The sequence below is a fragment of the Bubalus kerabau genome, chromosome 22, assembly GCF_029407905.1.
Source record: "Bubalus kerabau isolate K-KA32 ecotype Philippines breed swamp buffalo chromosome 22, PCC_UOA_SB_1v2, whole genome shotgun sequence".
Taxonomy (NCBI): domain Eukaryota; kingdom Metazoa; phylum Chordata; class Mammalia; order Artiodactyla; family Bovidae; genus Bubalus; species Bubalus kerabau.
The window spans coordinates 43038573-43182751 of NC_073645.1; the positions used below are offsets into that span (position 1 = coordinate 43038573).

Consider the following 144179-nt stretch of genomic DNA (forward strand, 5'->3'; position numbering starts at 1 on the left):
CCATTAACCGCTGCGTATTAAAGATCTGTGAGAGTGTAGGTAGCATTTCTGAAATGAAAACTGATGTGTCCTTAATACCTTCAAGAATTGCATGCAGCCTTTGTTGTCGTTTAGTCGCTAAGTTGTGTTCAGCTTTATTGCGACCCCATGGACTCTAGCCCACCAGGCTCCTCTGTCCATGGGATTTCCCAAGCAAGAATACTGGAGTGTGTTGCCAGTCCCTTTTCCAGAGAATCTTCCCAACCCAGGGATAATCTTCCCAACCCAGGGATTAAACCCACGTTTCCTGCATTGCTAGGTGGGTTCTTTACCACCAGGCCACCAGAGAAGTCTGCATACAAACTTAGGATCCATTTATTGCCCCAAATGATCATCTCTGTACATGCCCCAGCTTCTTTGTTTCCTTATAATACAGGTTGTTTTCCTTTCCTAGTCAGGAATACACTACTTAACATTTTTCACTATGTAGAGCTTTTTGTGAATAGTAATCATGAGAGAGAAGCCCAGGATTTAAGTTTCTGCTTTCTCTGGGCATCCCGAGAGAACAAAGGCTTCAGAAATGGCTTTCCCAGAAATATAGTGGGTCATCTTTAGAATATTATTTGTTGTACAACTTAGCATGTGCTGGAAGGTCATAATGAGAAGGGTAACCAAGACTTGGTCAATGACCTGTCACTCAAAACTCCCATTTGCCTCTATCTCTACAGCCAGAGTGGAAATATATCTGATCAATTAATTCATGCTGGGATATGGAGGTGTCTTCCCAGAGTCTTTACCTTTTTCAAAAATTACCTGGAAAAATCAACTGTGATACCAGTTTGGGATGGAAAGATTTCAAGCACTGGGGAGGCTGGGTTGGGAGAGATTTGGGGGCTGTGGGGAGAATTTTCAGACTTGAATCCTTACTGTTTCCCTCCAGACTTCCTTCACCGTTTAGTGAGTCTCTTGAGCGTCAATTCTCTCTTGCTGCTGCTGCTGCTGCTGCTAAGTCGCTTCAGTCGTGTCCAACTCTGTGCGACCCCACAGACGGCAGGCCACCAGGCTCCCCCGTCCCTGGGATTCTCCAGGCAAGAACACTGGAGTGGGTTGCCATTTCCTTTTCCAATGCATGAAAGTGAAACGTGAAAGGGAAATCGCTCAGTCGTGTCTGACTCTTTGCGACCCCATAGACTGCAGCCTACCAGGCTCTTCTGTCCATGGGATATTCCAGGCAAGAGTACTGGAGTGGGGTGCCATTGCCTTCTCCGAACTCTCTCATAGGCCAGGGTTAATGTCAGCCCTGACTGGAAATTTGGTATCATTGGCTCTCTGATTAACTGGTTTTGTTTGTTTGTTTTTTTGGGGGGGGGCATAATTTCTAACAAAACCCTTGTTTCTGACCTCAGGTAGACCTGGAATGCCAGCTACTAGCGTGATGCTGTTGGCTGCCACCTTCCACATCTTCTGGACGTGGCCAGAAGAACTTAGAATGTGGCTTTGTTCACACAGGAAGTACCCAAAACATCTCCAGAGGAAAGAGCTTCCCTGTAGTCACTGAGGTGTCCAGTCATCATCCAGAGAAGAATATTTATCACAGATCAGAAGATGCCTGAAAGGACCTTAAAGAAAAATGGTTGCGCAAACACTCTATTGAGAATCCAGCCAGAATGATTTGATGAGATTTCTCTTCCTCCTAGAATTAATTACAATTTTAAAGGCTGGCAGCTGGATTTTATATTGCAACTTTCTTCAATTAAATCTACATTTTTTTTTGGTCTTACTTCATGTCATCCCACTAATTGGTTTCAACATCTACTTGTACCAATTGCCACCACGATCGTGTTTTTAAAAAAATTAAAAAGCTATTCCGCTAAAAGAAAATTAAAAATGCAAATGTATCTTATTTCATATTGTCTCCTCATTTTCTCTGGAGATGAGTGCCAAAAGGTGGGGGGGGGGGGGAATCATTAGTCAGCAAAATCCAGCAATGCCCACACCAGAATTAGATTTTAGCAGTGTGATGGAGAGTATTATCAAGCTGGGATGCTTCTAGTGCCCTGGCTTCCTTTTTATTCAGCCAGTGCATGTTGAGCACCAGACTCTGTTCTAGACACTTCGAAATCTAAGCAGGGTCAGTAGAGTGTCCATAAGAGCAGTTCCCAACTTCCCAAAGATGGAAGAACCACTATTCACATTCAAGACTCTGTACTTCTGCTGACTTTTCCCAGACAGTTAAAAACATGGCAACATCAAGTGAGCAACCATTTACTCCACCACCTTCTTTCTGTTTTGAAAATAATGGTAAGTCAGGGAAAAGCATCGGAAGAAACATAAACAAAGAGTGCTCTTACTAAGCATCATTACAAAAAACTCTCTGGGATAAGAACAGACTGGGTTAGGTGGCTCTGAAGACCAAGTTGGCATGGAAGTGCCTTGGATTTTTCTTTTTTTTTTTTTTTGCCAATTGCTGATATTATAAAGGCTTATAAGCCCACTGTGCAGTCAATGGCTTTTAAACAAGAAAGGGATCTGAAATGGCTGAGTCCAGCTGGTTGTCCCTGATGGCTCAGACAGTAAAGAATCCACCTGTAATGCAAGAGACATGGGTTCGATACCTGAGTCAGGAAACTCCTCTGGAGAAGAGAATGGCTACCCACTCAAGCATCCTTGCCTAGAGAATTTCATGGACAGAGGAGCCTGGAGGGCTACAGTCCACTGGGTCCTGAAGAGTCAGTTACCACCGAATCACTTACACTTTCACTTCAGAGGGTCAAAGGGGATGCCTCTAGGCCACTAGGGGGAGCTGTGCAGGGTGGTTCCAGAGGCGGAGACACTGCAAAGTACCAGTTTAAACTCCCGCTTCAACCAGTGGGGTCTCCTTTCATTTGTCTTATGGGTCACTCTCCTCTGGGAGATGCTATACATGGAGAAGATGACCTATCTTTGAAAGTAATTGAAAACTAGTAGCCTGCTGCCTGCTCCAGCGTGCTAGAGAGTCTTGCTGATGAAGTATTCTCTTTGGGACCAAAATACTTTGAAATAGCAAACATTTTGATGAATGACAAAGTTAAGACCCAGATTGTGGTCGACACTGTCAGATTGGTTTCTTGTGTTCCAGGTCTGGCACCCTTTCTCAGCTCTGGAGGGCTAGTGCAGAGGCAAAGTTTCCTAGCGGTAGAAGGACACTCTCTCCTTGCCCGTGGTTCTTCAACCCCCTCTCATGTGAGGAAGCCAAGCCAGCATAACCCACCCCGAGATGCTTCCAGACACTCAAGTTCATATTTCCACGCAGCTCTGCATAATGTAAGCTAAGCTTAGCTTACTTAAAAATAGACACTCTATGGTTGGATAACATGCTGCTTTTATTGCCGCCATAAACCAGGATTCAGTGGATGGAGCACTTAACTGTTATTCTTCTTGCTCGTTCTTTTTCTCAAACCATGAAACAGTCAAGGATGCTTTCAGGGAAGTTAATAACAATGTGCATCTAATGGGTGTTGCAAAATGTTTGCTTTATGGTGATGGATAAAGCCATTTTGAAACAATTCCTGCATAACCATGATTCTTGGTGTCTTCCCGGGTGGAGCCCAGAAGTGAAATGAAGCCACCCAACCCTCCAACAGAAGCATGAGCCTACACAGAAATTAGAAACCAAGCTGCCCTTTATTGACTATCTAGCCTAAATCAGAACTTCTGTAAATGGCATCTGCTATGCTCATTTTACAGATAGGAAACTGAGGCTCAGTCAAGTTATATACAAGGTGCTGAACATTCAAATCAAGAATGGCCTGACATACTCTCTTCCCGAGCTACAACTCAGTTTGCACACCTCCAGTGATGGGGAACTCACTGCCTTGCCTGCAATGTAGCCCATGTGCTGAACAGAACAGATAAATAAGAAGCACTTTCTGTTGAACTGCTTTATTCTCCCTTTCCTATTTATGCCTTTTTACCCAGACTTCCTTTCATTTTTCCTAATTGTAAGTGACTGTTTCATTTCAAATTATAAAGGAGAATCAGTAGAATGATCAAAGTTGCAGAGCAATCCTATTGATGTGAATCAAACACATTTATTATGCAACCCAAGTGCCATCCGTAGCTTGTTTCTCAATTCCTAGTCCTAAGATCTCTAACAGGAACATCACTAGAAGAAAACATGGTCTATAGCTAAAATGGATGAAACTGCAATTTGTATTGATTTTGGTAAGACAACCAGTTAATTACATCTTTAATTACCTGGTCCCAAGGGTTATGCTTGAATTAACTAGATTTTGGGTTTTCTCTCCTCTGAGATACTCTCTCAACTGATTTCTATTGATTTTACAAGGATCAATAGATAAATGTGCATCTATAAGTAATTAATAATGCTTCTTTAGGTTAGAGGATTCAATAATTTAAGAGAATAAGGCATTTTCACTGCCAGTATCATTGACAGCAGTGGTCCTCAACTAAGGATGAATTTGTCCCAGGGAATATTTGGCAATGCCTAGAAACATTTTGGGGGCTTCCCAGGTGGCTCAGTGGATAACAAATATGCCTGCAATGCATGAGACACAGGAGATATGGCTTTGACCCCTGGGTCTGGAAAATCAGAGGATGGCATGGCAGCCCACTCCAATATTCTTGCCTGGAGAATCCCCAAGGACAGAGGAGTCTGGTGGGCTACAGTCCATAGGGTCGCAAAGAATCAGACAAGACTACAGCAACCGAGCACACACACCACAGAGACATTTTTGTTTGTCACAACTTGGGGGTGGGGGGAGCGGTGCTATTGGCGTTTCGTGGGTAGAGACCAGGGATGCTGTTAAACATCCTAAAGTGCTCAGGACAGCCTCCCCCTGTCCCCCACAGAGGAAGATTTACCTCTACACAGAAACCCCAATCTACAAAAATACCCAAAGAATTCAAATAATAAAAGGGGAAATGGTTATTGATGCCACGGTAGAGAAAATAACTTAGAATTATAACTTAACATTGTGTGTGTGTGTGTGCTCAGTCATGTCCAACTTTTTGCAAACCCCATGGACTCAAGCCCAGCAGACTCCTCTGTCCATGGAATTCTCCAGGCAAGAATACTGGAGTGGGTTGCTATGTCTTCCTCCAGGAGATCTTCCTGACCCAGGGATTAAACCCCAGTCTCCAGCATCTCCTGCATTGGCGGGTGGATTCTTTACCACTGCACTGCCTGGGAAACCCATAACTTAACATTGGTGCACACTATAATATCAAGAATCAATTGAAATGAATGATAATGCATCATGATTTAAAGATCGCAACTTGAACAGAGTTATCAGTATCCAATACAATCATTCCTTGCCCTCCTTTTTCAATTTTAGAAATTGTTGAACAACCAATCACACCATATTTTTGGTAGGCAGACAGCTTAATCCTCAGATGTCATGAAGATAAATGGAAAAACAAGTTTAGGGATAAGATAGAGTCTTGGAATTCACATGACAACAATAAAAAGAACCTTGACTTGTAAACCTGAAGACAAGTGAAGGAGCCGCCCACTACCGATGCACTTTGGCAGGTCATTTAAGCCTCAGGCTTCTGTTTCCCCAGCCTGAAAATGAAAATAACGAAAGAACATCGGAAATAAGACATTAAAGTGTTTATATCAAATAGAACAGGCCAGGCCCCGAGAAGTATAAAATGCTATCTGTGGAAGGTTTTACAAGGATATTTATTATTATAAGTGAAAACAGACATTTCAAACAGTTGAAAGCAATTGCCCAATAATGTTTAAATTCTTAATAACAAGCCCTAAAATAGTTATGTCTCAGTCAATTCAATCCAAGATTTAGTCATTTTTTTCAAATCAAACACAATTATGTGAATTAAATGCTTTTAATAATGTCCTAAAATTAGGTTCAGCATTGCACCTGGAGCTTTCTCTATTACCAACAGAATAGCATCGCTTTGAGAAGCAGAAATGGTTGAATGAGTTCTGAAATGAGACTAGAAAGAATGAAAATAGTCATGAGGGGACTAGAAAAACATAAGAAACAGTCTTTCAATTAAGTAAAACCAAACAGAAGAAAAGAATCATATATGTCAAAATCTAGGGTAGAGAGTACTCTTTCTTTATGGTTTCCTGACATTAGACATTTTTATGTTTCAAAGGGACAGCAACATGCCTTTACTAGATTGAAGCCTGTATTGAATAATTAGAGTAGACACGGAAGGACAGTTAAAAAATAAAAGACAAGCACAATGTCCTAAAGAATACCTTTGATAAATAATTTGATTTGTTTTTTTTTTGAATTGTATGGAAACAAGATCACCTAGAACTTTACATCCCTCTGTAAAACTATGTTAAAAAAAATTATGTGTGTGTGTGTGTGTGTATGTTTTAAGAGCAAAGGACCTCTATGAATTTGTAAGGAGATGCACTTGAAGAATTGAATACAGTACTGGTCCAAGGTTGATTTTTTTTTTTATATTGAATAAAATGAAATTCAGGGGGAAATGACACCAAAGTAATTTCAAAGCACAAATTAGATTTACTCACTTCCCTCATTACAACAAGCTCAAAAGCCAGCACAGGCTCCCCTCAAAGCAAAAGTCCATCCCTTGCCCACCCCAGCCTAACCCCACTCACCACCTGTTTTCCAATGCTCTAGAGCTGCTCTTATACAAAACTCCTTCATGTGGCCCTGTGGTTTTCTCCCTCTTGATGGCTGCCCTGTATCTTTCCTCTACATGCCCAGCAAGGCCTGTTGCTGTAAGCATCTTGAAACACCACTTGTTGAAGCCACTGGCTGAACCCCAGGCTGGACAAGGGCCAACTGCCCCAGCCGCCAACCCGCCTGAGTCCCCTCTCAGACATGGACTCACTCACAGGGACTCCAGGCTCTGGGCCACCCACATGCTGCCATGCAGTGTCTTCCGCCAAAGCTAAACATAACACTTTACCATGTATGTTTGGCCTCCAAACTCTCTCAGAAACAAAACATGGCAGACACCGCTAAATCTCAGTGACACCCCTAAATCTCAGCTGCACCACTCATTCCACAACAGCCCCCTGCCATAATTCCTAAAAGATACCCACCGTTCTAAAGCTGATACAAATCATTGCCATTAACAAATTTTACCATTCCTGCAATAGCGTATACACATCTATTTTTCATGTTTTTAAGCATTTAGACAAATATTTAGTACAACACTGTTCCTTCAGTTTGCTATTTGTTTTTTTTTTTTTCATTCAACATCATGTCAGAAATGCGCCCACTTTGATTCCATGTCTTAACAGATCTAGCTCAAGCTTCCATTTAACCAATAGACCTTCTTTATCAGTTCCTCTACTGTTGGGTGGCTTCCACTTATATCCTATGAAATAACAGAGCTGCGGTGACCACCATGTACACATCAGTCATGTGCACATGTGAGTTTCTCTTGAGGAGAATGTATGAGAGGTGCCATATTGTTCTCTGGAGTGGTCACTTCACCAGTCAGCATGCCCACTAGCTTTGGGACAGAGCCCCCATTTCTGTACGCCTTTGACAACACTTGGTTGGAACAGGCTTATTAATTATCCCAAACTGATGTGTGTCGTGGTATCTCCTTGCTGTTTCATGTGTAAATTTGATCACTCATGTCGGAGAGTGAGAATATATTTTTGTATATTTATTGACCATGAAGTTTTCCTCCTTCGGGAAAACTTGTCTTTTTGTGTTATTTTTCCCATATTCCTACTGGGTTTGTCTTTTTAAATAAAAATTCCTTATGTATTCAAAACTGATATTTTGTCATTACTTGGATTGCAAAATTCATTCTTATTTTTACATGATTTTTCCTGCCTCTTGGCATGAGAGTTAATTTTTTTAATTAGACAATTTGATCAAACTTTTTCTTTGTGACTTAGGCTTTTTCTATCATTAAAAAAATCAGTCCCTTCTCCACTGTCATAGCGATATTTGCCTGTGCTTTCTTCCCTGATGAAGAATGGTAAAGAATCTGCCTGCAATGTAGGAAACCTTGGTTTGATTCCTGGATTGAGAAGATCCCCTGGAGAAGGGATAGGCTACCCACTCTAGTATTCTGGCCTGGAGAATTCCATGGACTCTGAGCGACTTTCATTTTCTCCCAAAGGTTTTATAGTTTTGTTTTTGACTTGAATATCTTTTACACAGTGGAATTTAACTTTAATATGGTAAGAAATAATGAATTAATGTTATTACTCATGGTTGTTTAGTAGCTAAGTCATGTCCACCTCTTGTGACCCTGTAGGCTGTAGCCTGCCATGCTCCTCTGTCCATGGGATTATCCAAGCAAGAATACTGGAGTGGGTTACCATTTCTTTCTCCAGAGGATCTTCCTGACCCAGAGATCAAACCCAGGTCTCCTGCATTGCACGCAGATTCTTTATTGACTAAACTATGATGGAAGCTCAATGTTGTTACTATCTTCTTCCAAAAGAAAGACTTCGCATTATTCCAGAATCACTATGTATGGCTCTCAGCATAACCAACACCATCTTGGGCCATTAGATTTTCTCCTGTCCTTCAACTGACCCTACCCAGGACTTTACTGTGAATTAAATCACTTCTCTGTCATCAAGGCTTTGTAGTTAATAGATACTGTTTAATAATCATTGGGACCAGGTTGCCTTTATGCTCTGTTAGTCCCCAAACAATGATGAAAACTTTCGCTGATGTATTCCAGGCACCCATGAGACTAGTTACTGTTTATAAATCTTAGGAATGCACTTCCTGTTTCTGAGCCCCTACTACCATAGCCGAGGATAATGGTAAAATTATCCCAGTGATTCCTCAGCAGTCCACAGTGCAGCTGTTAATGATTCCAAACAGCCAACTACCCCATCCCACCCTGTAAGGTGCCCTCTAAAAAACTGACCCATTGACTATGGAGCTGCCTGCCTCGCTTTTCAGTCTCAAGATGCTGTCTCAGTTCAGTGGACGCTTTTCCTCCGTCTGTCGTCCAACACACTGGCTGTTTGGGCTACTCTGTCCCTACCGATTTTAAAGCCACTTCTGTCATATACCAGGTCGAACCCATATGCGGTTCAGTTTCCAGGCTGCTCACAGGTTCACTGGCCTTGGTACACACCCCCAGTCCAATGCTGCGCCCTTTTATTCACTGAGCCTGCTTTCCTATCAAATAAGACAAGATACATTCCCCCGACTTTCTTCTTTACCACACACATGGCCACATTCTTCAAATTTGTCTTTAGCACTTTATCAAATTCTGTGAAAATCTATGTTAAGACTTTTATTAGATGAGCAATGAAATAATAAAAGTAATAAGCCTTCTTTATAATATCAAATCTTCCCACCTACAAATTGGGTATTTAGATCTTCTATAACTTTCAAGGAAGATTTTTTTGTTTCCTTTTTTCCTTTTATCTGAAAAGTCTTGTTACAAATATGAAGTTTAGGCTTTTTAAAAAAACTACATTCTACTTAACAGTTTCTGGGATATGAAGATGGTATTGATTTTTGTATTACTCTTCTGTCTAGCAATCATATAGAACTGACTTATTGGTCCTTGTAGCTTCTCTGCAGCTCCAGAGAAGCTAATAATAATGCAAATAATGGCAATTTTGTTTCTGCCTTCGTAATTCTTACACATTTTGTTTTTCTTATTTTATTATACTGACTTAAAGCTAATGCATAGTAGAATAGTAACAGTAGTTGAAACAATGAAGGTTTGGGTTTAGAGGGAATATGTATCATGTTCTCCTCTTTAGGTATAAACTTCCCTGGTGGCTCAGAGTTTAAAGCATCTGCCTGCAATGTGGGAGGCCTGGGTTCGATCCCTGGGTCGGGAAGATACCCTGGAGAAGGAAATGGCAACCCACTCCAGTATTCTTGCCTGGAGAATCCCATGGATGGAAGAGCCTGCTGGGCTACAGTCCATGGGGTCGCAAATAGTCGGACAGGACTGAGCGACTCGACTTCACTTGTATATTTCAGGTAAACTCTTCATCAAGTAATAATGTTCCCTCTTATTCTGAAATTTGATTTTTTACAAATTTCGATTTTTTTTTTTTTTTCTGCATTTGAGAAGCAGGGCAGTCACATATTAGAGAACAGACCCTGGAGTCAGTATCGAATATAATAAACATTGGGTGACAAGTTCTTTTCAAGGTCACATGGTTCTCAATCTTGCTGGTGTCAGCATCTCTTTGCACTCTTTTTTAAAAAATATTTATTTATTTTTGGCTATGCTGGGACTTCATTGTTGCACAGGGTTTTCTCTAGCTGTGGAGAGTTGGGGTGACTCTTCATTGGGTGCACAGACTTCTCACTGCAGTGGCTTCTCTTGTAGCGGAGCACAGGTTCTAGGGCACGAGGGCTTCGGTAGTTGCAACGCATGAGCTCGTAGTTGGGACTTACAGCCTCTAGAGTACAAGCTCAGTAGTTGGGGTGCACAGGCTTAGTCGCTCTGTGGCGTGTGGGATCTTCCCGGATCAGGGATCAAACCTATGTCTCCTTCATCGGCAGGCAGATTCTTTATCACTGAGCCATGAGGGAAGCCCCTCTTTGCACTCTTAAAAAGCTTGAAGACTGCAAAGAGCTTTTGTTTTTGTGGGTTATGTATCAATACTTATCATCTTAGAAATGAAAACTAAGCAGTTTTAAAAATCTTCCCTGATTCATTTTAAAACAAGCCCAAGTGAAAGTGAAAGTGTTAGTCACTCAGTTATGTCCGACTTTTTGCAGCCCCACAGACAGCAGCCTTCCAGGTTCCTCTGTATTTTAAAACAACAATAAGCCTGATCCATGTTAAGTAATATAATTTTTTATTAAAAAACAACACCGTCTCCAAAATAAAACCAAGGTGAATAGGTGTGTATACTATAATTATTAGACTTATGCCAGTTTATTTTCAAGGACTAGCACAGCTCTGCCTGTCTCCCGCAGAGCCTTGCCTGTGGCATCTCCCAGCCTACGTGCTATTATAGTCAAGCATTTTACTTCAACATATGTTATAAACTGGGCTTTCCTGGTGGCTCAGATGGTAAAGAATCTGCCTGCAATGCAGGAGACTTGTGTTCTATCCCTGAGTCAAGAAGATCCCCTGGAGAAGGGAACGGCTACCCACTCCTGTATTCTTGCCTGGGAAATCCCACGGACAGAGGAGCCTGGCAGGCTACAGTTCATGGGATTACAAAGAGTTGGACACAACTGAGCAACCAACACACACACACACACACACACACACACATGTTATAAGCTATACAATATATTATTATTTGTGTGTAAACAGCTCATTTTATTTAAAGAAAAATTGAAAATAACAGCAACAAAAGTCTGTTAAATTGACCCACACATACCCAACCCTGGGATCTGATGACACGCTTTGGTTTCCTAAGCAACTTTTTCAACTGCGTGTGCCTCAGTTCTGATGGCTGCATCATGCAAGAATCTACAGAAAAATAACATGCTAAACGCTGAAAGGTCTGGGAGGATGTCCCACATTGGACCATACACACTCTTCATGTTTTAGTTATTCTGATTTAGTGGAAGCAGAGAAGAAAACATTCTGTAGTATTTTCTTAATTTTCTTCCAGTTGCTTCCTTGATCTGCCTTTTGAAATGTGATTAAATAGGGGAAAGAGTTGCCTTGTTTGGGCAGTGGGTCTCAGCCACCACTTCTACAATGGCCACAGGACCCCTAGCTCTGCCTGACTTCCTGCACTTACCCGAATTCTCTTCCTGCCCCATGTTCTGCACCCCAGGCCTGGCCTAAAATACAAGCAGTTTGATGAAAGGAGAGATGAGACAGTCAGAAGCACCACAGAGGTGCCCTGTTACCACCTTTCCACCATGTCCCTCCCCTGAGTGGGGGGCTCTTCCAGAGACCCTGCCTTTCCAGAGTCCTCTCCTCAGTCATCAGAACTATCAGTGGATCAGATCCTCTCGAAGGAAACACTATACTTTGTCTTCATCTTTCCCCTCTCCTCCCTTCCTTCCTCCTTTTATCTCTCTTGTGAACATACATTGAGTGCCGTGGAAGATTGAATAATGGCCCCTGAGATGTCCACGCCCTAATACCAGAAACAGTGACCAAGTGACCTTCCATGGCAACAGGGGCCTCTGCAGATGTGATTAAGGGGGACACAGGAAGAGTCAGAGTCAGAGAAGAAGGTCATGTGACAACAAAGCAGAGAGATATTGGAAGATGCTGCCCCGCAGGCTGTGAAGGTAGAGAAAGGGGCCAGGAGCCAACAGATGCAAGGAACGCAGCTCTAGAAACTGCAGGAGGCAAGGAAGGGGATTCTCCTCTCAAGCCTCTGGAGACAGTGAAGCCCTCTCAATGCCTTTCAGTCCAATGGCATGATTCTGAACTTCTGACTCCCGGAACTTTAAGACAATAAATTCTTGTTGTTCTAGACCACCAAGTTTGTGGTTATTTGTTACAGCAAGAGGAAATTAATTCAAGCACCCATCAGTGTATCTGGTGAAACCAAGCTCAGAAGGAGGGACTGGGCTCAGAGGGCTCAGTGGTGCAGTCATGGCCATGAGGGATGCTCGAAGCCACAGAAACGAATGGAGTGGATGACAGGGATCACAAGGGAAGAAGAGTGTGACACGTTGATGCCCAGAGCAGGGCTGAACCCCAGACAGCGCCATGGGGTGCAGGCAGTGGATACAAAAGAAAGACATGAATTGCTAGCGAAGAGAAGAGTGGGGTGTTGCTACTTTCAGAAGTCAAGAAGAAAGGTCATGAAAAATGGCCTTCCATCTTTTATTGTGGGCCTTAATTTTTCCCTTTCTTGGCTGTTAATGAGCAGGTGCCAAGGACCCTGTCAGCAGGACTTTAATAACAAAATGCTCAAATCCATGGAGATTTGGTAGATTAATGGCTGCCAGGGATTGGGGGAAGCTAGTGCAGAGTGACTGCTATTGGGTATGGAGTTTTTCTTTTGGGTGATCAAAGTATTCTGGAATTAGTGGTGGTAGTTGCACGACTCTGTGAATATGCTAAAACCCACTGAATTGTATCCACCTGCAATGCGGGAGACCTGGGTTCGATCCCCAGGTTGGGAAGATCCCCTGAGAAGGGAAAGGCTATCCACTCCAGTATTCTGGCCTGGAGAATTCCATGGGGTCGCAAAGAGTCGGACACAACTGAGCAACTTTCACTTTCACTGCTCAATAAAAATAGATGAGAGATAGATAGATGACAGATAAATATATAAAACCCAATGTCCAAGCGCCCTTCATTTGATGCAGCAAAAGCCAAGAGAAATCTGATGCCTCTAAGTTGCCCTTCCCACAGGGCAGCTCCTGGTTGTCCCCGTTCCTCACCTTTCTCGGGGTTCCCCCTGTGATCCTTTCCTGCATGGAGAAGAGACAAGGGAAGGGTAGGCAGGGTGAGATGGTCGCCTGGAGAACTCTTACCATGCTGGAGGTGTTTCTGTCAGGCCAGGTGACAGATTGCCACAGAACAGCAGCCAGAGCCTTTGGGTTGACTTCCAACAGCAGGTGGTGGTTGCTAATCAGAAAGGGGAGCGTGCTGCGCTGACCCCAAAACTAATGAACAGATGGCATGGGGTGAAACCCTCTAAAACCAAGATCCACAGACACCCCTCCCAACATCAGTGGGGTGTAGAGTCCCCAGAACTCTGAGGCTCAGTTTAGAGATGACTCTGTTTCTGTTGATTTTCTAGTCATATTTGTATAAGGCACAATGTACCTCAGTGTTTCCATCTGTAAAATAGGTTTCTGGGTTGCCCCAGAGCAATTTTGAAGATATTTTCATTAAACCAAGGAGACTGTCTTTTAGGACTGAGTCATTAATAATGTGGATAGTGGCATAAATTTCTGATAATGTAGGGAAACTCTATTCCAGGCCAAATATTTGAAATCCTTAAAATTTTTGCTCTGTACCTAATAGTTGCTTGATTATAGTAGTATTGATTGGCTATAAATAAGAACATATCCTTCTCTAATCAACTGTGCCTCTCTTGAGCTGTGACTTATTTTTGGTCTTACTAAAGGAGAATAATTATCTAACAAGAGCAGTTGCTGATTTGTCAAAATCATACCTTTTTCTGAAATGATGTGCTCAGGACACTTTTGCATATCCATGATAGTGGTTTTTACAAAAGTTTTTGATTTCTCTATAAGCTGGATCAGTAATCAGAAAACTTATTTTGTGGGGATTATTTCAATATCACGTCAAATAACACATAGATCCTTTGGGAGGCATTTGCATAAGCTTCCTAAAACCTAACTTGTAAACAGCAGCAACAGCCAACCACTGTGGGAGCAGGCTGGGGGTGGGGGGGTCCTCCTTTTACCACGATGCAGTTTCTGCTCTTCTAAAGTGGGTTTCCTGGGGGACTTCCCTGGTGGTCCAGTGGTTAAGAATCTGCCTGTCAATGTGGGGGATGCAGATGTGGTCCCTGGTCGGAGAACAAAGATCCCACCTGCCACGGGGCAACTGCTTGATGCCACAAGCGAAGCCCACGTACCACAGCTAGAGAAGGCCTGTGCAATGCAATGTAGACCCAATGCAGCCAAAATAAATAAATAAAAATTAAAAAATAAGATGGATTTCCTCCTCAAAGTTGAATTCTCCTTCTTCTCTGTAATCTGTCCTGGATGGTTACTTGCAAACCATAGATGTGTTCTAAGCATGACCAGAACCTTCTAAGAGGTGACCCTCATCACCTTCAATTTATGGGAGAATTAAAGAGTTGCCCCCACTCCTTTGCAGCAACTAGGAAACATGGCAGAGATTAGAGCCACTGGATACTGGGCTTCCTTGGCATGATGGCCCACTCTCAACAAGGTGAGGGGGTGGGCTCAGGTGCACACGCCCCACAGGCCCTCCTCTCTGCACCCTAGCATCTCAAACAGACACCTCAACTATCCAGACTCTTCTTCTACAAGAATACTCTCCCCACCATCCTTCAGCTTCCACCCACTCCTTTCACACTCATTTGGCCATTGGCCCAGCTCTCTCGGCACCTCTCCTTCATGTTTCATCAACACTTAGTCAATATCTGCTATATGTCAAGAGTTAAAGAAGTGACAGTCATCCAGGGAATCTAGGACTATCCAAATTTATCTGCTACTAGCTGGTCTTTGCTTTGTGGCTCCCAAGAAATAGATTCCAGGCAATGACCAAATGTTGGAGACTTTTTGTTACTAATTTGGCATTGTCCCGAAATAAGGGGACCAGATCTTCTGATTTGCCTGGGACTGAGGAAGTTTCCAGGACTGGGAACTGTATTCTTTTTTTATAATTTGTTTTATTTCTTGATTTTATTTTTGGTCTCACTGGGTCTTCATTGCTGTGCACAGGCTTTCTCTAGTTGAGGAGACTGGGGGCTGGCTACTCTCTAGTTGCCATGTGTGGGTTTCTCATGCTGTGGCTTCTTTTGTTGTGGAGCACAGGCTCTAGGGTACCTGGGCTCATGAGTTGTAATGCACGGGCTTAGTTGCTCCATGGCATGTGATATTCCCAGACCAGGGATTGGATCCCTGTCTCCTCCACTGGTGGGCAGATTCTTATTCACTGTACCACCAGAGAAGTCCAGCTTGGAACTTTAAAAGCAGGGCAATCTCAGGAAAACAGGTAAACTAGTCACTCTTATGGGTTCACTTCTGTACCCCCAAAATTCATATGTTGAAACACTAATCCCTGTATCTCAGAACGTGACCTTTTAAGAAACAGGCTCATTGCAGTTGTAAGTAGTTAATAGTAATTAGAAAAGTTCATCCTTGAGTAGTGCCCCTAATCCAATATGGCTAGTGTTGTTAGAAAAGGGGGAAATTTGGAGACAAGGAAGCACACAGAGAACCACGTGAAGATGAAGGCTGAGAAGGCTGGCATCAGCAGGTGTCAAGACAGTCAAAGCTAGCTAGTTACCCACTGAAAGCTGGGAGAGGGGCCTGGAGCAGATTCTCAATTCCAGCCCTCAGAAGAAATCAAACCTGATGGCAGCTTGGTCTTTGGCAAAAGTCTGGGCTCATGTTGCAGTCATGGTGGATGGTTGGAGACAAGGGAAGGATGGGGTAGTATTTGAGGACTCAGGATGGTGAAGACACAGAGAGGGAACAAGATCTCTTAGAGCTTCCTTAGGCTCTGAGAGGAGGTGGGGCTTTGGAGGACTGAATGGGCAGTTGGAGCCTGAGTCCTGTTCCCATATAGCACATTGGTATTGGGGTTGTGGGTGGGGCTTAGGCAGGACGTCCCATGGGAATGAAAAAAGAAGTGAGCTTCCTGGTCCCAGCAACGTTCTCTGCGCTAAGCTCCACAAGGAAACGCTGTCTTCAAGGGCACCTCAGTGCACCCCTTAAATAAGGAATGTAATTCAAAGGCCAAAGACACCTCCAGTGAATGTTCTGGACTCTGCCATGTCTTCAAAGCCTGGGTACAACCCAGAGGAGGGAAGTGAGGACCCCTGTCCCATGACCAAGACTGAATTTCCTGCCAGTCTGGTTGGCAGGAGCTCAGAGCCAATTAAAGTTGATTTAGGAGAACACACTGTAACATTTCTTATGTGCATGGATATAGCTGCTACTACTACTACTAAGTCACTTCAGTCGTGTCCGACTCTGTGCAACCCCACAGACGGCAAGCCACCAGGCTCCCCTGTCCCTGGGATTCTCCAGGCAAGAGTACTGGAGTGGGTTGCCATTGCCTTCTCCTGCATGGATATAGGGTAACATTCAAACCCACTGCTCATTCACCGATGCAAACAAGTTGTGCTTTCAGCTCTTGCACACGGAGGTTCACCAAGCTGAAGTTCCCAGGCCCATTCTTCTCCCAGCTACCTTGCCTCTGCTGACTCTGAGGGTTCTATGGAAAGACACACTTCTTCCCATAAACCCCAAACAGAAGTTAATTTAGGTGATTCTTGAAGTGCTACAGCTCTGCTCTGAATCACTGGGACAGACTAGCCTGGGGAGGGCAGATGGGAGATGAAAAAGAAGCCCCCCAAAAATGGAAGACAAGAAGAAGAAAGCTGATTTGCCAAGCCACCCTCCAGCGTTCTCCAGGGCCTCTCTAGCACTCCAGGAGGCCATCTCAACTCCATGGTCTGTGTTACTGCCCTATTTCTGGCTTCCCCTCACAGACCTGGGTGCCTGTCAGACTGGATGATGGCCCACAGCTCACTGCACTGTCACATTTGCCATCTGTAAACAGAAGGGACTGTATTTCAGCTGGGGACAGGGAGAACTCAGGATGTGTGGCAAGGAAAAATGGAATGCAGTGGAGGAGAAAACTCCATTAAGATCTCTCCAAGGAGCTGGGGTCATCCATCTTCCTCTTCTGGTTGTCAGTGGGCATCTCTGCCCCCAGCTTCCATCGTGTCTCTGAAGGAGAAAGAAACACAGCACACATATTTCCCTCTTTTAATTGCAGAATTAAAAGGATGTGTGATAAAGCCCTACATGAATCTCACAACCTAATTTTTTTACCTCATCAATATCACGTCCTCCCCATTGGGGTGGAGGAGTCCACTTCTTTTCACAAGACCTCACCTCGAATTGTAGCTTCTTTATCTTTCATGGTTGTGTTCTAACCACTAAGAGTCTTAACACAGAATGCCTCAAATTATCTACTGTTATCTTCCCCCTAAACCCACAAGCTTTAACCAGGGGATTTGATCTTGGATTCAAAAGAGAAATCGAGATGAAATGGTTCTAAGATAAGAACTCGACTAATGACAGCATTTTACTTTATTGCTTACTTCTTAAATTCACTTCCCCAGAGATGGAGCGCAGTGGAAGACAGGCCCAAGCTGGAGCACGGAGCTCAGCGTGCCAGTGAGGCATGGCCGACCATGAGATGGGTCACAGGCAATTCCTGTGACAAATTAAAGCTTGTGACTAAATCTTTTTTCTAACAAACAGAATGCAGTCAAGGTTATCCTTCCAAAGAAATTGCTTTCACTCGCATTTCTGATATGTGCTCCTGAGTGGAAGGGAAAAGAGTCAAGGGCCCTTCCATCATCCCCGCTCTTCCTTGGCTCAAGACATGCCTTTACTGACACCTGTCAACAAAGATGGTAGTTAGATAGGGTTGTCATAAAAAAGCTGTTTAGGTTTAAGAATCCAGGTAAACCCAGAGGGGTGCATTTAGAATATGACGCCATCTGTCTCCTGTCTTATAATAGAGTTACTGCACTGGGACTTGCTTTGCTCCCCAGAGCCACCAACCTCTCTGTGTCTCACTTTACACTTCTTAAAGGTGACCATATCACATGACCTCCCTCACAGGGTGCTCGCCAAAAGAAAATGACCTGTAGAAGGTACACAATTGCCAAAGTTCAAGTGATGGGCTTTCTAAACTAGCAAGAAAACTGGCTGCAGAGCAAAAGCTTTTGAGTGGTGTCTGAAAAAACAATGGATGGTGCTGAATGCCACTTGTATGGGTGACAGAGGGACCCAGAATGGCCTCTGGGTGTCTAAAGGGTTCCAGAGATCTTGGAGGAAAATGCACCTTTAAGTTGGGAGGCAAAGGTTTGAAGTTATTGCCAAGACATAGGAGGCAGCATTTCATCTTTATTGCTGCACTGACTTCTGCCACAAGCATGTTTTAATAGTGGACTCAAGAGTGAGGGAGCCATTTGTCCAGGTATACACCTGATATCATGGAGTAACTGTAAGTAGGATCTTCTTTCATAGTCAGTGTCCTGATTAGCAGGATAACATATCTGGTCATCCTATCCAGTGGGACGCTTGAAAAACCATTCATTTAAGAGTCATATCTGATGGATGCTTTGAAGACTGTACTTTGCATTCTTGGCAAATGACACACTGTATTAAGAGAGACAAAATAGGACGATTTGTGTATTTTAGAGTCAAGTGCTACTTTATGTAGAAATGCGGGAGTTCTCAGCCTCAGCACTGTTCACATTTGGAGCTGGATAAAAATTCTTTGCTGTGGGGTCTGTCTTGTGCACTGTAAGATATTAAGCTGCATCCCTGGCCCCTTCTTGTTAGATATCAGTACCACTCTCCTCCCCTGCTCCATTTGTGACAGCCAAGAATATCTCCAGACATTGTCAAAGCCACTGGGGAGCTTAAGTCACCCGCATTTGAAAACCATTGACGTGAAGATTCTTACAATAGGATTTCATGTACAAATCTGAGTAGATTCAAGCCTCAGATACTCATGACTATCTGAAATAGCACCTGACTTTAGGGGATGAAGGGACTGACTTCAGAGAGGCTTCCCAGGTGGAGCTAGTGGTAAAGAATCTACCTGCCACTGCAGGAGATGCAAGAAACTCAGGTCTGAAAAAAAAAAAGAAACTCAGGTCTGATCCCTGGGTCAGGAAGATACCTTAGAGAAGGAAATGGCAACCCACTCCAGTATTCTTGCCTGGGAAATCTCATGGACAGAAGAGCCTGGCGGGCTACAGTCCATGGGGCCACAAGGGTTGGATACCACCTAGCACACAAACAGAGGATGAGAAACACTTACCTTTAGGGTTTAGAAGAATCTTGAGCTCAAGATTCAGAATCAGACAGAGTTGGATTTGATGTGACTCGTGTAAATTACTTGTGTAAATTTAATTTTACAATCTGCAATCTTAATTTTACAATCTTTCCCCAGGCAAGAATATGGGAGTGGGTTGCCATTCCCTTCTCCAGGGGATCTTTCCAACCTAGTGATCAAACCCAGGTCTCCTGCATTGCAGGCAGATTCTTTACTGTCTTAGCCACAAGGGAAGATCTCCTTAGCAAGTTTTAATTTCTATTAAAGTCAAAACTTTAAAAAAAAATACAATACAACTAAAATTACATTTTTCTTATACCAATGTAGTTATAAATATCTGTGCTCAGTCATGTTGTGCTCCTTGCAACCCTTTGGACTGTAGCCTTCTAGGCCCTTCTGTCCACAGATTTCTCCAGGCAAGAACACTGGAGTGAGCTGCTGTTTCTTTCTCCAGGGGATCTTTCTGACCCAGGGAGTGAACTTGCATCTCCTGTGTCTCTTGCATTGCAGGCAGATTCTTTGCCTCTGGGCAATACGGAAAATCCCAGTCATAAATATAATTACACATATATAAATATATATAAATACAAATATATATGAAGATAGATAAATGAATGAGGTGGTCCATGAAAGTAAAAGTGCTGAGGGCCCACTGAACTCATGTCCCTGCCTCACAGCTCAGCGTTCAATTGGTCTCAGGAAGACTTATGATTGGCTTGAGGGCTTGATGTTTATTTGGGAGTTATTTGTGGGGCCCCAAAATCACTTTCCTTCTTTCTTTCTCAACGTATCCTAAAGTTGATTCTACTAGTAAATTTTGTGCAAGTGGAGCTTAAGTGAAAAAGAAACTGAACAAGAGCCAAGTTCCAGCTTGACACAAGTGATGCCACGTCAGCAACACAGTCTAAAAGGAGGATCCGGCACCAGGGTGGCGGCCTGGAGACCCTGCACCATCAGCGACGTAATGGTTGGAAAGGCTCTAAATTGGGGGATTCAGTGACTATCTTATCCAAACAACAAGGGGTGGCGTGGTCCTACCCAGCATCAGAGTCACATGTCACAAACACCCTATCCCCCTTCTTCTCTGCTTGTCACTTTCACAGTGGGTTCTCTACTTCCTAATGTGTTTATGTATAACAGAGAAGGCATCCCTGGTGTGAATTATCCCCAGTAGACATCCTCAATGATCCTCATGAAGACCAACGCTCTCCTTGGGCTGGGACGGAAGCCAGAGAGAGGAAGCCCTGAAGCCCAAGTGAGCAATGGTTCTAACCTGCAAACTGCATGAGGACTGGAGCAGATTCCTGACTGCAAAAGGCTGCTGGGTGGGCGGGTGGGCAGTGATCGCTAATGAGTTTCTTTGGGGACTGATAAAACTTTTGGAGTTAGATAGTGATGATGGTTGCACAGTCTTGCAAATATTAAAAAACAAAACAAAACAAAACAAAAACCCCTCTGAATTAAAAAAAAAAAAGGAAAGGTGGGACAAGCCCAGTGCGGACTTTAGAAATGGCAGGATGTGTGGGGCCTCCACAGTATCCGTAAACCCCATCACTTTCCTTCTGTAGGTCTGCTCTGCTTTGGGTGGGTGGTTCCACACTTAGAAAGACGGCCTCTCACTGGGCGGGGGGGTTGGGGTGGGGAGGGGTGCAGTGCGATTCCTGCAGCCCCAGGCTAACACATCCTCCCTGCTCTGTGCTCTGCCTCAAGCCCAAAGACGGGTTCTCTTAACATTGCAGAGAAGTTTTCAGGGCTTAACTGTTCCCATGGCTCTCTTCCCTGAATCAGACACTGTGCCCGGAAGTAGAATTTGCTGATTGCCTGAGTCACATATCCACCCACCCCACTCACTGCGGGGTGGGGAAGGGAGGGCGAGACGGGAAGTGGGCAGAGGGAGTCAACCTCAAGCAAACCACAGGCAGTGAGAGTAGGGGATGTGGGTGGCTCCTCAAGGGTAAATGGAGTATTGTTACCAAAAGCAGCAATGGAGATTAACTAAGCAAAAACAGAAGAAATTGAATAAGAAGCTGGGTGACCTTGAATTAGTCTCTATGCCTTAGTTTCCCATACCTGCCCCCTGCAGGAAGTGATAAGGATCACACGAGTTAAATGATAGAGCATAGCAAGCACAGTGCTGTGTTATTATCATCCGCACATATCATCTGTTCTTAAATTTCTATAATGAGTGCCAGCTACTTACTTCCTCACCAGAGTGGATCTTTCCTTAGTTGTCAGCAACTTTTGAATGCTTTTTAGCAAGAGCCTGTCAGCTCTTGATTTTTGGCATAAAATGATTACAAAGCATGTTGCCAATTTCTACATGAGACTGAAGTGACCACCACAGCCTCAATAACTGCTGTAAGAGTAATAATTGCTAGGATGGAGCTATATTCCTGGCCAGCCTTTCTCCTAGGTCGAAATTCCAGGCATTTCTGGGGCTTCACCACCAGGTGGTTCAGGGGTTGAGAAGATACCTTGCAAGATTTGCAAGCTACCTTGCAGGGGTTTGATTCCTGATGGGGGAAATAAGGCCCCGCTTTTCTAGGCTACTCTTTCAGGCCCCTGGAGGTTCACTGTTTCTCCAAGGAAAAAGCGGCCTTTTGTGAACCTCACTGATACCAGGGCCTTTCTTCCCCCCACTGGCGGCTCAAGCCAGAGGGGAAAAAAGAGGCAGAACTCTGGGTCTATACATGTCACATTGCATTACTGCTTATTTCTAGAGACAAATGGCTCCATTAAACACGGGGAAAGCCTTCTCATACCTGGACAGCCAGCTGAAAATATTTAAATTGAATTTCACTCTCACAGCAGAAATCCATCTCTATAATACAGTCGCCAAAACTACTGCAAAGGGTTTTGTGTGCACAGTTTCTGAGATTCGATGATAAGAAATGATTGCTTTGTGGGAGGGGGGCAGTGGAGAAGATTATTTCATTAGCTTTGTCAGCCTTGGCATGAGGTGACATTATGAAAGGAATTAGCAGCCCCGTGGACTATTCAGGGTATAAATAAATATTTTTAATATAATTTGGAAGACACTGCAATAAGGTCAAGCCTGGATAATCTGCTCCTTTCATTAAGATGTGCTTATGGTTGAAATTCAAATCTCTGAAAAATCAATGAAATAGTCCTACTCATTTTAAGAGAGAAAATATACATGACAATTTCCAAACAAGGATTTATACAGATGCAGCTGACCCAGGCATTGTGTGTGTGTGTGGAGGGGTGGGGGGGGGAGAGGTTAGAGCCCTCTCAGGCAGATTCTGGGGCCTGGCACTGGAGGTGGCTTCTAGTTACTGGGACAACAAAGTGGGAAGCAGGGGTATTTATGCTCCATCCAGACCTGACCCAGTGGGCCAGGGGAGAGAGGGGGCAAGTAATCCCTAAGCTCTAAAAATCCCCCAGAAATTCATTGAGAATCCTTTGCAGGGCTTCCTTGGGAGCTCAGTGGTAAAGAATCCACCTGCCAATGCAGGAGACACAGGTTCGATCCCTGGTCCAGGAAGATCCCACATACTGTGGAGTAGCTAAGTCCATGTACCACAAATACTGAGCCTGAGCTCTCAAACCCGGGAGCTACAACCACTGAAGTCCCCCCATGCTCTGCAATGAAGACTACTTACTCCCTGTTCACTGCAACTAGAGAAAAGCTTGAGCAGCAATGAAGACCCAGCACAGCCAAAATAAAAAAAAATCCTAATAACTACCTAACGAAATAAAAAATTTTAAAGAATGTATACAAGTTATTAAAAAAAATTTTTTAATGTTTTTATTTTTTTAACACCAAAACCATTTTGTATTGGGGTATAGCCAATTAACAAGGTTGTGATAGTCTCAGCCACAGCAGACACACTATTATTAAAAAAAAAAAAAAAGAAGAATCCTTTGTGAGCATGGATGAAAGAAGTATATTTTCACCATATCAGGGTTGAGCAGATTCTAAGCTAGCTACCACCATCCTCACCCCTTCTCCCCAGGGTGATCCATGGAGAGTGTCTCTAACCTGCTTCCTGCCAGCAAATTCCATCCCTTTCTTACTAGGAGATCTTAGGCAAGTTCTCTTGTTCCATTGAGCCTCAGTTTCCTCGTCCTGTAAAATGCGGATGCTTCCGAGGTGGATGAAACTGGAGCCTATTATACAGAGTGAAGTAAGCCAGAAAGAAAAACACCAATACAGTATACTAACGCATATATATGGAATTTAGAAAGATGGTAACAATAACCCTGCGTACGAGACAGCAAAAGAGACACTGATGTATAGAACAGTCTTATGGACTCTGTGAGAGAGGGAGAGGGTGGGAAGATTTGGGAGAATGGCATTGAAACATGTAAAATATCATGTATGAAACGAGTTGCCAGTCCAGGTTCGATGCACAATACTGGATGCTTGGGGCTGGTGCACTGGGACAACCCAGAGGGATGGAATGGGGAGGGAGGAGGGAGGAGGGTTCAGGATGGGGAACACATGTATACCTGTGACGGATTCATTTTGATATTTGGCAAAACTAATACAATTATGTAAAGTTTAAAAATAAAATAAAATTAAAAAAAAATGCGGATGCTTCCTCAGGATGTGCTCTGAGGATTGAATGAAATGAGGAACGTGAAGCACTGAATACAGCAACGCAGCGTGTGGCTCCCGCAGGTTGTCCCCACCCCTTTCTTTTTTTCTAACACAGAGGAGGGAAAGGATTCTTAATTCCTCTTTAAATAGCAATAACAGACTGTCACGGGTTACACTTTCCTGTTTGTTGTAGGGTTCTAAGAAGCTGAGAAGTATGATCTTCCCAGGAGAATTAGACTCAATTTTTTTTCTTACCTCTCATTTTCTGTGTGATCCTTGATAAGCCCCCCGGGCAATCTGGTTCCTGGTGACTCGGACCAGTTGGTCCCCAGACTGCCTCCCAGCTCTTTCATTTGCTGCCTTCATAGCCGAGGCTCTGTAGAGTGAAACTTCCAGGGATCATTTGCATGAAACTTCTCCTTTTTTCCAGAAACATCTCCCCCAGGCACGCAACTATATGGGGTCCCTTACATTATTACACAGCCTGGCTTCCCCTGGCCAGTGGGGATTCTTCCAAGTACCTGACCCAAACAGGTGAACCAAAGTCCATCTCCAATCAAAACAAAAGAAAAAAGAAAATGCAAAACAAAGTTCATCTCCATCAGTTGTTCTGGAATTGAAAAAGAGCCTCAGGAAGCAATGAAACTTAGCTCAAAGCTGCTGACAGCCATCTTGCCAGCAGTTTGGTAGGAAAAGGGGCTGCAGTGAGAGAAAGAAAAAAGCCAACAGAGAGAGAAACAGAGAACAAAGGTGCAGGGAGGGTGCTGAGTCTAGCCAGTACTTGACTTTCTAATTCAGTTCCACCAGATGCCTGCCTGCATCACTCTCCTCCTTATAGTTTGGGTATTTCCTTCCTTTGGATTTTATGAGTCAAAGAATTTTCTTTTGGCCAAAGTTAGTTTGAGTTGAATTTCTGTCCCTTGCAACCAAAATTCCTGATTTGGAGCACCATTTTTATTTGATCTAAACATCCCTCGTGTTTATTTGGGATGGCATGGGGTTGTTTCTTTGTATGGGTTTTCATGTTTACATTTTATTTTATTATGATAAGGACATTTAAAATAATATATAACTCTTAACAAATGTCTAAGTATACAACATGGGTTTCCCTGGTGGCTAAGTGGTAAAAACAAACAAACAAACAAACAAAAAAAACTTGCCTATCAATGTAGGAGATGAGAGTTCGATCCCTGGGTAGGGAAGATCCCCTGGAGGAGGAAATGGCAACCTGCTCCAGTATTCTTCTCTGGAGAATTCCATGAACAGAGGAGCCTGTACCTGGGGTGGCAAAGAGTTAGCAATCAATGCAAAGAAATAGAGGAAAACAACAGAATGGGAAAGACTAGAGATCTCTTCAAGAAAATCAGAGAAACCAAAGGAACATTTCATGCAAAGATGGGCTCGATAAAGGACAGAAATGGTATGGACCTAACAGAAGCAGAAGATATTAAGAAGAGGTGGCAAGAATACACAGAAGAACTGTACAAAAAAGAGCTTCACGACCCATATAATCACGATGGTGTGATCACTGACCTAGAGCCAGACATCCTGGAATGTGAAGTCAAGTGGGCCTTAGAAAGCATCACTACGAACAAAGCTAGTGGAGGTGATGGAATTCCAGTTGACCTATCTCAAATCCTGAAAGATGATGCTGTGAAAGTGCTGCACTCAATATGCCAGCAAATTTGGAAAACTCAGCAGTGGCCACAGGACTGGAAAAGGTCAGTTTTCATTCCAATCCCAAAGAAAGGCAATGCCAAAGAATGGTCAAAGTAGCACATGATTGCACTCATCTCACATGCTAGTAAAGTAATGCTCAAAATTCTCCAAGCCAGACTTCAGCAGTATGTGAACTGTGAACTTCCAGTTGTTCAAGCTGGTTTTAGAAAAGGCAGAGGAACCAGATATCAAATTGCCAATATCCGCTGGATCATCAAAAAAGCAAGAGAGTTCCAGAAAAACATCTATTGCTGCTTTATTGACTATGCCAAAGCCTTTGTGTGGATGACAATAAACTGTGGAGAATTCTAAAGGAGATGGGAATACCAGACCACCTGACCTGCCTCTTGAGAAACCTATAGGCAGGTCAGGAAGCAACAGTTAGAACTGGACATGGAACAACAGACCAGTTCCAAATAGGAAAAGGAGCATGTCAAGGCTATATATTGTCACCCTGCTTATTTAACTTCTATGCAGAGTACATCATGAGAAACGCTGGGCTGGAAGAAGCAGAAGCTGGAATCAAGATTGCAGGGAGAAATAGCAATAACGTCAGATATGCAGATGACACCACCCTTAAGGCAGAAAGTGAAGAAGAATTAAAAAGCCTCTTGACGAAAGTGAAAGAGGAGAGTGAAAAAGTTGGCTTAAAGCTCAACATTCAGAAAACTAAGATCATGGCATCCAGTCCCATCACTTCATGGGAACTAGATGGGGAAACAGTGGAAACAGTGTCAGACTTTATTTTTTTGGGCTCCAAAATCACTGCAGATGGTGACTGCAGCCATGAAATTAAAAGATGCTTACTCCTTGGAAGGAAAGTTATGACCATCCTACACAGCATATTGAAAAGCAGAGATATTACTTTGCCAACAATGGTTTGTCTAGTCAAGGCTATGGTTTTTCCTGTGGTCATGTATGGATGTGAGAGTTGGACTGTGAAGAAAGCTGAGTGCTGAAGAATTGATGCTTTTGAACTGTGGTGTTGGAGAAGACTCTTGAGAGTCCCTTGGACTGCAAGGAGATCCAATCAGTCCATCCTAAAGGAGATCAGTCCTGGTTGTTCATTGGAAGGACTGATGCTGAAGCTGAAACTCCAATACTTTGGCCACCTCATGCAAAGTATTGACTCATTAGAAAAGACCCTGATGCTGGGAGGGATTGGGGGCAGGAGGAGAAGGGGACGACAGAGGATGAAATGGCCGGATGGCATCACCGACTCGATGGACATAAGTTTGAGTAAACCCTGGGAGCTGCTGATGGACAGGGAGGCCTGGTGTGCTGTGATTCATGGGGTCGAGGAGAGTTGGACACTACTGAGCAACTGAAATGAAGTGAACTGAACTGAAGTGACTAACAATCTCACTTTCACAATGTATTATCAACTGATCTTCTAAAGGGGTGTCAAGAATACACAAGGGAGAAAGGATAGTCTCTTCAATAAATAATTTTGGGAAAACTGTATATCCCTTTGCAAAATAATGAAATTGAACCTTATATCTTATTCCATCAGAAAAAAATAGAATTAAAAATGAATAAAGACTTAAAGATAAGACCTGAAATTGTGAAACTCCTAGAAGAAAACAGGGGAAAACCTTCTTGACATTGATCTGGATGCTGATTTCTTGGATACAACATCAAAAACACAGATAACAAAAGCAAAACTATAGTGGAACTATACCAAACTAGAAAGATTCTACACAGCAAAGGGAACAGTCAATAGAGTGGAAAAGGTCACTTTTGGAATGGAATAAAATAGTTGCAAACCATCTATCTGATAAGGACTTCATCTCTAAAATATATAAGGAACTTCTATAACTCAAGAAAAAAAAAAAAAAACCTTAATAAATTGATTTTAAAAATGGACAAAAGAGTTGAATAGACATTTCTCCAAAAAAAGACATACACATAGCCAAGTATATGGGGAATTCCCCAGTGGTCCAGGGATTGACTCCGCTTTGCAATGCAGGGGATGGGTGTTTGATCCCTGGTTTTGCAACTGAGATCTCACTTGCCGTGTAGCAACTAAGCCCATGCACCACACAGGGAGGCTGGTGCTGAAACAAATGATCTGCATGACATAATGAAGATCCTGCGTGCGGCAACTAAGATCTGATGCAGGTCTTTATTTATAAATAAATATGTAAAATTTAAAAATGGCCAAGTACATGAAAAGATGCTTAATGTCACTAATATTCATCATCAGGGAGCTGCACATCAAAACCACAGTGAGATATCATCTCACACTTACTAGGATCAGTTCAGTTCAGTTCAGTCACTCAGTCATGTCTGACTCTTTGTGACCCCATGGACTGCAGCATGCCAGGCTTCCCTGTCCATCACCAACTCCTGGAACTTGCTCAAACTCATGTCCATCAGGTCAATGATGCCATCCAACCATATCATCCTCTGTCATCCCCTTCTCCTCCTGCCTTCAATCTTTCCCAGCAACAGGGTCTTTTCCAATAAATCAGTTCTTTGCATCGGGTTGCCAAAGTGTTGGAGTTTCAGTTTCAGCATCAGTCCTTCCAATGAATATTCAGGACTGATTTGCTTTAGGATTTACTGGTTTGATCTCTTTACAGTCCAAGGGACTCTCAAGAGTCTTCTCCAACACCACAGTTCAAAAGCATCAATTTTTCAGCACTCAGCTTTCTTTATGGTCCAACTCTCACATCTCACAGCTCTTACTAGGATGGCTATTGTTTAAAAAAAAAAAAAGACAGCAAATGTTGACAGGAATGTGGAGAAATTGGAACCCTAGTACATCTTGGTGGGATGGCATGGTATTTAATATTTTATTAAATCTGCTAGCATGCTACCCATGAATTTCAGCTTCTGTTGCAACATGCTATTTCCTCCAGGGAAAACTGGGAATTCCTCAGGGGTGTATAATACTCCATCTCCAGGGCCAAAAGCTATCTTCACCATGAGTGTTTGACAAAGAACTCGCCACCACCAGCCTAGCAGGTAGAATACAGATCAGTCTGGAGTGGCTCTGAATGTGTTATCTTCAGTTATGCCTATAGGATGTGAACTTTATTACAGAGTAGATTTAATTTTCTGAGTAGGAAGTACAAAGTGCTCCTCCAGGAGATTTGGACATATTTTGTTGTTGTTGTTCAGTTGCTAAGTCATGTGTGACTCTTTGAAACCACATGAACTGCAGCACGCCAGGCTTTCGTGTCCTTCACTATCTCCCTGAGTTTGCTCAAACTCATGTCCATTGAGTCAGTGATGCCACATTTAGGCAGAGTAGAAAGTCAACCATGACTTCAGGCTCTGGAGTTCTGCATTCTAAAATGGATCGGCAGGGTTACCTTGGTGGCTCAGCTCTTAGAGGAAGTTGAGTGTTTCGTGAAGCATCAAGGACCCCATGTTTCTCAAAAAATTCCAAGAAGAATCTTGTTTCCCAGGCAACAGCATTTTTATTGCTGACTCTCGGCTGGCTCCCCACAAATTAATCATGAATATAAATGAAAATGCTTCTCTGGGTAAGTGATTGCTGCCCTCCTGGGCCTGTTAGGTTAGTAGTGGAGAAATGGAGAGCTGAAAGCGGTCTTAAGAAAATCAATGGCATAACTCAAGGCTAAGTGTCCAGATGATAGCTGAGGGGCTGAAATGTTGGTCAAAACAGGGTCTGCCAGACTCAGATGCTACAGAGCAGGAATTGCTTTCACAGGAGCTTGATGTTTCCTGATAGGAGGCAGTGTGTATCTTCTGCATGTAATGACATCCCTGATGGGGAGTGTGGACTGCTCATTGGCTTTTATCAAAGAATGCTTTCAGACACCACTTGCACCAATATTCTATTGCTATGATTTAACTTTTGGAGTATGTATTATTTCCAGTGTCAAAAGATGTCAGCCTTTAGGTGTTTTAGGCTTCAGTAAGAGAAAACCAACTCACTCTGAATTAAACTGAAAATCCACTTACACAAGAGAAAGTCTGAAGATAGGGTGAGCCTTAGGGTACCTGACATCAGGCTCAGGATATAACTGGACCCAAAGCTCTTTCCACGACTCTCCTCCGATGTCCAGAGTCAATTGCATCCTAAATTGGGTTTTCCTCCTGCTCATAGGGTGGCTTTAGCAGTAACTAGGACTAATTGTCCCTTGTTCATATCCAAGAGGAGAAACGGAGAGTTGTTTCTCAAAGTCTCTCAGAGGACCAAGGAAGAATGTTCTCAGAAATCTCCAGCAAAACACTTCTCATATTTTACTGGCCAGAGTGTACATGTGTGTGTGTTCTCAGTTGTTCAGTCATGTTTGACTCTTTGTGATCCCATAGACTGTAGCCTGCCAGGCTCCTCTATCCACGGAATTTTCCAGCAAGAATTCTAGAGTGGCTTACCATTTCATCCTCTAGGGGATTTTTCTGACCCAGGGGTCAAACCTGCATATCTTCTGTCTCCTGCACTGGCAAGCACGTTCTTTACCACTGAGTCACCTGGAAAGCCCAGGCAGAAGCATATTTCATGTCAATTCCTGAAACAACCACTGATAAAGAGGAAGAGGACTCACTTGCACCGATCAGGCCCAAGCTTACAGCCAAGGGTAGTGAAATCAGTGTCTCCTGGGGTTTATGGATTATTTGGGAAGGGGTACACAGGCTTCCCTTGTAGCTCAGTCGGTAAAGAATATGGCCTGCAGTGCAGGAATCCTGGGTTCAATCCCTGGGTCGGGAAGATCCTCTGGAGAAGGAAATGGCAACCCACTCCCGTATTCTTGCCTGGGAAATCTCATGGACAGAAGAGCCTGGTGGGCTGCAGTCCATGAGGTTGCAAAGAGTTGGGCACGACTGGGTGACTAACACTTACTTATACTAACACAGCTGAATCAGGTCTGAGTCCTAATAGATGGGACTCAAGGGAATTACATGACAGGCAGCTGTGTATGTAGCTAGTGCTAACTAGCTAAAAGTTTGAACAGCCCCCTTTCCTTTCCAGGCCGCACTGTCAACACAAATACTCTTTCTAGTTTAATTCTTACTTCCACTTCTCTGTTATGGATGGAATGCTTGTATCCACTTGAAGTTCATATGTAGGAATCCTCACTCCCAATGTGATGGGGCCTGTGGAAGGGATCCCTAGTCATTTTGGCTGCCCAGGTTGGGCCTCATATAGGAGCAGGAGAGGAAGGGCAACAGTTAGGGGAGAGCACGGTTTCCCAGGAGGATAGATCTGATTCATGGGGGCCACTGGGAAGGCTTGTGCAGTTTTCAGAGCATAAAGGAAATTTTTACTGCACTCGACACACTCCATTTTAGAGGAATAGGTACTGTTCAGGGACGGACAATTTCCCCTTAATTTAAAAACTGATGTGTTATTATTGCTTCCTTGAATCACTTAAGTTCATATTAAGGTACTTCCTACCTCCTGTTGTAGATTAATGAGCCCTAATGCAAATCCTGCAATACCAATATAGCCCTGATGCGAATATATTACCATAGAAAGACTCTTCTTATGAGCTGAATAAAGCAGAGAGTCAATGGATTCCTCAATCACAGACACCATAAATGTCTTCAATAATGGCTGCTCTATTGGCCCTTTCTGTTTTGGCCTCAGGAGTAACTCACATCTTCTGCTTCCCAAGCCCACAGAGAGTGCTCAGCCAGGACAGGCAAGACTCAGTAGGAGAACATTTTAATATCACGGCCGTTTTACTACATTCTTTCCTGGTAGCTCAGATGGTACAGAACCTGCCTGCAATGTGGGAGACCTGGGTTCGATCTCTGGGTCAGGAAGACCCCCTGGAGAAAGGAATGGCAACCCACTCCAGTATTCTTGCCTGGAGAATTCCATGGACAGAGGAGCCCAGTGGGCTACAGTCCATGGGGTCACAAAGAGTCAGACATGACTGAGCGACTAACACTTACCCTCTGGTGGCTCAGACTGTAAAAAATCTGCCTGCAATGCCAGAGACCAGGGTTCAATCCCTGGGTCAGGAAAGTTCCTCAGAGAAGGGAATGGCAACCCACTCCAATATTCTTGCCAGGAGAACTCTATGGATAGACAAGCCAGGTGAGCTACAGTCCACGGGGTCACAAAGAGTTGGACACTACTGAGTAACTTTGAGAGAATATTTGTATTTGTAACTATGTACATATACCTAGTCAGAAATACAAATTTTTAGTGTACTGCTTCTCAATAAACAGCATTGTTACTTAGTTCATCAAGATTTATAAAATGTCCCTTTGTACAATTATGCAAGAATCCTAGTGGTTTTCCCTTTTAAATACCTTAAGTGAAATTTAAACCTGTATCCTACAGAGAATTAACTTTCATGACCACTGCATTCTGCCACGAAGAAGATTTATGACTTTTCCTTCTCTTTATTGAAACCCTTTGTGCAAACTAGACAGATATGAGAGACATGGCCCACAAAAAAGTCAGGTGTCACTTTCCTAGTGAATTTGCCTGGAAACCCCTAGACATTAACTTCCTTCAAAGAAAGCATCCTTCAAAGGAAGGTGCTGAATTCTCAATAATCAGCTTGTTTGGTGACCACCTGGTAGGTCTGTCTTGAGGCAGACTCATGGGTCTGACAGCTGCCTCCTGCCATTTGGACCAGACTCCCAGGTGTTGAGCTCAGTGACACCCAAGGGACCAGCAAAGACCAGAAAAGACAGGGAATCCCAGGCTCCCCATGGGGACCATGTACATAGTGAGTGCAGATTCTGGGAGACAGCTCCTGCTGCATCAGTGTCCCCATGGGAAAAACAGCAGGCCAGTGAGAGGAGCAGGATAAGCAGGAAGGAGGAACAACACCCCCAGTCCTGGCACCTGGCTCCGCTCCAGACTTGGAAGCACATGGAGACTTCAGAAAGGGTTCCTCGTCTTCAGTTTCCTTGATTGACACCAGGCCTAGAGTCGGGTGTGTCATGACAAACACAGAACACTGCACTGTCAAATGGTAGTCTGGTGGTTAAGCAATGAAAGACCTGCTTTTGTTGTATGAAAAGGGCATACAATGGGCGACGTACTTGATTCCCGTAGAAGATGTTAAATTTCTGTATTTCCCCAAATAAAGGGCAAATTAAATTAGGGAAATATTTGCAAATGACTATATCTCATTACTGAGTGGAAAAGAGAATAAAATTAGTTCTTAGATGGTGACCTCAATGTTATAAAAAATATGCATTTTTTAAAGGAAGAAATATTTAGTCACTTAAAAGAAGCCTTAAAAGAATATTACCAGTAATCATATAATAATATTTTTTTATATTTATGCTCTTCTGGAACTCCCATATTTTCTACAATAAGCACTTATTTATTTTGTAATTTAGAAAATTTTTAATACTAAAATTAAAGGCAATTATACTCATTCCTGTGCATTATTTTAGGGAAATAACAGAATTAAAACCAACTCTAAGCATGAAGATCTTCACTGTAGCTTTATCTTTTTTATTAAAATGGAAATAATTTAAATATCAGCAGATAGTGAAATAGCTAAAAAAATCATTGTTTATCTATTCTATGAAATACTGTGAATTAATTTAAATGATAATTATGATGACTATATAAGTATTATAAGTATACTTATGATGTGAAAGTGTTAGTCACTCAGCATGTCTGACTCTTTGTGACCCAAAGGGTTGTAGCACAACAGGCTCCTCTGTCCATTGAATTCTCTAGGCAAGTGTACTGGAGTGGGTTGCCATTTCCTTCTGTAGGAGATATTTCTGACTCAGGGATCAACCCGGGTCTTCCACATTGCAGGCACATTCTTTATGGTCTGAGCCACTAGGGAACCCCATACTTACGATAGAAGGGTCAAAAAAAGATTAATAAAACGTATGTGCATTATGAAAGTATGAAATATATCTTTATTTGAACAGGATTGCAAGAAAAAAGTAAAATAAATACAAAAAGGCAAAATGGTTGTCTGAAGAGTCCTTACAAATAGATGAGAAAAGGAGAGACGCTAAGGGCAAAGGAGAAAAGGAAAGATATACACATTTGAATGCAGAGTTCCAAGGAATAGCAAGGAGAGATAAGAAAGCCTTTCTCAGTGATCAATGCAAAGAAATAGAGGAAAACAATAGAATGGGAAAGACTAGAGATCTCTTCAAGAAAATTAGAGATACCAAGGGAACATTTCATGCAGAGATGGGTGCAATAAAGGACAGAAATATATGGACCTAAAAGAAGCTGAAGAGATTAATAAGAGGTGGCAAGAATACACAGAAGAACTGTACAAAAAAGATCTTCATGACCCAGATAACCACGATGGTGTGATCACTCACCTAGAGCCAGACATCCTGGAATGTGAAGTCAAATGGGCCTTAGGAAGCATCACTATGAACAAAGCTAGAGGAGGTGATGGAATTCCAGCTGAGCTATTTCAAGTCCTAAAAGATGATGCTGTGAAAGTGCTGCACTCAATATGCCAGCAAATTTGGAAAACTCAGCAGTGGCCACAGGACTGGAAAAGGTCAGTTTTCATTCCAATCCCAAAGAAAGGCAATGCCAAAGAATGTTAAAACTACTGCACAATTGCACTCATGTCACACGTTGGCAAAGTAAAGCTTGAAATTCTCCAAGTGAGGCTTCAACGGTATGTGAACCAAGAACTTCCAGCTGTTCAAGCTGGATTTAGAAAAAGCAGAGGAACTAGAGATCAAATTGCCAACATCCATTGGATCATAGAAAAAGCAAGAGAATTCCAGAAAAACATCTACTTCTGCTTCCTTGACTATTCCAACGTCTTTGACTGTGTAGATCACAACAAACTGTGGAAAATTCTGAAAGAGACAGGAATACCAGACCACCTGACCTGCCTCCTGAGAAATCTGTATGCAGGCCAAGAAGAAACAATTAGAACCAGACATGAAACAACAGACTGGTTCCAAATCGGGAAAGGAGTATGTCAAGGCTGTATATTGTCACCTTGCTTATTTAACTTATGTGCAGAGTACATCATGAGAAATGCTGGGCGGGAAGAAGCACAAGCTGGAATCAAGATTGCCGGGAGAAATATCAATAACGTCAGATATGCAGATGACACCACCCTTATGGCAGAAAATGAAGAGGAATTGAAGAGCATCTTGATGCAAGTGAAAGAGGAGAGTGAAAAAGGTGGCTTAAAACAACTTTCAAAAAACAAAGATCATGGCATCTGGTCCCATCACTTCATGGCAAATAGATGGGGAAACAATGGAAACAGTGAAACAGTGACAGACTTTGTTTTCTTGGACTCCAAAATCACTGCAGATGGTGACTACAGCCATGAAATTAAAAGTCACTTGCTCCTCGGAAGAAAAGCTATGACCAACCTAGACAGTGTATTAAAAAGCAGAGATAATACTTTGCTGACAAGGGTCTGTCTTGTCAAAGCTATGGTTTTTCTAGTAGTCATGTATGGATGTGAGAGTTGGACCATAAAGAAAGCTGAGCGCTGAAGAATTGATGTTTCTGAACTGTGATGTTGGATAAGATTCTTGAGAGTCCCTCGGACTGCAAGGAGATCCAGCCAGTCCATCCTAAAGGAAATCAGTCCTGAATATTCATTGGAAGGACTGATGCTGAAGCTGAAACTTCAATACTTTGGTCACCTGATGGGAAGAACTGACTCATTGGAAAAGACCCTGATACTGGGAAAGACTGAAGGCAGGAGAAGGGGATAACAGAGGATGAGATGGTTGGATGACATCACTGACTCAATGGATTTTAGTTTGAGTAAACTCTGGGAGTTGGTGATGGATGGGGAGGCCTGGCATGCTGCAGTCCAGGGGGTCGCAAAGAGTTGGACACGACTGAGTGGCTGAACTGAACTGAATATAAAATTCACATTAGCAAGTAAAGATTATGGACACATTTTTCTCTTTTTAAAAACTGTGATATTATTCTTAATATTTCAAGAGAGTAAAACTAGATGCTCTTAAATAAAGACTTTCAGGATATGTCAGGGGGCTTACAAGTTCACTTTTTTTATCGTATGCTGGCTTCTAGGACTCTGGATTTAGTCTGTCTACACTCAAGACTTATTCTAGGGCAGACTTTGAATTACAAGCCAGCCATATACCCTGGGTAGGAACACAAATATGACACTTAGAAGTGTCAAATTGGCATTTGTTTTTAGTTGCAACAACTGGAAGATTCTGTGAAAGACCAGAAACCCTTAAGCCTGTTAGAGTGTCTCACAGTCTATTTCTCCAAGATTCAAGCTTGTTAAGAATGTGTAATCAATAGAATTACTTCTTCTCAAGACAGCATGCTTGTGCACCAGCTACAAGTTTGTAAAGTTAATCTAATTTATGAAATGCTATTCCACGAGCTCAATATTAAGACATTGTTTATTTGGACTAATAAAAATCTGATGAATGAATCAAATAAGGATGTCCTCTAGCTTATTCTTCCATTAAAAACAGCCAGTAACTGGTTAAACACACACTGACAGAGCCCCAGTGATCCTGCTGCTGCTGCGACCCCATAGATGGCAGCCCACCAGGCTCCCCCGTCCCTGGGATTCTCCAGGCAAGAACACTGGAGTGGGTTGCCATTTCCTTCTCCAATGCATGAAAGTGAAAAGTGAAAGTGAAGTCACTCAGTCGCGTCTGACTCTTAGCAACCCCATGGACTGCAGCCTATCAGGCTCCTCCGTCCATGGAATCTTCCAGGCAAGAGTACTGGAGTGGGGTGCCATCGGCTTCTCCTCCAGTGATCCCAGGAATTAGTTTTGCCTGCAGGTCAATTATGTGGACCAGCTGGAAAGAGAGAGGGGGTCCGAATGGGTGCACACCTGGCTCCTTGTCCTTAATAGCCAGGACAACCATCACATTGGAGAATCTTGCATACAATATTTCAAACCCTAAATTTGCCCAAAGTCACAGAGCTAGGAGGTGGCCGGACCAGAGCAGGACTCCCACCTGTCTGTCTGTCTGTCTAACCACAAAGCTCTTGCCTTTTCCAGCAACACCTGACTGCCTCTCCTTGTGCTCAGGATGTAAGCAAAACACATCCCTCACACGGCTTCCTCAGGAGAAATCCATTTCACCACGACTGCTTTCCTCAGAAACCTCCTTTAGTCTAATAAACCTCAATTGCCAAGTCATAAAGTGCGGTGACTGATCCATTGTACTGTAATAATTACCCATAATATGTGCAGACACAAAAAGAGACCAATAACAAGAATAGTCAGACAATAAATTGGACTGATGATCATCCACAAGGAAGTAAAGGGTGGGTGGAAGGTATTTAAGGAAAAACCCAAGAAAGATAAATAGATGCCAATCTAGGCTGTCAGTCTAGTACCCTCTCCTGTTCATCCAGTCCCCCACTCAGCTGCTGACTGTGCCTCCCATGTTCCTGGGTGCCTTTCCTTTAAAATGCATTGACTGCACAAAGTGCGGACACGTGGCCCCAGTTTTATCCCCGGCGACAATGCACAACCATACCTAAACCTCATATGAGAGCAGTTCTGTATCCTGGACTGAGCCCTGAGTGTGTGGAAGTTCACCTCTTTCACTGGCCAGAAATGTGATCTTGGGTAAGTCTCCCCACTTTCTGAGGCTGAGTTTCTTTATCTAGAACTTGGAGTTGGCAATACCTACCACTGATGAAACAGGGTTGGTTTGCAGTTCAAATGCTTTCATTTAAAATAAGACAGGATTGAACAATTTAAAATAGCAGTGTTATAAGAAAAATAATCTAACTACTGTAGTAAATGTCATGGCCCATATTGATGCTAGAGGCAGTGGGAGGCTAAGTGACCAAGTGTCAGGAAAGGGGTTTGAGTAAAGACACAGCCTGAGAAGGGAAGGAGACCCAAGTCTGGAAAAGAAGGGGACATTGTTATCCTGAAAGATATACAAGTTGCAGTCTTTTAAAGCTAACTCCTGAGGCTACAGACTTGAGCTCCAGACTGCATCGTAAGCATGATGTGACTGCAAGGTGCTCAGAGGAACACCAGTTAGGGCTTGCCTGGCAGCTCAAACAGCCTATGTCTTTGGCTATGAGTACAGACAGCCTGGCTTTTTAGAAAGAGCTGAGTTAGCCCCTTCAGAGCCAAGGTCATCATGGTCCATCCAGAACTGCGATTCCCCAAACCCTGTCTGATACATTCACTGTTGGGATCCCTTAAAGCCCTGGTCTTGAAGCAAATCACTGTGGTTTTGGTATCCCCATGAGTGACTCAGCAAATCCAACTCCACTTTTAGCCAAATTCTCATTACTTCTTCTCTTGCAGGATACACCTTAGAGAGGGAAGATCTTTCTACAAATTTAAGGGAGCTTAGAGGGACTTGGGCACCCCATGAGTGGCGCCAAGGAATGGGTCTCCAAGACTCTAAGAGTCTTGGGGGTCCCTGGGAGATCAAACCAGTCTATCCTAAAGGAAATCAGTCCTGAATATTCATTGGAAGGACTGATGCTGAAACTAAAACTCCACTACTTTGGCCACCTGATATGAAAGAGTAAACTCATTGGAAAAGACCCTGATGCTGGGAAAGATTGAAGGCAGGAGGAGAAGGGGACAAAAGAGGATGAGATGGTTGGATGGCATCATGGACTCGATGAACATGAGTTAGAAAGCTTCGGGACTTGGTGATGGACAGGGAAGCCTGGTGTGCTGTAGTCCATGGGGTCACAAAGGGCTGGACACGACTGAGTGACTGAACAGACTGAGCTTAGTTGTGGGTGGGGACTTCCCTGGTAGCTTAGCTGGTAAAGAATCCACCTGCAATGAAGGAGACTCCTGTTCGATTCCTGGGTTGGATCCCTTGGAGGGGGGCATGGCAACCCCCTCCAGTATTCTTGCCTGGAGAATCCCCATGGACAGAGGAGCCAGGAGCCCAGCAGGCTACAGTCCTCAGGGTGGAAAAGTGTTGGACACGACTGAGTGACTAAGCACAGCACAGCTTAGAGGGCCAATGCTATCCCACCCCCTACCCCTAAAAAAGGACCTATATTTATATTCCAGCTCTGTCAGTAAATTATAAGGCACTTAGGAATATAAGTGCTGCGTTAGGTTCTTTAATATATTATCTAACATAATGCTTTTAATGATCTAAGGATAATTAACCCCTCCCTCTAATAATAGAAGAAAAGGAGGCTTAATGAACTCAAATGATCTGCCCAAAGTCACAACAAATGCCCTTCTATTACTGACACTAACCTTTCAAGACACCTAGGACCAAAAGAAGGAAATCCTGTGTGAGGATCAAAGAAAAGGCTTAGCTAACTTGGAGAAGGCAATGGCACCCCACTCCAGTACTCCTGCCTGGAGAATCCCATGGATGGAGGAGCCTGGAAGGCTGCAGTCCATGGGGTCGCTGAGGGTCGGACACGACTGAGTTACTTCACTTTCACTTTTCACTTTCATGCATTGGAGAAGGAAATGGCAACCCACTCCAGTGTTCTTGCCTGGAGAATCCCAGGGATGGGGGAGTCTAGTGGGCTGCCGTCTATGGGGTCACACAGAGTCGGACACGACTGAAGTGACTTAGCAGCAGCAGCAACATGGAAAGTCCTTAGTTTACTGCCTAGCATGTGGTAATTCCCAATAAATGATATCTGGTATTAGTAATGGCAGTTCATTACAGGAACCATTAACGGATCACATACAGTGCATGGTTGCCATTGAAAAATTTTCGAATTCTGGCTATTCATCTCATTCACTCTCTCCATTCACCCAGTAAATCCTATACATTCACTTACTCTTTTTTTGCAGATCATGGAAACTTATTCTTAAACCCACAATCTCATTTATTCTATAAACTCCATAGGGCGGAGACTTTGTATCCTCTTCCTCACTATATCCCCAACACCTACAACAGTGCCTGGCATTGTTTCAGTTCAGTTCAGTTCATTTGCTCAGTCGTGTCCGGCTCTTTGCGTTCAATCGTGTCTGACTCTTTGCGACCCCGTGGACTGCAGCACACCAAGCCTCCCTGTCCATCACCAACTTTCAGAGCTTACTCAAACTCATGTCCATTGCATCCGTGATACCATCCAACCATCTCATCCTCTGTTGTCCCCTTTTCCTCCTGCCTTCAGTCTTTCCCAGCATCAGGGTCATTTCAGATGAGTCAGCTCTTCGCATCAGGTGGCCCAAGTATTGAAGTTTCAGCTTCAACATCAGTCCTTCCAATGAACATTCAGGACTGATTTCCTTTAGGATGGACTGGTTGGATCTCCTTGCAGTCCAAGGGACTCTCAAGAGCCTTCTCCAACACCACAGTTCAAAAGCATCAATTCTTCGGCGCTCAGCTTTCTTTACAGTCCAACTCTCTCATCCGTACATGACTACTGGAAAAACCACAGCCTTGACTAGACATTGGTAGTTTTTCTAAGTTAACTGATTGAAGGCAGAAGGCTAATGGGGACTTTTAGCTCTTGCTTTTCACCATTTTCATCAGGACACATAGGCTTACGCAGTCCCAGTCTTAAGAAAACAGTTGTGACCCCAGGCAACACCTTTTCCTTCAAGTCACAACCAGATACTATACAGAGCCTCGGAACCCCAAGGTGGCGGAACCCTGAAGCAGGCGGAACACAGGAGTGACGGAACCTGAAGGCAACGGAATCGGGAGCGCTGGAACCTCGGATTTAGCGGAACCAAAGCGCGGCGCCCAAGGAGCCACCCGGACTCTGTTTGGAACGGAAGCCCAGTGGCCGGCAGCTTCCTGGTTGCGCGGCGGCTCTGAGGGCCCAGTTTAGCCGTGGCGATGTTGCCCTACACCGTGAATTTTAAGGTGTCGGCGCGCACCCTCACCGGGGCCCTCAATGCCCACAACAAGGCGGCGGTGGACTGGTGAGGGCGCCGGGTTCCGAGGCCGCCAGGCTCGGCCAGGAGTCTCTGAGGGGAAGGGGGAAAGAACAAGCGGTTTCATCCTCCTGCTTAGTTTGTTCTCTTCAAGACTGGACGCTGCCTTCACACTTTAGAGATTTTCATTTTTAAATGCTGGCTTTCTGTTGTTACTATAAACGCTGTAAAAACCCCCATATGGGAACTTGCCCTTGGGTGGATATACTTGCCCTCGTTCTCTCATCTCTTGTTTCTCTTCGCTCGTTCCCCTCACCTTCCTCACCGTCCCCATTCCCCACTCTTACCCTCTCCTCCCAAGTCTCCGGGCTTCTCGCCCTCCTGTCAGTTCCGTTCTTCCCCAGTTCTGTCTTCTTTTTCTCTCATCCCCGTTTCTTAACCTGTATCCATTCAACAATGTACTGGACGCTGTGCCAGGACCCTGGGCTCTGGCCAACTCTTCATTTCACCTTTATCTTTTTACTATAAAATGACAACGATAATTAATAACCAGGCAAATATAAAGCAGACTGCTTGTAGCTGTGGCTCCTGGGAAGGTTGGCAAGAGTACAGAAACTTCCTGTTGAGTGTTCATCTTTTTATCTGGTTGGAGGGACCAGGGCTTATCACAGAGCGTGGAGTGTGATCCCACGCACTCTGTAGATGCTTGGCATTCAGAGTTGAGTAAGACGAGGGATAAGCTCTCGAAGACAAATAGACGACCCGAGTCGCTTTATATGTCTTTACACTCTACAGGCATATCTCTCAGAGCTTAATTTTTTTATCCGAAAAAAAAAAAATTCAACAAGTTTTGTTTTTTAAAGCTTAGCTAGACCTTTTCTATTTAAATGGTAAAATGTAATGTGCTAGCCTTTGGGCTTACATAATAATTTTATTAATGGTGGTGCCTATTGGTTAGATTTATCTGTTGTTTAGGATGCCTTTTGGCAAGAGAGAAGTTGTTTTGCTTTGCTCTTAACTTAAATGTTAACACTTTTTGTTAGGGGCTGGCAAGGTTTAATTGCTTATGGATGTCATTCGCTTGTGGTAGTGATTGATTCCAATACTGCTCAAACGCTTCAAGTTTTAGAAAAGCATAAAGCTGATGTTGTCAAGGTAAGTCAGATCCTACTTCCACCCTATCATAAATTGTCTGTTATAAAGTTTTAAATATCGCTGGAATCTCATTAAAGTCATATGTAGAAATGTTGAGTAGCTTTTACATGTGATAACTCTTATTTGGGGTAGCCTAATATTTCCATATCAGGTTTTCCGCATGGCTCAGTGGTAAAGAACCCACCTGCCAATGCAGGAGTCTCAGGTTTGATCCCTGGGTCAGGAAGATCCCCTGGAAGATTAAGTGGAACCCACTCCAGTATTCTTGCCTAAAGAAATCCATGGACAGAGGAGCCTGGCCCACCACAGTCCATGGGGTCACAAAGAGTTGAACAAGACTGATCACACATGCACATGCAGTATTTCCATGTATACTTAATGTCGCATCAGTATTGAACTATTAAATGGTAGTTCTTAGGTCATTTTAATGCTAGTGGAAAACACTAATTTTGTCCTGTACTGCACCACTCATTTCACTCATTAGTTTTGAGCATCTAGTATGTGCTAAGAGTATAGAGATGAAAAAGCCCTCAATCAATTCATTGTCCAGTGAGGAAGAGTGAGAAGAAAACTTACAAATACAGTGTGGTAAGTGAGACCTGTTTCATATGCTATGGGAAGACAAAGGGACTAGAGGTCACCTGGTTGTCGGGATCAGAGGAGGGCTCAGAATTCTTTTCATTTTCGGGACTAGTAAACAGTAGCTGGCTGAGTGAAAAATTAGGAAGTGCACTGCAGGAGAAAAGGAGAACAGAAAGGAAGCAGTGTGTGTAAAGGATGGCCAAAAGATGGAATACACATGTAATCAGTAGGAGTGATGAAAGAAGGCAGCCGGAGAAAGTCACCTACCCTGAAAGGTTTATAAGATTATGATGGACTTTGGATTTTTAAGCAGGAGATTGACTTGATCATATTTGCATTTTAGAAAAACTCACTCTGGCAGTAGTGGAAGATCTGTTGGAAAAAGGCAAGACAATGCAGTGGGATCATTTAGGAGAGTTGTAGTAATTTTGGCAGGAAATCCTTAGGGCCTGAAATAAAGAGGAGACATAAAGGAGTCAGATTTAGGAGCTCTCTAAGAGATGAACTTGATAACATTTATAGTAAACAGTCTTAATCGACAGAATGACCCCAATGCAGGAACCCCCGGTTTGATGCCTGGGTCAGGAAGATCCACTGAAGAAGGGATAGGCTACCCACTCCAGTATTTTTGGGCTTCCCTGGTGGCTCAGAAGGTCAAGAATCCTCCTGTAGTGTGGGAGACCTGGGTTCATCCCTGGGTTGGGAAGATCCCCTGGAGAAGGGAATAGCTACCCATTCCAGTATTCTGGTCTGGTGAATTCCATGGACAGAGAAGCCTGGCAGACAACAGTTCATAGGTTCTCAGAGTTGGACGTGACTGAGCAACTTTCACTCTAGAGGTGAACTTTAGTGAACAGTCTTAAGGGAGAATCAGAATGACCCGAGGTCTCTGTATGAGTAACTGAATAGTAGTGTTGTTCTGATGACTTGACTGTGTGAAGTCAGTGTTTAAGGTGCAGAGTCTGAGACACCTGGGGCAATTGAATTATACTGATCTGAAATTTTAGGAAACGTTACTATTGGAGATGGAGCTCTGGGGTCTTTTATTGGTTGTTAACTGTTTTATTGAGATACTCCTACCATAAAATTCATCCATTTAAAGCATACAGTTCCATGGTTTTCAGTATATCCAGAGTTGTGTAGCCATTACCACGATCAATTTCATAACCCCCCAAAGAAACCTTGTACGCCTTAGCAGTTGCCACCTACCCCCTTTCCCTTCATCCCTGGGCAGCCACTAATCTGCTTTCTGTTCTGTAGATTTGTCTGTTCTAGACATTTGAAATGAATGAGATGGTGCAGTGTGTGCCTGGCGTCTTTCGCCTAGCATAATGTTTTTCAAGATTCATCCATGTCACACGGCTTGTGTCAGAACTCTGTTCCTTTTTATCGCTAAATAATATTCCACTGATACAACATTTATTTATTGATGGATATTTGATATATCTCACTTTTTAGGTATTACGAACAATGCTGCCATGAACATTTGTGTACAGTTTGTTTGTGTGAACCCGTGTTTTCATTTCTCTTGAGTATATGCCTCAAAGTAGAATAGCTGACTTACATGGTAACTTTATATTTAACTTTTGAGGAACTGCCAGACTGTTTTTTCTCAAAGAGGCTTCAATATTTTACATGCCCATAGCAGTGTATGAGGGCTCTAATTTCTCCTCAAACTCAACATCTGTCCTTTTGATTATAGCCCTCCTAGGGGGTATGAAGTGGTTCTCATTGTGGTTTTGGTTTGTGTTTCCTTAGTGGCTAATAGTGTTTAGCATCTTTTCATGTGCTTAGTGGCCATTTGTAGATATTCTTTGAAAAATGTCTATTCATTCCTTTGCCCATTTTAAAATTGTATTTTTTAAAATTTTGGAGTTGAAAGAATTCTTTATGGTTCTAGATACAAGTCCCTTATCAGATATATGCCTTGGCAAATATTTTCTCTCATTCTGTGATAGTGCCCTCTGAAGCACAAAAGTTTTAAATTTTGATGTAGGCTGTAACCAAGAACCATTGCTTTTCCCAGTGTCAAGAAGATTTATATCTTTATTTTTGTCTAAGGATATTATGATTTTAGCTCTTATATTTGGGTTTTAGATCCATTTTGAGTTAATTTTTGTATGTAATGTGCAATAGGAAAAAATACAGGTGATTTTTTTTTTTAATATCTACATGTATCCTATGATCTTGCTAAACTCATTAGATTTAGTAACTTGAGTGTTATTGTTTTGTTTTTCTTACATAGACAGTAATGTTATCTGCAGATAATGACAGCTTGGATTTTTCACTAGTAATCTGGTGTCTTTTCTTTCTTTTCCTTGTCCTCTTGTGTTGATTGGGACCTCTACTATAGTGCTTAGGACTGAGGGAGAATGCCTTTGTCTTACCCTGAGCCTAGGAAAAAAGCATTCAGTCTTTCACTATCAAGTCTAATGCTGAGTATAGGTTTTGTTTTTTAATTTTTTTGTTTTTGGGGAAGAAATATTATCTCTCCCCCCATTTCTGTCTTTTTTGCATTTCTGGAGTTTTCATTTCTTAGTATAGATGTGTGTTTCAGTCTGGTGTCATATTCCTTTTGCCTAAAGAATTTCCTTCAAGTCCTTGAGGCATGTATCTGATATTGGTTGATCCTTTCTGATTTTATTTGTCTGAGAAACTGTTTCACCAGTACTTTTTTTTTTCCTTGTAGTGCTTTAAAGATCACTTAATTACCTCCCAGAGAAATTTTTGTCTTTGTTTCTCTGTATGCAATGTATCTTTTCTCATCTCCTTATCTTGATTTTCAGCAGTTTGATTATGATGTGTTTAGGTGATTTTTTAAAAATATATATACAGAGATGGAATTCAAGTACTACACACACATACACACACACACACATTCACACACCCTACAATAATCTTATGTGTGGTAGTTTTATTCTGTAAAGTTGTTGGAAACACTGAATTAGCAAATACTGAAACACTGATTGCTCCTGGGGGAAATAATGCAATTTGGTTCCTAGTGAGCCTCTAGTTGCAATATTTTCATCAACTGATTGATATATAACCTTGTTTTATATGTGTTTCTGTTAAAAGACATCTTATTTATTATATACTGTTGATTTATTATCATTGAACTCATGGCCGACAGCACCATAACTCATGTCTGGACAAAGCTTATTTCGTGTGTTTTTTCTGTAATGCATGGCACAGCTTCTTGTGCTTAGAAGCTCTAGACAGCACTTGAGCACTGCGCTGCGGACCGTTTTAAACAGTGAAGTCACAACCGGAAGCCCAGAAATGCAAAAACATAGTAGTAAGTAGGCCTCAGAACAGACATTGGTTTACATCCTGAGAACTGCCACGAGAGCACCTTGTTAACCGCAGCTGGGATGCTCTTGTATGTTGAGTGACTCAGGTTTGTCACCGCTCTGCGTGTGCCCGTTAATGATTGTAAAAGCACTGCAGATACTGATTTTACAAATAAAATTACAAATGCGTTCTAGCGAGTAGGCAAATTCACAAATACAGCTTCTGTAAATAACGAGGAGGGAGAGTATACATACCTTCACACATGTATAAAGTAAACATATACATATATACACATTCAAACATGTATACATGCATATGTGCAGACACACATTTTCATTTAAAAAAAACTCTTGCCTGAGGAAAAGATGTGTCTCGTTAACACTGAAGTTCGGAACACTTTTGGCCATCTTTTTCATGAATGCTATTGGAATTGATCAGCATGCTTCCCTACCTAAGCATTTTCTCTGAGTTTGTTTACTTTTATGTGTACATACATGTGTGTGTCTGTGTACATAGGTATATGCCTATATATTCAAATATAGGTATATGTTTGAAGAGTCCGTGGTGTTCAGTTTGTTTACTAAACACATACTTGAATGTCAGCTGCAGACACTGTGTTAGGGTCTGGGAATAGAAATGTGAGCAAGGCCCCCATGATCCTGCCATATGGAGCATGACTGGTGATAGGTCAAAACAAAGTAAATAAAATAATTACAGAGTATTATGTGGGAAATGATCCAAAGTAAACAAGTAGGAGCTAAAGAAGGGAGGTTGTGCCCAGGGAAGACCTTGGCTCAGAGGAAGGACTGTTTTATTCCTTATTCTGTCAGTGCTCAGTACTCAGGAATTAACCTGATTTGTGCTGGGATTCTTGTATTTTTTATTTAAAAAACTATTAATGTTATTATAAAAGTATGATGCATAAATTTATTTTTTTAGAGAAAAAACTGCTGCAATTTTTTTCCGATTTTATGAGAGGGATACCCAGATTTTTTGTTTGCTTTTGTGTTTTCCTTTTGCAAGATTTTGGTAGCTCAAAGTTGTCTCCTTTTAATTAGAAGAATAGAGTGCAAGAGAAGATTCTTCTTAACAGTTTAGGATTTTATGTGTTCTGTCAGAATTAGATTTTATGGTCTTTACTGTGATTAGATGATATACCAGTGATCATACCATTTTAAGAGATAGTATTCTGGAATTTTTACCTGCATTCTCCAGATTATTAAGCCTGTGTCTCATTTCTGATATTTTAAAGGCAAGAAAGTTGTGATGTTTTCAAAACTATTTTAGTTGTGGCTTTAAAAAAATCATAATAAAAACGTCTGACTTTTGAGGAAGCTAATTTCCTATTTTTGTAATATAAGTGTAGAATGTAGCTTGAGTTCTGGTCAGTGTTTTATGAAAATTATGTATGGTTTACATCCAGTGCAAATATTTACTTGATTTGGTTTCTTCTTGATACTAGGTTAAATGGGCCAGGGAAAATTATCATCATAACATTGGCTCGCCATATTCCTTGCGCTTAGCTTCTGCTGATGTCAATGGAAAGATCATCGTTTGGGATGTAGCAGCAGGAGTAGCACAGTGTGAGATCCAAGAGCATGCCAAGCCTATTCAGGGTGAGGAAAGTCCGCGCTCCACCGAGCGTCTGTGTTAATACACTTACTGTTAGAGCGGTTGGTTTTTGTCCCTTTCATTTACTTTCATCACTTCTCAGTTAACTCTTGATTGTGTGTAGCCAGTTCTGTGGATCCGAATCTAGCTTTCTTTTCCCTATCAATATGCTCCTGGGCTTATTTCCTCAGATCTCAGTTGATTTGTGCTTTGGTAAAACTCATTAATTTCAGTTGAGCATGATGAGAAAACTTAAGCTCCTTATAAATGGTCTTGTAGATCTAAGCTATAAATAAACTCCCCTGAACTGCACCTTTGAATTAGCCCTCAATGCTTACTTTCTGCTAATAGAGATAAAATGTTATTCTCATTTTCATATATCAGTAGATCATTTGCTTGCTTATGTTACTGACCTAATCAATACAGCATTCCTGGCTTTGATTGTGTGGCTCTCTTGACTGGGTGAATCTTTTAAATGACTGTTAAAAAAGTACTTATTGAGTACTTACTGTACCTACTGAACTAGATCTTTATCTTCTTTATTGTCTTAAAAAAACATGCAATTCTGTAAAGTCCCATTAAGTAACTCCACAAAAACATTAGGAGAGTCTGACATTGATCCTGGCTAGGACAAGTCTTTGACATAAAGTTTTAACTAATGAATAGTGTAAATTGCCTTGTATTTTCTTTGAAGTAATATTTCAGATTACTTGGAAATGTTGACCTCTAGATTCTAATGTTCAGGCAGCTCATTTTTATGTATAATTAGTTTTCCCTGTCAATCTTGACACATAAACTTAGATGCAACATTGAAGAGGAGGGGGGAAGTTAAGATTTTAAGGATTATGAAAACACATACACACAACTAGATATAAAGGATGCATTAACCAAGTGTTTTAAAGTGGGTGATTTCTGAATTTTGTCTTTATTTATCTGGTCTTTGCAGATGTTCAGTGGTTATGGAATCAAGATGCTTCCCGGGATTTATTGCTTGCTATCCATCCGCCGAATTACATTGTGCTCTGGAATGCAGATACTGGCACCAAACTCTGGAAGAAGAGCTATGCTGATAACATTCTTTCTTTTTCTTTTGATCCTTTTGATCCCTCACATTTAACTTGTGAGTACTAGTTTCTTGTGGAAAATGAATTGAGGTATTTGTAATATATATGGTTAATGCTATATACATAAGATACACATACACGTACACCCATCATACATCTTAAAATCAGACGCACATCTAGTTCATATCTTTTCAGCTCCTAGTAAAGATACTAAATCATAACCCATATTTTTTTCAAGTATTCTGATGATTAGAAATTTAAATCAGCAAGCTAGACCTTTAGTGTATGGAATTTGTGATCAGAATTAGATTAGTCAGAGAACGAGAGAGTTGCTGTGTTATTCTAATTCAGACTTAATTAAATTTTTTTTCTAGGAACATCAAAAGAACCTGAGTCAAGGGTTTCATTTAGTCTGTGGCCAAATTCATTTCTTCCTTTTCAAAATATTGTTCTAATTCATTCCAGGCCTTTTGAGTGCCATAAACAGATGCATGTCAAGAACAGACTAAGCCCAAGGGAGTTTTTTCTTGCAGAGACTGTTTTTGCCAATATACTTTAATGTTTTACTGAGCCACTGATCTAAAAATTAGATTCTAGACAGATATTTTTGTGACTAAATATTTTTTATTCAGTTATCCAACAAATATTTCTTGAGCTTTTACTTACTATATGCATGGAGTGTTCTGGGAGTCTGGAATATGTGAATCAAGACAAGGATTCTTGCCTTCATAAAGTTTGCATTCTAGTGAGGAAGAATTAGGTGGTGACCTATGAGCATAATGAATTAGTACACTACAATGTATTATGAGTGTTATAAAAAATAAAACAAGATAAGGGGAGTGGGAGTGGGCTTGTTGTAATAGATAAACTGGTCAAGGTAGGCTTCATTTTGATATTTGATGAACAACTTCAAAGAGATGAGGAGATCTACTATGGTAAAGAATGTTTTCCCTGGATTTGAATGACTCAAAATTCCAATTTGTATCCTCCAATATTTATTGAGGGGTATGTGAGTTGATGGAGGGACAGAAGGTCAGACAAGTAGAAATCAAAATGGGAAACAGCTGTATAAATAACTGCAATATGATGTGTTTAGGGTTTGTATGTGTAAATGTGTAAATGTGAACGTATGTGTGCACTCACTAGGTTGCTGTGGAGGGCAGTGCTGTGGGAGCCCTGAGGAGAGCAGGCTTAGCTGACAGAGTCAGGGAGTGAGGACATCACAAAAGGAGGGGACAGACTTCGACCTTGAAGGATGCCTTCTATAATCTGAAATGGAGACAAAGCTTCAGGTTAATTTACTGCATCTCTGTAATTTAGTTGATGAAAGCACGAGATTTCAAAGCATCAGTTGACCTAACATCTTTGATTTGCTCATTGAATGTGCTGGGGTTGTCATAATTCTTGAATGCTTTGTTCCCTGCCTTTAAAACAGCCTCACTCATTGCCAAGAGCCAGGGTAGATAAGATTTTTATGATCAGATAGGTGTTAGTCTGGAGAAGGCGATGACACCCCACTCCAGTACTCTTGCCTGGCAAATCCCATGGATGGAGGAGCCTGATAGGCTGCAGTCCATGGGGTTGCTAGGAGTTGGACACGACTGAGCGACTTCACTTTCACTTTTCACTTTCATGCATTGGAGAAGGAAATGGCAACCCACTCCAGTGTTCTTGCCTGGAAAATCCCAGGGACGGGGGAGCCTGGTGGGCTGCCGTCTATGGGGTCGCACAGAGTTGGACACGACTGAAGTGACTTAGCAGCAACAGGTGTTAGTCGGCCCCAGTTGTGAGGGGGATTATTTTTTCAATCATAAAAAGGCATAAAATATTTCTGTTTCCTGTACACTTAGCCACTGTTGGCACTTTTACTCTAGATATTAAGTGAAAACACTCTTTGCACATCCCAAGCTTCAGTTTGACACTCAAGAAGAAAAAGGAAGTAAATTTAGACAGAGCAATTCATGATAATGATAAAAAATTAGTATCAACAAGTTAAATATTTGAATTTGCCAAGTGTGGTATGCAGAACCTCATATATAGGTTTTTTTTCCTCTTCTGTGAATTTTATATTCTGAAAGTCTTTAGATTTTGAAGTTATGAGATATAATGAGGAAAGGTTTCTAATGAAAGTCCGTACACTGAATTTATTTGGAAGAACAAACATTTGCTCTTTCTGCCAGTAACCTTCTGGTATCTTTTTAATATAAGATATTAATTTAGAGTGCTGAGCTTGGAGGCCTCTGATGAATTGTAATGGACCACCTGTTTCTGTTTAACTTGGAGAACATTCCCGTTAAGTCTGCATAACACTGCCAGTTCCTTATTATTAAAATTATCATTACCTTGCTCTTAAAAATGTATTGGAATAAAACTCTATGCTAAACTTGATTAAACTTTAATCAGAGTTTCACTTCTCTCAGTACAGTACTCACCAGCGAGGGCATTGTGTTCATCTCAGATTTCTCTCCATCCAAGCCTCCCTCAGGACCTGGGAAAAAAGTTTACATATCCAGTCCACACTCCAGCCCAGCTCACAACAAGCTGGCTGCAGCCACAGGGGCCAAGAAGGCTCTTAATAAAGTGAAAATCTTAATCACTCAAGAGAAACCTAGGTAAGTTGCAAGTATAAAACTAGCAGCAACATTCATGTAACTCAGTGTTTATCTGTTTATTGAAAATATAATTTTTGGAAATGTATTAAGATTGATTTTCTTCTTCGTGTTACCCTTTCTTGTTTCTAATTTTGAATTTATAAAAGGAAAAATATTTTTTGTTTCCTCCTCTAAGAAGAGATTTAGCACTTAGCATGGTTCCTTTGTTTCCAGTAATGCAGTAAACAACCCCCACTAATTTTCAGTGAACATCTTTGACTTCTGAAAATGAGAGAGAAAGATTCTAAGATGGGGGCCACTGAACACATTAAAAATTAGGGGGCAAAACTGGATTATGATTTTAAATACATTTTCCTGACTTAAATACTGTGTAATGTCATTAGCCAGTAAAATATGAGTGTTTTTCTTCTGCATGTAAATGTGGTTTCCCATAGTGATTAAGGGCCAAGATTCTAGGGGAACTGTAGCTCTGTGACTTGGAGTATACTTTAGTCTTTCTCAGATTTCAGTCTTCCAATAGTTAAGATGTGGTGTTTTAAAGGGTTTCATAGGCCTGTTACAAAGATTAATAGATACAGAAACTTAAGTCCTTATCATAGTATCTGATACTTAATAAGCATTCTTTTGGTAAATGCTATATTTTTGTTTATTTCAGAAATTTCAACTGAATAAAATTTTATTTTGAAGAACTAATTTTATGCATTAAAAATGGATTTCTGTTTTTTTCCTAGTGCTGTGGTTCTTATATTTTTATTGCTTTGGTAGTTTTTTGGCATTCATTTTAAAAATGCTTTTATTTTTAATATACTAAGATTATTCTATCTAGACTTTGTGGGTAATTACCTGAAAAACGTGGTAAAATACAAATTGCTCTACAAATTCTGAATTGATATGTAAATATCAGTTTTATATATTAAACCATAGGCTGGTTAAATTTATCCCAATTTATCCCCCACCCTATGCTGAAATGATTGAAGATTACTCCTTAAGTATCTTGAGAACTTATTTCTTTTGCAGTAATTCTGTATCATAAATAATTATTTTTAACCTGCATAGTTTTATAACTTATGACCTACATACTGTATTTTCTCTCATGTGAATCATATGTTCATCTGTGTGAGGAAATTGAGTCTTACATTGTTTTAAATTTGTTATTTAAGCTTGCCCAACTGGGAAGTGCACAGCCAGAATTTTAATGCAGTCCACATCCCTCTCCATGGTCCTCTGATCTAACTTTACTTTAAATTTCAAAACCTTAATAAAATTATTATGTAAAAAGAAGATGGTACATAATTATATGCCCATTCCTATTGAAATAAATATGTAAATTTATTATAAATACAAAGTTGTGATTAGGTATATACAACAATCACAAATTACTGAAATGATTTTTGAGACTCTTCAACAATCTTTACAATCCTCATATTGTTTCATCTCTTTTATTTACACAGAAGAAAATTCTGTGGCAAGTGAATAAAATACCCAACTTTGTTCCAAAAAATCTTTAAGACAGCTGAAAAATAAAGGAAGGCAGAGTAGAGGGAGTGACTTGCTCAAGGCCAAACAGATAGTCCACTGACTCCTGATCCAGTTCTCTAGCCCTAATTACTCTAAATGTTGTGTTTTAATCCCACGGCTTCTTTTCAGCCCTCCATCTAGTACTTCTGACTACAAAATAAGAATGACAGTACTGCCTTATGAGTGCTGTGTAGTATTGTCACTTACCCTCTCATATCACAGACTTACTAGTTTACTTTAAACTTTCAATAATTTGGAAACATATCTCTCCAGCCTGTCTAGTGTTACTGTCATAATTTGGATTTTGGCACAAAGGAGAGATCTAATATTTAGATGCTAGCTCATGTTGGTTATTTCGGGAGACAGTTGTACATTCTCATTGATGGTTATTATATGGAAAGTACAAAATTCAATCCTTTTTTAGCTTTTTCAGATATGAATAAAGTCTGATTCATCTTTTAAAAATTGAAGTGTAGTTGATTCACAATGCTGTGTTAGTTCCTGATATACAGCAAGATGATTCACTTATACATATTAAATTATATGGAGCCTCCCTAGTGGCTCAGACAGTAAAGAATCTGCCTGCAATGCAAGAGACGTGGGTTCTATCCCTGGGTTGGGAAGATCCCCTGAGAAGGGAATGGCAACCCACTCTAGTATTCTTGCCTGGAGAACCCCATGAACTGTAGCCTGCCAGGCTCCTCTGTCCATGGAATTGCAAAGAGTCAGACACAACTGAGGGAGTGACGCAGTACGTGTGCGCACACATGCACACACTCACACAGCAAAGTGCTTCAGTTATACATATTACTATTCTTTTTCATATTCTTTTCCATTGTAGTTTACTATAGGATATTGAATCTAGTTCCTTGTGCCATATAGTAGGACCTTGTTTATTTTATATAGAGTAGTTTGTATCTGCTAATCCCAAACTCTTAATTTATCCCTCCCTCATGGCCACCCCACCTTTGGTACTTATAAGTTTGTTTTCTTGTCTGTGGATCCATATCTGTTTTGTACATACGTTCATGTGTGAGTCTGACTCATTTCTTGATGCCTGAAGTAAATGTTTACTTTTTCCAGTGCAGAATTCATAACTCTCAATGATTGCCTTCAGTTGGCATACCTGCCTTCCAAAAGGAATCACATGTTGCTGCTCTACCCTCGTGAGATTTTAATCCTTGATCTTGAGGTGAATCAGACAGTGGGTGTGATTGCAATAGAGCGAACAGGAGTTCCTTTTCTGCAGGTATCTACAGCTTACAAATTACATCACCAAAAGTTGATTATGAATTATATAGAGAAAAATAATCTATACTTTTGCATAGTCTTGCAAAAGTCCTTAGTTTCCCTTTTTTTCTATTTATTTAAAGATTGACAATATTATTTTACATTCCTTATTTTTCTGGACTTCTGATTGGTTTGATTTAACCCTAGAAATTCTTCTGACAGATCTGGAGATGGATACTGAACTATTTAAGTTACACGAATAAAGACAAATTTTTTAGGATTGATAGATAAGGGGATTATATGTGTGCTTTTGTGTTTTTGTTTTACTTTTTGCCCGTATTCTATAAATACGAGTTTATGAGTCTCACTGTATATATAATTTTAAGATCTATGGTTTTGAAAAATAAATACATCATCTATTTAAAGGTAGTTCCCTGCTTTCAACGTGATGGTTTATTTTGCCTACATGAAAATGGTTGTATAACCTTACGTGTTCGAAGATCTTACAGTAGTATTTTCACTTCAAATGAGGAACCAGGTAAGTTTATATCTCACAATAATGTTCACTTATTTTTTTTTTCAGAATTATTTTTTAAAGCTTTATGTGGCAAATACTAGCAAAAGCATGGAGTTAATGATAATCCCTGCCTTAAGATAATAGAATATGGTTATAGTATGAGACATAAGAAAGCACAAACCCAAGATAATCTCTGGGTATTATAACAGTGCACCTCCTGTATGCAGCAAAAATAGTAGTATTTTGTAATCCCTTTTTGTCTGTATCCATGAGCAAAGTACCTTTTATCTTTTGTGACTGTTTCTTTTACACAAGTCCAGCCTTATATATACCTTTATTATTACACCTCTTTGACTTTTCTTCTGCTTTAGCAAGGAATGTCTTAAACCTGTGTCACTTCCATGGTAAAGTGACATAGGTTAATAAGTCTTCAGGGCATTCAGTTGTCAATTCCAATCTCATCCTGGAGAATAAAACTGATGTCTTTATGGAATGATGTGCTATGTAAAGGTGAAAGTGACTTTCACATCTTTCGTAAAATACAATTATTTTTAGGCTTACTCTTCAGTTTGGTCTCTCAGTCATATCCGACTCTTTGCAGCCCCATGGACTGCAGCATGCCAGGCTTCCCTGTCCATCACCAACTCCTGGAGCTTGCTCAAACTCATGTCCATAGAGTCGGTGATGCCATCCAGCCATCTCATCCTCTGTTGTCCCCTTCTCCCGCCTTCAATCTTTCACAGCATCAGGGTCTTTTCCAGTGAGTCAGTTCTTTGCATCAGGTGGCCAAAGTATTGGAGCTTCGGTGTCAGCATCAGTCCTTCCAATGAATATTCAGTACTGATTTCCCTTAGCATTGACTGGTTTGATCTCTCTGCTGTGCAAAGGACTTTCAAGAGTCTTCTCCAACACTACAGTTCAAAAACATCAATTCTTCAGCGCTAAGCCTTCTTTATGGTCCAACTCTCACATCCATATGTGACTACTAGAAAAACCATAGCTTTGACTAGATGGACCTTTTCGGTAAAGTAATGTCTCTGCTTTTTAATACGCTGTCTAGGTCGGCCATAACTTTCCTTCCAAGGAGTAAGCGTCTTTTAATTTCATGGCTGCAGTTACCATCTGCAGTGATTGTGGAGCCCAAAAAAATAAAATCTGTCACTGTTTCCATTGTTTCCCCATCTATTTGCCATGAAGCGATGGGACTAGGTGCCATGATCTTCATTTTTTAGATGTTGAGTTTTAAGCCATCTTTTTCACTCTCCTCTTTCACTTTCATCAAGAGGCTCTTTAATTCCTCTTCGCTTTCTGCCATAAGGATGGTATCATTTGCATATCTGAGGTTATTGATACTTCTCCTGCCAGTCTTGATTCCAGCTTATCCTTCATCCAGCCCAACATTTCACATGATGTACTCTGCATATAAGTTAAATAAGCAGGATGACAATATACGAACTTGATGTACTCCTTTCCCAATTTGGGACCAGTGTCTTGTTTCATGTCTGGTTCTAACTGTTGCTTCTTGGCCTGCATACAGATTTCTTAGGAGGCAGGTAAGGTGGTCTGGTATTCCCATCTCTAAGACTTTTCCACAATTTGTTGTAATGAACACAGTCAAAGGCTTTGGCATAGTCAATGAAGCAGAAGTATGTGTTTTTCTGGAACTCTCTTGCTTTTTCTGTGATTCAGTGGATGTTGGCAATTTGATCTCTGGTTACTCTGCCTTTTCTAAATCCAGCTTGAACATCTGGAAGTTCTTGGTTCACGTACTGTTGAAGCCTGGCCTGGGAAATTTTCAGCATTACTTTGCTAGTGTGTGAGATGAGTACAATTGTGTGGTAGTTTGAACATTCTTTGGTGTTGCCTTTCTTTGGGATTGGAATGAAAACTGATCTTTTCCAGTCCTGTGGCCACTGCTTTTTCCAAATTTGCTGGCATATTGAGTGCAGTACTTTCACAGCATCATCTTTTAGAATTTGAAATAGCTCAGCTGGAATTCTATCACCTCCACTAGACATGTTCATAGTGATCCTTCCTAAGGCCCACTTGACTTTGCATTCTAGGATGTCTGGCTCTAGGTGAGTGATCACACCATCGTGATGTAGAGCACAGTAAATTACGATGGGCTACAGGTGTACTGTTCATTATTTAATCATATATCTGTTGATCTTTTTTTGAAAGATTGTCTTCATTTAAAAAATATTAAATAAGCTATTTTGATAATTGCTCTTTTGGACATTAAACTTGGTGTGGACAGTCACTAAGTTAATTGTCTTATATCCTGAAGAAATTAGTAATTGTAAACACAGGGAAGCCATTTTTGACAAACTTTGCTTTAGTTGAAGGGATGATGTTCTTTTTTGTTGAGGTATTATTTACATTGAAACAAGTAGCAGTGACATTAATATGGTTGCTTTCTAATATTTAAAGAAAACAATACTCTTGTTAAGATCCAGATCCTGTCCAGGAGCTTACCTATGACCTACGAAGCCAGTGTGATGCAATCAGGGTGACAAAAACCGTCCGTCCCTTCAGTATGGTGTGTTGTCCTGTCAATGAGAATGCAGCTGCCCTCATAGTGAGCGATGGCAGGGTCATGATATGGGAACTGAAGTCTGCTGTTTGTAATCGGAATTCACGGAGCAGGTAAATGAACCAATAGGATCTCTTTTTTGTTTTGCTTTGCTTCCCCCCCTTTTTTAAGATTGCCAGAATCATATAAAAATAGCAAGGCCTTTTTCTGTAAAAAATACATAGACATTAGATTACAAGGGGATTATGTAAACCTGCTAGAGATATTTCACCTGTGGTTTAGATTAATGACTAGTGTAAAAAATGGATGGAGTACTATGACCTAAAGTTAGTAATTTGAGTTACTAACATATGATGCAGACTTTAAATATGTAAGAACTGTCTAATTATTATATCTTTGCAGTAGTTCTGGCGTGTCACCTTTATATTCACCAGTGTCTTTCTGTGGAATTCCTGTAGGAGTCCTACAGAATAAACTCCCAGACCTCTCCTTAGATAACATGATTGGTAAGCCACTTATTTTTTCCCTTCTGACTTTCATGTTAGGTATACTTTTTGAAGGGCAAAATTAATAGTCAGTGATTGTTGTTACTATTAAATCAAATTTAATACTTCAGAAAACTAAAATGTAGATTCGTTCTTTTCTGAATAAACCAGAGGGGTATAAAATAAGCAAAATTTATGTGGTCCCTAATAGTTATCTGCCGATTGTCATTGTGATTTTACTTGTCTGTTTCTTCCCATAGGTTATACGCGCCTAAAGGGTGGGACAGAGGTTAATTCAGCCTTGCATCCCCAGTACTCAGCACAGGGTGTAGCCCATTCTAGATGTACAATAAATAGTTATTGAAGAAATAATTAACTGAGCAATATTTAGAAAAAAATCATCTTCTTGACTTACATTTTCTTATTTTTATGTTGGGAATTCTTACTTTCACTAAATATTTATTTGCAAATAAAATATTATTTCAAACTTATCTAGTTATTATAGAGCCAGAATATGGTCAAGGAAGAATGAGGGTTGGTGATTTCAAATATTATACAGCTAGGAATTATAAATATGCCAAGCAGAGTTAACGTGTAATTCACTTAAAATTGTGGCCAGTGGTTTATAAAGGATTTTCTTTACCATTATTTGTTATTCTATAATGTAATTAAACATGGACATTATTTACTAGGTTTCTTTTTGTTTGTTTAAATGCTATAAAAATAAATGATATACTAGAAAGAAGAGCATTAGCTTATTGATGTTAATCAGAGATGACATTTATTGGGGGCTTAGTACTATATTAAATGCTGTGCCAAATTCTCTGCTTAATACCTTGACAACCCTGTGGACTAGGTACTATTATTATTATTTCCATTTTATATATGTGGGAACTAAGACCTGGAGAGATTAAAACACTTGCCCCAAAGTACACAGCCAGTTAGTGGAAATGTGGTCATAATCATCCCAGTCTGGAGTCTGCTTCTTGGCCATGGCCTCTAGTCCTGGCTGCTTCGCTGTGACCAAAGCAAGGCTTGACCTCTCCATACCCTGGTATTCTCATAATTCCTGCCAGTTTTGGACTCTTTGTGCTCACTGATACTAACTTACATACTTCAAATTTTTTCTTTTCACCTTTCACACATAAATCCCTATGAAGAAGTTCAGACACATAATTGTTTTGCAAAATTTATTTTATCAGTAACATAATTTTCTGAGTTAATTGACCCTGTCTGCGCTTAATATAAACTATTAAAGTGAAAAGAATTATGAACACACATGTACAGAACTAATCAGTAATGTGAAGCCCATAGGAGTTTGAAATTTTATGCTGTTCAGGTATCTAAGTGATATAAATTACATTTTGGGGGGGACAAAATGATACAGATTGTATAGCAGTTCTTGACAATGTTGTTGATTTGAAAGTATTAATTAATCTTTGTTACTTGAAAACATTTTAATTAAAACTTTTAATTTGAAATTCAGTATGTACTTAGTGATAATTGAAAGCAATTCAGTTAAGTACAGAGGTCTGATTTATATTCATTGAGTAAAGGCTGTTGCTTATTAAGGCCTAATCTGCCCTACTTTGTGAATCACTTCACATGGAAAATGCTGGAAGAGAAATATGCAGTTTCCTGGAATCAACTCCAAGCTGCCAAAAGTTGGTAAACATGGCACCTACTTGTTGCCATTGCTTTAGACCCCATCTTTGTTACTAAAAATGAGTATCAGTTGTATGGCTTATCCTAAGGGATCATTTATTCAGATTGATCCTTTTTTTGTGTGTATATCTTACCGATTTTATAATAACATTTTACTAAAACGACTTGAGTTTGAGGGGTTTATTTAGAATCCCATCACCCACTCTGAGTAATTATTTACATTTTTCCCTTTCACAATATGTGTATATGTGTGAGCACCTAGGGTGTTCACACGAGCACTAATATGTGCTTGTGCTCAGTCGTGTCCAGCTCTTTGTCACCCTATGGACTGTAGCCAGCCAGGCTCTTCTGCCCATGCAATTTTCCAGGCAAGAATACTGGAGTGGGATGCCATTTGCTACTCCAGGGAATCTTTCTGACCCAGGGGATTGAACCTGCATCTCTTGTGTCTTCTGCATGGACAGGTGGATTGTTTACCAGTAGCACCACCTGTGATAAACACACAAGCATATACACTCACACATATTCTTGTGTGATAACTTTTTCCCAGGCTTTGGTGGTGCTGGTGGTAAAGAACCTGTCTGCAGGAGACATAAGGGACACAGGTTTGATCCCTGGGTGGGAAGATCCCCTGGAGAAGGACATGGCAACCCACTGCAGTGTTCTTGCCTGGAGAATCCCATGGACAGAGGAGCCTCGTGGGCTATAGTCCATAGCGTCAGAAAGAGTTGGACATGACTGAAGCAACTTAACACACACAAAGGAAGAAAAATTTTAAACCCTTATTAGTAAGCTAAAGTTTCAACTTTGCTGCAATCTTTGTAGTGCAACATTTTGTTGTCGTTGTTCAGTTGCAAAGTTGTGTCCGACTCTTTGTGACCCCATGGACTGCAAAAAGCCAGGCTTCCCTGTCCTTCACTATCTCCCTGAGTTTACTCAAACTCATGTCCATTGAGTTGGTGATTCCATCCAGGCTTCTCATCCTCTGTCGTCCCCTTCTCCTCCTGCCCTCAATCTTACCCAGCATCAGGGTCTTTTCCAATGAGTCAACTCTTCGCAATGGGTAGCCAGCGTTTTGGAGCTTAAGCTTCAGCATCAGTCTTTGCAGTGAATATTCAGAGTTGATTTCCTTTGGGTTTGACTGGTTTGAGCTCTTTGAACCTATTTGTGATTACCAATTTTATGTGCATTTTAAAGAGCATCAGATCAAAACATAACACTTAAGGAAGGCAGTGAGACAGGAATATGCTATAATCTGTCATGTACAGAAACTGTTCTCTAACCCTAGTCCTTCTCGATTTGCCTTTGATACCCTGAAGCCAGCAACTTTGGCTAAAACAGTGTTTCTTAGAAGACAAAGCCCCCCGAATTATGGATAGTAATACTCTGGAGTAATCTAACCTTTGAGATATTAGATGATGCAAATGAAGTCCCGTAGCTAAATAAGACCTAGTGTATAGCTAAGCCCCCAGAGTGCTACGTGGCACCTTCTAGATCTGAAGAGTGCTTCCACTGTAAAGTTCCTTCAGAGTTTTAAGATCAGCGTATGTTGCAATTAATGTATTTTTGTTTGTTTGTTTTATTACAAACCAGGGCAAAGTGCAGTTGCTGGGGAAGAACACCCCAAAGGCTCCATTCTGCAGGAAGTGCAGCTCAAGTTCCTGCTAACAGGTCTGCTTTCAGGACTGCCCTCCCCACAGTTCGCTATCCGTATGTGCCCCCCGTTGACCACAAAAAACATCAAGATATATCAGCCATTGCTTGCTGTTGGTGAGTTCTCGTTTTAACTCTTAATGTCTGTTTTACATTTTTAAGACATTAAAGTTTCCTGATTATTAGAAAATCCTTTATTCTCCTTTAGAATGCTTTAAGAGGAGGAAGAGGCTCCATGAAATTGTGTAAATACTCATCTTGAAATGCTTTTTTTCCCTCTCCTGTTAATCTTTTTAAATCACAACAATAACTCACTCACCAGTGGCAGATGACAGAGATTCCGACACCATGGATGTGTTTCTGAAAGGTCAGGCGGATAGTCCTGTGTGATGCTGAAACCAGACTGCTTGTCTTTTCTTGGACCATCTCAAGCTCTCCTGTACATGTCATTTTGTTTTGAGTTTTTGTTAACAATGTGGTCAAAGTTAATATTTAGTAACAGCAAGAATCTATATTTGCTAAGAATTGTATGTTAAACCTGGTTTTATTTTATTCAAAGTGGCTCTTGTCTTTGTAAACTAAAGATTTGCCTTCTGGGTTGAAATTGCAATTTTTATGTTTTATATTTAAAAAAAAAATTGGTCTGGGTTTCAGCTTGCTGTCACAGTAATTTCATGGTAATGTGTTTAACCTGGTTTCTTTTACAGAGAAAACAGAATTTTAATTTGCTTTTAAGTATATAAGGTTAAAAATTCATTTCTCTAAAATTTTGAAGAATAGAATATTTGTTTGAAATTGTCATTTTCTTAAGATGCTATTGGTTTGACTTCTGGTTTTTTCCCATTTCTCTAAACATGTGATTTGTGATTCTTTTTTTTTTCCTAAAAATAAAATCTCATCACATGTATCTTGCAGCCCTTGTGTCTTAGCTCAGTGGCTGGCTTGTGATTCCTAGTGGCTCATTTGAGTATTACTGTTTGGCGGTACTGTTATTTCCCCATTTTTTTCCATTATCATCTTTTGAAAGTGATTTGAATTTTAAGATTCAGTGATCTGTGCTTATAGGTTTCCAGATTTATATAAATAAGATAGATGTTTAATTTTTGCTCTAGAAGCTATTGATTCATATTAAATCTCTTATTGAAATTTCAGTTGGAATTGGTCAATGTACATAAAATGTATGTCTCTGAATGTCAGTATATCTAATTTTATTAATTTATTGGTGAAAGTTATGTCTTGAGATAGTTAGATAATAAGAGTTGATCAGACTCTGAGATTTCCATTGTAGAATAAGCTATATTATAGTGGTATATAGTGAATAGCAAGTCATTTATTAAATTTAGTGTAATAGCAAAGCAAAAGCAAAAAATATATGTGCCTGAAGTCTTGCAGAGTCATTAGGAAACACAAGCAGAGCTCAGCTGGATTCACTTCTCCTTCTAGGGCCTGTAGATCATAGTTTCAACATCAAAATGTGCAGAATATAGAAATCTTATAATTATTTTGAACATTTGCTAATTGAAAAGTTTGAGTAATTTAGATATTTTCTCAGTACTAGAACTAGAAGATATGGTGGCATAGGTAATAAATATAAAGTTATAATACCCTATTTCTCTAGAATAGTTTTGCAAGAAATTTCTGAAGCTTTATTCAGCAAGTTAGCCAAGATTGGAATTTGCCTAGAATTTTTGTTTTTACTATTATTATATGATCCCTGGGTTGGGAAGATCCCCTGGAGAAGGGAAAGGCTACCCACTCCAGTATTCTGGCCTGGAGAATTCCATGGACTATAGTCCATGGGGTCGCAAAGAGTCAGACACGACTGAGTGACTTTCTCTTTCTGAGTGACTTTCACATTATTATATTATTATTTCTACAGTCTGTTGCTTCGTATGAATCCATTAATTCTTTCAGTCATGTGTAATGAGAAAGTGATTGTGCAACCATTAACATTGTTCACTTTTCTTGCTTCACTTATAAAAACATATTAAGGGCTGAAACATTAATTTCTGAAGAAAGTATTACTTTCTCAAATGGCCATGTCCCTTCTAATTAAATTTTAGACTGATTGCCTGAGACTGTGAAAAGCTTTAGGTATAACAGTCACTACAAATCATAATACAGTGATAACAGTAATAATCATCATCACATCCTTCCATGGTGCTGAGTGTTGTACCAGGTGTCTTACACAGATGTTTCTCATTTAATCTCCAACGAATAAATAGATTTTCAGTGCAAACAAGAAAACGGCAAGAGTGTAGGGCAGAGCCAGGGCTTAAACTTAGGCTTCTTTAACTGTAAAATCCACAGTTAGCCACTGTACTTTACCATCTCTTTATGATGTATTTAATGTTAAAGACAGAGCAAAAAGTCTTTGTAAAGAAAACCAGAAAAATCTGGTTAATGAGCTCTGCTAGGCTGTGTTTTTGAGGACCAGTTATAATAATAAACATTCAAAAAGCTTAAGAAAGTGCATAGTCAAATTTTGTGTGTATTGAATTAGATTTTGAAGTCTTTCTTTGAAAATCTGTTTCTGGGTTTAGGTAAGATTGCAGAGTCCATGGAACTTCCCTGGTAGCTCAGCTGGTAAAGAATCTGCCTGCAATGCAGGAGGCCCTGGTTCGATTCCTAGGTTCAGAAGATACCCTGGCAAAGAGATAGGCCACCTACTTCAGTATTCTTGGGGTTCCCTGGTGGCTCAGATGGTAAAGAATCCGCCTGCAATGTGGGAGACCTGGGTTTGATCCGTTGGATGAGAAGACTCTGGAGGAGGGCATGGCAACTCACTCCAGTATTCTTGCCTGGAAAATCCCATGGACAGAAGAGCCTAAAGAGCTCCAGTCCATGGGGTTGCAAGGAGTTGGACACGACTGAGTGACTAAGCACAACACAGCCCAGAGTCCGTGAGATTAGACCCATTTTTGAAAAGAGGGAAGGCAGAGAAATATACTCTTCCTTCACACCTAGCTTACGTTCCTTTTATTAAAGATAGATATTTTAAAATGAAATCTTGAGAGAAGACTTGTTAGATATGAAACTTCCACTAGATTAAATCTCCTCTATCATGTCATTTTGATAGGTACAAGCAATGGTTCTGTCCTGGTGTACCATCTCACCAGTGGGCTGCTGCACAAGGAGTTAAGCATCCATTCATGTGAAGTCAAGTGAGTCTGTCATTGGGATATTGAGCTCATAAACATATGTAATATCAAAAAAGTTCTTATGGACTTTTCTACACGGAATACTCTGCAGTGATTATTTGACTGAAAGCTTTGAATAATAGATATTCTTGTCCAACTAGTAGCTGTGTTCATCAAGGATGAGTACTAATTGTTTACTTCGTGGAGGACGTTAATTCAGTGAAGAATTTTTTCTCACTTTATTTCTGCATCTTATTTATTTCTTCTAAGGTCTAGGATATTTTCTTACTGGATATAACTCTCTTCCCTTGTTCCAGTTTATATAGTTTTTTTTCCATTTCTGTAAAGATCTTATAGTAGGACTTGTGATGAAAAATTTGAGTAAAGTCACTTTAATTTTTAATCTCATTTATTCTTTCATTTGACATATGACCTGTTTCATGAGTTCTTTGAATGTAGAGGTATCTGAGGGAAGGCTAATAGGACAGAAGGAAGCCTCTTGCTTTATGTTTTAAAGTATTATATACCACTCCAGTAAAAATAAAAAGTATATACCTACCTGCTCCATAGCATTATTTTTCTGATCACATGACTATATTATTTTCTTTGCCCTGGTAATGACAGATTATAAAGTTACACGTGTAAAATATAAATATATTAATCTTCAGTTATTTTTGGATGATTTTGGAACAGATGTATCAGGCTATTTTCTTACTTCTGTGCATTATATAAATTATAGGCCTCATGTATATGTTAAAATTCTTAGTGAACCCTTAGCGTACACATTATTCTGAATAAATGCATTTTCTAAATGGGAAGGGTCAGTGCTTGAAGTATCACAGCTTCTGATTGTGATGGAAGTTTCTGAGAGTTCAGTTCAGTTCAGTCATTCAGTCATGTTCCACTCTTTGCGACCCCATGAATTGTAGCACGCCAGACCTCCCTGTCCATCACCAACTCCCGGAGTTTACCCAAACTGATGTGCATCGAGTCGGTGATGTCATCCAGCCATCTCATCCTCTGTCGTCCCCTTTTCCTCCTGCCCCCAATCCCTCCCAGCATCAGGGTCTTTTCCAATGAGTCAACTCTTTGCATGAGGCGGCCAAAGTATTGGAGTTTCAGCCTCAGCATCAGTCCTTCCAATGAACACCCAAGACTGGTCTCTTTTAGGATGGACTGGTTGGATCTCCTTGCAGTCCAAGGGACTCTCAAGAGTCTTCTCCAACACCACAGTTCAAAAGCATCAATTCTTCAGCGCTCAGCTTTCTTCACAGTCCAACTCTCACATCCATACATGACCACTGGAAAAACCATAGCCTTGACTAGATGGACCTTTGTTGGCAAAGTAATGTCTCTGCTTTTGAATATGCTGTCTAGTTTGGTCCTAACTTTCCTTCCAAGGAGTAAGCGTTTTTTAATTTCATGGCTGCAGTCACCATCTGCAGTGATTTTGGAGCCCAGAAAAATAAAGTCTGACACTGTTTCCACTGTTTCCCCATCTATTTCCCATGAAGTGATGGGACCGGATGCCATGATCTTCATTTTCTGAATGTTGAGCTTTAAGCCAACTTTTTCACTCTCCTCTTTCACTTTCATCAAGAGGATTTTTAGTTCCTCTTCACTTTCTGAGAGTTAATGTTGCCTTAATCTTTAAAATGCATGGTCTTTTGGTACAGCCTAAGTGACTGTTTATCTCCACTCTATGCTATTTCCCCCCACCACCCCCCAGTATCTCCCTAAATACACCTACATGGAAGAATAATGTCTTCAAAAGCATTAGGTATCTGTTTGGATCCTTTCAGACTGTTGGTCATCTTTTTCTCTCCTTTCAGTAGTCCCTGCTGCCACTGATACCTTCTCTCTCCCTTTCTTTCCCGTGTGTATTGACATTTCCTCTCTCCCTTGGATTTTGTGTGCAGTGTTCCCTTTTATGGCAAACAGCAATGAGTCAAAACTCATCATTTAATCAATACTTGTTCTGAGGATTATGTTAAATATTAATACTTTGTTTTCATTGTTTCATTGATTGCTCACTACAATTCTATGCAGTAGGCACTATTATTATTCCCAATTTACAGAAGAAGAAACAGAGTATTGTGGAGTCATCTGTGAAAAGGTATATGGAATTCGGTCTGGGCCTTTTAGGCTTCAGAAGTGAGCTCATAGCATCCTTGTGCTGGGTCTTCAGATAAAAAAATTCACATAGATTAAGTGGAAACAGTTTGGCAGTAAGGTAAAAATGTTGACTAAGCCAAGATTAATAGCAAGAATTTGGTACATGCTTCTGGGAAATCAAGCACATTTTCATCTTTTTCTGAACACTGAAATCTTATTTATTTATATTGAGGTGCAGTAAGATACATTAGTTTCAGATGTACAGTGTAATAATACTTGTATGTGTGGTGAAATGATCACCACAATATGAAGTCTCTAATAAAGACAATAGCTAGTTAATCAGTGAGCTATTTGCTATAAGTAAGATGGTTATTCTGGATTGCTCAGGTCATAGATGTCACTAAGAACATGATTTACACATTATGATAGTATTTGTTATTGACACAAAAACTATTTATAAAGTGTTGCTGGGTTACCAAATAACTCTCAAGGGTATGCTACTCAGTCAGGCTAGTATTGTGAATGATCTCGTAAATATGCTCATTTTTTAAATATAAATTTTCCCTCTTAATTGCTATTTTAAAGATAATTCACATTTTACATCCAGAGATGGTGCTCAAGAGGATGCTAAAATACTGCTGTCTTTGTGTTTCAATTAATGCAATTATAGTATTATAATTAAAAACCATTATGAAAATTTCACAGATGTGTTATAAAAATTGCTGAACTTATTAGCAATAAACCCAGTTCATTCTAGAGACTCATATGCAAATTAAAGGCAACTTTTATTTATTTTTTAATTTAATTTAATTTTATTTTTTAACTTTACAATATTGTATTGGTTTTGCCATATATCAACATGCATCCGCCACAGGTATACACGTGTTCCCCATCCTGAACCCTCCTCCCTCCCCGTACCATCCCTCCGGGTCGTCCCAGTGCACCAGCCCCAAGCATCCAGTATCATGCGTCGAACCTGGACTGGTGACTCGTTTCATATATGATATTATACATGTTTCAATGCCGTTCTCCCAGATCATCCCACCCTCTCCCTCTCCCACAGAGTCCAAAAGACTGTTCTATACATCAGTGTCTCTTTTGCTGTCTCGTATACAGGGTTATTGTTACCATCTTTCTAAATTCCATATATATGCATTAGTATACTGTATTGGTGTTTTTCTTTCTGGCTTACTTCACTCTGTATAATAGGCTCCAGTTTCATCCACCTCATTAGAACTGACTCAAATGTATTTTTTAATGGCTGAGTAATACTCCATTGTGTATATGTACCACAGCTTTCTTATCCATTCATCTGCTGATGGACATCTAGGTTGCTGTTTATAATAGCCAGGACATGGAAAGGCCAACTTTTAAAAGGTGATTTTTCTACCTTGTACTAAAAGTGTCTTTTAAAACCACTTAATCTTTTTTTTTTTTTTTTTGGTTTCAACTTTGGGAATTTTATTTTATTTATTTATTTTTTTAAAATTTTATTTTATTTTTAAACTTTATATAACTGTATTAGTTTTGCCAAATATCAAAATGAATCCGCCACAGGTATACACGTGTGCCCCACCCTGAACCCTCCTCCCTCCTCCCTCCCCATACCATCCCTCTGGGTTGTCCCAGTGCACCAGCCCCAAGCATCCAGTATCGTGCATCGAACCTGGACTGGCAACTCATTTCATACATGATATTTTACATATAGAACAGTCTTATGGACTCTGTGGGAGAGGGAGAGGGTGGGAAGATTTGGGAGAATGGCATTGAAACATGTAAAACCACTTAATCTTAAGTACTTCAGTCTTATGCATACACATGGCCTGGGACTACCTAACTATACATAGTTAATATCTATGTGTTTTTCAAAACCATGATGTTTTAACCAGTTATACTTTATAAATATGAAATATATATTGAATCTCTTCTCTATGCCTGTAAACAGACAAAATCTTGGAGGCTTATAATCCAGTGGAAGATACCTAGAAGTAAACAATGTGGAGTGGTACAGACAGGTTTTCTTAGATTATTAGAGTTCTTATATTATTAGTTGGTATTTTTGTCCTGTAGACTAAAATTACAATAATATAGCCCAATACCATGTTCATTGTCAAAAATTGTTAAAATGTATATGGGTATCAGAACACTGATGGATTCAGTATTGCTTTGAGTACATTGAATTATTTGTGGAAAGTAAAATGATCTCCATTTTGTTCATCTGTAAATTTGCAGACATTAGTTTCATATCATGGTAGAACTTCAAGGCTTTTCAGAAAGTGTGTGCTCTCCACGGACTCCTTGGTCTTGAGAGGTAGCCAGTGTCGCATCCCCAGTGCAGGCAAACAAGGAAGACTTGGGAATCTGTAGGAGTCAGAGCCTCAACACCTGTTGGTAGATTTTAAGGTTACAGTTGTTCAATAGTGAGGAATGCTACAAAACCAACTTAGATTATCTGAGTCAGAAATGAGCTGCAGTTCTTACGAGTTTTTTTTTTAATAGAGCTCAGTGTATGGTTAAACCTAGATGGATAGTGGTTTTCTAATCCAGGGAGCAGTGTTATGCTCAGCTTAACAAGAGTTTTCATTCTTTTCTTTTGAGAAATAATCTCTTTATCTCATACACTTTGAAGTCCAATGTGATTTTTATTTTTTTTAGTCAATCAGTAGGAGTCAGATATACAAGCTGCTGCTGGAATCTGTTCACAAGCAATATACTTGTGGTGCTCAATTATAAATAAGCAGCCACCCATGTTTTGTTATATCCTCAACACTGGGGCTGGATGGTATCACTGACTTGATGGACGTGAGTCTGAGTGAACTCCGGGAGTTGGTGATGGACAGGGAGGCCTGGCGTGCTGCGATTCATGGGGTCGCAAAGAGTCGGACACGACTGAGCGACTGATCTGATCTGAACAACACTGGGGCAGCCTGTAAACAGTGGGGAAAGCCCTTCTCTGGATATGAACAGCACTTAGAAACACAAGGAGGCATGGTAGGCTTTTTTGGACATCATTCTTTTAATCTAACAGAATTTGCTGAGTAACTGTCATGTGCTTGGATTGCCAGGGCAGGTACCTCCCTCCTAAGAGAGTATAGTCCAGGGCAGTGCTTCTCCATCAGTTGTACTGTTTCCTCAGCTTTTCAGGCTCTCAGGCAAAACCCTATTTGCCCTTTGAGTCTCAGCTTTAATGTTTCTCCAGGAAGCCCTACATGGCCCGTGACACCACATTTCTTTGTGACTCGTGCAAGCTCCTGTCGAACTTGGCAGTGCTCCCTTTTGTGATAGATAACTCCAGATGCACTTGTACAATGTCTTTTTCCTGCTAGATCACAGGGCTCTTGAAGGATAGCAGTTAAGTCCGCCTCATTTGCAGCTGTATTCCCTAGCCTGGCAAGTTGCTCACATGTCCTGGGTACTTAATAGCACTGGCAACAGCATTTATGGGGTACTTAACAGATGTATCCTTAAAGTAATAATTGAAAAGTGAGAGGACTGAAATTTTTCCTGTCTAAAGATAGCAGCATTACTATACCAGAGTATCAGATTTCCATCAGCAAGACTTGAAAAGTATATCCTAAGGTTTCTGTGGGTAAACAGATCTGATTGTAGCTACCAGAATTATGTAGAGAGCAGAAGTCCAAAATGCTGCTTCTCTCATTGTACTCACTCTAAATAGAAAAATTAATGAGTACTCCATGTTAGGGGAAAGAAAGAGAAACAAGAGACAAAGGAACTCTTCCAGTGAATAATTAACCAACTTATACTGTAGTCACCATCGCTGTGGTTTGAGTGTAGTTCATGGAGAGGCTTAATGAAAAAAACACGGCTTGAGTTAGAGATCTCGAAATAAAGAGTAATTGATGGTGATGATGAGTCCGTACAGTGCAGACTCTGTGCGAGGCCTTCTTGATGTGCCCAGTGTTGTGACCCCTGTACAGCAGAGGAGGGAGCTGAGGTGTAGAGCAGCAGAGAGCCACTAAGTGCTGGAGCTGGGACTTGAACTAGGTAGTGGTCAAGGAGAGGAGGAGAAGCGGCCACTCCAGGCATGAAAATTCTGAAGAATACTCAGTTTTCAGCAATCTAATCTGATTGTTTCAACACAAGTTTACATTTCAGTTCAGTTCAGTCGCTCAGTCGTGTCCGACTGTTTGCGACCCCATGAATTGCAGCACGCCAGACCTCTCTGTCCATCACCAACTCCCGGAGTTCATTCAAACTCATGTCCATCGAGTCGGTGATGCCATCCAGCCATCTCATCCTCTGTCATCCCCTTTTCCTCCTGCCCCCAATCCCTCCCAGCATCAGAGTCTTTTCCAGTGAGTCAGCTCTTCGCATGAGGTGGCCAAAGTACTGGAGTTTCAGCTTTAGCATCATTCCTTCCAATGAACACCCAGGACTAATCTTTAGAATGGTTGGATCTCCTTGCAGTCCAAGGGACTCTCAAGAGTCTTCTCCAACACCATAGTTCAAAAGCATCAATTCTTCAGTGCTCAGCTTTCTTCACAGTCCAACTCTCACATCCATACATGACTACTGGAAAAACCATAGCCTTGACTAGATGGGCCTTTGTTGGCAAAGTAATGTCTCTGCTTTTGAATATGCTATCTAGGTTGGTCATAACTTTCCTTCCAAGGAGTAAGCGTTTTGTAATTTCATGGCTGCAATCACCATCTGCAGTGATTTTGGAGCCCAGAAAAATAAAGTCTGACACTGTTTCCCCATCTATTTCCCATGAAGTGATGGGACCGGATGCCATGATCTTCATTTTCTGAATGTTGAGCTTTAAGCCAACTTTTTCACTCTCCTCTTTCACTTTCATCAAGAGGCTTTTTAGTTCCTCTTCACTTTCTGCCATAAGAGTGGTGTCATCTGCATATCTGAGGTTATTGATATTTCTCCCAGCAATCTTGATTCCAGCTTGTGCTTCTTCCAGCCCAGCGTTTCTCATGATGTACTCTGCATATAAGTTAAATAAGCAGGGTGACAATATACAGCCTTGACGTACTCCTTTTCCTATTTGGAACCAGTCTGTTGTTCCATGTCCAGTTCTAACTGTTGCTTCCTGACCTGCAAATAGGTTTCTCAAGAGGCAGGTCAGGTGGTCTGGTATTCCCATCTCTTTCAGAATTTTCCGCAGTTTATTGTGATCCACACAGTCAAAGGCAGTTTACATTTAAAGAGGTATAAATTGATAACAACAGGTATTCTTGGCTCTTGCAAATGTTATTTTCAGTTCTCTTGGGATTATCTTTGCTCCTCTGAGAAAAGACAAGTAGACAGATACACAAGGGGTCAGTAAGGAGAAGTTACTCTTATTGAAATAGCAGACAGGTTCAGATGATTGAGAGGTACCTGTGTTGCTGGGTAGCTTTGACCATCACAGAGAGCAGCATGGATGTGATGCAGGAGCCATCACACCTTTGCTTGGGCAGGTGAGAGAGGTGGTCAGAGCAGTCATGCTCACTTGAGCAATAATGTTCAGATTAGAGTAGGCATGAAAAAATTAGATCAGTCAGCAGGCATTTCCCGTAAAGGACAGAAGGCAAATATTTTAAGCTTTGTAGGCCATAAACTGAGAAGGCAATGGCACCCCACTCCAGTACTCTTGCCTGGAAAATCCCATGGACGGAGGAGCCTGGTGGGCTGCAGTCCGTGGGGTCGCTAAGAGTCGGACACGACTGAACGACTTTCACTTTCATGCATTGGAGAAGAAAATGGCACCCCACTCCAGTGTTCTTGCCTGGAGAATCCCAGGGACGGGGGAGCCTGGTGGGCTGACGTCTGTGGGGTCACACAGAGTCGGACATGACTGAAGCAACTTAGTAGTAGTAGTAGTAGTAGTAGGCCATAAAATTTCTGGCACTTACTCAGCCCTGCCATTGTATTGTGAAAGCAGCCATTGATATTATATTGTTGTCTTGTAAGTGCTGATGAGCAATTGAGTATAGAACAGAGGTTTAGACTTGTCTCCCAGCCAGCTCTGTTACCTTGTGTAGTAGAGACTCTCTGTGACCCCATGAACTGTAGCCCGCCAGGCCCCTCTGTCCATGGAATTTCCCAAGTAAGAGTATTAGAATGAGTTGTCATTTCCTTCTCCGGGGGGTTCTTCCCAAGGCAGGGATCAAACCTGCATCTCCTGAATTAGCAGGCAGGTTCTTTACCGCTGAGCCACCAGGGAAACCCCATTACCTTGTAAGCAGTGCAGGGTAATAATAGTGTTTCTCACTTCTTTTTGTGACTACTGTGATGAATTCACATGTCCCGAGTCCCCTCATTTTCCATTGATGGTTAAGCCAGTTATGTCAGTGGGAAAAAAAACATGGACTCACCCATTGCCAGTCCCAAGGAAATGGGATTCACAGGGCATTAGGTTGATAGGTTAGTGTCTTGTCATACAGGTTTATTTTTTTCTTTTGTGCTGTTCTTTAATTGATACACTATTTGGCGCTTTCATCTACTTCCAGTCTAACAGTTCAGTCTGTATTTCGTCAGGAATTTTGGTTTCCTAACCAGCTAGGAATGTTGATAAAATTTGATAAAGTTCCTTCATGTACTCAACTTTAAGCAGTCTGCTCAGAATATTTCTATACCACTTGTTTTAAACAATGGAGTTCTTGGCAATGATCCGGTGCTCTTCTTTGCCAGATTTTAATAGTCATTTTAATGCCATGACTTCTGATAACTGAGCTATCTTTGGAAATAAAGTTTTAATTAGAAATAATTTTTTATATGTTGGAAATATATAATTTATTCTCAAATGTTGTATTAATATTATTCTTTAATTGTATAATAAAATTTAGGACATAGAAAAAACTTAATTTTCAAATAAATTTTTCAAAGAATTTTAATGTTTGTTTAATTTCTCTATATAGGGGTATTGAATGGACGAGTTTAACTGGTTTTCTTTCTTTCGCTACCTCAACACCAAACAACATGGGATTAGTGAGAAATGAACTTCAATTGGTTGATCTTCCAACAGGTTTGTGTTTTTAGACTATTAAAATATTTAAAATCGTACCATCATGTTAATCAAAGATGCTGCTATTTAGAAGACGTGTTCAAAGTTCTTTCACCTTGTAATTTTATTTATGTATTCATTTTTATATGTTTATGTATTCATTTTTTGGTTGCTCTATAAAAATTGCCCTAGAAAAGACTCATCATTGTTTGTATGCAAATTGTGTTAGCACAAGTCCATGGAGTACCATTAGCCCAAATGGACAGATTCATAAATGGGATATCAGTTCTACTTCCAAGTACATTGTTCCAGATAACCAGAGGTACAGTTTTGAAATAAATCTTTGTAGTTATACTTTTTTAGAATCTTTTAAAAAAATTTTGGCCTTTTCAGGAAACCCTTAAAAATCTTACAAGGATTGTTGTAAAATGCTCAGCTTTGAAACTTTTGATATTTTCTGGCTGACTAGTAGGAAAACTTAATTTAGGAGTTTAAAGGCATTACAATAGGAAATATTCCAGTAAAGTAACTTGTTCACAATTGTTAAAAATCTGCAACCCTTTCAAAATAAGAACTTAAAAGCAGAGTAAGGTAAAGGTTTTTTTATTATTTTTTATATAGCACATGGAATGATTTCAAGTATTTTTTTTAACAAAATTATGGGGAGTTTTTTTAATGGCTTAGCAATATAAATGTATGTAGTTCAACCAATAAGTTATATATGTGTATAGTAAATCATGTTTATGGTTGCTTCCTTGTATTGTCAATACATATTTCCAATTTATAGTTCTTACTTATCAGATTGTGTTACTAAGCCTCAAAGAATTAGCTCCTATTAGTCCAGCGTTGCTCTAGTTTAATTGGAAATGACCTGCCTGGTGACCCATATCCCTGCATTCCTGATTTGTCGGTAAACTGACACTGATCACTGCAGTCACATGATAGCCCAGGGATGAAATGCTGTCCTGTAGTATCATTCACTAAAAACATGCCTGTGCATTTTTCCCATCAGCTCAGGTTCAGAACTCTTCAGTTCAGTTCAGTCGCTCAGTCATGTCCGACTCGGCGACCCCATGAATCACAGCACGCCAGGCCTCCCTGTCCTTCACCAACTCCTGGAGTTTACCCAAACTCATGTCCATTGAGTTGGTGATGCCATCCAGCCATCTCATCCTCTGTCGTCCCCTTCTCCTCCTGCCCCCAATCCCTCCCAGCATCAGGGTCTTTTCCAGTGAGTCAGCTCTTTGCATCAGGTGGCCAAAGTATTGGAGTTTCAGCTTCAGCCTCAGTCCTTCCAATGAACACCCAGGACTGATCTCCTTTAGGATGGACTGGTTGGATCTCCTTGCAGTTCAAGGGACTCTCAAGAGTCTTCTCCAACATCACAGTTCAAAAGCATCAATTCTTCGGCGTTCAGCTTTCTTCACAGTCCAACTCTCACATCCATACATGACCATTGGCAAAACCATAGCCTTGACTAGACGGACCTTTGTTGGCAAAGTATCAGAACTCTTAGATAGCTCAAAATCTGTCTTTCACATATTTCTTTTTGAAGAACAGATTTCTAAGTAAAAGATACTGACTTTTTTTGGGTAGGACATTTAGGTTCATAAAATTATAGATTTTTACAGCCTTGTCTTCTAAGGAGACCAGCAGACTAGCAGAGCCAGGAAAGGGTGTAGGGTATTTGGCGAATAATAATAGTGAAATTCAATGTGATGCCCTTGAAGAGCAGGGAGACATGTAGGTATCCAATTGTCTTTGTCTTCTCTCTTTTGTTTAATGTAAATAGAAATCTAGGAGATGCTATTAAAATATTTTTTCAAACATAAAGTAGAACTTGTTTTTTTTTTTTTAGTTATAGAAAACTGTTTAACTTCTTTGGATGTTAACTCATTCTTAATATTCTCCAATTTCAGTTTATAGAGACTTTTGGAGGAACATGTCAAAATATTGTAGCTGAGTATTTTGCACATAGGACAAGAAATCTTAAATACCTATTCAAAGAGTGTTTTCCCCATTAGTTAATATTTGTAAACATGGAAATGTTTATAATACTATGAATGTACCAGTAGTTTTTATAGTAGATAATTGCTTTACTATAGATGCATTAAAACTTCAGAAATTGATGTTTCTAAATTTCTAAAATTGAATTATTTGAAAGGTACCATAGAAGGGTGTTAAGAAATTCTATAAAAAATGAAAATATCTTTTTATAGATATTTGAATGTAAGTAATACAGTGTTGGTCTTATACTACTTTTGATTTAGTTTTGAATTTAGATGATTAGAAACAGCTTAAAGCAAATGGAAGAGTTAGAAGGAGACTAGAAGGTACCACTGATCAAATTACACTGGTACAGCTTTTAGTTTCTTACGCGTTTCATGTGTTATTTTTACATTTTGTTTAATATTTACAATTAAAGGCAGGAGTGTTGCTTTCCGTGGTGAACGAGGTAATGATGAGTCGCCCATCGAAATGATTAAAGTATCTCATTTGAAGTAAGTGTCAACCTAAAAAAAAAATCTGGGGTTATCACAAGGGAATCTTAAGCATTTTTTTTTTTTTTTATCTTTAAGGAAATGAGAACATGCATGCATGTGCATAGAATTTCTTAGTGGTAGGAAATTGTGATGTGCAGCTGTATCACAGAAAATATATTAATTGCAAAACTAAGTTGCTGTTACTTTTAATTCTCCATTCAGACAAGTCACCATAAGACAAGGTAACTTATCTGAATCTTAACATTTCATCAGATTGGTAAAATGGGTAACCCCATTTTGTTCAACTATAGCTATAGTGATAGAAGTACCTGTTACTCACTAAGAAATGTTAGTTATTTGGTGAAGTTCTTTGTTCAGCTTCTACCTCAGTATGTGCTTATTGAGTGAAAGAATTCATTTTCCTTATTTATAACTTAGATCTAATTGTAGTAAGCTTTTTGTTCCAAGGAAAAATATATGTAAAGCAGAATCATTGACAACAGAGATTGACTGAAAACTAATCAAAAGAACAAAGAAAGAAGGAGTAAGCACGATAAAACTGTTTTTAACATTCCTTTAGCTTTTTGAGGATCTCTGCATTTCCATATAAATTTTAAAATCAACTTAACCAGTTTTATGATAAAAGCTTACTGGGATTTTGATTGTGATTACATTGAATCCGTGGATCAACATGGGGAAGAACTGACATCTTACCAAGTTTTGTGATTCATGAGCATGGTATATCTCTCCACTTATTTAGTTTTTCTTTAATTTCTTTTGATAATATTGTGTAGTTTCCAGTACACAGGTCCTGTGCATCATTTGTGATTTATTTTTTGCTTTTTCTTTGATGCTATTATAAATTATATTTTTTCTTCTATTAATTTCAGTTTTCAATCATTCATATACTGAAATAGTTTGACATAATATTTATTTATAACATTATATAAGCTTCATGTGTAGAACACTATATTTCTACTTCTTTATATATACTTCACAACATGCTCACCAGCCAAATTTTATTTTCTGTCACCATACAGTTGATCTCCTTTACCCATTTTACCCTCTCCCCTGCATCTTTCCCAGTGGTAATCACTACTTGGTTCTCTGTGTATCAGTAAATTATGTCAATCAATTTTATTAATTGTTTCAAAGAAAATCCTTTGGGCTTCTTTCATTTTTCTTTGTGGTTTTCTGTTCCACTGACTGCCATGCTTATATCTTGTTGAGTTACTGACTTCTTTATCACTGAAATAACCTGTTTGTCTTTTCTCAGAAGTTTAAATCTGATTCGTCTGATGAGTATAGACACTCTAGCTTTCTTTTGTTTAGTATTTGCATGGTATATCTTTTTCCTTCTCCCTATTTGTAACTTATCTCTGTCTTTGTATATAAAGGTGATTTCTGAAAGAGAGCATATAATGGGACTTATTTTACTATTTGATCTGATAATCTCTGCATCTAATTGCAGTGTTTAAGTTATTCATATTTAATGCAGTTATCAACATGGTTTATGTTTTCATCTGCCATTTTGGTAGTTATTTTCTCTTTTCTCATTTTAAGTAAATTAATATAGTTTATAATTATGTTAGGTTTAATTTCTCCCAGGCAAACTATCAGTAAAACCCACATAAACAAAAGTTCTTTGGGGGAGATCCTCAGTAATTTTTTCAAATGTAAGGGAGTCCTTCCACGAAAAAGTCCGATAATTGCTCAAAATATTTGGACGCCAGATTTTTCTATTTCTTGTTAGTCTTGACTTTATACAAGCCTACTAAATTAATACATCTTAAACATCTGGTCACATTATGACCACTGCCTCAAAACTCAAGGATCCCCTGTTCTCTACAGAATGAATCTTTATTCACGATAGCACTGCATTTTAGGATGTCTTAGGGCTTTTAATGTGAATCCAAATTCACATGTTAATCTTCTTTCTCACAGTGATTGTTCTCATCTCACATACTCTGCATTTCAAGTAGCATATCTCCCCCACACAGCCTGTCTCCTTTTCTGTCTTTTGCCATTTATCACACTTGTAACTCTGCCTAGAATGCCATTTCCCTATTGTCAAAGTTAATATCAGCTTTCATAGTGAATCTTTATAGCATTTACCAGGTTCTCTTTTATTTATATTAGTTATTTACATACATGTCTCTACTTGTTTTTATATTAGATATAATAAAAGTGTGACATGTTTCATTTACATAATCCATTGTGATTTGTAAAAAATCCTTTCATGTGTGCTGTCCCTTTTTCTTTATCCTTGTATTTAGTGAGGTTGATGAGGCAGGTATTATTAACACCATTTTAAAGCTAAGTAGACTGAAACTCAAAAGGTCACATGGTTTGAGGTCATATAACTATCAAGTGGGAGAATCTTAAGTCCTGTGATACACTGAGCTACAAGTCACATTTCCTACTCTTTGTCACAGTTCCTCACAGTCGGCATGATAGAAACTTTACTTACTTTTTCATTTAGTTTTTCCCGTAACCTGCATACCAATCAGCCCATTGATGCAAGTAGTGGTATTTTCATGTCTCAATGAGAAAATTGAGCCTCAGGAAGGTTATTTTAAGATTTGGATGTGAACTCATGCCTTTTCTCATTCTTCATTCTGAGCTAGGCTCCTTGCCCTGATGGTGTGTGTGACTCTCACAGGTCATCTTAGAGCTTTACCTTCTTAGGACTACTACTAATCAGTAGGGTTAAAAGTTAGTTTAAATTCTCTTCATTTAGAATGTGTCATCTGAGCTTTATGAACTTTTTATTTGTACTGCTTATGGTGAAAATACTGCAAAAAGAGCTTCATTTAGTAATTTTGTTTATTTTAGGCAGTATTTGGCAGTTGTATTCAAAGATAAACCCCTGGAGTTATGGGATGTTAGGACTTGTACCATTCTTAGAGAAATGTCCAAAAACTTCCCTGCAATAACTGCTTTGGTAAGTTATAATTTTAAAGAAGTAAACAGTTTATTTGGGTATGTATATAAATGGTGAATATTTTTCTTCAGCTCAAATTAAAATCATTACTGCTGTATGTTTTATTGCAAAAAATGTATATTCAGAGAAGATGATCTAAACAAATGGAGATAATTCCTATTTTCTTGGATGGGTTAAGCTAATATTATGTTAAAGTCCAATTAAAATTTAATTTAGATATTTTGAGGAGCATGATAAACATATTCTAAAATATTTATGGAAAAATAAAAGTCCTAGTAGCTAAGTTAACCTTGGAAAAAAGAGAGTAATATAGGCGGTATGGGTGGAGGTAGGCCCCATCCTGCTCTATACAGTACATATAAAACCATAGAAATAAAGTAATGTTCAAGCTGGTTTTAGAAAAGGCAAGGGAACCAGAGATCAAATTGCTAACATCCGCTGGATCATGGAAAAAGCAAGAGAGTGCCAGAAAAACATCTATTTCTGCTTTATTGACTATGCCAAAGCCTTTGACTGTGTGGATCACAAGAAACTGTGGAAAATTCTGAAAGAGATGGGAATACCAGACCACCCGATCTGCCTCTTGAGAAATTTGTATACAGGTCAGGAAGCAACAATTAGAATTGGACATGGAACAACAGACTGGTTGCAAATAGGAAAAGGAGTTCGTCAAGGCTGTATATTGTCACCCTGCTTATTTAACTTATATGCAGAGTACATCATGAGAAACGCTGGACTGGACGAAGCACAAGCTGGAATCAAGATTGCCGGGAGAAATATCAATAACCTCGGATATGCAGATGACACCACCCTTATGGCAGAAAGTGAAGAGGAACTCAAAAGCCTCTTGAAAGTGAAAGTGGAGAGTGAAAAAGTTGACTTAAAGCTCAACATTCAAAAAATGAAGATCATGGCATGTGGTCCCATCACTTCATGGGAAATAGATGGGGAAACAGTGTCAGACTTTATTTTTGGGGGCTCCAAAATCACTGCAGATGGTGACTGCAGCCATGAAATTAAAAGACGCTTACTCCTTGGAAGGAAAGTTATGACCAACCTAGATAGCATATTCAAAAGCAGAGACATTCCTTTGCCAACAAAGGCCCATCTAGTCAAGGCTATGGTTTTTCCAGTAGTCATGTATGGATGTGAGAGTTGGACTGTGAAGAAGGCTGAGCGCTGAAGAATTGATGCTTTTGAACTGTGGTGTTGGAGAAGACTCTTGAGAGTCCCTTGGACTGTAAGGAGATCCAACCAGTCCATTCTGAAGGAGATCAGCCCTAGGATTTCTTTGGAAGGAATGATGCTAAAGCTGAAACTCCAGTACTTTGGCCACCTCATGTGAAGAGTTGACTCATTGGAAAAGACTCTGATGCTGGGAGGGATTGGGGGCAGGAGAAGAAGGGGACGACAGAGGATGAGATGGCTAGATGGCATCACTGACTCGATGGACGTGAGTGTGAGTGACCTCCAGGAGTTGGTGGTGGACAGGGAGGCCTGGCGTGCTGTGATTCATGGGGTCGCAAAGAGTCGGACACGACTGAGCGACTGAACTGAATGTCATATTGGCCCAAGTAAGAGAAATGGATCAGCATAATAAAGAGCTCATTAATAGGCTCATAAATATTTGGTAACTTAATGTACAACAAAGTAACTTACAAACCCAAGGGGAGGAACAGCCTGTTTAGTAGAAAGTATTGGGGAACCTCTCACTTAATAGAGAGGAATACTGGATTTATGCATAATAACCATATTCAGAGGTGGGCTCCACAGCATTAATGACCTAAATGTGAAAATAACTACAGCTATAAAATTAATATAAGCAAATATAGAAGAATATTTTTCTGTTTTGGGGCAAAAGAGGATGTCGGAAGCTCAAACCAAAAGGCAGAAAGGTAATTAATGAATTTGATTACATCAAGATTGGTGCTTTCTATTCAACGAATCATACCACTGTCAAAGTTAAATATGGAAGACAACTTTAAAAAAAGAAATTGTCCCGTGTCTTAAGATGGACAGAGGACTAACTAATCCTCTAAGGGGTTAATATTGTGGAAACTCGTGCAATGAAGCAGTGGTAGCCCCATTGGAAAGATGTGACTAGTTAATGAATGTCAGAGAGACCTAAAAGGCCAACAAGCATGTGAAAAATATTCAGAAGCCTGGGTTTTGAGATGTGCAAAGTAAAATGGCCATGATAAACCTTTTAGACAAACAAAAATTGGAATGCCAGTAGCATCCCGTGTGGGTGAGGTATGGGCTGTAAGAATTCTTAGGCACTGCTGGTAGGGATGTAGACCAGTGAAGCCATTCTGCAGAGCAGGCTGGCAGCACTTAGTCAAACACAGACATCCTCTTTGCCCCAGCTGGTCAGCTTCTGGTCATATAGGAACTTCTGTGTGGACATTGAAATTTCAGTGCAGTGTAATTTCCCATGATGAGAGTATAGAGACAATCTGGGTGTCCTTTCCTGGGAAAACTAAACTAAAAACTAGACTAAAAATTGGCAGATGTACCCATGAAGTACTATGTAACATACAGAAACAACAGAGGTGGGACTTGAATACATTGTGCCGAGTAAAAAGAGCAATGGGATGAGATACATGATCTACTACTGTTCATGCAGACCATAAATACCTTCATGTAAAATACATGTTTAAGAATTTATACATATAAGAGGGTATTAGATTAAAGGCTTTAGAATCAGATCAGATCAGATCAGTCACTCAGTCGTGTCCGACTCTTTGCGACCCCATGAATCACAGCACGCCAGGCCTCCCTGTCCATCACCAACTCCCAGAGTTCACTGAGACTCATGTCCATCGAGTCAGTGATGCCATCTAGCCATCTCATCCTCTGTCGTCCCCTTCTCCTCCTGCCCTCAATCCCTCCCAGCATCAGAGTCTTTTCCAGTGAGTCAACTCTTCGCATGAGGTGGCCAAAGTACTGGAGTTTCAGCTTTAGCATCATTCCTTCCAAAGAAATCCCAGGGCTGATCTCCTTCAGAATGGACTGGTTGGATCTCCTTGCAGTCCAACGGACTCTCAAGAGTCTTCTCCAACACCACAGTTCAAAAGCATCAATTCTTCAGCGCTCAGCCTTCTTCACAGTCCAACTCTCACATCCATACATGACCACAGGAAAAACCATAGCCTTGACTAGATGAACCTTTGTTGGCAAAGGAATGTCTCTGCTTTTGAATATGCTATCTAGGTTGGTCATAACTTTCCTTCCCAGGAGTAAGCGTCTTTTAATTTCATGGCTGCAGTCACCATCTGCAGTGATTTTGGAGCCCCCAAAAATAAAGTCTGACACTGTTTCCACTCTTTCCCCATCTATTTCCCATGAAGTGGAGGGACCGGATGCCATGATCTTCGTCTTCTGAATGTTGAGCTTTAAGCCAACTTTTTCACTCTCCACTTTCACTTTCATCAAGAAGCTTTTGAGTTCCTCTTCACTTTCTGCCATAAGGGTGGTGTCATCTGCATATCTGAGGTTATTGACATTTCTCCCGGTAATCTTGATTCTAACTTGTGTTTCTTCCAGTCCAGCATTTCTCATGATGTACTCTGCATATAAGTTAAATAAGCAGGGTGACAATATACAGCCTTGACAAACTCCTTTTCCTATTTGGAACCAGTCTGTTGTTCCATGTCCAGTAAACAGGAGTAAATATATAAAAGGAGAGGTTTGGGGTGGGCCTATAGGTGATAATGGGCAATGACTGGAGGAGTGTGTCATCAGTTCATCTAAGGGGGAGGTGTGGACATAAGGAGTGGGAGGTACCATAACTAAATGTATTATTTTGATTTCGAAAAATGGAAGGCATCAAAAGTTTAAGCCTTTTGGAGTTTGCCATTAAACTCTTTTCCCTTAAGCTCTAATTGAAGATTCGAGGTGGAAGGAAATAGAGATGGATTATTGAAACCTTCTATCATAAGCTTTAATAAAAATGCATGCCTTCAGCCTTTCTAAAAATTAAAGTAAAAACTAAGAACAAATTGTGAGTTCATGTGTAGTAATAAGAAGTGATGCTGGGCAGTGGTGAGTATGACCCGCTCTTCTGGAAGAAAGAGGGACTGAGCACTTGTGGGTGTCTGTCTTTGATTCACAGGAATGGTCACCTTCTCACAACTTGAAGAGCTTGAGGAAGAAACAGCTGGCCACCCGAGAGGCCATGGCCCGCCAGACCGTGGTCTCAGATACAGAGCTGAGTGTTGTTGAGTCATCTGTGATCAGGTGCCCTGCTTCTCCCGCTGTCATTTGTAATAACTTAATAACCAGGAATTTATTATTTCCTGGTTGGGAAATTTGTTAAGTCCTGGTTGGGAATTTGACGGGTGGCATCCTAAGGCATCTCTAGTCCCCTTTGGAACAGACTTTGATGGTTCCGTACACACTCACATGACTAAAGAGTTAGTAATTGCATTGCTCAGAGCAGCGTGCAGTTTACATGTCCACGCCTGTTAGTGAGCATGATTGATTCTCAGTGCCCTTCGGCTCCATAGACTTCAGCTTCTGATTCAAATGAACATTGCGTGAACACACCCAGGTGGACCCTATTGTCATCTGTGTTAACCACAGAAAATGTATTAGGAATTCTAACTTTTGGACTGCCCCGTCCCCACCAGATTTACAAATAAAAAACTTCAGAGAATGATGGGCCAAGGTAAGGCCTCTGTTTTGCAGCAGAAACAGCAAAGAGTCTTCTTTCCCATGTGAAGTCTAGATCACTCCATTCTTCTGTACAGGGTAAACATTCAGTCGTGGTATGAAGAGTAATTTGTGTTTTCCTATTATTGCTGGGCAAAGATTAGTTTCAGCCTTTTTTTTTTTTTTTTTAATGATTTGACCTCCTGTTAATCCATCTGTATTTTGAGTGTGTTAATTCATTATGTCACTCTAGGGGAAAAAAAAATCTTCATCTTCTTTTCCTCTATCCCAAAGCTTGTTGCAGGAGGCTGAAAGTAAATCTGAACTCAGTCAGAACATCTCTGCCCGGGAGCATTTTGTGTTCACCGATAATGACGGCCAAGTTTATCATCTCACTGTTGAAGGAAACTCAGTGAAAGACAGTGCTCGGATCCCACCAGACGTGAGTCCAAACTGTGGTTAAACCTACATGAAGATTTCTTACCATAGACCTCATAAGTTCTATATCCAGTGAAGCCACAGTTAAGGTGGAAAACTATTTCAGAAAAGTTTAATCTAAATAAGCTTTATTAAGGAGATATTACCATTGACTAAATTTGTCCCATACTTTTGGAGAATAGCATTATAACTATTTTGATGACATACCATGTGCTGCTCATTATTGTCATTATAATAATTCATGAGGAACTATTTCCATTTTATCTGTGATAGGATTGAGGGAGAATGAGTAACTTTCCCCAGGTTGCCCGGCCTCGTGACATGCCAGAGCAGCGTTTACACCCAGGTCTATGTGTCTGACTCTAGTCTCTCTTCTTTCCATTTCAAGTATTACCCTGAAGGATTTTATTTAAAATCTAGTATTATTTTTAGGTAACAGTAATCAGGTTGTAGGTGTAAAAGTATTTATTAATCTTTACAAACATATATATCCCCCATGGCCTTGTGGAATTCTCTTAAGGATTTATAGTTAATTATTTGTGTCAGCATATATCTCATGGGTTTTTTTTACTGAGTGGATGAAGAAAATGTTTTTGCTAATATTACTATAATTGTTAAGTAGAGGATGAGATTATATATATATATGTGTGTGTGTGTGTATATAACTTATATGTAACTAGCATGTGAACGGAGAAGGCAATGGCACCCCACTCCAGTACTTTTGCCTGGAAAATCCCATGGACAGAGGAGCCTGGTGGGCTGCAGTCCATGGGGTCGCTAGAGTCGGACACGACTGAGCGACTTGCCTTTCACTTTTCACTTTCATGCATTGGAGAAGGAAATGGCACCCCACTCCAGTGTTCTTGCCTGGAGAATCCCAGGGACGACGGAGCCTGGTGGGTTGCTGTCTGTGGGGTTGCACAGAGTCGGACACGACTGAAGCGACTTAGCAGCAGCAGCATGTGAAAGTGCTTTTCAAGCTGTAATTCAAGTTTTACTATTACATAGAATGAGTCGTATCTGAGATTTAGTGATGTCTATTTTAAACTCTTAATAGTGCCAAAAGTTTTCACTAGTTTGAAAGGATAAAAATAATGCAAATGTGAAAGATTGATATTTGGCATTGTAATAGGAGCAGTAACCTAATTTTAAGTGCATAGAAAGAAAAACTGCAGTTCAAGAACATGGCCTTAAGAGTTGCAGTGTAAAGAGCTCTATTCTGGAAAATCAGTTTCCTTTCAGAGTTCCTCCTTTAGACCTCAGAGAAGACCCCACCTTAGCTTCTCTAGTGCCACTTGGAAATAGCTCATTCTCTTTGTTTTTTGATTACATCACCTTTGAGATTAGAATAGAAATAATCCAATAATTTCTGAGATTCTAGGTTCCTCCACTCTAAAAAAAGTTGAAAACTTTTGAACACTAGACACATGAATTTTCCTTTTAGTAAGGAAGACAGGGAGAAAGAAAAGTCCTGCTGCTTTCAGGATTTTTGCACAACACAGCTTTTAAGATTCTGCCTCTTCTTATGGAGGTCTGGTCAGGATATAGCAAGTCTTAATTCTGCCTCCCAGATCCTTTTATTCCACAGCTGGAAGCAGTTTCTTCAAAGAATAACCAGCCTAATAAGGATCCAGCCTCCAGTGAAATTAGTGCATATTTTAGAGCAGATTATTTTAGGAAAAGAGAGTTATGTATCTACTGTATAAAACATGAATGATTGATTTGGGTTCATTATTTTTATTTTCAGCAACCAAAATATTTTTCAATGACCAGTGTGTAGAATTGAGGCAGAGGTTTTGTTTATTTTAATCTAATATTTTTCTTTACCTTCCTTCCAAATATAAAGTACTAAGCCACTAAGCCATTTATTTTGAGTTGGAACTTTACCTTTAAATTTTGGCCCCATAACTATAGAGCATATTAAAATGGTAAAAAGAAGAAGCCTGATATATTTTAAATTACATTCCCTTGGAGAGTTTATATTTGACTGACTGCCTTTATTCAGAAAACTGTGGGAGAGAATGATTATCTGTTTGCTGCCAGCTTTACTTCGATCCTTTGAACATCGTGTTTTACATGTAGGAAACATATCAGTGCCAACTAATAATACTCTACTGAGTTTTAAATCTTTCATTGGTTCTCTTGGGATTATTTGGAGTCAGAAAGCGAGTTTGTCCCACATTTCTCCGAAAACACCTTAGAATCTTCATATGGCTTGTATCCCATCAACAAGCTCTTAGGTAGAAAGTTCTAATACATCACTTGTAATTCTAAGCTGGTGATAGATTTCTGGACTGAAGTTTTAATATTCTAATTTTTAGAAGTTAGAAAGTAATGTAAAAATGTTAAACAAAAATTCTCAGGACTAAAAAAGTTAAATTTAAAGGCAAACTCTTAAACATTCTATTCTGTTAATATGATCAGAAGAATAGAAATAAGATCTTAGACTATTGCTTTATACTGTACTGAATTCTATTTATTTAACATAGATTTCTAAGTTTTTTACTAATCGAATCATTAACATAATTATTTTTAATCCAATTTTATCTTTGTTTCTTGACTACCACTAGGATTTATGCATTATTTGGTGTATGTGCAAGTCTTTTAACAGCCAATTTAGCAAAACTCTGGAGCATTCCTACTTCTTACTAGCAATACTGTAAGAACCAAACGTGAATTTTTAATATTGTTCTATAAATGATGAAACAAGATTTCTTTGAATATAAGAATATAAGTAGAAAAGTAATTGAGTAATATTATTGAATAGCTAGCATTATATTGACTCTGTGGCAAACATCGTCCTAAGGCCTTTACCTATAAAAATGTATTAACACTAATAGGAACTCCTCAAATTTTATGAGCTTGCCCTACTTTATCGACGATAAATCCAGACATATAAAGATTAAGTAAGCATGCCCCACATCACACGGCAAATTCAGTGATGCAGCTGGGATTCAGGTCCACACAGCTTTTCTGAGAGCCCCAATTCCACGTCTCTCCATCACAGTACCTCTGTGCGTGTGTTCGAGCTGCATGCTCCTTCCAACCCGCTTTGATTTATTACAGAAGTGTCTCATTCTTGTATTTGTGTTTCCCTGTGTAACTTCTCTGCAGAACCTTCTGTGAATTCAGATTTTACAGATGCCTTCAGTGTATAGTATCTCTTCTCCTTCATTATTCATGAAGGTATCAGCAAAGCTATGAATCTTTTTTCTTTTTTAATTGAAATATAATTGATATACAGAATCATGTTACTTTCAGGTGTACTGCATAGTGATGGATCCTCAGTAGAAGAACTGCTGAACAGTTAGTTGTAAGACAGCTCTGAGTTCCCCCAGAATAAATGTGTTCATCCTTTAGCAGTGAGGGATAACTCAGAGACAGGAGTGCCTGAAAGGATGTCCTTTCCTTCTCTTTTTTCTTCTTTTAATTTTCTTTTTTCTGAAGTAGTTCTTCCTCAAAAGAACTTCTCTATAAATCTAGTTCAGATAATAATGTCCATTGAATTGAAATCTTCTGTTTCTTCTTAGTTGAAATTGAAATGCTAGGTAGCCCTCTTAGTGACTAAACTCTGTTAGTGTTTGATGATGTTCATACTATAATTAGCTTTTATTAAGATATCTTTGGGGCTTCCCTGGCGGCTCAGTCTGTAGAGAATCCGCCTGCAATTCAGGAGACCCAAGTTTGATCCCTGGGTTGGGAAGATACCCTGGAGAAGGAGATAACACCCACTGCAGTATTCTTGCTTGGGAGATCCCATGGACAGAGGAGGCACCTGGTGGGCTACAGTCTATGGGGTTGTAAAGAGTCGGGCACAACTTAGCAACTAAACCACCAGCAAGATATCTTTATTATTTCATCACAGTTGTTAAATAAAAGTATTTCTCTGTTGTGACTGCTTATAAGTGGTGAAATTGATGTGTGTTTGTTGCTGTTCTTTTCTAGGGGAGCATGGGTAGCATTACTTGCATTGCTTGGAAAGGTGATACGTTAGTTCTTGGAGATATGGATGGAAATTTAAATTTTTGGGATTTGAAAGGCAGAGTATCCAGGTATGTTTCAAGAATTCAAGTGTATTATTTGGCTGAAACAAAAAATCTTGATATAGTTCCATTGGAGGCCTATCACTTGGCAATAGCATCATTAAATATAGTCATGTGCAGGTTGGACCCTTGGGTCTCTTGTTATAGAACTTGGGAGGAACTGCCTTGAGCTAAACTCTGGAGTATTCATAGATGACCCTTACCTGCAGGTGGCCCACACGAAGTGCTGGGGCACTATTCCAACTGTTGTTAAAGAGCAGACCATGTCTGTCATATGTGACCCCTGTCCCAGAAAGCAGAGTTGTTGTCCTGTCATGTCACTAGACCTTGTCAAAAGCAGAAATAGAAAGAGACATTGGACATCTCTCCCAATGACGAGATATTACTCTACTTCATATTGGTGTTTTGGTTTCTGTTTGTCCTCAGAGGAATACCTACACACCGAAGTTGGGTGAAGAAGATTCGTTTCGCCCCTGGTAAAGGAAACCAAAAATTAATAGCAATGTACAATGATGGAGCTGAAGTATGGGATTCTAAAGAGGTAAGCCCAGCTGCACACGGGCTCACCGCAAATGGAGCTGCTGGTCACAGGAACTATGTACTTGTTTTCCTTCCTTCTGATTTATAAATGGGTTTGTCAAGCTTCTTAGAGAAATTTTCTTCCTTCAAAATTTTTCTTTTATAGTATTTCTGTTCTAAAGGTGACAGCTCAACAGATTGTTAATGTTATCACCATCTCTGGGACCTTCAAAATGCAGTCTGCATGTGGAAGATAGATTGCCCACGACTGCTCAGTTTTAAACATGAACTGGACCTTTGCCACAGGCACTGCCTTTCTTGCTCGTTTAGTCTGTAATGATAAACATCTTCCTTTTCTTTCTGAAAGTGACAATCAAATTCACTCTTGAAGGTTCAGATGGTGAGCAGTTTAAGAAGTGGAAGAAATGTAACCTTTCGGATATTGGACGTGGACTGGTGCACGTCAGATAAAGTGATCCTGGCTTCCGATGACGGGTGTATCAGGGTCCTGGAGATGTCCATGAAGTCCACATGCTTTAGGATGGACGAGCAGGAGTTGACTGGTATGGAGTTCTAAGGGAAGGATGCTTGGAAGTGTCTTTATTTTGCACCAGCTGTTCTTTTCATGGGAGAGAGCTGCTTCTGTTCCATTTCATTCTTTCTAGGAATCTATGTTTAAGAATGTATATTAACTTAAAGCTTGAGTGTTGATACTACTGAGATGCTAGACTCTGTAATTAGATGTCAGTCATTCCCCAACGCTGGTTTACTCAGCGCCCTTTCCTTGACCCCTTTCTGAGTGCCCTGTCAAAAGATGAAAGATGTTTACATGAATAAAAATGACTTCCTCAGACTTTAGGAGAGGTCATCAGAGGACAGGAATCTAGTGGTAAAGTGCTGCTGGTTTTTTAATAGTGAGTCTTGTGTCTTTTGCAACCATATATCATGGAAAAGTAACTTTGGAAAGTATCATGAATTGTGATGCCTGTCTTATGACTCGCTAAAGGGCCAGTCAAAACAGAATTAGATGATTGCACTACCCTTCCCTTTTTTGTATGGTGGTTTTGAGATTTTTTTCCTGAGAATGAAAGCTATTTTAGTAAAAAGTAGCTATGAATGAGAAGTTTGTGAGTGCACGCATCAATTTGAAAATGAGATGTCCCTACATTAAATTTTCTCCAGGCATAACTTTGGTGTATACACTGGGCTATCTGATATGTAAAAAAATGTCATAAGAGAATTGTTTAGTCATTTACAGAGTTTCATCATAGAAACTGTCGGCTCTGGGAATTGTCTGTACCTTCAGAGTCAGTCTTTGGCATATTCAGAGACAGTAGGGTTTTAAAAACATGACCCTTCATTGTTATGTTTGTGCTTGAGGCACTACCCAGTTGCTGTGTATGCTGACTGGGTTGCCTTTTTAACTTGGATTAAATGTGCTTTTGTTTGTGGCACTGCCCCACCCCTGCCACTGTGTTTGGGAACCATCACTTCTTACTCGTAACCGTGACTGTCCTCTGGTGAGCTGCAGTTGAGCACTGCATTGCCACATCTGTCCTCAAGATCCCTGCCACCTCTGCAGAAGTAGCAGGACCGCCTTCTAGGGAAGGACAAGCATAGATACTAACTTGAAACATAAAGTTATTGAAGAAATTAAGGGAATTTCAAGAATGATTTTTTTCTTTTAATTTAGTCATTAGTTCTAGGTAAAAGGTAAGGTAAGTCACTTCAGTCATGTCCGACTCTGTGCAACCCCATAGACTGCAGCCCACCAGGCTCCGCCGTCCCTGGGATTCTCCAGGCAAGAACACTGGAGTGGGTTGCCATTTCCTTCTCCAATGCATGAAAGTGAAAAGTGAAAGTGAAGTCGCTCAGTCGTGTCCAACTCTTAGTGACCCCATGGACTGCAGCCCACTAGGCTCCTCCATCCATGGGATTTTCCAGGCAAGAGTACTGGAGTGGGGTGCCATTGCCTTCTCCAGTTCTAGGTAAAGAAGAATGCAAATATAATCTAGATGTTTGAGAAGCTGTTCTTTGACCTTTATCTTAAATTTTGAGTCTGCTGCTAAGTCACTTCAGTCATGTCCGGCTCTGTGTGACCCCATAGATGGCAGCCAAAGCCAAGGTACTTGTTTCTAAATTAATCTATTTATATAATTAATGAGAACCCATTGTTAGCTTAATGGGCTACCATGTTTAATACCATGAATGAACAGGTGACCCTCAACCAGATTTTAGGTTACATTTTTCTTTTAAAATTTTCCTAAAAAAATGCTATTGATTCTCTAATGGTGCAACCTCAGCCAAAAAGGGCAAGTTTTAAAATAATAATGGGGAAAGTCAATGAAATTATGCATATATTCCCCTAAATTGAACTTTAAACTCAGAACAACACTCAGTAAATGTTAAAGAATAAAGACTGATGAGAGTGTAAACAGGGAGTTAGGAAAAAGATTTCTGTGTGTTTGCTGCCAGATATGTGCTGATTTGAGCTTGGAAAAATATGTTTGATGCAATATATTTCTATTCTGAGGAATTACAAATGTATTTTGGACCTTATTGATGTAGGATAATAAAATCATTTGAGGTCATAGGCATTGATATAATATTTAATATATTTGCTTCATTTCTCCTTTATGACAAATAGAGAAGATCGTAATATGTTGATTCAAATCTGTTTTCTTAGGATAGCTTGGTCTTCTTTCTCCACCCCTGCCCCTTATTTACATTTTTCTGACACTGCCTCTTCTCCCAGTAAAAGGGGAAGTCAGACAAATGTAGAAAATTGGAATCCCTGTTTTTAAGTTGGAGAATCCTTCTTACCTGCTGCCTAGATCAGGGGCATAAAATGGCATAAAACAATATTCTTTTTAGCAGTGTCTAAAAGGAATCCAGAACTATGAGACTTGTTTAATAACATTTCGTATGATGCTGTTTCCAAGAACTTTCAGTACTATCTCTGTGGGGTCAGAGACTCTTCAGTCTAACTTTCTGCCTGACACTGAGCCCCTGTGTCTTAAGCAGTGATTACACTAATACACTCTCTGAGTTGCCACTACCAGACTTATACATTGTTCTCTGCTGACTTCTCTGTGAACTGTCTACAGCGGAAGCTTTATAGTTGTATACGATTCTACTTGTTAAAAGCGAAATCTGTGTTTTTGTCTAGAGCCTGTGTGGTGCCCATATCTCCTTGTTCCCAGGGCTGCTCTCGCCTTGAAAGCTTTCTTATTACATCAGCCTTGGAATGGACAGTATTCTTTGGACATTTCTCATGTGTAAGTTTTTTTGCATTATTGTTTTTCTTTCTTAATTGATTTAAGATTGAAAGACATCCCATAAAAATTAGCAGTGGCTGGTCTCCAGGGCTTACAGGCATTGGAACCTTAAAACTGAGTTAAGGCAGTGATGGCAGAGACCCTGAAAGAGTCACTGATCTGCCTCTTGTCTTTCCCACTCTGGGGACCTGGGCACAGCTGTGAGTACACGTGGGTGTCTCAGGTGGCTGTGTGGTCGGTCATCTTATGGTCTGCACCTGGGCATGGCTACTGAGTGTGAAGAGGGCCAGTTGAGGCCAAGAGGAGTTTGGGGACAAGATTCAGTTCAGTTCAGTCACTCCAGCCATGTCTGACTGTTTGCGACCCCATGAGATTGCAGCACACCAGGCCTCCCTGTCCTTCACCAACTCCCGGAGCTTAATCAGACTCATGTCTATTGAGTTAGTGATGCCATCCAACCATCTCATCCTCTGTCATCCCCTTCTCCTCCTGCCTTCAAGCTTCCCAGCATCAGGGTCAGGGGACAAGAGTAAATCTTTTTAAAGGCAGCATAAAGGAATCTACTTCAGAAGTGTTTTATGTTTTATAGCCTGCCTCCTTGCAAAAAATAGTCACAGAAACCATGATTTGTGGTTGTTAGTTAAACTACCACAAGTGCTATGGGACCTTTGCTGTGTGGAATGCACAGATAGGCATGGGTTGTGTGTGTGCTCAGTCATTTAGTCGTGTCTGACTCTTTGTGACCCCATGGACTGTAGCCCCCAATGCTCCTCTGTCTGTGGAATTTTCTAGGCAAGAATACTGAAGTGGGTTGCCATTTCCTTCTCCAGTGGATCTTCCCGACCCAGGGATCAAACCCACATCTCCTGCATTGGCAGGCGGATTCTTTACCACTGAGCCACCAGCGAAGCCCTGGGTTAGGAGAATTAAAAAAATAAATGTGATGAGATGTTCTTTCTCCAAGAAGTATCCACTCAGAGAAATGAATGTTAATTTTGCAGAGCAGAACTAGCAGATTGGTGTAGTCCTTGCTAAGTTCCTTATTAACATGAATCTAAACCTGATAGTTTTAGAGCTCACTAATAAATTTTCGGGTTTCTTGAAAGCCAGGGAAACTTTCTGTGCTCATTTCTGTTTTGACTCAATAAGATAAAAGCAGGCATTAAAGGTGAGTGGTAGGTTCCTGAGTAGTCTGTTGCTTTTGGGTCTACACGCAGGTTTTTAACCAAGGACTACAAAGAAGTTATTTCTGTATTAACACAACTTTTTTCCTGGTGAAGAAATAAATGGTGGTAAATAAAGAGAAAACTAACTCATTTAAAATCTTTTCTTGGTACAGTGATTATCCAGAAAATGAAGAAATAAAGAATCTCCTTCAAGAGCAGTTGAACTCATTGTCTAAGTAAGCACTCTTATTATGTTTTATTAGAGAATAAGACTATGAAAAAGAAAAACATAATGATTTAGACTTTAAAATTAAAATAAGGTTTGTTTTGGAAAATATTAGTGGCCCACGGAGAGACCCTTCTCTTCGCCTCAGTTTGTTTCCCTTTAGAGTCTTTGTTTTGTGGAAGTAAGTTTCAGATTGCTGTGGTCTCATGTCAGGGCAGGAGAAGAAGCAGTGGGGTAAGCCACCTTGTAGCTAGCCTGCCTCCAGCACAAATGCCCTGCAAAGCCTCATGTTAGAGGATGGGTGTACACAGGGCAATTCTTGTGTGTCAGCTTCTCTCTGCTAAGATAAGTTCTCTGTGTCAGGTGCTGTGTTTGCACAATTCTGTCTAAGAAAGTAATATGCTCCCTAGAGTCAAGAACATTTACAAACAGGTACTGTGTATAACACTGGAAAGGAAGAAGGAAAATTTGACTCCACAAGGAGTTCTTGGGAAAACATATCTTGGCAATCTAAAATCCATCACATATATTTTAATACTTAATAAATTAATGCTAAAGGAATATTATATTGATGTCGAATTCAAAGTAATTACTTTTTTCTCTTCTCTGTCCCAAGGTTAGCATTTATGTTTAAATGGAAAAGAATAGATTTAAAGACTATCTCCCCTTCTTCCTGATTTATAAATAGTCTATAATGGGCTATTGTAGAAATATCAATTTATGAAACACTATCCTTTCTTCCTTATATATTTTAATTTTTCAGTACTTTGAAGAATAAATTCTGAATGCATCTTCTCTGAAGTATAGAGTATTCCTGATGATCATTTAGTAAAATCATTTTATCAACAATGACCTTCTTATTCCTGTAGTTAGGTAGCTGTTCATATTTTTTAGAAAGGGAGTTGAGCTGCTTCAAGAAGGTAAATCAGAATTAGAGCCTTAAGCTGTGGTGGTTGATGGGTTCCACTTCTCCTAGCCTAGATACTGTCTAAGCCCTGTAAGCTCTTGCAGTTTCAGGGCCGTAGCAAAGTGACTTCTTTTGTAGGTTCTTATTATATCTTTTGGGTAGAATTTTCCATTTTAAAAGTGTATTGATTTATCTCCTTTATTGTTGGATTCAAAAATTTTGTCTTGCCTTTGTCTGGATTCCTGCCTGCAGTGACATAAAGAAACTCTTGCTCGATCCGGAGTTTACTCTCCTGCAGAGATGCCTGCTTGTTTCAAGGTAACACTATTTGAAGTGTTCTGGGTAAGAGACAGGGAATTTCAGGTTAACTCACTCCTTTCATCAAGAGTTGTTAGTTAAAACCAAACTCTTTGGAATTTTAGAAAATACATCAGTTCATCCTTTATAGTTGGCTTACAGATCATTTTGAAAGTAGTATTACAAATAGGAAAAAGAAAAAGACATGAGATCTAGGTCTTCTCTATTGAAAAGACTCCATTCAGATAGCTTTTTAAAATATCAGCTACAAGGGGCATGTCCTAAGTATACCCATAAGTTATATTTATATTATATTTAGAAGTAATAACCTATATATTCTTACTTAGAGTAGAGCCATCCCTTATAAGAAAGACATTTCCCTCCACTCCCCAGAGAATAAAGAGCATATTATTTCCACATCTTATCTAGTCAGTGATCCCAGAGGAACTTCTTCCTTAACTGTGCAGATTGAAAGATGTGCTGATGGCAAACCAGGTAAATAATAGCACAGGCTGCAGCACCGCGGTGTTGCTCTTAACACAGAACAAAGGGAGGCTTGGGTCGGAAGGGGCCCCATGCAGTCAGGGCCCTGTGCTGTTTGAGACCCAGTAACAGGGCTGGAGACTTGCAGCTTCAGCTCTTCCACCAGCCAGCACGTTGGTCTCTCATGGGCCAGCACCATGCTCCCAGCACTTCAGGCTGCCGTGGGGAGCCCCCGTCCAGGCCCCACGCTGCTGCGTGAGGTCAGTGGAGACTGTGGTCTCACCCTGGCCAGGCTTTACGGTGATGAATCGGAGCTGCACTTCTGGACTGTCGCCGCCCACTATCTGCACAGCCTGTCCCAGGAAAAGGCCGCGAGCACACCAGTGGCTAAAGAAGCTGCTCCTCAGGACAGAGTGAACAACCCGCTAGATATATGTTACGACGTCCTCTGTGAAAATGCCTATTTTCAGGTATTATGTTTCATATATTAAAAACCTTTAAAGCTATGTCTTTCTTTATAAGTATCTTAAAGTTGGGAAACTTTGTACTAAGTAAAGGTCCACATAACAGAAATGAGTCCCTTGGCATAGTCACATAAAAAAGGCCTGATTCAGGACTTGAAAAGCTCATAAACGCTTACTGAGTTTTTAGTAGACATTAAAATTTTATTATTAACAGCATTTTAATTTTGGGGGGCCTTAAAAATTTTTAACTTGGTTCATTTTAATTTTCTCATGTTATTAATTTCCTATAAATAACAAATACTTAATTTACTTGGTTTGAATTTGCTGTTCTATATATATAAAGGTAGTTTCATAATTTGTTTAACCTCCAATAGAGTACTGAATTACACATAGGGATTTTTCTTCCAGCTCTACTAAAGTGCCAGTTTTTGTAAGCAGGCAGACTTACGCACAGATTATAGTACATTTCAACATTTTTTTCTTCTCAAATTCTTATTAAATTGTTGGACTTCTTCTTTGACTCAGAAGTCAAAGTAATGTTTACTAATAGTTAAATAATTCAAAAGTTTTAAAATCCAGGCTCAATTTTCTCTGGTTTTTTTTTTTTTTTTTTTTTCTTCCCTGCTCTAGAAATTTCAGTTGGAAAGGGTTAATCTCCAGGAAGTAAAACGGTCAACTTATGATCATACAAGGAAATGTACAGACCAGCTGCTTCTCTTGGGTCAAGTATGTCAGTTTTTATAACTCTTTTCATGTTTCAGGGAGTTGCTAGTTGATTGGTATTTTGCAGCATCATTTATATCACACACAAACACCGTGCACACACACTATACATTTCCCTGAAAGTATAAGTGTAAATATATGCTTTCTCTCAAAATAAGACCAACAGACGTTCTGAGAAAGCAAAAATGTATGGTAAACCAACTTGTAGTTTTGGCTTCCATAGTGTCACATGATAGACAGGGAGGCCTGGCGTGCTGCGATTCATGGGGTCGTGAAGAGTCGGACACGACTGAGCGACTGAACTGAGATGAACTGAATGCCACATGAGGCCTGCCTAGTTTTGTTTTGTTTTGGTTTTGTCTCTGACTAGTACAGAGCTTAAATCAGTACCTGTGTACCTGTGGTTTTACATTTGTCCTAAAGAAGCAGTGTTGCACTTTTGTTCAACTTGTATACATGTAAACAACGTGTTTATGGATAATTTTTGACAATGAAAATCTTCTTTAAACTGAAAACTTCAGTGTTCCAAATTATGAATCTTGAAAGGTTATGTTGGAGGAAAATGGCCTCATAACCAGAAGAACCGTTTCCCTTATTAGACAGACAGAGCCGTGCAGCTGCTTTTGGAAACCAGCGCAGACAACCAGCACTATTACTGTGACTCACTGAAAGCCTGTCTGGTCACCACCGTCACCTCGTCAGGCCCCTCCCAGAGCACCATCAAGCTCGTGGCAACTAATATGATTGCCAACGGAAAACTGGCAGGTGAGGCATGCTTTAGGGGTGTATTTGCCAGTACTCTGAAAAATCGTGTATATTTGTCAGTACTCTGAAAAATCAAACCCATTCCTAGGAAAGTATTTGGTTATTAGAAATGTTTCTTTTTGATATACCCTGGAGAAAAATAAATTATTGCTAGCAGTTTATATTATGAAAGTGTTAGTCACTCAGTTGTGTCCGATTCTTCATTACCCCATGGACTGTAGCCCCTGCCAGGCTCCTCTGTCCATGGAATTGTCCAGGCAAGGTTAATGGAGTGGATTGCCATTCCCTTCAGGGGATCTTCCTGATCCAGGGATTGAACCTGGTCTCCTGCATTGCAGGCAGATTCTTTACCATCTGAGCCACCAGGTAAGCCCTCATATTATAAGATGACCATATAATTTAGTCATCTAGACCAGTGCATTTTTAAAGAGTAAAAGGGGTGTTATTAATAATGACCGAAATAATAGACATAAATTGGACAAACGTGGACACCTTAAACGTTAAAACCAGTGAGTGAGATAGTCTTGACTTGTTTGTTTTCTGGACTGTATTTGTACTGCCAACCCAGGTTACTTGAGTGATAACATTGTAAAACCCTATTTTAATGCTTCATTTTAAAATTTAAGTCAGTCGCGTCTCCAGTAGGTATAAAATGGCCAAGACCAGGTGAGGTCAAATGGTGATTTTACCCTTCAGTGACTCACCAGAGAGACAGCTGCAGCGTCACTCACGGGGCTGTTGTCTTGTCTTCCAGAGGGCGTCCAGCTGCTCTGCCTGATAGACAAAGCTGCGGACGCCTGCCGCTACCTGCAGACCTACGGCGAGTGGAACCGGGCAGCGTGGCTTGCCAAAGTAGGTGATTCTAGTAGGCACCTGGAACTTTGGGCGAGAAAGTTCAATCTTGAATTTTTGACTCATGATTTGGAGGTATTTTGGGGGGCTGCCAAGAGGCTTTACAAATATTTTCTTAGCAGCTTTCATCTTCTTCTTTGCATATAAGTTACATTTCTTCTTACTGCAAAGTGGAGGTTGCAATGGTAGCAGTTAAGTGAAAACAGCTGCCTCCCGTCCCTGCTGGGGTGTGGGCCCAGACTACATACAGCCCAGAGGTGGTCCCGGGCCCGCTGATCCTGAGCTGTGGATCCCTGTCGCCTCTGGTCACGGTGCTGCAGCAGCAGGGGCTGTGTGGTAAAGCAGAGATGAGCTCTGTTTCATGGTAATAGATCCCATTTCAACTGATTTCTTTTTTCCTATAGTGCAGGGTGTCCTTTTTAACGTGGGCATCTTCCTCAGGTCCGCTTAAATTCTGAAGAGTGCGCTGACGTTTTGAAACGGTGGGTCGACCACCTTTGCTCCCCTCAAGTGAACCAGAAGTCCAAGGCCCTCCTGGTTCTCCTCTCCCTGGGCTGCTTTTCCAGCGTGGCCGAGACACTTCACAGGTACGCCCACTGTCAGTGGCTGGTCAGAGCCACCCAGATTTACCACTGCTCATGAGGCTCTGCCAGGAGGCTGGGAGTCCTTGATGTTGAGAGTGAAGGGAGAAGCATATACTTCAGGTTTATTTTTTAGAAAAAACCTAAAGGGAGTGGAGCAGTCCATGCTTATTCATTCTTCTTTTGGTCTAGGAACTTTGCTACTTCTCTGCCAATGCTAGTCAAACCTAATAGTTACCTGTTTAAAAAGAATATTTAAAAAGAATTGAGGTCAATTTAGCTTTGAGTAGAACAACTGAGACAAAGGCAGAAAAGCAGGAGGAAGGGGGAAGAAAGTGTGGCAATTTGGAGGTGTCCCCTCTGAGAACCTTGAAGGGTAATTAATGCTTATCACTTGCCATAGGACATTTTATTTATTTAAAACTAAGGGAAGTAGGTTGAGGCAGATATGACAGAAAGTTACTTGTGAAATCTGGACCTGGGTATGTGGATTTTTGTCCTGTCTCTATTTCAGTGATTTCACAAAATTTTTATAAGAGTTAATAGAAAAGAGCAAAGGATTAGGGCATGAGAATTCCCCTTTCCTCTAAGCTGGGGCAGAGAACAGTGCTGGTGTGCCTCACGCAGCCCTCGGGCTTCTGTGGAGAGTGCTTGTATGGAAACACTCCTGGGATGGTCCTACCCCCAGATGATGAAAGTCACAGCTCCTGACGTGCTTTGTGTTCTGTTGAGCAGCATGAGGTACTTCGACAGAGCGGCCTTGTTTGTGGAAGCTTGTCTCAAGTACGGAGCCATCGAAGTCAGCGAGGACACAGATATCCTTTGCTGGGATGTGTTTGCTGAGGGGGAACCAGATGCCGTGAGTGGGTTTTAAGCATCCCCATTGGCTGTGCTGCCTGGGAGGAAACTATTGTATGGAGAAAGATCCCTGTTCTGACTGCCCAGAGCCAGGAAAAGGAGAAACAGGAGGGGACAAATCAGAAAGAAAGTTGTTGCTCCACCAGCATCAGCTGTGAGATCAATGGAGAGCCTGGAAGGGCTGTGAAGTGGAGGGAGCCCAGATTTTGTAATGTTTTGTTTGAACTTACAAAGAAAATAGAGGATCTAGTATAGGAAACAGAGAAGGCAATGGCACCCCACTCCAGTACTCTTGCCTGGAAAATCCCATGGACAGAGGAGCCTGGTAGGCTGCAGTCCATGGGGCCGCTAAGAGTCGGACACGACTGAGCGACTTCACTTTCACTTTTCACTTTCCTGCATTGGAGAAGGAAATGGCAACCCACTCCAGAGTTCTTGCCTGGAGAATCCCAGGGACAGGGGAGCCTGGTGGGCTGCCGTCTCTGGGGTCGCACAGAGTTGGACATGACTGAAGCGACTTAGCAGCAGCAGCAGCAGTATAGGAAAGGTATAGGAGGCTCTGCTGGAATAAATGCGTACCAGAATAGATTAAAAAGAACGACTGGCTGTTACCCACAGGGATGGGCTAACGTGGAACAAGACACAGCGGCACTTCAGAGAGACGTGTCATGTAGGCAGGCCACGTGTGACCGGGAGCATTTCAGTTCTGCCACCCGTCACTTGAGTGACATGTTTCTCTTTGAAAAGAGGGGGCTTGAGAATCCTACTCTCAGGTCCTTGTGTTTGCAGAGGCTTTGTTGTTCTCATTGCACTCTTTTTTGAATTGTTACATTGTAGCCTCACATCTACATGTCATTTTTTTATTTTTCTGTATATATTTTTTAACAGAAAATTGAACTCAGTGTCATGTACCTCAGCACTGGTTAAGCTGGCTCTGATTCAGTGGTGCTGTTTTGGATATCAGAACACAGTAGAACAGGGCTGTCTAACATTCCCAAAGTGAAAGTGAAAGTCACTCGGTCGTGTCTGACTCTTTGCGACCCCATGGACTGTAGCCTGCCAGGCTCCTCTGTCCATGGAATTCTCCAGGCAAGATACTGGAGTGGGTTGCTATGCCCTCCTCTAGGGGATCTTCCCAACCCAGGGATCAAACCCAGGTCTTCCGCATGCCAGGTGGATTCTTTACCGTCTGAGCCACTCATTGAGGCTGGATCTGCCCCTTAAACGCCAACCTCTCAGATTTGCAAACAGCTCAAGGGTTTGCACATGTATTTCTCTTCTGTCATCCTTCCCTCTCCACTCCTTAACTGCATTTAGACCTTGGAGCATCTGAGGGGATGTTAGTTGGGTCTTGTAGGAGGTCGGGCTTTGGGCTCAGCTGGTGCCAGTGCAGGGACATTGCACACTGAAACCTCACCTCCCCGCCCCCCGTCCCCCCAACCCCAGCAGGTGCCCTCCCCAAGAAGAGCCCCCTGTGCTCCTCCTGCTGCCCTCCCCTGGACACTTCTCCAGAGCTGGTCCTTGTTTCCGGCCTGTGGGAACCTGCTGGAGCCCTCTCTGCCCTTCTCTTCCTTAACTGCAGTTTACAGAAGCTCATCTATGCTATATATGCAGATTATGCCCGAAGTTTAAAGAACCTCGGTTTTAAACAGGGAGCAGTTCTTTTTGCTTCAAAGGCTGGAGCAGCTGGCAGAGATTTATTGAACGAACTGGAATCCCCCAAGCAAGAACTGACTGACTGAAGAGTGACCAGTCTCTGTGCCCCAGGGCACCCGGCCTCAAGAGCAGTGGCAAGGGTGTTGGTCTGGCTGTGGACAGTCACAGCCCAGACCCACGAGTGTGCCGTCCTCTCCAGGGCCCTCGTAAGCTGTTCACCATGTATGCACAACACTGTGTGAGCATTTACGCTGTGAGAAGCCAGTCTAGGACCTGTATTCATCTCAGAGAAAGACAGGAACACTTCAGATATTGAAAGTGTAACATTTTATACTTTGGAGACAGCTTTAAGAGTCCCTAGAAATGCTTTTCATTTTTTTAAAACTTAAGATCCAAGCAATTGAATTGCTTTTCTCATGGACTAGATTTAAATCTATAGTAAAAGCAGTTTGTGAGAGCTATACTGAAATATGTGCTGTGCCTGTGTGTATATACAGTCGTTCCAGGTATAAACAGAGCAGAAACATTTAAACAGTAAAGGTGACTTACCACAGCATTCCTTGTTTTCTTACCTTGAAAACAGAGCTGTTCATTTCTTGGTTTAGGCAGTTGCTGAATTTTGTAATTTCAAGTGCATAGGCTCTTAGAGAAATTGTAAGCTTTAGGTTTTGTGTGTGGAGTCTTGGATTTGAGATTTTAGCTCCTGCTGTGATGTGTTACAGTAACCTCCTCTTGGAAGGCTCAGTGCTCTCATTTCTGTCTTTGTGTTCTTCCAATGACTGAACTATATGAAATGTGACTTATCAATTATTGCTAAAAATTTAAATGTGTATAACTTACAGAAATTATAAATAAAAAGGGAATTAATCCCAGCCAGGCCTTTGTGTCCTCTGAGCTGCTGTGCACCACATCGGGTGCTGTGCTGGCGCCTCAGGAGTTGGTCCAGCTACCCACCCTCCAGCGCTGCTTTGCTGAATCCGGAACCTGGCTGCAGGAACTCGGGGCCGCGGCACAGAACAGGGTGGAACACCTGCCGCTGGGGTTCCTGGGTGGGCAGGGCTCAGCTTGTGGCTCTGAGAGGTGAGGAAATGGCCTTCCTGTCTTTCCCCTGTACGTCCAGGGTGGCATATGTACTAACACCCACTGAGAGGTGTTTTTAGATGGAATCGTAGTCTCTGCCCTTGGATATCAACCCCCCTCAAACAAGGAACTGAGGTCCATGGAGAGGAAGGGCCTGTCCCAGGAATGCTTGTTCCCAGCCCAGTGCTTTTGCTAAATGTCCTAAAAGAAACCCAGAATCCGTTCATTGGTCCTGTAACTGGTCACCTCCCTGCCCTTTCTTTGCCTGGGTAGGTTCCACCAAATTTTTAAAGGCCATAGGCAAACCCAGCTCTCTTTATATTGTTTAGTAGTTAAATGATTGTCAGGATGGACTTTATTAATTTAGCCATCAACTAGCTAAGGGAGAAAAGAATGCTGGCTTTAGTAAGCAAAGAGAAAGAAGTAGAAATTCCAGCAGAGGGCATTTGAAAGTTCCGTGTGCTCGGGATTGGAGGCCAACAGATAGTCAGTGATCCTTTGCTGGATTGTGGGAGTGCGGAGAGGACCAGGCAGAGCAGCTCACCGGAGAGTAGCTCACTGTTACCTTTCCCTGTTCTGTTGCTGATTGTTTCACAGATGGTGACCAGCCCTGGGCCTCCCCGAGCTCTGGCTTTGGGTCTTTCCATCTCTTTGAAAGTAGGAGCAGGACATTTTGTTCTCCCAAAACCAATAATAGGCAATGTCAATACCAGCCTCACGTCCCTCCCAGATGCGCCGGATCAGAAGTTCTCTACAGAGTAGCCCTCACCTCAATAGAACGGTGCCTCTCTCGGCTCTTGATTGCCTGGAGATTCCATCTTGCATGAGGACAGTCTTAGGTGTCTGTGATTCCTGAGCTCGTGATCACCCAAAGTATTTCATTCTCCTCAGCAGCACCTTGCGATTGAAGTAAAGTATTCAAGTACACACTGGCAGTTGTACTAGAATAAAAGAATTCTGCAAGGCAGAAATAAATGACAGACAAGTGAAAATATTCTCTGAGCCTAGGGCTTTATTTCTTTGGGATCTTGCTTACAATTGATTTGACTGACTCAAAATGACTCATTCTCATTTTGTGAATGAAAGAAGTTCCTCAATTAAAATGTAAAGGCATTTTAAAGGCTCTGCTGCTGCTGCTAAGTCACTTCAGTCGTGTCCGACTCTGTGCGACCTCATAGACGGCAGCCCACCAGGCTCCCCCGTCCCTGGGATTCTCCAGGCAAGAACACTGGAGTGGGTTGCCATTTCCTTCTCCATCGCATGAAAGTGGAAAGTGAAAGTGCAGTCGTGTCCGACTCTTAGCGACCCCATGGACTGCAGCCTACCAGGCGTCCATGGGATTTTCCAGGCAAGAGCACTGGAGTGGATTGCCATTGCCTTCTCCATTAAATTGGCTCTATCAACACTTGAATGTGCTGGTGTTTTTAAAAGAGGAAAAGCAAAGGAGCTAGGCTTTAGGAATGCAGTTCTCCTGAGAACTGCTGGAATCCAATTAGATGGGCAGGTCCAGTGGGCACTTGGATGAGCATATTGCCCTGCTGTCTTTCCTGTCCTTAAAGGCTCCATGTATTTGCTCCATCAGCCATATTAAGACCCACACAAAATAATACCATGAAAGTCCCACCTCTCTCCCACTGAGATTTTCTGTGCCTGTGGCTCTCAGATGAGTCTCTCCAGGCATCTTACTTCAATAGTTGGCTCTTTTACCTAAAAAGGACGACTAACACTACTGACCCTCCTCATTTTTTTTCCGGGACACTGAGAAACAGGACTTAGTCAAGGTGAAAGTAACTGTTCCAAGTACAAGAGAAGGAAAGATATTCTAGGTTCCATAGGTGATTTGGGTTTATTTTTAGCAAAGCCAAGTGCAGTTAGGCAAGAAGGCTGTTAAAAACCCTGTGATGTACAGCTTCAGAAGGACTGAACAAATAGTTAAGAATTTAAGATCAGATAAAAGGATATTCTCCAGTCACTGCCTTAAAAATGTAGCTTGGACCAGTTTTCCCTTGTGTTTATGGCCTTTTTGAAACTGAAGTAGGGTGGGCTGGTGTGGGCGGATGGTGGGGGGCTGCACAGGAAGAGACCTCTCATCAAGACCCTCAAGGTGAAGGACTGCAAGATGCAACCTGCAGAGCTGAGCCCACTCCTTGCCTGTTTCGTAAATAAAAGTTTTACTGGAACAACCACGCCCATTTGTTCCTTGTCCGAGGCTGCTTTCCTTTGACAGATTTGAGTACTTGGGACAGAGACTGTGTGTCCTAAAAAGCACAAAATATTTTACTGTCTGGCCTTTTATAGGAAAAAATTCACCCACTGCTACTCTAGGTCCGTAATGCCAACTTGAGATGGAACTTCAACTGCACCCAGTTGTCCTTGTGGATGCAGATCAGTGGTCCTCCTCTGACTAGGTGCGAAAGTGTTAGTCACTCAGTCGTGTCCAGCTCTTTGCGATCTCACTGACTGTAGCCTCTGTCCACAGAATTCTCCAGGCAAGAATACTGGAGTGGGTAGCTATTCCCTTCTCCAGGGGATCTTCCCAACCCAGGGATTGAACCCAGGTCTCCCACACTTCAGGCAGATTCTTTATAGACTGAGCCACCAGGGAAGCCCTGATGCACTATAACTTAGCTCTTTTCAGAAAGATGTTTTTAGCATCATCCTAGGGCTTCCCTGATAACTCGGTTAAGAATCCGCATACAATGCAGGAGATCCTGGTTTGATTCCTGGGTCGGGAAGATCCCCCGGAGAAAGGATAGGCTACCCACTCCAGTATTCTTGGGCTTCCCTTGTAGTTCAGCTGGTAAAGAGTCCACCTACAGTGTGGAGACCTGGGTTCAGTCCCTGGGTTGGGAAAATCCCCTGGAGAAGGGAAAGGATATCCACTCCAGTATTCTGGCCTGGAGAATTCCGTTAACTGTGTAGTCCTTGGAGTTGCAAAGAGCCAGACATGACTGAGTGACTCACTTTCATCTGACTCATGGACCCCAGTTCCCATGGCAGTTGGTCTGGAAAACTACATGGAACATGCATCACTCTGGCTGACCTAGTCTTATTTTTGACAGTTCTGAGCAAACAGATGGTAGTTGATGATAGCTGACATTAACAGGTGATAGAAAATTTTAAATCCAAGAGCGGTTTCATTATCAGCATTTAAAATAAATCTGTTTTACTCCAGGCACCTCCTAATGTGTTCTGCTATAGTAAGAGCTCACTTTATTCCAATATTTTGATGTTCTACCATCTAGAGCCTTAGTGCTTCAGGCAGGGTGAAAGTGAAATCGTTAGTTACTCAATCATGTCCGACTCTTTGTGACCCCATGGACTGTAGCCCTCCAGGCTCCTCTGTCATGGGATTCTCCAGACTAGGATACTGGAGTGGGTTGCCATTTCCTTCTCCAGGAGATCTTCCTGACCCAGGAATCGAAGCCGGCTCTCCTGATTTGGAGGGAAATCACTCAGATTGTTTTCTTAAAGAACCAGCTGTCCAAGGACAAAATATAGTTATACAGATTAAGTTCACTGCCCCGTGGTCTAGAGCTCACATCAGCTGGGAATGTAATTGAACAATAGGCCCTTGCTAAAGTTGCTAATATTTGGCAAGAATAGGCCAAGGAAATTAGACTGTGTCCCATGAAGCAGCTTGACAGCTGTCCTGGAGGATAGTATTCTAGCAAAAATGTAATGGTAGTTAATTCGGGATGTTAAGAATCTGATCTGTTTGTGTTCTTGGAAATGCCGTGGCACATTGCAGAGGCTGACTGGAGCCACCCTCTGGCCAGCAGAGTAACTGTCAGTCAAGCCCTGAGTTTTGCTTTTTGTCTCTGCAAACTTGCTCAGCTGTGCTTCTGAACACCAGTGCCCACAGTGTGGAACAAAGAGGAAAGCGTGGCCTGGGGATGGCGTGTCCCTGCCATCTAACTGACTGACCTTGGACAAGGTCAACTTGTCTTTGACCTTGACAAGCTGTCAACTGAGCCTCCTTTGTAAGAGGGGGATGATACTGCCTGCCTCCAAGATGGTTGAGCAAAGATGACAGGTGACATGTGAGGGCTCGCCCATCTAGAGGCTGCTCAGGTCTTGAGAAGTTCAGGAATGTGTGGTCCGCCCGCGTCACTGTTCGTGAGAAGACGGGTGAGACTGTCAGCTTGCACTCAGGACTGAGAGTCATTGCGTGTGTGACACAGACCAGGAGCAGAGATCAGAATGGGACAGGGATGAAGGAAAAGAGAAAAGGAAGAAGGGAAGTGACTCTGGCATCCCTAACGTCACCCACTGGCATCGTGGAAAACTTGTTTTGAGGACTTGGTCTGGAGCCAGGGTGGACCTCCTTCTCTCTGTGAGGCATCTCCGGAAACCTGCTCCATCCGCTTCCAGCGGTTCCTCTCTGACCATCTCCTGGACACTCAGCAAGCCTCCTCCTGCCTGAGACTCACCTCCCCTTCCTGCACCCCAGCCCTTTGGTGCCTCCCCATCCCTACCCATGGGAACCACCAAATTCCAAGTACCCACTGAGCTACTACCTTCTGCCAGTGACTCGAAACACCTGGTCAGGGGACGGGGGCACTTCCTTCAAACTGGGGGAGGCTGGGATGGAGCAGGGAGGTGAAGAGCAACCCCAGGCCCAAGAGGGAAGGACACCCCCAACCAGAGAAGCACAGGACAGAATCCACTGGGAATGGCCAGGGAGCAGGTGACTCACCGGGGGCTCCCGGGGATGGGGGTGTCAGCATGGCCTTGAAAGATGAGCACGGATGAGCCCAGGGCCTCCAGGCAGATAAAAAGTGCAAGGAAAGATGTGGTCAGGACAGCAGGCTTACAACCAACACAAGCAAATGGTTCCATTTTTCAGGAATGTGGGACTTCTCCCCCAGGGCCGGGTGGGAGGAATGTGTGGACCAGCTGCTTGGACGCCCATGAGGCCCAGCTGGGGGCCAGCTCACCAGAGAGCCGGGCAGCAGCTCCCACCAGCTGCTCCAGGTGGCAGCTGACATCTGCTGCTCTGACAGATGGGTGAAGAGGAAAGAGCAGAAGCTCCTGACCTGCTGGCCAGTGAGCCTGCAGGTCTGACCACTGTGGCGGGGCCAGCCTATTGCCTCTCAGAGGGGAGCTCAGAACTGGTAGAGAGAACAGCAGCTTAGCCATCTCCCTGCTTCCATGTTAGTCTGGGGGTCTAGTCACAGAGCGTGTGTGCATGCATGCTAAGTCGCTTCAGTTGTGTCCAACTCTTTGTGACACCATGGACTGTAGCATGCCAGGCTCCTCTGTCCATGGGGTTCTCCAGGCAAAAATAGCGGAGTGGGGTGTCATGCCTTTCTCCAGGGGATCTTGCCAACCTAGGGATTGAGCCTGTGTCTCTTATGTCTCCTGCGCTGGCAGGAAGGTTCTGTACCACTAGTGCCACCCGGGAAGCCCTGAGAGCAGCCAGAGTGATGTTTTAGACACAAGATTTTCATCAAATGCTGCCCTGGCCACATCTCTCCAGTGGCTCCCACCACACGCTTGTCTGTAAGGGAGGCCCTGCATTATCTAAGGGCTTCCCAGGTGGTGCAGAGGTCAAGAATCCGCCTGCCAATGTAGGAGACACAAGAGACGCACGTTCGATCCCTGGGTCAGGAAGATGCCTTGGAAGAGGGCACGGCAACCCACTCTAGTATTCTTGCCTGGAGAGTCCCATGGACAGAGGAGCCTGGTGGGGTATAGCCCATAGGGTCACAAACGAGTCAGGATATAACTGAGTGACCGAGCAGTAGCAACAGCTGTGTTGTCTAGCTCTGCTCTGACCTTAAATGTAATCCATTCCGCTTCAGCACCTTTGCACTCTCTGTGCCCTTTGCCCGGAGCTCTCTTCCCCTGCCGCTCATGGGGCTCACTATTCCCTCCCCAAGACCTCTGCTCAGATGTCACCTCACCCTCAGCTGGGCCACTCTGCTTTCTTACAAGCAGGGTCCCAGACTCCACTAGTCCTGATCCTGCTTGCCTTTTTCCAGAACCCCTGGCTTTCTCATGAGATTGTAGGCTCCACGAGGGCAGGGCTAGGTCTGTCTTGTGCTTTCCTGAGCCCTCAGATCCCAGCAGAGGGTCGAGCATACAGAAAGCCCTTGATGAACAAATGTGGAGTGAAAGGCTGCATGAAGAAGGGGGCTGGGGGAGCTGGAAGAGAAGCAGAGGGTTGGGCTGTCCTGGTGAGAGCAAGCAGGGAGCCTCTCCTCTGGGGGGCCTGGCAGCCCCTGAGACCTGCTTCCTGCCCTCCTCCCCCAACCCCCATCATCTAAGATACTCCCTGGGTCTCTGTCCCGGGTCCCCTGTTCAGGAGCCTGTGCTTCTTAGTGGCACCTGAGCTGTGTCCAGGAAGGGCCTCGAGAGGTCTGCAGAATCATCTCGGTGTCAGGTCTGCGACTCCCCTTCCAGGCAGGGCTGGCCTGCCCTGTCTGGCTTCCAACAAAAGCAGGTGGAGGCGCGGTGCCCTTGCAGGAAACCCACGCCCATCAAAGTCTCCTTTCCTGTGAATGAGCCTTTGCTCAGTATGAACACGTGCCACACCTCCATCATTGTTGTCATCCCGGAGGAAAGGATGTGGAGGCCCCGGCCTCAGTCTTCCAGGAGCCTGAGAAATGACAGAGCCACAGAGGGCAGAGTGGGCCACTGAGGGAGAAAGGTCAGGATACCAGAGGGGAGGGTCCTGGGAGCCCCTGCCTTCGCAGCAGGAAGCCAGTCTGGATGGCTTATTTATCACCATCCCTGCCTCGGGGCAGTAGTCATGTACCGATATGAGAGTTGGACTGTAAAGAAATCTGAGCACCAAAGAATTGATGCTTTTGAACTGTGGTGTTGGAGAAGGCTTGAGAGTCCCTTGGACTGCAAGGAGATCCAACCAGTCCATCCTAAAGGAAATCAGTCCTGAATATTCATTTGAAGGACTGATGCTGAAACTGAAGCTCCAGTACTTTGGCCACCTGATGCAAAGAACCAACTCATTGGAAAAGACCCTGATGCTGGGAAAGATTGAAGGCGGGAGAAGGGGATGACAGAGGATAAGATGGTTGGATGGCATCACCGACTCAATGGACATGAGTCTGAGTAAACTCCAGGTGATGGACAGGGAGTCCATGGGGTCGCAAAGAGTCGGACACGACTGAGCAACTGAACTGAACTGAACTGCGTCGGGGCAGGGGGCGAGGCGGGTGAGGATGATGAAGAGGGCTGCTTTCTGGAGGCAGAGCAGAGGCAGAGGCGGGCCGGCCTTGCTGCTCCTCCAGGAGCACAAGCTGGGGATGGCAGCTCCGCTCACCCAGCCTTGCCGGAGCCCGATCTGCAGAGCTGCCATCAAGATGCTTTGCAAGAAGACACGTGAGATGGGGCTTTTCTCAGAAATGCCATGTGCAATGCGCTCTCTCCTGCAGCTCCACAAATCTTCAATAAAAGTAGGAAATTCACCTTGTAATTGATGTGACTATGCTTTTGGGAAAAGTCAGGGAGGAGGCTGGATTTGAGTGGAGGCTGGTTCAGGACTGAGACAGCCTTGGCCCACAAGACGGGGACAGGCTCACACTAAAGTCCCCAGGGAAGTTCTGGACTGGGGAGGGCTCAGCCACACCGGCTGCCCAGAGGTGGCCTTTCCAGAGGGCTTGGACAGCCTTCTGAGACCAGCCTGGTACCAGCCTGGTCCTCACCCCTGGGACTCCAGAGGCCTTCCCATCTGACTGTGCCCTGGGGTGGCCCCCACATACTCCAGGGTTCCAGAAAGGTTCCCGACAGGTGTTGGGTAATCATGTTCCAAAAATTTCCATTTTTCCCTGGCACCTGCAGCAGGACAAGCCTCCTCACACATCTTTGTCTCATATTTCATTTCCTTTAACATATGCACACGGTATCTTATTTAAATGCGGTTATCTGAAAACTTACTAACTGAAGGGTAGTTACTAACTGGACAGTATCTCTACTGTGGTTGATGAATCCAGAAAAAAAGCACTTTTGAGAGAGGAAAATGATGTCCATTGCTTTTTCTTCTCTGAAATCTGTAGATAACCAAGATGCCATCTGTCCAGGAAAGCCAGTACTTCACTCTCTACTGTGGGGAGTGGGGGAAGCGGGGAGGGGGGCGCAGGCAGAGCAGGTGGAGTGACCCCTGAGTGCTGTCACCTGCCACCTTGGTGTGCTGGCTCTGCCCACTCTGTCCCTCTCAGCAGCTCTTAGAGCCCCCTGAGCTGCTCCTCCACGGACTCTTGGCCCTGTCCCCTGACTCCCACCCCACGTCTGACTCCTGGTTCTGCCTTTGCGAGTTTTGTAATCCCTGACCAGTGAATCTAGCATCCCCACGCCTCAGTTTCCTCATCTGTACAATGGGTTTGATGATAGTCCTTCCCTCGTTAAGTTGAAAAGCTCTTGGGACACAGCTTGGCAGGATGAATACTGACAAATATTGGCTCTCATTTTTGGCGCTATCTCGGGAGAGACAGTTGTTCGTGAGAGTCTGGAGCCCCTCTGCTCCAGAGGAGAGCTGCATGCTTAGCTTACCTGAGGATTCTGAGAAGACTCACCACCTCCCCTCTGCATTCTCCCCACAAAGAGCCAAGTGAGGATCAGAACATCCCTAACATTCTGATTAATGAGCCTCCAAGTGTCCCTGGAAAACTTCCTCTTCCTCTCCATCAGCAGAGCCCAAGGAGGTGTCTTGTGTTTCGTGAGCAGGAGTAACTCTGCCTGTGTAGCCCCAGGAACCTCAGGTTCTCAGTGGCCTCACGAATCATTAGGAAGGAGCTGGGAGAGAACCAACATGCTCATTCCACTCCCCCCACAGCCGGCAGGGAGTCAGGGTTCCCCCATAACACACACTGGCCTGCGGTGACAGCCACACAGCCCCAGCCTTCAGACCCAGTTCTGCCCTCAGGGGTCTCCGCTCCCCGCAGCCCTGCAGCCCTCTCCCGGCTTCACTGGGGTGATGCCTGCCGGGGCCATCCCCACAGCCAGAGCCATGTCTCATCACCCCGTCTGGCTTGGAGCACCCCACAGCATTGAACCCTGAAAACAGCTTCCCAGCCCTGGGGAGGTGTTGGAGGCCTGGACGCTTGAGAATGATGTGGAGTGGGGGAAGAGAGGGAAGACAGAAGGAAGAGGCCAAGGAGGAGGGAGGGGACCTTTAAAAGGCCCTCCTTCTCTGGGTCTAGCCTGGAGCTCCACATTTTGCCCTGTGGAAGGAGGGAAGGGGTTCCGTGCTCCCTCCTTGAGCAAAGAGGCCCATGAGAAACCCTAGCCTTGAGTTCTGAACCGAACTCAGAAAACCACAGGAGAGATGAATCCTTCCCTGAGATGTTCCCAGAGCAACTGGCATCCTTGCTGGCTCACCGTAGGGACTCCATAAATATTTGTGGAGAGAAAAGTTCCTAATTCAGAGATGACAGTCTAAGGTTATTTCCTCCAAAAGGCGATGCCAAGGAACACGTGCAAGAGATAGTCCCGTGATACATCCTTCAGGAAAAAACTCGGTGGGGGATGGGGGCGCCAAATAATAAAGTCTATTAAACAGGAGACAGGAATTAAATAATTCAGGAAAACAAGACAGTCTAAAGTCTTCTTGTCACAACGCACATAGTCACCTAAAGGCTCTGAGAAGTCCTGTAATAAAGAATACTGCATAACTGTGTTTCAGCCAACAATAGCCAAACACACTTAACCAGGAATGCCTGTCTCCCCTCTTTGCTTGTCCTCTCTTTCTCCTCTGCTGTCTCCAAGCATCACGTGGAATCTGTGCTGGGGACTGGGGTGGACTTGGTCACCCGAGATACATGGAGACCTACAGGCTACGGGATGTCATTCTCAGGGGTCAGAGCAATGACTCCACACTCTCAGCAGCATTTCTGGGACTTCCAGTGTGAAGGGACCAGGGGTGACCCAGGGACTTGCAGGAGGCTGGCCCTTGAGCCACACAGATGGAGCCTTCCCAGAACAAGCCTCAGGGCTCCCCTTGAACTGATTTGCCCTCAGTTGAAGCAAAAGGATTTAATGTCTTTTCCCAGAGAGACACTAACTCTTTTATACACACAAAGCAAGGATTGAGATCATCAAACAATTTCCTCCAGGTCTAGAAGTTTCATGAGAAGGAAAGAAAACAAAAACACTTCAACCAAAAAAACAAACCAAAGAACAAACCCTGAGAACAGAACACACTTAATGAGATTGCTTAGCCCTTGGAGTTTCTGAATAATTCATGCCACCGCAGATTTCTTTCCACTTTACTTCTCAGGCTCCCCGGGGGTGGGAAGCCAGCCTTGCCATGGTCTCTTCCAAATGGCCATCCTGCCTCTGCTCACAGGCCTCCTGGGATGGGTGCTTACTACCTCCAGGCTGTCCGCTGATCAATCATAAGTTCTGCCACTAGAATGGGCATTAGCTGACAGCGGGATGACTCCAGAGGCCCTCACGTGGCAGCGGCAGTGCAGTGTAGCAGGTGAGAACCTGAACTCTGAATCAAGCTGGCTAGTCAGAATCCCAGCTCCATCGTAGCTGTGTGCCAACGGGCAGCAAGCTATGCCTCTCTGAGCCTCAGTTTAGACCCCTGCCAAATAGGGATGGTGACTTATACTTCCTCCCTAGGGCTGTTGACTGGTTTGATGTCCTTGCAGTCTAGGACCCTCCAGTCAATCCTAAAGAAAATCAACTCTGAATATCCACGGCAAGGACTGATGCTGAAGCTAAAGCTCCCATACTTTGGCCACCTGATGCAAAGTGCCGACTCATTGGAAAAGACCCTAATGCTGGGAATGACTGAGGGCAGGATAAGAAGGAGGAGACAGAGGATGAGATGGTTATGTAGCATCACTGATTCAATGGGCATGAACTTGAGCAGACTCCAGGAGATAGTGAAGGACAAGGAAGCCTGCTTGTGCTACAGTCCATGAGGTTGCAGAGTTGGACATGAGCCTCCCCATCTTTTGGAACCCTATGTCCATTTGTAGCTGTCAATGGTGTGGAACCTCTCCTAACTTCTCCCCCAATCTGCTTCCAAGCCTCTCCTAACTTCTCCCCCTGAGCTTCCAAGTTCAGGGCCTGGGGAAGGAACAGTATACCCCAAAGGGCTCCCCAGGACCCTTGGAGACACTTTGTCTAGCAATAAAGAAAGTCCATCCCCAAGGTGATTATGGAGTTTCCAACCACTTCTAGAAACAGAGCCAGTTCACAACTTCAAGAACACGATGGCAGGTTAAAAAAGCAAAGAGACAAAGGAAAACCTCTAAGCTCCATCACTACCCTAAGTTCCCACCCACTCAAGTTTTTAAGCCAAACTTGACTCCCCATGAGCTTTCAGTCACTTGTGCCTCAGCCGGCTGGTGGGGATGTGAATGGCGTTGCTGTGTCTGAGAGGTGGGGGCTCTGCCTTTTCACAGACTAAGAGAAGCTTTGGTGAATTTCAGGGCTGCAGCCCAGCCTCCGAGCTCCCAGACCTTCAGGTCATGATCAAATCCAAATCAAAATAGAAAGAGAGGGCCCCACAGACACACATGCCAGCCTCTGCTGAGGGGGAGGCCTGCTGGAGACTGCTGGGGAATTTTTGGCTCCCTGTAGGGGTCTGAATGGTATCCCCCTCCCACCAAATTCATGTCTACTTGGAACCTCAGAATGTGACTTTATTTGAAAATAGGGTCATTGCAGAAGTGATTAGACCTTGAGATGACATCATCAGACAATGATGGTGTCTTTATAGGAAGAGGAGAGGACACACACAGGGATGAAGATTGTGTGAAGACAAGTGGGGATCGGAGTGATGTAGCTGCCGGCCACGGACACTGAGGCTCACTGGAAGGACAGAAGCCGGGACGTGGCAAGGATTCTTCCCTGGAACCTGCAGAGAAAGCATGGCCCTACCAACTTTGATTACAGACATCTGGCTTCCAGAACCCCGGGAGAACAAGTTCCTCTTGTTTCAAGCCACTAAGTTTGTGCTTTTTTTTTTTTTTTTTTTTTTTTTTTATGGCAATCCTGGCCAACTAAGACACCTCCTCTGAGCAAAAATGAGGACCGGGAATTCCTCAGGGACCTCAAACTGTAGGGCCAATGCCCCCCTTCATCACCCGGAACGGTAAGAATTCTGCCTCCATTCCCCCATCCTCGCCTCCTGGCCAAGCTGGAGGAGGCTTTCTGCCTGTGTTTGTTTTACTGAATCTGCTTTGTCAGGGAAGAGCCCAGAGTTCCAGAAACAGAGGAATGGTTTTCAGTTGTACTTCTGGACTAGAAATTTCACTGTCAACCAGGTTGACATAACCAGGCTCCCAGCCTTCCGTTTCCATCTTTCCAGAAGCCCTCGTGATGCTTTGCTGGCATTTCTCTCTGAGGCCCGCTGTGGATCAGGGAAAACCATGGACAGCAACAGTTCCAGCACCCACAGCTCAGGGAAGCCCTAGGGAGTCAAAGCCATCCAGACCCATGACTCTGCCTCGGGGAAGATTCCAGAATCCAGGATTCTCTGTGGTTTTAGCTTTCCTGGCTTCTGGAACCAAAAATCCATTTTGCCAATTTATCCCAGTACATGTTCCTTAGAACTGTAATGTCCTGCAAAAATATTAATAAATATGTTTTAAACATCATAGTCAAATAAGTTTGGGAACTGCCAAAATAAACATAGTTAATCAAATTACTGTATTGCAGACCTCGGGACTTTTAATATGTCAGATACAAGTTGAGTCCCTTCAAGCAAAGGACACAGTGTTCAGGGTTCCCAAACCTGCTTAATCATAGGTTCTCTCTGCATTCTGCTTGCTTTTAGCCAGTTGTGCTTTGTTGAATTGCAACAATGAAGATGTCCCTCCCTTCCTTCTCTGCTACCAGAGCTCTCTCTTCCAAGTTTAGAAAACCACTTTGCTCTTCCAGTCTTCCCCATAGATCAGTGTAACTATGTCACTGAACCCCCTAGGCTCAAGTTAAATGACATGAAATACCTCCATCATCCAGGGTCAGGCCACGCCTCTCACTCAGCGTCTGTTCTTTGCACCTTACAACCTGATCAACCCGAGACACTTGTGATTCCTGATCACATGACATAGTCACAGCTTGGTCCTTGCTGTCTGGGACGCCTTTCCTGCCCCATCTGCCTCAGTTCAATTCAGTTCAGTCGCTCGGTCATGTCCGACTCTTTGCGACCCCATGAATCGCAGCACGCCAGGCCTCCCTGTCCATCACCAACTCCTGGAGTTCACTCAAACTCACATCCATCGAGTCAGTGATGCCATCCAGCCATCTCATCCTCTGTCATCCCCTTTTCCTCCTGCCCCCAATCCCTCCCAGCATCAGAGTCTTTTCCAACAAGTCAACTCTTCGCATGAGGTGGCCAAAGTATTGGAGTTTCAGCTTTAGCATCATTCCTTCCAAAGAACACCCAGGGCTGATCTCCTTTAGAATGGACTGGTTGGATCTCCTTGCAGTTCAAGGGACTCTCAAGAGTCTTCTCCAACACCACAGTTCAAAAGCATCAATTCTTCGGTGCTCAGCTTTCTTCACAGTCCAACTCTCGCATCCATACATGACCACTGGAAAAACCATAGCCTTGACTAAACGGACATTTAGTAATGTCTCTGCTTTTCAATATGCTGTCTAGGTTGGTCATAACTTTTCTCCCAAGGAGTAAGTGTCTTTTAATTTCATGGCTGCAGTCACCATCTGCAGTGATTTTGGAGCCCCAAAAGATAAAGTCTGACACTGTTTCCACTGTTTCCCCATCTATTTGCCATGAAGTGATGGGACTGGATGCCATGATCTTTGTTTTCTTTATGTTGAGCTTTAAACCAACTTTTTCACTCTCTTCTTTCACTTTCATCAAGAGGCTTTTGAGTTCCTTTTCACTTTCTGCCATAAAGGTGGTGTCATCTGCATATCTGAGGTTATTGATATTTCTCCCGGCAATCTTGATTCCAGCTTGTGCTTCTTCCAGCCCAGCGTTTCTCATGATGTACTCTGCATAGAAGTTAAATAAGCAGGGTGACAATATACAGCCTTGACGTACTCCTTTTCCTATTTGGAACCAGTCTGTTGTTCCATGTCCAGTTCTAACTGTTGCTTCCTGACCTGCATATAGGTTTCTCAAGAGGCAGGTCAGGTGGTCTGGTATTGACTGTGGCTCAGACCATGAACTCCTTATTGCCAAATTCAGACTTAAATTGAAGAAAGTAGGGAAACCCACTAGACCATTCAGGTATGACCTAAATCAAATCCCTTATGATTATACAATGGAAGTGAGAAATAGATTTAAGGGCCTAGATCTGATAGATAGAGTGCCTGATGAGCTATGGACTGAGGTTCGTGACATTGTACAGGAGACAGGGATTGAGACCATCCCCATGGAAAAGAAATGCAAAAAAGCAAAACGGCTGTCTGGGGTTGGGGGGGTGCCTTACAAATAGCTGTGAAAAGAAGAGAAGCAAAAAGCAAAGGAGAAAAGGAAAGATATAAGCATCTGAATGCAGAGTTCCAAAGAATAGCAAGAAGAGATAAGAAAGCCTTCCTCAGTGATCAATGCAAAGAAATAGAGGAAAACAACAGAATGGGAAAGACTAGAGATCTCTTCAAGAAAATTAGAGATACCAAGGGAACATTTCATGCAAAGATGGGCTCGATAAAGGACAGAAATGGTATGGACCTAACAAAAGCAGAAGATATTAAGAAGAGGTGGCAAGAATACACAGAAGAACTGTACAAAAAAGAGCTTCACGACCCAGATAATCACGATGGTGTGATCACTGACCTAGAGCCAGACATCCTGGAATGTGAAGTCAAGTGGGCCTTAGAAAGCATCACTACGAACAAAGCTAGTGGAGGTGATGGAATTCCAGTTGAGCTATTTCAAATCCTGAAAGATGATGCTGTGAAAGTGCTGCACTCAATATGCCAGCAAATTTGGAAGACTCAGCAGTGGCCACAGGACTGGAAAAGATCAGTTTTCATTCCAATCCCAAAGAAAGGCAATGCCAAAGAATGCTCAAACTACCGCACAATTGCACTCATCTCACACGCTGGTAAAGTAATGCTCAAAATTCTCCAAGCCACGCTTCAGCAATTCGTGAACTGTGAACTTCCTGATGTTCAAGCTGGTTTTAGAAAAGGCAGAGGAACCAGAGATCAGATTGCCAACATCCGCTGGATCATGGAAAAAGCAAGAGAGTTCCAGAAAAACATCTATTTCTGCTTTATTGACTATGCCAAAGCCTTTGACTGTGTGGATCACAAGAAACTGTGGAAAATTCTGAAAGAGATGGGAATACCAGACCACCTGACCTGCCTCATCTGCCTGGAGAACATCTAACCACCCTCACATCCTCAAGGCTGAGCATCCTCTCCCACCTCACACCTCCCATTCCCCCACCACCCAGATCAGGTGCCCTACCTCTGAGCCCCACACGATATATCACGTTCCCAAGCCTCTCAGGGTCCCTCAATCCCTTTGTGTCTGCTGAAAGCTTCACTTTGGTTCTCAGCCTCTCTGTCATCAGGTATCAGTTCAGTTCAGTCGCTCAGTCGTGTCCGACTCTTTGCAACCCCATGGACTGCAGCACGCCAGGCCTCCCTGTCCATCACCAACTCCCAGAGTTTACTCAAACTCATGTCCATTGAGTCAGTGATGCCATCCAACCATCTCATCCTCTGTCGTCCCCTTCTCCTGCCTTCAATCTTTTCCAGCATCAGGGTCTTTTCCAATGAGTCAGCTCTTTCATCAGGTGGCCAAAGTATTAGAGTTTCAGCTTCAACATCAGTCCTTCCAGGAAAAACCCAGGAAAAAACCATTTTGGCCACTTGAAGAAAACGATGAGATTCAGCAGCCCTGGTCCCTCACCTGCATGGTCTCCGGGCCGCACTGTGCAAGGTAAATGCCACATTAGGCACCCTCCCCGCAAGGCAGCCAGAGAATCTCCCGTTGGCTTTGATAACACTTACCTTGCATTAGTGAGCAAAGGAGCGGACACAGTGTACAACAGGGAACTTGGAAATGACCAACAACGTCAAATTCAGCAGATTTTTTTTCTCTAGATACATTTGTGGTTACGATATTTTAAAAATGAAAACAGACTGTGTTGCTGTAATTTTGACAAATTGGCTAATGTTGTTTGGCTGGTTCCTGGGGCAAAATGAAGTGTACACACTTTTCTGGTTTGGAAAGAACTCTGAGCAACTCACTTTGTGTTGCTCAATTTTAGCACAGATTAGATTCTGATGGACCAATTTTTTTTGTTACTTATGTGGGATCCACAGGCTTAAAAACAAATCAGAAAGTCAATCATAAGTGCCAGTAAGACAGAGTGCAGTGCCAAAGCACACCCTGTATTAGGGGGTCCCAGGGCAACAGGCTCAGCGAAGTAACCCTTAGCCCTTACTCAGCACTTGCTGTCTGTTGGCACAGAGACAGTGCCATTGGGGCACCAAGTGTCAGATGCTTTTGATCTTTCAAAAGAAGCTGCAAGTCCAAATAACTCCATGAAATATCCAGATTTTTAAAGGTTGGCTCGAGTTTTAAAAAAAAATCAAGTGAACGCCAAACAAAATACATCGCTAGGCCAAAATCAGCTTTTGTGCCGACAGTTTGTGACTTCCATAATCACAAAAATAAGAAAGCATCAGCATCACGCTTCATCTCTTAGCTTTACTATGTTAAAAAGGAAAAAAAAAAAAAAGAAAAAAGAAGCTAAAAGATATGCAGCTCTTTGGAGTACCCTGGTCTTTTTGAGCTACTGAGGCCCCTGCCTGATGCACTTGGGCTCTGAGAGTAGGGTCCCAGGAAGTTCTGCCTCACTCCTGGCTACTGGATATGTGTGTGTAAACTCCTTTTTAAAAATCATATAACCACACAGCCTTGTTCAGTTGGAGTCTCAAGAGCTGGGGTCTGAGAGCCTGAGGTTTACACAGTGCCCCCAAGTAACTTTAACGTGCGGCCAGGATTGAGTTTATTTGCTTATCCCTCTGTTCTCCTCCCATCACAGTGAAGGCAACTAAGAGATGAAGTGCCTGCCAGGCCACCCTCTTCATAAAAGACTCCGATGGCTTACAAAGGACCGTCTTCTCAGCACAGGGGTGTGTTCACCTCTTCCCCTTGGCTGACTTTCTGGACCCTTCAGAGATGGGTGAAGACCCAGGTAGGGCCTTCCTCTGCCGCTGGCTGGAGCGCTTTGCTATGTGATCTGGGTTTCCCTAGTTTAAGCGCAGTCATCATTCTGACACTGATACAGAATTCTCGGAGCAGCTGGTCGCTGTGAACACTGCACACATGCATACATCATTTTCTGAGCTTTCTCCAGCACCTAGCCCTCTCTTTGTGTCCGAGTTCTTCACCTGCCCTCTGCACGAACACCGCCATGCTGCTTCGAGCAGACCTGTGCGCTGGGAGCTACTCCCCTCTCTCCACCCTGGCTCCTGCCCGTTGTCAGCAGAACCTTGTGGAAGGCTCTGTCACCCTCAGAGGCTGAGTCCTGGGGCCATGTCTGGTCCAGGGCACCGTGAGGGCACACGGCTCCACTGTGGATTGGCAGTCTGTGGGGAGGAGACTTTGATCCTCGTTACGATGTTGGTCCCTTCAGTGTCCACCCAGAGAAGCAAGTGGGTGGTGAGCGCCTCAGCCCCGATCTCTCTGCTCCCAAGCGGGCTCTGCCTTTCCCCGTGTGACCCCCAAACCCCCAAACCCACACCGCTGTCTCCCTTCTCCTCCCTTCCAGTCTCCGCCTGGACAGGAACCCCTCCACCTCTTGCTTGGAGCTTCTGGTCTGATTTTATGCTCTTCTGGCCCTTGGGGGATTATTATCTCTGTGAGTGTGTAACGATTTTTCCCACAGTAAGCTCCAGAACACCTCCACTGCTATCTTAAAGTTACCACATTTTTATTTTTGAGTTTTTTGTTTGTTTTTTGGGGTTTTTTTGGCTGTGCCTGGTCTTGGTTGCAGCATGCAGGATCTAGTTACCCTGACCAGGGAACAGACTCTGATCCCCTGCATTGGGAGCGCAGAATCTTAACCACTGGATCACTAGGGAAGTCCCAAAGCTACCACATTTTTCATAAGAAAAATCCCCTCCCAGTGGTCTGACGTGTTCAGGGTACACTTAGGGGTGGGGGGACAACTTGACAGGTATTAAAATGAAAGAAACAATGGATGTCCTTGAAGCAGCCAGGTACTAGCAGAGAGGTATTCACACATGAAGAGTAGGCAGGAAGAAAGAAGGCCCATGCACATTGCTCATTTAAAAAGCAAATCACCAAATAATACGTAGCATGGTGGCTAGTGGTGGCTCAGACAATAAAGCATCTGCCTGCAACGCAAGAAACCCGGGATCGATCCCTGGGTCAGGAAGACCGCCCAGGAGAAGGAAATGACAACCCACTCCAGTATTCTTGCCCAGAGAATCCCATGGACAGAGGAGCTTGGTGGGCTACAGCCCATGGGGTCACAAAAGAATCAGACATGGCTGAGTGACTAACACTTTCACATAGTATCACACAGTATCACACAGACTGACATAAAATATTCAGAAGTCTCTAGAGCAAACTCTTGTCAGTGGTTATGTCTACACAGTGGGATTGTCTGTGGTTTAAGACATTTACTGTATTATCTATATTCAAAACATTTTTAAGAATAAAATGTTGTCTCATAATAAAAGTCAAGTTTAAATTCTAATAGTAAAAAGGCTCAGCCCACCAACCCTCAACCTCCATGAGGTCTTTTCTCTGGGTTCCCCTTGCAGCTCCTGTGGGAAGAGGGCATCCCTTCCCCTCCCATAGCCCTCGGGACCACCTTCTTCATAAGACATATCGTCACCCTGTTTTATAGTCCTCTCCCTAGGCTGTGCCCTCCTGACTATCAGGACACCCAGAAAGTCCTCTTCAGAGAACTCATTATCATTATGACTAATTAATTTCAGTGGAATTCATTTTTCTGTGTAATTTTTGGTCTCCTGTCTGTCTTTCCCACTGGACTGTATCAGTAAGGGTAGAGACCAGAGGCTGAACAGCCAGCACAGTCTGCGGAATTCATAGCTGGCGCTTGATAAACAGTTCTTGTGTAAGTGAAGGGGTGAATATATAGACGAATGAATTCAAATCAGGACTGTCTTGGAAGTCCAGAGCCTTTCCCCTGATGCTACCAATCATCACATGCTTCTCTCCAGACTTCAGAAATCCTGCTCAATAGCAGAAGCTCTCTGTCACTCACTGGAGTGGCACACACATCACCCAGATCAGAGAAAACTTTCTATGTGTCCCCAAGGAGTCTCAGCAAAAGCTTGAATGGAACCCACCTGTGTGCTATGGAAATCCAACATTCTCACAGTGCTGAGCTTAAGCATGAAATAAAAACCAAGCAGTTGAACTTCTGCATTTTCATGTATCATTTTAGTTTTAAAGATGTGTGTGTGTGTGTGTGTGTGTGTCTGTGTGCACACGCTTAGTCACTCAGTTGTGTCTCACTCTTTGCTACCCCAAGGACTGTAGCCCACCAGGCTCCTCTGATGCACAATATGATTTTTTTTTAAGTCTATTCCTCCTCTGAAATTCCAGGTTCAGAGCCATAGCAAAGGTTCTCATCTGGAGTATGCATGAGAATCACGTGGAGGGTTTATGAACATGCTGAAAGCTGAGCGGCAGCCACTCATTTCAGAGTCAGGTCTGGAATGAGGCCTGAGAAGCTGCCCTTCTGGAGGCTGGTCCAGGCCCCAGGAGGGGCCATGGGGTAGAGGACCCTCTGCCCTGCTGAGCTGGTGTGTGGCCTAGAGGAAGACGCTGTCCATTCTGAGCCGCAGGTCTCCTGCAAGTGAAAAGAGAAGCCTTTAGAAAGGTGTCCTGGGCTCCACGCCTGCTGATTGCATCGGCCTAGCCCAGCCTGCTCTGGGCAGCAGAGGGCAGCAGAGACCAGGAAACCGAGAAGAGTCGGGCAGCTGGATGAGCCCACTGAACAGTGTGTGGGCACTGAGTCTTCTGTTTGAACATCTGTTCCCTGGTGGCTCAGACGATAAAGCATCTGCCCGCAACACGGGAGACCCGGGTTCGATCCCTGGGTTGGGAAGATCCCCTGGAGAAGGAAATGGCAACCTACTCCAGTACTCTTGCCTGGAAAATCCCATGGGTGGAGGAGCCTGGAAAATCCCATGGGTGGAGGAGCCTGATAGGCTACAGTCCAAAGGGTTGCAAAGAGTCGGACAAGACTAAGTGGCTTCACTTCCTCTGGCAATTCAGTCCTCCAAAAACCTCTAGACCAAAGGAATGAAAACTTGCTAATCCATTTGCCCTCTCTTGTGACCAGGAGAGGTGAATTGATGCCTTATGTGGAAGTTTTTTTTTTTTTCTGAAATCACCTTTATAGCCCTGGGAAACTGAGGCCTGGAAAGGGGAAAAAAAGGCCCACGGTCACAGCTGGGTGGCAGGTCAGAATAATACACAGGCCATTCACTGCCTTCTGTTCTAACTTTTGCATCCCCTCCTGGAGGAGAATCAGGCCCAGGTGGGGCTCTGGGGGGCTCCAGATGGGGTGTAGGACAGACATGAGTGGTTTCTTAAGTTAGGCCCCATGAGTCTGGAGCCCCCTCCATGTGCAGCTGGAAAAGGGGGTTCCCTACAAGGATCTGACCCCATGGCTCCCAACGATCTATTCAGAGACAGCAGGCAAGTCCCAGTCTGCATTTCCCCCACTGGGCTTTAAACAGAGAACTCCTGTCCCCTTCCCCACGAAGGGCTCACACTTCTGAGTCACTTGATGGAGAAAGGAGAACAGGGGCAAAAGACACAGCTTCCCAAGACTCTCCCCTGAGACCCTGTTCATCAGATCTGGGGGCGGCCCTGGGACCTCATGTTAAACCCAGGCTGGCCCTCACCTGGAGGATCAGGGTGCAGAGGTTCATTCAGGGAAGACGCAAGAAAGGGGACACGGACTCAGCTGTCCCCATGAGGAGGATTCCTTGGTTCTGGTAAATTCCTCCAAGAGTCTCCTAACTTCCTGACATTTTGGAGGCCAGGACAAGGGTAAACGTGGAGGCCCCATGCCATGTGTCGATTGCCATTCCTAATCAAGATAATAAGCTGTGAGATAAAATGTGTTATTTTTCTACCTTGATAAACATCTTCCTCCAGGTTTGAATTTAAGAAGCACAGGAGTGGGCAGTCAGGACACAGTGGTGCAGGGAGCCAAGCTGTAGCCCATCCCTTGGAGGTCCACCCCCAGCTCTTTGTGGGTCCACTGAAGGGGTCTTGTGCATGTGTGCGGGGGCACACGAGTGTGTGCCCATCAGCCTCACGTGTTCAAGTTCTGTCTGCCCCCCCCCCCACACACACACACACACATCCAACTGCTGTGTCACCCAGAGGAAAACAGATGGAGGGGTCAGGCACACACAGACCTGGGGCCAATTCAGGGCTCCATGGACTCGAGATGACCTTGACAGCACAGGACGCAGGCCCCGCCCCCAGGTCGGAGACTCCGCCTGCAGAGGGGTGTGGCCCCAAGAGGCGGCGCAGATGCCACTTTCCACTCGGGTCTCCGACAGGACAGCCTCAAGGTGGCAAACCGGCTCCTCCTTCCGTGGAAGACGGAGGACTGTGCAATGACCACTGTGCTTTGCTCCTCAAAGGGCGGGACGCACCTCTGGGCTCCTGGGATCACCCTGGGTGCAGATGCCCATCGGACCCAAGGTTCCCATCTGCCATCAAAGCAGAATGTAGACCTTCAGCTGATTGCTGCAGGCAGGATTCTCAGTTCTGTCCAAGAGGAAGTAGATATGGGTTCAGGAGGCTGCTGGGGGACCCGTGGAGCTTTGGTCCCTTTCTACTAAGAAAATGGTTGACAATGCCATCAAGTGCCATCACCCGTGCCCAGCCCTAGGAGGCTTTCAGAGGCCCGGGAAAGAGAAGGCCAGCTCATCTGCCACACCAAGGAGACCTCTGGGGCTTGGAGCCTCCATGTGCTCAGCCACCCCTGCCACGCACAGCCTAGGGCCTGGGCCTCCCCCTAGGCCCCCCTGGGCTCTGACAAGCTCCCAGGACTGGCTTGTTGATGTCCGTGAGGTTTGGGTGTCCATAGCCTGACTCTGGGGGCTTCCATGGTGGCTCAGCTGGTAAGGAATCCACCTGCAGTTCAGGAGACCCTGGTTCGATTCCTGGGTCAGGAAGATCCCCTGGAGGAGGGCATGGCAACCCACTCCAGTGTTCTTGCCTGGAGAATCCCTATGGACAGAGGAGCCTGGCAGGCTACTCTCCATGGTGTCACAAAGGGTCAGACATGACTGAGCGATTAAGCCCAGCACAGCACAGCCTGACGGTGAGGGCGTTCCAGAACCTCAGGGAGACCTGACAGGACTGACGGGGCTGCAAGTCCCCAGAAGGTTCTAATTCACATTAAAATGTTAAACTTAGGAACATTTTTAATTCATTCAGTCAATAGGTATTTACAGAGAATCCCTTCCCTTGGCACCACTGGACTCTTGTCCCCTGTAGCTGAGAGAATGCCACCTCTCCCCGACATCTTCCCTCCCTCCTCAGATCTCAACTGCAATTTCACCTCCTTGGGACACCCTTGCCAACATGGCTGCCACCTCCAGGCCCTCTCCACCACATCCCCTCAGTTTGCTCTGTCTGGACCTTTACCACAGGCGCCTGTGTGCATTTATCTTACTGCTGTGTCTCTCCTTCCAGAATATAAGCCTCTGCCCCCAAAGCAAGGGGACATATCACGATCGCCCCTTCCTCCCTGGTGTTGCTGGCACATAAGAGGGTCAAGGAATAGTTATATGATGATGAATGAGGCCATGACGACTTACTGATTCATTGTCTCTTCCAATAATAGGACAATGGGGCAGGCTCCTGTTGGGAGAAAGAGGGCGTTTGAAAAGAGGGAAGGTGTAGGTGGCGGAAGGCCCCAAGCTCTGCAGACCTGGTGTGGCTGGCTGCCAGCTCCACTCCAGGGACTCTCTCCCATGAAAGGGAGAGAGGAAGCAAGATCAAGAGAGCTCACCAGCGGGGAGTCCTCTCTTGTGAGGAGGGATTCAGGGCTCAACATGCTTCCTGGGGCCGGGTCTGTACAGGCAGAAGGAAGAGGCTGGGTCGCTCCCAGGCGGGGCCAGCCCGCGGCCTGGCGGTTTACAGGAACCCTTCCTCTCCAGTCCCTGCTTGTAGGTACTTGCTCTCTGGCACACCATGAATTGTTTTCTGGCTGCCTTGTGAGGAGATTAGGTTTTCATTTTAAAAGATGAAAAAGTCTCTTGCAAAGGCTTGAGTAGAGCTGACCCCGAGGAGGGGCGGTAATAGCTGATGGGCACTACGTTTGTCTAATTAATCTTCTTGTCAACAAAGTTGTTCTTCACCGCTGCCAACCCTGACATCACCCCACAAACCTGCTGCAGTGGTTCATACCCAGCCACAGAGGTTGCTTCTGACCCACCCTGAGCTCACCAACTCTTCCCCCGCCCCAAATGCTGCCCCCGTGCTGCTTCTGGACTGGGAACCCATGGATGAGAACCCAGGTGTCCCACATCCACTAGCTTGAGGGGAGGGGACCCTGGGCCATCAGTTTGAATGAAAGATGGTAGAGACCTTGAAGGGTCAGGGGTTCTCCAAGCCTTAAGGAGGCTGGTTCCCAATTAGGACTATTCAGAGATACTGTACAAAAAAGATCTTCATGACCCAGATAATCACGATGGTGTGATCACTGACCTAGAGCCAGACATCCTGGAATGTGAAGTCAAGTGGGCCTTAGAAAGCATCACTATGAACAATGCTAGTGGAGGTGATAGAATTCCAGTTGAGCTATTCCAAATCCTGAAAGATGATGCTGTGAAAGTGCTGCACTCAATATGCCAGCAAATTTGGAAAACTCAGCAGTGGCCACAGGACTGGAAAAGGTCAGTTTTCATTCTAGTCCCAAAGAAAGGAAATTGCCAAAGAATGCTCAAACTACCGCACAATTACACTCATCTCACACGCTAGTAAAGTCATGCTCAAAATTCTCCAAGCCAGGCTTCAGCAATATGTGAACCGTGAACTTCCTGATTTTCAAGCTGGTTTTAGAAAAGGCAGAGGAACCAGAGATCAAATTGCCAACATCCGCTGGATCATGGAAAAAGCAAGAGTTCCAGAAAAACATCTATTTCTGCTTTATTGACTACGCCAAAGCCTTTGACTGTGTGGATCACAACAAACTGTGGAAAATTCTGAAAGAGATGGGAATACCAGACCACCTGATCTACCTCTTGAGAAATATGTATGCAGGTCAGGAAGCAACAGTTAGAACTGGACATGGAACAACAGACTGGTTCCAAATAGGAAAAGGAGTACGTCAAGGCTATATATTGTCACCCTGCTTTTTTAACTTATATGCAGAGTACATGATGAGAAATGCTGGACTGGAAGAAACACAAGCTGGAATCAAGATTTCTGGGAGAAATATCAATAACGTCAGATATGCAGATGACACCACCCTTATGGCAGAAAGTGAAGAAGAACTAAAGAGCCTCTTGATGAAGATGAAAGTGAAAGTGGAAAGTGAAAAAGTTGGCTTAAAGCTCAACATTCAGAAAACGAAGATCATGGCATCCGGTCCCATCACTTGATGGGAAATAGATGGGGAAACTGTGGAAACAATGTCAGACTTTATTTTTCTGGGCTCCAAAATCACTACAGATGGTGACTGCAGCCATGAAATTAAAAGACACTTACTCCTTGGAAGGAAAGTTATGACCAACCTAGATAGCATATTCAAAAGTAGAGACATTACTTTGCCAACAAAGGTCCGTCTAGTCAAGGCTATGGTTTTTCCTGTGGTCATGTATGGATGTGAGAGTTGGACTGTGAAGAAGGCTGAGCGCCGAAGAATTGATGCTTTTGAACTGTGGTGTTGGAGAAGACTCTTGAGAGTCCCTTGGACTGCAAGGAGATCCAACCAGTCCATTCTGAAGGAGATCAGCCCTGGGATTTCTTTGGAAGGAATGATGCTAAAGCTGAAACTCCAGTACTTTGGCCACCTAATGCGAAGAGTTGACTCATTGGAAAAGAGTCTGATGCTGGGAGGGATTGGGGGCAGGAGGAGAAGGGGACGACAGAGGATGAGATGGCAGGATGGCATCACTGACTCGATGGACGTGAGTCTGAGTGAATTCTGGGAGCTGGTGATGGACAGGGAGGCCTGGCGTGCTGCGATTCATGGGGTCGCAAAGAGTCGGACACGACTGCATGACTGATCTGATCTGATCTGAGAGATACTGAGCTTTTTCTTTCAGCTTTGAGGGGTTCAGTTTTGCAGGGTGGATTGCTGCTGTCTGGCTGGTTCGCTGCAAACAAGTAAAGCTGCAAAATCAAATGCCTTTAGGGCCTAATTGTTGCTGTTTAGTCTCTGAGTCGTGTCCCAGTCTTTTGGAACCCCATGGACTGTAGCCCACCAGGTTCCCCTGTCCATGGGGATTCTCCAAGCAAGAATACTGGAGTGGGTTGCCATTTCCTCCTCCAGAGGATCTTCCTGACCCAGGGATTGAACTCGAGTCTTCTGCATTGGCAGGCGTTACCCCTGAGCCACAGGATGTAAATGAGCCTGGGTTTTAGGAACTGGGGGAGCACTGTGGTCAGAAAGTAAAAACAGATCTTCCACTGGAGTCAGATTTTTCACTGTGCAGGGTTTAGGCCGCATGGGGCCCCTGGTGGCCATTTCCTGCCTCTGTAGGAGGCTTTGTAACATCAAATGTCTTCCGGGCTTTTTGTGACATCCCCCCGGAGTCAGGCCCTCTCGTCTGTTTTTATTGTCAAAATCACCCTGTTGATTTCCTTCAGGGCCTTCAGCACTATCGACACTCACTTACTTATTGTCTGTTTACTTACTTATTGTCTGCTCACCTACCAGGCTTCTTAACCAAGTGTTCTGTGGATAGAATCCAGAAGGTTCTTGACCTTGCCTAAGGAAGCATTTACATCACTAGTCTGAGTAACCTCGAACAGAAATGTAACATTTTTTCAATTATGAATTGTGTGCAATATGTCACAGTGTATTAGCAGGGACTGTGCCTTCCTAACCAAGAAATCTCAGCTGTTTTCATATCACCTTGCAACTGGTAGTTATCTTGAAATACCATTTGTGCTCATCGCTATTTTGAAAAACTGGTAGTTAACATAAAGGTTTGTAGTTCTTGTGACATCATATATTAACACAGAACACGACCATTCCACAATTAAAAGGATCCCAGGGGCTTCATGTGACCAGCGAAGGCGCCCACTCCGCTCTAAGCTATCACTTTTAGTCTTTTCTGTATCAAGAGCCACCTAGAGTCCCGGTGGCAATAGTAGGAATTCATGACATTTTTGTGAACCGATTTATTGGATGAACCATACAACAAAAGAATGAATGTTAGCAGGAGCCTTAATGTAACCTGGCCTGGCTTCCTGCCCAAGTTTGGTGCATCCTCGAAGGGGCAGAAGGCTCCCAGCAGCCTTTGTCACCAGTGCACCTTTCTCTGTGACAAACCTGATCCCCCATGGGGAGAGGCTGGGTGGCTTGCCTGCTCCCCACACGGAAAGTCCAGGTCTGACCAAAGAGTCCTCACCCAGCAGGACTCCACCGGGCCATTCCCTTTGCTGCTGCTGCCACACAGTCCGCCCACGCCCAGAGCTGGAGCCCAGGTGATGTTCCTCTAGGACGCGGAGGTCTTTCCTCGTCAGCAGGGATCACCTAACCCACTGCGGTCCTGGAGAAGGTGGGAGCGGACGGCCCCAGCCGTGCTGCCGTCTCAGACCACACGATGGCGATGTGGGCCCAGCCTCGGAGCCGCCGCTCCTCCAACCACGCGCGCGCGCTCACGGCAGGCTCCGCGCAGGGAAATCGGGGTTCCTCTCCTGGTTCCCACAGACCGCGGGGCTCCGGGCTTGGGAAGGGGGCTCGCATGTCGCTTCCAGCGTCTTAGAAGCCCCACTCAGGTTAATCAGTTACTCATCAGTTACCCATCAGTTGCCCATCAGTTGCCCATCAGTTACCGATCATTTCCAGGGGACTGGAAATCATCTCCAGGGCAGGTGGTAGGCGTGGGAACCCCGGGGTCCCGGCCTCGAGCTGGGCAGAGGGGCCGGGGTGGGGGAGAGGCAAGAGGGACAGGATTCTCTCCTGTGAAACCCCCGGTGCCAGACATTAAGAACCTCTAATTCACTGTACACACCCGATGTCCACCGAGGGGCCATGGCCTGGAAGTCAATTGCCTTATTGGTGGTGGTGGTGGTGGTGGTTTAGTCGCTAAGTCGTGTCCAACTCTTGCGACCCTATGGACTGTAGCCTGTCAGGCTCCTCTGTCCATGGAATTCTCTAGGCAAGAATACTGCAGTGGATTGCCATTTCCTTCTCCACAATTGCCTTGTTAGGAGTGCCCAAAGGACTTGAGTTCCAAATACTGTCCCAGACTTTTCACCTCCCTTTTCTGTTTTGCAAAGTGGGGATAATACTAGTCCCGACAGGTTGGTAGGATTGAAGGAGATGATGCAGGAAAAGACTTGGTACAGCGCCCTGTGCTCAAGCGCACTGAAGAGTCACTGACCATGGTCATCCCTTGACTCGGGCCAGGCTGGTCTCAGGTCACCGTCCACAGAAGAGGTCCAGTGTCCACTCTGGCTTGTTGCGAGTTTGAATGAGAGGCATACGGAGCTCACATTCACGGGGCACAGTCCGAATAGCCAAAGACCATTAACCTTTCCACTGTTCTAGGTGTACTGTGGACCAAGACATTCTTTCACCTCTCTAGCCACAGTCACCCCGCATCCTGGGGGTGTTTGCAGGGAGTGTGGGAGGCCTCCCTGCGCTAGGGTCTCCCGTGTTCTGGAGAAAACTTGAGTGGTGGGGTTAGGACTCTTAAAAGGAAGGTGGTGAAGGTGCATCCCATATCCTTTTGGATCAGTAAGATTGACTCCTGGGAAACAGGTTTTAGATCAGAAGGAAGGTGTTTAGGAGAAGCAAGGGGCTTGGCTGAAACCCAGCCGAGGAGTTTCAGAAAAGTTATGAGACTTGGTTTTTCCTCTGTTGGGATAGGTCCCTGTGCCGCCCTGGCGACAGCCCCTGGGGCCTGTCCCTATGTGCGTGGTCACTGGGGCGTGCAGGCCCGAGCCTGGCCTTCTGTGACTCAGGGACGCTGGTGTCCATAATTAAGAGACACACGTCAAGAATGTAAATTCCTGCGGTTTCCAGCCTGAGAAGGGTTCATTCGGAGCCTCAGGACAATTACAGGCTGAGGGAGTCTGAAAGAGGCAGTGTTACCGTTTAAAGTGTTATCAGTTTAATGAACTGCTTATGAAGTGTTAAATGCATGCAAGTGTGAACACAGCATCTGGGCTTGGATTTTATTTGTAGACTTCAAATTGGGTGCGGGTTGTTTTGAAAATGCCAATTAATGGTGTAAAATCAGAATTTCTAATGGAGAGGAAGGTGGCTGCTTTGTGCTGTCTCCCTAAACTATCTCAAAAGGCATCTAAAACATTGCCCCCTGCCCCCACCCCCCCGGATTTACATGCAAACAAAGCAACCACCAAGGCTTAAAATATTTTTTTTTTTTTAATTAAAGAACCAGGAATTTGCTCTGTTCTGCCTTGTTGCAAGATTTGATGTGTTTTTACTGAAAGAAAGAATGAAGATTTTAAAATCAGAGGTACCATCAACACAAATTTCCCAGAGTTGTTCTAGGAAATTTGTCATCTCTAGCCATTTCTTCCAGGTCAGAAAATAGACAGTCTACAGGAATATTTACTGTGCTTTCAGGAGAAAAATTTCCAAGCTACCCCCTGAAGCAATGAAGCTGGATATGGAGCAAATGGAAACATTGTGAAATTGCTTATTTTCTTCCAAAATTTGTATTTTTCTCCCTTATTTCCTGTTAAATCAGTGCCACTCATTAGCAACCATATTTTTGCATTATATACTCAGCAGAATTTTCTCTCCATGACTGGATTCCAAATTCAACTTTGAAGTTTCCAGGAAAAGTGTAACAAATGTTTAAATCGGTCAGAAGTTAAACTAATGAGAGGCAGGGAAAAGAGCCCACAAATTTATTCTTCTCTTGTATGGCTGTTGCTTTTTATCTGCTTCACGCTTTGGGGACAGCTTTATTCCTGGGATCTTGAAAGGATCATTCACAAAGCAAGAAGGCTCAGGAAAAACAGGAAGATGGTTACACTTTGAGCTATTGATAAGTTCAGACAGATGCTGGTTTCCAGAAAATAAAGGCAGTTGGAGGATTTCATTGTAAGATTTGGGCACTGCTGTTTAGAACCAGTGGCGCTGTGTTAGAGCTGGAGGCTGTCCAGTCTGGAAGACTCATTTTATAGATGGTGTGGCGGAATACCAGGGAGGAGCAGCAGCGCGCTCAAGATAATTTAGTGGAGTTACAAGTAAGGGGCTTCCCAGGCGGCGCTAGTGGAAAAGAACCCACCTGCTAATGCAGGAGACATGAGACATGGGTGCAGTCCCTGGGGAGGAAAGATCCCCTGGAGAAGGAAATGGCAACCCACTCCAATAGTCTTATGTCCATGGAGAAGCCCATGGACAGAGGAGCCTAGCAGGCTACAGTTTCATGGGGTCACAAAGAGTCGGGAATGACTGAAATGGCTTAGCACGCATGCATTACGAATAGAGCCCCTCCCTCTTGCTGAGTGTCCTTTAATGAGCAGCTACTAGTTTCCTTTGTGGGTGTCTCTCTGCTAAGTCTCAATGAAAACATAGCTAAATGGAAGCTGTTGCTTTCTAGCAACAATAGGCACATGACACTCAAAAAAAAAAAAAAAAGTGACCACATATAGTAGTTTTCTATCACGGTGGCCCAGCAAGGCCCAAGCTCTGTCTTCCTTCTGCCCTTGTTTGCTTTTCCATTCCAGAACAGAACTGGGATGAGCAGGGGGAAAAAAATTCAAAAGAGTAGGTTCCTGGGTGAAAGTTGTAAAGCTGATTATTATCACAAGAAGACAATGGCTACTCTTATATTCAGACAAGACCTGCAGTAGCCTGGATGGCTCCTTCTCAAGAAATTTTGGTAGCTTGATCCAGCCCAGATTATTTTGAGAACGAAGTCTATTAAAAATATTATACCATTGAGGGAAAAGAAGAAACACAAAGGTATTGTAAAACTTCAATAGTCAAATCAAACCATCCACAGATGGATGGGTATAACAGAAGGTCTCAAGCACAGACCCTAGTAGAGATAAAAAATTAGTACGTGGTAAAGATCCGTGAGGAAAGGGAGATTAGTCAATAAATGATGCTAGGACCAACCATGTGGAAAATATTAGACATAATCCCTAGCTCTCCCCATATAGCAAAATAAATTCCACATGCACTTAGCAGTTATATGCAAAAATAACATAAAAATAGAAGACATGGGGAAATTTCAGATCTTGAGAGGAGAATTTTATAGATATAAAAGCTTAAGACATAGGTTAAAAAGGAAAAGATTATTGTGTTTGACCACAGAAACCTGAAAACTTCTAGACATCCTGGAAAGGTGTTTGTGATGAGTATTGCAAAGAATCTTATTTTTATGTGAAAAGCTATTGCAAAAAATGAGAAAAGTGCTAAGGTGACTATATTAAAATGGACCAAGAGCACAAGTAAAGTACAGAAATATAAATGTTTAACAAACGTGTAAAATACTCAAATACGTTCATCAAAAATTTAAATCAAACCAATAATGAAAATTCATCTTGTGCATTAATTTACTGTAGGACAGACTCTCTTTCACATTCCTCATGGGTGTTCACACTGATGGAAACTTTCTTAAAACAATAACATTAATCAAGAGTCTTAAAAGTGGTCATATTCTTTCATTATATTTTCCTGTTGCTACAAATACTCTACAGTCAGATAAAAACACAAAGACTTAATCACAAGGTTTTCCATTTTTGGAGAGGCTTAAAAGTTTTGGGAGGTGGCTTCTACTGTTAATTAGAATTATTAGCGTCCAAATGATGGAATATTATATAGCCATTACCATCATTTTTTTCAAAGTGAATCTTTTTTTAAAGCATCTCACCAGGCATAAGATCTGTTGGTACATTAAAAAAATAATTTTTATTACATTTTGGCCACACCACACCACAAGTGGGATGTTCCTTCCTTGATGAGGGAACAAACCTGCACTCCTTACGGTGGAAGCCTGGAGTCTTAGCTACTGGACTGCCAGGGAAGTCCCTATAATCATTATTTTTTAAGGACGTGACCATGATGTAACTCTAAGAGAACAACTTCAGATAAAACCTGTGTATACTATTTATATAAAAGACTAAAGACAAAACCCCAAAGTTTTCTGTTGGGATAGTGGGTTTGGGTGTGACTTATTTTCTCCTTTCGTGTGTGTTTCCCAGAGTAGAATATATTAATTTATGATTTAAAAAAAGTTCTTGAAATGGCATGACTTTCTAGTTCTGACTCCCTCGAGTAGACTTGGATGGTGATGAGTGGGGATAGATTTTTTTTCCTAGGTGCTGGTGGGAGTGGTGTGTATAGACATATTGTCTCCCTAGAAATGTGGCCACGTTTCAGGAAGCAGGCCCCACACTCCCAAAGCTTCTTGTGTACAAGTTTGTTCTGCACTTGTCAAGTCCCTTGGGACAGGTTTTCCCAGCCTAGTTGTGGAAGCAGAGTCTTCAGAACCCCAAAGAGCTATGGCTTCACTTGCCCACCCCTTAAAATATCTATCCCTTAGAAGGTGAAGGGCTTCCTCCACTACATTTTTCAAGTGTCAGGAGAAGATGCTGTCAAATGAGGGGTCCTTATGTGACCCCTTAACCCCTTAACACAGTTAAGCTTCACAAATTCGAGTGCCACATGGCTCTGGGCTCGATCACATAAACTGGGGAAGGAACTTTAAAGCACATCCAGGGGCTCCATTTGGGACTGCAGAGGGTCTGTCTGTGGCGCTGGGTACAGCTTGACACACGGGAGCCAGCTCATGCATTTGGCTGAGCCGGCTGTGCGCATCTCCTCCCAGCTCGGCAGTCACCACAGTGGTAGCTGAAGGTTGGCCATTGTGGGAGTATCTATACCTTGGAGATAGTAAGTACAAATCTGGATTTTTTTTTTTCCTGGAGAGCCTAGAATTATCTTTAAAAAAATCTACCAACACATCACTGGCTGTGCTTAATACAGCAAGGATTTTATTATCTCACAGCTTCTGTGGGACAGGAAACGAAGGACTTATTTGGATGGTTTGGGATCTCTTGTGCATTTTGCAGTCGGATGATGGCTGGAGCTGGGCGAGGAGAGAGCAGCTGGTGGCTGCCTGGAAGTCTCCCGCTTCTCACAGTCATGCGGTTCCTTCATGTTGGGGAGTTCGCGCTTCTTCAGAGCATCGCGACTTCGGAGCCATCAGAGTGCTTACAGGGTGGGTCATGGCTCCGGGGAGAGTGTTTGGCTCACAAGGCAGAACTCGACTGCTTTTTATGACTTCACCCTGAAGTCAGACAGCATCACTTCCGCCCATTCTGTTGGTTACAAGTGAGTCAGAAGCTCACCTGGCTTCAAGGGGAGGGGAATTAGAGCCCACGTCTTAATGAGTGGGTGTCAGGTTTCTCAAAAAGCATATAGAATGAGAAATATCATTAGATATAATGGTTTGGGAAAATATAATCTGCCACCAAGTTTTAAAATGCACTTTGGAGTTTGCCTTCAGCGGCTACAGCACATTTTTCTAGATACAGATTTACTGGGCGTTGCTTCTTTTCTATTGCTAAGTAGTCTTTTAAAGGGACTACTTCAAAGGACAAATTCTTTAGGGTTAAATATTTAAAAAAATGGCATGTTTTACTACAAAACCAGTCTCATTGCCATATAGCACACTGCACTTTTCATCAAAGTATTTAGCATTGCACCAGGCACATGAGAGGGACAAAGTAAATGCCTGAGTGATTGATTTACATTTCAGAGCAAAACTGAGACAGCCTCTGGTTCCACAAGGTCCTTAAGCGCTCCTTGGAATTGGCTAACTGTAAAAAAACAGAAGCTAACTCTTTCTTTTTGAAACCTCTTAAATAAAATCTTTTTATACTGTTCATGGCAAAGAAGTGACTCATTTGAAAAGACCCTGATGCTGGGAAAGATTGAAGGCGAGAGGAGAAGGGGACAACAGAGATTAGATGGTTTGATGCCATCACTGACTCAATGGACATGAGTTTGAGTAAACTCTGGGAGCTGGTGATGGACAGGGAAGCCTGGCGTGCTGCAGTCCATGTGGTTGCAAAGAGTTGGATATGGCTGAGTGACTGAACTGAACTGAAATAAAAGCTAATGTGTTTAGACTGGAGGACTTAGGGTATAAATAAAAATGTATATTTCTCTAGATATATACTCCTAAGTTTATCACTTTTCAAAGCCCACAAATCTGTGTATCTATTTCCTCTCATCCTTTTTGGTGGGGATCAGAGAAGGTGGAGGAATAGATGGTACTCCAGGTACTGGCCCAGATGTCTTCATGGTCTGTAAGGCAGACACCAATGAAAAAATTGGCTTATTTCTCCTCAGACCACCAAGTGTCCTCTTTTAGTTCCCAGGCTCTGCTTGAGTAATCCCTCTTGAAAGTGAAAATGTCTCTCAATCATGTCTGACTCCGACCCCATGGACTGTAACCCCGCCAGGCTCCATGGTCCATGGAAGTCTTCAGGCAAGAATACTGAAGTGGGTAGCCATTCCCTTCTCCAGGGGATCTTCCCAACCCAGGGTCTGAACCTGGGTCTCCTGCATTGCAGGCAGTTTCTTTACCATCTGAACCACCAGGGAAGTCCTCTTTAGCCATCAATCACTCCTTGGCCATCAAATATTTCTTCAGATTCTCACCTCCTCTGTCACTAGGACAGAGATACCAGGAAAGTTCTTATGCATCCATGCTTTCCCCCAGTTGAAGCCTAGACTATCTCACCTGTCCCCACTAAAGACTAAGGAAAGGACTGGCTTCCCAGGTGGCTCAGTGGTAAAAAGAATCTGCCTGCCAATGCAGGAGACATAGGAGATGTGGGTTTGATCTCTGGATCGGGATGATCCCCTGGAGTAGGAAATGGTAACCCACTCCCAAATTCTTGCTTAGAAAATTCCATGGACAGAGGAGCCATGGACAGCCCATGGGGTTGCTCGGATTAAGCATGCATGCTCGAGAATGTTTTTCAGTAGGACCTGATTGTAAACATGTGGGTGCTTACATGGGAGGGCAGAGACATTTCCTGCCGACCATATATGGTGTTCATTTCCCATGTTTCCCAGTCCCCTTGCAGATAGGTGGGCTCGTGTGACTAGTTCTGGCCAATGGGCTGTGAGAGGAAGTGAGCTGTTACTTCTGGGTTAAAATATAAGACAGAAGGAGTGGGCTATCCCAGGGGACACTCTCTTCCCCTTCCATGGTAATCATGGAGGACACCTGTTCTTGGGAGTGTAACTCTAAGATGCAGGAGCTGTCGTTAGCCTGGGTCTTTAAGGGACTACGTGGAGAACAAGTTCATTGGCTCCCTTTCAGCCTCTCCCCAAGCCACATTGGGTGAGGAATAAGCCTTTGTTATGTTAAGCACTAAAGTCTGGGAGCTAATTAGTTATTGTAGTGTAGTGAGCCTAACCTGACTAATGCAATGATCTACAACAAAAGAACCAGCTCATGAGCTGGCTCACAAAAGGCTGGCCTAGTGGTTTTATTTAAGCAGGAATCCTCATGGGGCCCCAGGCAGGAAAAGCTAGGCTGCTGGTGGGAAGATGAGTGGAGTTAATTTAAACAAACTAATACATAAATGCTTGAAATGTCTCACAGCTTCCATTTCAAGCATGGCAAATATCAATAGATGCAACTCACAGCCAACAAAAGCTCTCTGGGGTCTTCAGTGATTTTCTTTTTTGTTTCTTTATAATTTTATTTATTTATTTTGGCTGTGCTGGGTCTTCACTGTGGCGCTGGCTCTTCTGTGGCTGTGGTGAGCAGGGGCTACTCTCTAGTTTCGGTGCCCGTTCTTCTCATTACAGTGGCTTTCTTTTTGAGGAGCACAGGCTCTAGGCTCATGGGCTTCAATAGCTGCAGCCCGAGGGCTCAGTGCTTGCATCTCCCAGGCTCTAGAGCTCGGGCTCAGTAGTTGTGGCGCATGGGCTTAGTTGCTCTGCAGCATATGGAATCTTCCTGGACCAGGGATTGAACCCGTGTCTCTTGCCCTTGCAGGCAGATTCTTTACCACTGAGCCCCCAGGGAAGCCCTTCAGTGATTTCCAGTGTTAAAGAGGGTTCCGAGGCCAAGGAGTTTGAGAGTCGTGGTTTTCAACAGTAGGACGTTTGCCCTCTGAGTGTGTCTGTGATACTTAGTCCATTGTGACTGAATATCCTTTCCTACCTCCAGGCCGGCGGTTGGCAAACTTTTCTGTAAAGTACCAGAGAGTAAATATTTTAGGCTTTGTGGGCTGTACAGTCTCTGTTGTAACTACTCCACGCGACCGCAGGGTCACAAAATCAGCCAGCAACGGTCAGGAACAAATGGGTGTGGCTAGGTTCCAACGATATTATTTACGGACACTGAAATTTGAGTGCTGTATAATCTTCACATGTCACAAAATATTATTTTTCTGCAAGTGTTTTTCTTCTTCCCCATAAGTAGATTTATAAATCAGATAACATCCTTGTTTCTGACTTTTCGTTTGGGACATAGGATCATCCATGCTGCATTCCCACTGTGCTTGGTAATTCAGGGGGTAACAAAGGATCAAAGGTGTGATCTGGACCTTGCTTCTCAAGGGGGCGTGTAAGGTGGGTGCACGCACCTCAGAGAAATGCCCGTAGAGAGCCACCCAAACGCGGTGAGGAGCACCCCGGTTCCAAAGGAGGAAGCAGAAGAGTTCATTATGCTGCATTGCGGTCCAAATTGTATAACCACCTCTGGCTATTCCCCCCACTCATTCAACACACGCCGTATTTAATGAATGCTTATTATGTATACCAGGGGCATGAAAAGTTTAATATCCAACATTTGAATCCTATTTTCCATAGAAACTTCTGGAACACTTTGGGGAATGTTTGTTGAGAATTTGCAAACACGGAATCCATGAATAATGATGAGAGACTCGTGTCAATGTATTGTTAGTACCTGAAAGGATCTCAGGATAAAGACTGGTCCACTCATTCTAGAGAGGAGCTGGGTCATGTGGCCCTAAGCTCTTTAACTACACAAAATTATCCAGAAGTGAGTGAATCTCTATGTGCAAAGATGCTCATTGAAGAGTTGTTTGTGATATAATGGAATACTGTGTGGTTCTGAATAATAACTAAATGAATATTTGTTAATATTAATATGAAAAGAAGCTCATTAAATGCTATAAAGTGAAAATATAGTCAAATAATACATATAACCATGTTTATGAATAAAATTTTTGTGTGAATAAATACATTCCATTTATGCTGTGTGAGACAGACATATCCAGTTTATTTGTTGCTGTTGGTCAGTCACTGAGTTTTGTCCAACTCTTTGCCACCCCATGGACTGTAGCCCACCAGGCTTCCCTGTTCTTCACTATCTCCTGGAGTTTGCTCAAAGTCATGTCCATTGTGTCCGTGATGCCATCCAACCATCTCATCCCCTGTCACTCCCTTCTCCTCCTGCCCTCAATCTTTCCCAGCATCAGGGTCTTTTCCAATGAGTTGGCCCTTTGCATCAGGTGGCCAAAGTACTGGAGTTTCAGCTTCAGCATCAGTCTTTCCAATAAATATTCAGGGTCAACTTCCTCTAGGATTGACTGGTTTGATTTCCTTGCAGTCCAAGGGACTCTCAAGAGTCTTCTCCAGCACCAGAGTTATACAACTCTGTCACACTCCTTTCCCAGTTTTGAACAAGTCAGTTTTTCCATGTAAGGTCCTAACTGTTGCTTCTTGACCTGCATACAGGTTTCTCAGGAGACAGGTAAGGTGGTCTGTTATTTCCATCTCTTTAAGAATTTTCCACAGTTTATTATGATCCACACAGTTAGAGGCTTTCTTGTAGTCAATGAAGCAGAAGTCGATGTTTTTCTGGAATTCCCTTGCTTTCTCTAAGATCCAGTGAATGTTGGCAATTTGACCTCTGGTTCCTCTGCCTTTTCTAAACCCAGCTTTATAATATAGTTTATTATATTGTAATCCAGTTTATAATACAGATATATTGAGTTTATGAAAAAACTCTGGAAAGATATATATCCGTAAGGTCCCATGTATGTGAGTTTGGATTGTAAATAAATTTCATTTTGTTCCTCGTGCATCTCAGTATTTTCTAAATTAGTTTATAATGAGACAGCTACCTTTATCACTAGAAATGTATTATTTTCATAATGACCGTTTTGGGGGTGCTTACTCTCTGTCTGGTACTGGGCTAAGTTCCTTAACTCTGGAGTCTTTATTAAAACTCCATGAAACAAGTTTTGTTTACAATTTGTAACAAAAATAGAAAAAGTCTCAAGATCCCCTAGCTTCATGCCATAGATCTGGAAGGCTCTGGAAGGCCAGCTCCCTCTGACATGCCTTGCTGCCACTCTGGGAACCAGAGTCAGGGGCGGAGACTCTGGCCCAAGTCCCCAAGTCTGCTCAGAAAAGTGCTGAGGCTGGAGTCTTCCCCGCCAGGGCAGAATTCCTGGGGCTTGGCCACAGGGCCAGGGCAAACGGATTCAGGCAGGAATTTTGTCTGTCTCCTTCTTTGTTTTTAAAAGAAATAGCCACTGCCTAAACTAGGCTGAGCCCAGTATTATCTGGCTTTCTTCAAAGGCACACGAAGACGAGCGGCTGCTATTTGGTTCTGTGGAGCTGTCTGGGGAGCAGCAGGGTCTGGGGGAGCCTGTGCTCAGGGGCCCAGATCCGAGTCAGCTGTCAGCAGGACCCGTTAGTACACGGATGAGCTTAACAGATGGAGGCGCATCGGCTCGAGAGCTTCTGCTTGCAATTTATCCTTTGGAGCATGGCTGTGTTCTCAACCTGGATTTTGCTAACAGTCAACAAATCAAAAAGTAACCAAAGGTGATAACGGGGACCAAGTTCGGACTCCAACCCTTTCTGCAGGCTCCTTTCCCCACCCAATACCAGCCTCCACAATGATGCTCGGTCAATCGTTAGCTCTCTAGTTGTTCTTTATACTCCACGTCTTATGAACTGCAGAGTCCACTTGACTGGAGGCCAGAGGACTTGGGTACAGGTCCCACTCTGCTACATCCTGCCTCCTTGGTCTTTAATTAAGTCGTTAGCTCTTTCTGGTCCTCAGTTTACGCATTCGAAAAATTGGGTCTAAAAATTAGATCATGTTTTGATTTGCTGACAGTTTACAAAAAATACGGGGTGGGGTACACAGCAGTCAGGTCCTGTCATAGAGACTGCGTGTGCCTCCTGCCCACTGAAGTCAGCGTCTGGGTTTTTGCGATGCCAAAGCACTAGAATGCTTGCACGACTCGACTGCCAGCCTCGGTGAGCTGAACCAGGGTATTTCTGTGGGCAGGAGCAAGGCGGGGGGCTTCCAAAATTACACCACACAGGGGTCCCCTGACCTACATAAAACAAGTCAGCACCCCCCTGGGGCCGGCCGATTGGAGCTCCTCAGATCACGTGGCAGAATTAGGCACGGTTTTTGGTTCTTTTCAGGGGGCTGGAGTCTCTGAGAAGGGTGTACATGTCAGTTTCATGAAAATCCATTCTAAAAGGCCCGATCAACTTCTCAATCATCCGCTTCCCCTTCTCCACCTCGCCCTCCCAGAGCGCCCCAGGCTGCTTCTGAGATCAGAGAGCATAATTACAAATGAGTGGGGACTCTGGGGGCTGGCTTACAGCTTAATTAGCTCCTGTCCCCTGCACTGTCTCTGCTTCTGGGCCTCACGCTTGGGGCATCCTTACTGGTGAAGAATTCAGAGCGGGAGCATCCGGCTTGTTCATTCACCTGTTCTGGTTGGTCCCTCCTGACGCTTGCATCCAGGCTTCGCTGCAATTAGGCCCAGCCGCAGAGCGGGAAAGGCCTCTGGGGGTGCATCCGGAGCTGGGGAGGGGTGCTTGTCTGAGCCAGCCCGGAGGCGAGGCGCAGCGTGGAGTGGAATGTGGAGAGCACACCTGCCTGGCCCAGCCCAGGTCAGGAGGCTTCGCGCTGCAGCTGTGTTTCCGGGGCGGGGGGAGCGTCTGGCAGGGAGGGTAGTGAAGACACCTGGGGTTAAAGGGACTCAGAAAAAATGTAGAGTAGGGAGGGAGGGCCAGAGTTGAGCACCGCCATGGCCCTTGGGCCGCAGAAGTGCTTTTTCAGCAGGAGTCAGGCCCCTAGAAAGGGCCCTGGGCTGGGCAACATCAAAGAAAAGTAACTGTACAATCATACCTGGAGACGGTACCTCTCAAAGAAAAATAGAAACCCACAGGTTGACTTTTGGGTCCTCATGACTATGGTGGCTTAAGGAGTGGGCTGTCACTGAGTTCCTGGCTCAAGGTAAATTACTCTATTCAACAGGGCACTCACTCTCCTTGCTTCCGCAAAGGAGAGAACTTGGAGGAAGAATCCCGCTTGAAGGCGGAAAAGAGACTCCGTGAGCTGGACACTGATGCTTGTCCAAGAAGATAATGGAGAAGAGAAAAGTGATGCCTCCCTGCCTCCTACTCCCCTCTCCCAAGGCCCATGGCCCAGCCAGGCCGGTCTGCCAGGGCCCCAGAGGCATGGGGCTTGCTTAGGACCCAGACTGTACAGAAGGGTTTAAGCCACATCCCCTCCCTCAAAGAGAGGGAGTGAAAAAACAAAACTAAAATTTAATGTCTACAAAGCATAACGCTGCATCTAAGTCAACTGCCACTCTAATTGTTATGTGAAAACGTGTTCGAATATTAGCCAGGCATGTATTTTAATGTGTTTGATATAATAAGAAGTGTGTGTGTGTGCCTGCGCGCGTTCATGTCTGACTCTTTGCAACCGCACGGAATTTTCCAGGCGAGAATACTGGTGTGGGTTGCCATTATTTCCTACTCCAGGGGATCTTCCCGGTCCAGAGATCGAACCCATGTCTCTTTCATCTCCTGTATTTTCCTGGAATAGCTTCGCCCAAAACAAGTTCCCTGGGAGCTCTACAAAGCTCTTAACAAAGACCTACTCCTCCCTGGAAAGAAAGAAGAGGGAAAAGCTGTGAGCCTGCCTGTGTGCTCAGTCATGTCCGACTCTTTGCGACCCCGTGGACTGCAGCCTGCCAGGCTCCTCTTGTCTTTGGGATTCTCCAAGCACGAATACTGGACTGGTTTGCCATTTGAGGCTATCTCATCACTGGAAGGCTGAGGCCTCAGAGACAACGGCCCCTTGGCCTTGGCGGGTGCCTTGGACCAGAAACCAACCCTCCCCTCGTAGGGGATGAACTTCTTTGTCAAAGGGATCCTCAGTGCTCACACCACGAGGTCTCCATACACCTGCTGGTTCCAAGGAGGCTTGTGTTGCAGACCTGGGGCTTTTTCTTTAGGAAAGAATATTAAGGGGGAGTGTCAGAGCGAGACATGACTTTTCATCTATCTCCTCTTATCTCAGCACAGTCCTTCTCTGCCCAGCTTGTGCTCCTGTACAGAGAATGCCCTTTCTGCTTCCTGGGCTCTGAACTGGGCTGATTTTTGTTATATTGTTAGGGAAGGACTTCGTCTGTGCACAGCGGGGAGGCAGCTCACCCTATTTATATTTTAAACAGGCATTGACTGCCTGCGAGTGACCCGCATGCCTGGCAGGTGCTATTTTTAAGGTACTCAGAGGCGGGCAGGGGAGACAATTAAAGCACAACAAGAAAAGCTGCAGAGGAGGGGTCTGAACAAGGTGTTTCAAGCCCTGGGGACACAGGGATCATTCTAGCAGAAGGTGGGGAGACCACACAGCGGAGGTGGCTCCGAGCTCAGCCTCCGACCAGGATGGGGTGTCCGGGGTCCCGGCCTGAGAGAGGACGGGGTCAGGGGTCAGGGTCAGGGATGTGGGGCAGCAGGCTCAGGCTGGAGAGGTGGGTTGAGACCCGAGGGAGAGACCCAACATGCTGCCCCAGACTTTGGGAAGGTCTCGCCTAGTTTAAGGGAGCTACAGAAGCAATCTAACAAGGGGATACTGTCTCAGCTTCTGGGCTGTGGGGTACAGGCTGGAAGGGAGAGAGACGGGAGGCCTCTTCCACCGGTTGCCTGGGGGCAGCATCATCAGGCTACATCCATACATCAGCTGGGACCATAAATGGGTCACCCTGCTGTGCTGACCTTCAAGCGTCCCCCATAGCTCCCTTTGGAGCTTGTCTGCCTATAAGCAAGTGATGCTTCTGTTAAAGCTCCAACTGAGTTTGGTCCTAGATGCAAAGCCCATTGGAAACCCCCAGGCATTTCTACTCGAGGTGTGGTCCAGGTACTAGGCCCATCGGCCTCCTCTGCGAGCTTGTGAGAAATACAGCACCTTGGGCCCACATCAGACCCACTGGCCCCGGCTTCTCCAGTTCACCAGGGCCCTGTGTCTTTCTGAGGGCTCCCAGACCAAGTGCTCACTGCCTGTGGCTGTGTGACCTCAAGGATGGTCCCTCCACTCCCAGACTCAGGCCAGGGAGGCTGAGCAGGACCAGGACTGCCCTCCAGGTGTTAAGCAAGGCTTCAGCCTCAGGTTTTCGGGTTTTCAAGGCTCCAGGCTGAAGGCCAGCCAGAAGGGGCTCAGTCAGTCTCAGGCACAGGGCGTCGGGCGGGTGCAGAGTCAAGAAACAAAACAACCCGGGAATGCAGGTGAGCTCACGCCAGCGAGGAGCCGCGGCAAGTCGTGCTGGGGCACGTTTGTGGGTCTCAGTGAGGAGGCAGCCCGTACAGGTGGAGCCGTGCGCCCGGACCTGTCAGCACTTACATTATCCACGATTATCTGGATTTTTTTTCCATTTGGCCCCAGAGAAGGAGCCGCCACACAAAGAGTTTAGCAGAGCAAAGTCAGTGGCCTCGCACTTGGATAGAACAGTATCCACAGATGCAAAGAATAACTAGTTTAACATGTGAGTGTGCGTGCGTGTGTGTGTGTGTGTGTGTATGTACAGGGGGTGGGGCTGCTGAAATACGACGCATCTTGTCAATGGGGAACTTGCAGAGAAGTTCTCTTCTTTTCTGCAGGTTTCAGCGTGAGAAAAGTTTTTCATCTCATGTAGGGCCTTGAGACTTTGAAAATAATAAAAAGGAAAAGTTTTGAATTAAAATTTATGGTTGAGCCTGCCTGTCTGGGAGGAGCTGGCTTAGTGGGCAAAGCTGACGCCAGGCAGGCTGCAGGGGCTGGGAGAAATTAGACACCAGCGTCCCTGTGAGTGGGGGGTGGGGGGGCACTCTCCCGCGGACCCGAGCGGTGGCCCCTCTTGGCTAGCCGCTCCCAGCTCCGGCTGCACACTGGATGCTTCTATGGGAGTGTTTCAAAAATGCTGAGGCCTGAGCCACACTGTAGACCAAGTCCATCTGATCCTCTGAAGGTGGACACCATTCTCAAGAATATTTTCAAAGCTCTCCAGGAGATTTTGGTGTGACACCAGGGTTGAGAACCACCAAAGATTCCAGAGCTGGTGAAAAGGGAATGGAGGGGTGCTGCTAATTTCTGCTGGCAGTGGGGTGGCTTCAGTAGTACATGCCTCTGTGGGTGCAGGAAGGATGATGATAGCATCCAGCTGTTTGGGAGTTTTATCCACCTAGAGAGGGCCAGAATCAATAAGGAGGGTGAGTCTGACCAATCCAGAGGCCAGCTCCACCCCTCCATGTCTCCCGGCTGCCCAAACATTTCCGATTTTCATGTAGGAAGCCCTTTTCAAAGAACTGGAACATCCATGATTTTATTATAACGCGTGTACTAGTTTTCTACTGATGATGTAACCAATCAACACAAATGTAATGAATGTGCCTGAAACAACACAAACCTCTTATCTTACCATCCTGGAGGTCAGTCTTCCAACACCAGCTTGTGGGGCTAAAACCAAGGGGTCCCGGGGCTGTGCTCCTTCCTCAGGCTTTGCTGGGAATCCATTCTTCCCTTTTTTGAATTCTTGAGGCGCCCACATTTCTTGGCTTGTGGTCCCTTCCTTGAATCCTCTCATCTCTGTTTGTCTCATGTCTCCTCCTCTGACTTTCTGTTCTCTCTCCCTCATCTAAGAACCCTGTGATTACGTTGGACTCACCAGGAGAATCTCCCAGTTGAAAATCCTTAACTTAATCTTTGGTCGGGGACTATAAAGAAAGCTGAGCACTGAAGAAATGATGCTTCTCAACTGTGGTGTTGGAGAAGACTCTTGAGAGTCCTTTGGACTGCAAGGAGATCCAACCAGTCAATCCTGAAGGA

General features: G+C 43.1%; 1 protein-coding gene across 2 annotated transcripts; it reads left to right on the forward strand.

Annotated features, from left to right (window-relative positions):
* Window positions 1-40275: 40275 nt before the first annotated feature.
* WDR11 (WD repeat domain 11) lies at window positions 40276-100738 on the forward strand. Of its 2 annotated transcripts, none has more exons than XM_055559854.1 (29): window positions 40276-40449; window positions 41445-41556; window positions 46892-47045; window positions 47987-48160; window positions 50530-50716; window positions 53318-53483; window positions 53891-54002; window positions 56432-56627; window positions 56917-57020; window positions 60258-60434; window positions 63397-63481; window positions 72445-72551; window positions 74956-75031; window positions 77849-77957; window positions 82072-82196; window positions 82905-83052; window positions 86994-87100; window positions 87518-87632; window positions 88002-88173; window positions 90780-90888; window positions 92228-92290; window positions 93440-93505; window positions 94260-94437; window positions 95062-95157; window positions 95754-95919; window positions 96674-96771; window positions 97213-97358; window positions 98088-98167; window positions 99798-100738. In XM_055559854.1, the coding sequence occupies exons 1-29, from the start codon at window positions 40364-40366 to the stop codon at window positions 99950-99952; spliced, it is 3669 nt and encodes a 1222-aa protein (XP_055415829.1). In that variant the 5' UTR covers window positions 40276-40363; the 3' UTR covers window positions 99953-100738. The 2 variants fall into 2 exon arrangements, with proteins under 2 accessions (XP_055415829.1, XP_055415830.1); XM_055559855.1 differs by having other exon boundaries at window positions 56920-57020.
* The last annotated feature ends 43441 nt before the right edge of the window (window positions 100739-144179 follow it).

Coding starts and splice junctions, on each gene's coding strand:
- WDR11 (XM_055559854.1), top strand. CDS start 40,364: ATGTTGCCCTACACCGTGAATTTTAAGGTGTCGGCGCGCACCCTCACC. Junction 41,557..46,891: donor ATAAAGCTGATGTTGTCAAG/GTAAGTCAGATC, acceptor TCTTGATACTAG/GTTAAATGGGCCAGGGAAAA. Junction 97,359..98,087: donor GTGGCCGAGACACTTCACAG/GTACGCCCACTG, acceptor TCTGTTGAGCAG/CATGAGGTACTTCGACAGAG.